Source organism: Mirounga angustirostris, unplaced genomic scaffold, assembly GCF_029215605.1.
Source record: "Mirounga angustirostris isolate CCGP_5_RB_7025 unplaced genomic scaffold, mMirAng1.0.hap1 SCAF_8, whole genome shotgun sequence".
Taxonomy (NCBI): domain Eukaryota; kingdom Metazoa; phylum Chordata; class Mammalia; order Carnivora; family Phocidae; genus Mirounga; species Mirounga angustirostris.
In genome coordinates, this window is record NW_026991716.1 from 85,268,263 (window position 1) to 85,412,441 (window position 144,179).

Sequence of the window (144,179 nt, forward strand, 5' to 3'; positions counted from 1 at the left end):
ACAGTTTTCTGGTTAAGGAATGTCCACATCAGAGCATCTGCAGCCTCATTCCAGAAATGACTTTTTTAACTATTTAGAGGTACAACCAATGGGAGGAAGTCCCAGAATGGCATGAGAGAAACCACAGGGAAGGGAAGCATTTTCCCCAAGATGTCAGTGTCCCCAAGCCAGGCGACAGCAGTTCCTCCCACCCAGAGAAGGAACCAGTGGCAAGCAGCTAGAAGAAAACACACACCCTTACCTCCTCATTTGGATTTCTGCTCTCCTGTAACTCTCGGTGCCATCTATTACGAAGGTGGCCAATAAATACTCATGAACTAATGATTGTCATCTTCGAGCCAACCCCTCATTACAGCAACCCTTAATACATCTCAGCTCAGGGATGTGAATTTAGCCAGCAAAGTTGACTTAATGGCTATCCCTCCCCACCGAATCCTAGGGAAGACGGCATACATTTTCTTTCTCCTGCCTGCAGGCCTCCTTGCCCAGCCATGTGTGTTCGAGCCCTGTCCCATGTCCTCCTCTTCCTTCCTGCTCTGTCGCGCCTCCAGGCACACCACGGAGTCATGTGCTCGAGGGTATAAATAACAGACCGACATTCATCTCGGTGGTGGCAAAGAAGCTGCTGCCACGTTTTCTTTTTCTTTTTCTTTTTTTTTTTTCTTTCTGGAAACCTGCCTTTGGTGTGACTATCTACTGCAGCAGTTTGAGACATTTTCACAAAACAGTTCTGAGTGAAGCCGGGAGAGGAGATGGAGAAGTTAAGATACTGCCGTGGCCTTCACACATCAGTTTATAACTTGCCTAAATATTTGTCTTCATGTCAACAGCACTTCAGTATGAGCCAATAATTCATTTCAATCCAGATTTGTATGCTCTGAAATGTTCTTGGGGGAAAAAAGTTGCTCAGTGCTTCCAAACTTTTATTCCTTTATCACTGGGAAAATACCTTTTTTTTTTTTTTTTTTACTTATTTAGGATCTTCTTTAAGAATTTATAGCAAAGATGTAAATTCTAACAGAGCAGGCAGTGTGTCTGTTTTTGCTCACAATGTCTGACGATAATAGGTGCTTTAAAATGTTTTTTTAATCTGGGAAGACACACTTCAGTAAAGAGCGTTGGAGGACGAAAGAAGACAGAGAGATTTTTAGAAGGCCATTTCAAGGAGAGAGAACCCCCCAAAAGATGGAAAACTCTTCTTCCAGTGCATACAGAGAGAGGAGAGAGAAGGAGGAGGAGGAGGAAGAGCATAATAAGATAAAGAGGACAATAAGGTATTTGTCAAGGAGAGAAATTATGGCCTCTCTCCCTTCGTTGCCCTTGAGAACAAGGGGAGTGTAGATAACATATATGTGGTTCAAACGGAAGTACCTGCAATGCCCCCCCATTCTCTAAGGATGAACTCTTAGCTTGACGTGGTTTATAAGGCCCCGCAGGACCTTACCCCTGCCCAGCTATGCAGCTTCGGGCCCATCTCCACCATCCCCTCCCAAGTGTGCCACATCCCAGCCATCCTGAACGTCCTTCACATTCCTTGCATCTGGGCATTGGCATATGCTGCGCTGTCTGCCAGGAACACCTTCCACCCCTTCGCTGGCCAGTTTCCTTTTGTGTTTAGGTATCTGCTGAAATGTCATCTCCTCCCAGAAGTGTCTCTAGGCCTTTGGGTTGGGCTCCCCTTCTAGGTTTCCCTGTTTCAGCCTCTCCTGGATTGGGCTGTAACTGCTTACATAGCTGCCTCTGCCAAATACTCCCCAGGGGTAATGACCAAGCCTACGGGGTCCATCATTGTTTCTTCAGCACTGAGCACAGCCTGACACACAGTGCATCAATTTTTACTGAATAGATGAAGAAATGAAGGGAAAGGAAGGAATCTGGAGCCTGAGCAAACAGCAAGGGACCATGTCAGCAAAGAGATGGTGGCTACACTGAGTGTGTGTTGGTTTTCCTGGCGTCTCTAAGATCCACTTGGTAGAGTCCCAGAAGATTTGGGAAGGTGAACCTAATGCAACTGAGGCCAGAATTGTGTGTAGGAAAGAAAAGAAAGAGTAAATGATCGCCGATAAGACTAATACGTTTTGGGGGTGCCTGGGTGGCTCAGTCGGTTTTGCTTTGGTTAAGCAGCTGCCTTTGGCTCAGGTCATGATCCCAGGGTCCTGGGATCCAGCTCCACATCGGGCTCCCTGCTCAGTGGGAAGCCTGATTCTCCCTCTCCCTCCCCCTTCCTGCCTGTGCTCTCTCTCTCTCAAAGAAATAAAATCTTCAAAAAAAAAAAAAAAAAGACTAATAGGTTTTGAAAAGACCTATTTGCAGTTAACACACTCATTTCTAGCTACATATGTTATGAAGAAGGTCTTATTGAATAAAATTGTCACTTAACATCAGACAGAAGTTCTTATATCATTTTTTAAATTTTATCTTCCACTTAGGAGGAAAGAAGAATAGGCCAACCCACATAATTCCATACAACTCTTTTGTAGAAAATTCCCATAAAACAGATAAGTTGATTTCAGTATATAGAAACAATCAAAAAGAAAGTTCTTAATTAACTTTAAGACTTGCTTTGAACATGGAGGTTGTTCCAGCCAGGAGCTATTACCTTGGTTTCTGCATAATCCTGTCTCGAATGCTTATATGCTTAGGGTAATGTCCTGACAAAAACCGTTGATTATCCTGGTTAAAAAAAGAGGGGGACAAATCCTGTCACAGTTAAGATGGTGACCCAAATCACCACGTATTTCCTGACTGCCTTGATTTTCTCACTCCCGTGCAAAGTAATGTTGGGTTGTGTCTTTCCTGCAAAGAGGCTTTTGGTTTCACTGTGGGAATGTAGTGTGGATGCAGCATGCATTGGCCATTGAGGAGACCACGGTCCTGGATGCCCCAAGCACTTGGGCATCCTGTCTCACTTGGATACTTGTCTGTTACCTGACTAGAGTTACTTATTTGAATTTTGTTCCCTCATTTTTCCATCTATGATGGGAAATTTTCTTAGAATCTTTTACAGTCTACCCATATTATTTAAAACTCGTATGTAATCTATTTGATGTTATAAGCATTTTGTGTTTCTCTCTCTTTTAATTGGTCAAGGGCTTTGCAAATAAAAATCGATTATCCAGAGATTCAAGAAAAGAGAAACCTGGCAAAAAGCATTAATTTAATAAGGATATCTGTTACCTACAATTTTCTATTTTATATCATCAACTGCTTCATTAGAGGGGAAAAAATAATTCTTTAAATACTACCAAAGCACTTAGCATATAAATATCCAACTAATGCTCATTGATACATTATTCTAAGCATACTAAGCATTAATCAAATACCCTTTATCAGCCTATGATAATTTTCATCTATGGGATAAGAAATTAGCTGATAAGGTTTAATTGATATAGGAATCACAAAGTTAAACCTTAAAAAAATATGGGGCTTCGGGGCGCCTGGGTGGCTCAGTCGTTAAGCGTCTGCCTTCGGCTCAGGTCATGGTCCCAGGGTCCTGGGATTGAGCCCCGCATCGGGCTCCCCGCTCAGCGGAAGCCTGCCTCTCCCCCCTCCACTCCCCCTGCCTGTGCTCCTTTCTCAATGTGTCTCTCTCTGTCAAATAAATAAATAAAATCTTTAAAAAAAAAAATGGGGTTTCAAGAAATTGAAGAATGGAATAAAAACATGCATTAAAAAGACGCTAGTAACGCATTAAATGTCATACCTTTGAAATTACCTTGTTTCTTAATTAGAATTCTTCAAGCATATCAATTGAACTTGTCCTCTCTGAGAACCACACCCTAGGCAAATTCAAAGCATGGAAGGGAATTATTTTCTAGTTAATGGAGCATGTAAGTTTATTTTAATATTCAAGGTTATGATGGGTGAAATGTAAACTGAGAAGTTTTCCTCTTTATCACGGGTCATGGTATAATAGCAGCATTTACTTTATGAAATAAATGTCCAATTACCGTAAAACAAATGGAAGGTCATTACATTTTACTTGGCTTTTGTATGCAGTCTATGAAATGTGTTTCCTTACAAATTGGCATGCTGTAATACTTTGTGTTTGTAGTCAATCCAGGGAGCCCAGCCTTATCTCTTCCTCATTACAAACCACATGGACTCCATTCTAGCGATGATAACTTAGTCTTTCTCATCACTGAACCTTTGCATTAACCATGCTCTCTGCTTAAAATGACTTCTTCATTTCCTCCACCAATCCACAAACCTTTTCTTCTTCAAGACATTTCAGAAACTCATCTCCCCCACATATGCCTTCCCTAGGACTTCTCTAATCTTTTGTAATTATACATATGTGAAGCTTGGGTCAGTTATCCTAATTGTCTCGATAACCCAAGTAACAAATAAGTCCCTTGCTTTGGCCTGAGAAAAGATTGCCAGTTTTGGCTCTCTACATGTTTGCCTATTGGGTGAGGGCTCTAGGGATGGAGGGGAGGACTGGCTAAGAGTATGTGTGGCTCAGTGCTAGTTACCATCCTTGGAACAGAGTTTGCAATATATCCCAATACTACCCTTCACTGTAGCGGTTCTTTGTAACTGTACGCTTATTTCATTTGCATTTGCCTGTCTCCACCATTAAATTCTATTTATTTCTTCCATTCATGGTGAGTCTTTTGAAACCAACAATGATAGACTTACTATGTGTTTCTCTGAGGAGGAGTGAGCATACTTTGGTTGATGATGCCAAGGTCATAAATCCAATTGTCTTCCTAGCCCAGGCAAGTTACGTAAATGTGCAAAGAGACACAGTGTTAGACAAGGAGCAGAGGCTTTGGAAGCTGGAGGCTACCTGCCCAGCCTAGAGGCATTCAAATTCACAACACCCCTGCCAATCCAATTTGGCCTTCCAGTCACTAGTTTGCAACCCCGGATGCCCTTATTTCTTGCTCTGAGCCTGTGAGGTGTGTTGGTAGTGACAGGGTGATTAGTTACATTTTATTGTGCAGGAATTGAGATGCAGAATAGTAACTCTATAGAAGTCACACAGGAAAATCAGCTTCATGCAGATGTCTTGTTCAAAGAGAATAGATTGCAAAAAAAGATAAAATAAAAAAGCATGATCTAAAACCTGGGAGTGAATGAGTAAGACGAATTCCCTTAAAGGAAAATATTCTTATATTTGGAAGCAGTTTTTCAGCACATTCAGTAAGTTTTAAAAACATAATGAAATCAGCCAGTCCCTTTACTGCAATTTGGATATATATATACACACATACATATGCATACACACGCACACACACACATGCATACATAGACACACACACACGCATACACATACACATACACACACACACACTTATTTTTATGATTAAATCCTAATTACCCTGGGAACTTTGGCGTCATGTCCTTCCTAAGAGATTTTGGCTAATATGGGAACTACCTTGATTTATAGAAAACCTCATTTTAAGGGCAGGATGGTTCCTTTCCTAGGTCTCCTACAGGTTTTCTCCAAGATTATGCTTTATGTACTGTTACTACTCTTAGTTTTGATGGGAAAGGAAAGTTGGGGAAGAGATCCTTGAATCCACTATTTAATGTGAATGCTTTGAAATTGTTATTCACTTCTGCTACCAGCTGAGAAGTAGGCAAAGCATATTCTGCAAATCAAGCCCGTTAAAATTCCGTTGCAAAGTGTGGACTTGACTGACTGCAAGTGGAGCTGTCAGCTCGTACAGGCATCACCGTCAAAGGGCCGTGTCATCTGTCAGGGTCGGTTCCAGCTCACTGTTCCACACAGAGGGAATGCACTGTTGCCTCCCAATTGATAACACGCTGCCGGAAGCATGTTCCTTTCTCATCCGTCTTCTTGTAGCTGTCAAAAATGGAATCCATTAATTAGTTTGTTCTTGTGAATTTTAGTTGTTCTCAGGACATGTAAATTTTAAAGTAAGACAAATAAAAATCCCAACCCAAACCACGAGGCCTATAAGTGCTCAAAATCCCAAAGTGGTAGCTCTTGCTGACAGCGGTGAGAACTGACCAGCTAAACTCTGCCTTAAGTGAATGTAATGATGTGGCTAGTTTCCCATCCCTTTTAATGAGAGCATGTTTCCCAAGGCAGCAGAGGGATGGAGAGTTAGAGCAAAAGGCGGGAGATGCCCTTGAACATGGCTCTAACTAGTCAGGCAGTTTGACACAACTTAGGGAGTCTGGTTGCGGCTGCTCCTGCATGATTACCTTTTTGTACGTTATTCCTCTCCCGTGGCTTTCAGAAGAAGTTTGATGGGCTTTATTTCTCATTTTGGAGGTCCCAGAAAGCCTAGGCAATTCTATAAACTCCGTATACTTTAGACAGGGTACCCTCATGTGTAATTCACTTCAGCATTCCAATATACAGTGTATCTGTGAATTGAAGGAATATTCTATAAGAAAGTTGAAACAAATATATTGAACGATCTTTATGTCTGGTGTAGTATATTTGCAAAAATGAGTATAGCTCAGCTTAACCCAATTTTCTCTCTCTCCATCTTTTCAAGTCAGTGATAAAGGACCGCACTGACAGTAAATTATTTTATTCTATTCTATTCAATTCAATAAGCATTTATTAAGTGACTACTCTGTGTAACTCACTGTGCTAGGTACTCTGGGAAATACAAAAATGATTAAAATACAGCAGCCTTGGTCCTCTAGAAGCTCATGCTTTAGAAAAAGAGGCAGATGCACACACAAAGAGCCCTACTTCAGGATAGACTGCAGGAACTTGCTAAAGAACGGGCCTTGGAAGAGGAAAGAGAGCTCCGTGCCAGGGACTCTGAGAGGGAATCCTGGGGTGGGCAATGTTTAAGCAAGGATTTGAGGGGAGGGACCAGTCTCCGCCTGGCTGTAACGTCCTCAGTTTTAAAGGCTATCCCACATAAGGAGGGAACATATACACCAAAGCAGTGAGTCTGCAAATGACCAGGAAGACTGAACTTGCACAGGTGGGGATGTGCAGGGAAGAATTTTCCCTACTGAGGTACCAGCACGAGGGCTGCCCCCGTGCAATACAGGGAGGACCCCAGGATAGAGCCATCCTGAGCACTGGGCATTCTACTAAAGGTGCTCCCTTTGTGGAAAATGTATGGGGAAGTAGTTGATTAGGATTACATCTAACGATCTGGAGCATAAATAAATGGTAACTCTAACAGGAAGTATCTGAGGTTTTCCCCTTCTTTTTAGGTTTGCTCATCTCCAGCCAGGATATAATATGGAAAAACACGGCCACTAGAATGAATGGAAAAGAAGATAAAAAAATAATTTAGCAGAGTCTTTTTTAAGAGCATCAAAACATTTCGGGAATTTCTGATTCTTTTCCAGCAAGCAGCACGGACGTTTAGGATTATTTTAAGGCCCCGCAGGGAAGGGACTTGGTTTTGCTCCTTGCCGAGTCCCTACAACTCAGAGGAGGACATGGCTCACGAGCAGAATTCCAGCAGCATTTGCTGACTGTGCTTTTCACAAAACCTATCAACTGCAGCTCAGCCGGGTCTCAGAAGTGGAGCAAACACCACTCTGCTCAGCCGCAGGCGACCCCTCCACGGAGGGGTGACTTTACTTTGAGGTGAAACGTTACTAGAAAGAGAAGAACTTTTTAGCAGGTGTAAAATAGGGACATTAGCCAATCTGGTCACAGCTACTCTTATGATTTGAGTCAAACTGATTTAAAAGGAAAAAAAGCTTAAACTGATAGCTTAGAAAAATGAACTATGACAAAAGACTTCTGCTGAAGCTGAGAAGGATTGAAATGCTCATGTTTCTTGCTATAAAATGCTAACCCTAAGGTTATACCTGGAATGAAGTGAGGTCGTCAACTATTTGGTTAATTCAGTCCCCCTAACTGGTCCATTTTCATCCAGTCAGCAAAGTTTATTTTATGTGAAGAAAACTAGTTTGACCACCTTCACGTGAAAATAAGGCCGGCCACAGTAACCTCTAAGCTTCACTTTGGGATATATAGGTCCAGCCTCGGTGTTTATAGGTGAAGGATGTTGACCAACAGCTTCACTGGTTCAGCTGCAGATAATTTACTTAGGTGCTTCTGAGTCAAGAGGAGTCCGTGTGGGGACCTCTCTAAGCTGAAACAATGGGGGGATACACATAAGAAGCATTAATACCCACTAACGATAGAGCACAGATATAGGCAGGAGCAATATCTGAACTATTCTACCCGACCCTTAAGAGTGGGCGTTGGTTGCAGGGGTGGGTGGTTCAGAGTCCTGGAGGTCCCCTTCTGGGCCAGGCCTTTGGTTGCTGGATAGCGAAGGAGAGGTGAGGGCAGCGAAGGAGAGGTGAGGGCGGCAAAGGAGAGATGAGGGCGGCGAAGGAGAGGTGAGGGCGGCAAAGGAGAGGTGAGGGCGGCGAAGGTGGGGAGCGTTATGAGGTGGGAGGTACTGATGGCAACAGCCGTTTTCCGCAGGTACCAAACCACTTTGATCTCTTAATAGTCAGCAGAGACAAACCAGAGCACACCAACTGAAAATTATCCCTGAATATAGGCATAAAATCTGGTTTCTCTCCCTGAGGAACTTTTAATGAGTGCTCAACCCTATTCAGAAGGATATTCCAGCTGGACTGAGCATTAGACCAACTAACCAGGGGAGAGAGTCCAGAAAATTGTCTGGGTCTGGTATGTCTGTGAATAGATCCATTGTAAGAGTTCAGATCCTGCCGAAAATGCCAGTCCCTGCCTGGCTTGGGTAGGGTTGGTTCCTTTTAAGGGCTGCTGATACATATCACAGAGAGGGAGCAAAAGGCTCCCTTGAACCAGTTGGGGGGTTATACTTCTCTAAGGTCCTTCACACACTCTGACATGATGTTAGTCTTCACATCAAAATCCAGTCCGCTTAACTTCTACACATATGACAGCACCCAACTGACTTGGGACCTTCTAATCCCTTCCAGTCAACAGCAACATCTTGCTTCCCTCAGATCAACTTTCCTCCCCCGCTTTCTTTCCCTTCAACTCCCCTTCACCCAACCTTCTCTCCATAAGTGATTATTAAGCCTATTGCGTCCTAGGCACAGGAAATAACTTGAAACTGGAAATCATTTTGACATGGAACTGCGCACCAGTAACTCATGTGTAAGGGGTTGACAGGCCCACCAGGAGATGGATGCTGTTGGAGTTGGTTACTGTAGGAAGAGGTGCATCTTAGAGGAACAAGACACGTCATCCTTCATACAAGGGGTGAAAAGCTTTGCAAGTGGCACTGGAGCCTTTCCTCTGCACACGCCTCACTTGCTCTGATAAAGATGGGCCGCTGGGGTGGTCTTACCCACACAAGTGCCATCTGATGAGTTGGGACCCCACAAGGCAGATGGTCCAATCATTAATTGCCCTTCGATCCCATCAGAGTTAGTATCAGTCAAAAGTAGGTTGGATTTACCTACCAAGAATCCTTTCTAAAAATGAACACACTTGTGGAGGTTGGAAGCCCATCCATGTCCTTTCCGATAGAGGAATCCCTTAGAAATACTTGATTTCTCATTTAACTTTCTTTTTTTATAATGAACATATTTATCCTTGACTATGAACTCTTGCTGTAAAAGAAGACAGCAGTTTGGTTACTCGTCTATAAATAATACAGCAAGATCTATTAACCTAATTTCTATATGTAAGTTTTCCCCTTCTAATTGAATGCTTTTTCTCTTTCTTTTCATTAAAGTCAGCTTCCCGTGACCTTTAAATTCAGTTAGAAAAGTTAATCCTCTGGTTAATCTGGACCAATTGGTTTCTGAAACACCACTCAGTGACAAACCATTATTTCTAGCTCAGCTTTTAATTGGTTAGAATTTTATTGCTGCAAGATCCAGTAGCTGTCAGCTTTGCCTGCTAGCCACTCTGAGCCTTCTGGATGTATTCCAAGTCATTAAAGCAACAGCTCCTGTTCAAGCCGGGGATATTTATCCTGAACCCAAGCCCAGTGCTCTCTCCTGCTCTTATTTAATTAAAGCTTAGGGAATGTTGGAGGGAGTCCTGCTACAGACTAGGGACAAGTACACTTTTGGGGGAAAAAAAATCTTGAGGTTCAACTTCTTTACGTTAAATGCTATTTTTAAATTATTAGGTGAAAACTGCCATACAGTCACAATGTCGCATTGACGCTAAATACATGTTTTCTCAGATATTGTATAACTTGCCTCAGCTTTGAATCTCCTCCTGTACTAAAGAGCCCAAAAGAACCCAATTATGTCACAGTTAGAGGAATACTCATCTGATGTCCAACATACAGATAATTTATTACAATTATTTCGCTCTTATGAAGAATAGAAGCTCTTGTGTTTTCTTTCTAATTGTCCTATTAGTACCGTGCGAAATAAGAGCGAAATAATTGTAATGGCTCGCACCTGCAGAGAAGGAACATGAGTTTTATCTTTCTCCCCTTTCATTTTTTGATCTAGAACTCATGTGAAGAGAAGGGCTGTTATTTATCATTTGTTGGACACCCCACATAAGCCTTCCAAATTTACAAACCTACACTTCTGTCCTGTGCTTCCCACTGAGCTCCAGATCCATAGACCAATTGCCTTTTAAAGAACCCTATATGTATGCTCTGCTGGTACATAAGACCCATACACAAAAACCCTGAACTAAATTATTAAATTAAACAAAACTCTTTGACTCTCCCCTATCCCATTAGATTGCAATCACGTGTTTGCGTGTCTCAGTAGGAGAATGGAGGCAGGGATCTGGCGTAATCTAACCCTTGTGTCATACAGGAGCACGATGAGGGTTCAGGAAGGTTTACTGAGTGAATAAACCCGTGAGGGAGCAGTAGTGAAACTGCTGGGACTGGAGTGCACTGGGCCAACCCCCTTCTGGGCCCTGGCTCCCTCCTTCTCCCCCGGCTCCAGATTAATCCAGAGATCCTGTGTCAGGGCAACCGGCAGAACTACACAAAGATTTCTGAGTGCACAGTAGGTGACATGTCAACTCCACAGGCCCTGGGCTCTGAACTATTGGCCCAGCACTGCTATTCTGCTAATGCGGATGAGTCTGTCACTGTGCACTCTATAGGGGGGCACACCATCCTCAGCCTCTCTACCTCCCTGTAACCCCCAGTTGGGCTCCCTCCCTCATCTCTTCCTAAACCCTTCCACTACATTCTCCGGAACACACCCAAATCCCCTTCATCCTTCACCTCTCCTCCTATTGGTCCTTCTCCTTTCTTCTTCTAACTGAAACCTAGCCCATACCCTGACGGCACCGCCTCCCCAGCAGCCTTAACAAGTTGCATGAATTTTTCTTACACTCTGCCTCCAAATGGACCTAAAACTGCCATAAGTAGCCTCCTCACTCCTCATTTCCTTCCAGAAGGCCTGACCCTCTCACCTGCCTTTAAGCCCTCAGCTCCTTTGGGGCTCTTGCCATCAGACACACCAACCAGAATCCTTACTTGTTGCAGTCACCTGCCAACCCCTAGTCATCCCATTCTTTGCTCAGAGATGTTCACGCCGGGCTGGTTGTCAACCCTCACACTGCATCAGTCCTAACTCTCAGTGATTTTTATATTCAGAGGGACAATACTTGTGATATGCTGGGCTTCTCTCTCCAATTACCTTGGCCTCTATCCTATCTCAGTCACTCACTCCCACCGTCACAGTCTAGACTTTGTCATTACCGGCATCTGCAACCTCTCCATATTCTCCATTTCAAGCCTCCTATTCCTCTATTTCCTGCCTGTTCCTTCCAGTACCCTGATTTCAAGAGTATCTCAAGTGGGGCTCCCACTCATTGACTCCACCACCCTCCCCATCCTCCTGCCCCTGGTGTCTTCATTTCTTTCCGAATCTGATGGCATTTTGACAAATATATAAGGGAAATGTGAAAGGAAACACTGTAGAAGAAAAAACAGAAATAAGAGGGAATCTATTTTTATATCCAAAATGATAATCCTAACATGCACATTGAAAAATCTAAAACATTTCCTCAGAATTGGGGGATTTATTTCACTCCTACTGTTGGACCAGGAAATCAACCTTCTGGACTATATGTAGTCAGAGTCCCAGGGCGGCTCTTGTATTACACTTCATCTCAAGTAGATCATGTAGGAGTCCTTTGCATAGCAACACAAACTGGCGAGGCTTCAAAGTACAAACTGTTTTGATGGTATAGACTAATTTGACAAAAATCTCTTACTCGGTGGTCCCTGTAATATAATGATTCTATGAAGAGTTATAGTCCAATTTATTTCTGGAATCCATTCTACTACTGAGCAGACAAACTCAACTTTAATTTTATCTTTCTCCTGCAGCATTTGATGAAGTGACTGATAACTTCATTAGAATAGTAGATGGGGCTGTTATTATATATTAACAATCACTCCTAAAAAGAGAAAGATGTACCCAACAGTGCCCAGATGGAAGAGGCACTAACATGATTGCTGTGTGTGAAAACAAGTCATTTGACAGTAATACACCTTGAAATAGTTTGGAACTTCATTTAAAATAACCCATTCACATCAACTAAGGATGGAAAATAACATGGAAAATAAGGTGAATAAAAGCTCCCCTTAAAAATTCACCTTAAAAACTATTTCCTATACTGGCTACTTCTACTGTGGGGGAAAGAAAAAGATATCACTGAATACAGAGGGAAAAAAAATAGACTGGATATAACAATTAGGTAGCAAGTCTATATAAAAATAGATTAAAATGGGAAAAATTAAAAAATAAAATAAAATGGGAAAAATTTAGGGGTCTTTGGGGATTAAGATATCTGTTTATCTATCTATCTGTTTATCCATCTATCTACCTATCATCTATCTATCTATCTCCTGCTGTGAATTTGGTAAGAAATAACATTGTGTTATTTTTTATATCTTTTCATTTTTACCACATATGGAATGAATTGTATCAGAATTGAGACAGAAAGGATGGATCCTTATTAACTTTTTGACTAGAGAGGAAGAATTTCTGAGCATGAACTCTGCCACTTTAAATCAATTAAGTACCAAGAGAGCCATAAACTGGCCCAGGGTTGGAATCTATTGTGAAACTTCCTGGAAAATTGGAACAAAGAAAAGATGCTAATTTCTCATAGAAGGGGGGAAACATCCTTTTAATTGGATCAGATTATTTTTTATCTTCTGGATTTTAAAGACTGACCAGGACAATAAGTACCTCCCAATAAATTTTAACCCAATCAATAGGACTTAAAGATTAGAGAACTCTGCCATTCTTTTACCTGACAGGTAGCAAGGATCAGTGATTTAACAGAGGACTTAGTAGTCAGCATACTTAGTAATGTTTATGGGGTAGTACCTACTGGGAAACTTCACAAAGATTACAAAACTTCTCTGGGCCTCCATTTTCTCCATTTAAAAGCAACTTTACACATGCCTTTTAAAAGTTCAACTTATCAGCTTTTCCCCATTAAAAACATTTGCAAGCATGAACAGATTATGAATAGGCTTGGAGAGGGAGGGTGGGTAAAATAATTATATTTTCTTTTTTTGTAAGCTTGTCCTAAGGAGACTGCACTGGTGGTAGTGGGGTTGGAGACATGGAAACAAATAAGGAGACTGTTACGATAATCTAAGATGGAGATGATGAATGGTGGCATTGGGGGAGGAGAAGGAGACAGAGTTGAGATATATTAAGGGGATAGAATTTATCGCTTCCATTTTTCTGCTCCACTTAAAGCCAGTTGGTGGCATGACTGCACCCCTTTCTCATGACATACAGTTCTTTTCTCTTTCTCCCTTCTTCTTTTCCTTCTACTTCTCACATACCTGATTCCCTATTCTTTTCCCCAGTGTTTCTTCTTCTGTTATTCATGCCCTAACTCTACCAGTCAAGTCTATGGCTCAGCTGGTCTTCCAGAATTCAGGACCCGGAAGGCCCTGTGGGTATAATGCATGTGACAGATGAGGGGTCTCATGGAGATGTCACACCCCCTGATTTAATTGTAAATAGTAAACCACTAAACAATCTCAGGCACTAACACCAAAAACCCTAACAGGAGACACACCCCTATTTACTCCTCTACAATTGACGAATATCATTCAAAATAACCAAGTAATAGATAAAATGGAGGGGGAGCGAGAATAGACAGTGATGGATGGCAGTAATTGCAATGCTTACCATTCGACGCGAATTGCTGTCTTTTACTAAACAAAGTGAGTTCTTTGGTAAAAGATGATACAGCAAAAAAAGCTTTTGGTCATCTAAATAAGATAAGTAGGTGGTGTGACGAGCACATGAGGCCAGGAATAGCAGCTCTGAAACCCTCAGACCCCTGCGTCTAGCATCTGTAGATGTTCACTGACCATGTGCCAGAGGAATGGGTACTGTCCACTACCATGGAAAAGTGTGTTTTAGAGGAAGGCCGTAGAAAGCAGTGACCAGAACAGATTGTGGTCAACCCAGTGCCATCCCCAATTCCTTCTACACTCTTCCCACCACCCCAGGGGAGAAACCTGGGAATTACAGTTTCCAGGATTCTTTGTTTTGCAGGGTCTCAGATTAGATTCTGTGGGTGAGATGCACTCCCGTGAGATTTAGAGGGTGAAAGAAAGGGAAAGAACATTCTCTGGCAATGGCCAGGGCCCTGGCATTAGCAGGCAGAACACATGGCGTTTGGCTGGCAGCACCAAGCGTCCTCCCAAGAATCCACCGTTTTGTGCTACAGGAAGCTAAAATCACAAGTAGTGACTTTCCTGCAGTTCCAGCGCATCGAGATTTTCTGAAAAGCAGGAGTAGCCTTCTTGACCTCTGCTCCCCAAGTCCTTCCCATAATTGTATAAGCCCCTTATTCCCTGTGGTAAATCTCCTGCTCACATGACCTAGAGTAGCTTCTGCTGCACCGAATGAACGGAGACTGATAGTGATTATAAGCTTGGGTACAGGAAGTGTGGGTTACATTAGGAGCCGCCACATATCACCTGAGGGACCTTGTACAAGTTTCTTAAATACTTTAAAAATAATTTTCTCCGTTTATAAAAGTAGGAATAATAAAATTACACCTGCCCTTCTTATAAGGTTTCATCGAAACCCTCGTCAAGGATTAAACGAGTTCAAGCATGTAATAAAAGCACTTAGGACAGTGCTTAGAGCAAATAGGCTTCAAAAACAATGTTAGCCATTCATTTTATATATATTAATACTAGCAATAATGAACTCAACCAATAGCTGTTTCTCCCCATCCTTGTGGCTGGTGTGGGCGCTCCTCAGAATATGCACAGCAGAAACTGCAACTCAGAACACACCACTGTGCAGGGATAATAAAGGTGTGATTTCTGCAACTCCAATTTTAAGAGAATGACCAAAAATTCTGGATGAGGGGTGCCTGCGTGGCGCAGTCAGTTAAGTGTCTGACTCTTGGTTTCAGCTCAGGTCATGATCTCCCGGTCCTGGGATCAAGCGCCACATGGGGCTCCAGATTCTCTCTCCCTCCTCCTCTGCCCCTCCCCTCTCATGCTCACACAAGTGAGCACATGCCTTCTCACTCTCTCTCTTTCTCTCAAATAAAAGAAAAAACAAAACAAAACAAAACTCTGGACAAGGCCATGGATCCACGGCATGACCAAAGCTAGAACTGATTACAGCTCTAGCTGTTACAACAAAAATCTTGTTGGGTGATGACATGGAAGTTGGAGTAGCTGTTAGGTAGAGTAGAAGTTGGGACATCCCATTCCTCTAAATATTGCTCTGTGCTCCTGGAACTTCTTCCATCTCTAGTTTTCTGTGGGTTGGGCAATACATATTCCCAAGAAAGATGGAAGTTGGGAGACCAACAGTGTTAGAAGATGAAAGGTTCAAAGAGAAGCAACACCAGATTAAACCAACGTGGCCTTCGAAGAAAAAGAGACCTTAATCACGAATTCATTAGATGCTTCTCTGTGACATTAGTTTAAGGAGTTTCAAAACCAAAGAGGGGATGACTGTTTTGGCCTTAGAAGATACTTAGATACTTAAGGTTTCACCTCACAGGTGAGGCGGTGAAAATTGCCATGGTTGTGGTCTCTCCCGGAAAAGGCTGCTGGTGTCATTTAAGTCCCATTTTGCTTCTGCTTACCCAGAATTTGAGCAGAGTCATGTTTTGTAATTCTTGACGGCAAGCAGCATCTCCGAGTCACTAGCTCCATAAGGAAGGGCAACGATGTGAATTACTCCCCAGAGCAGAGCTTACTATGGTTCAGGAAAAGGGGAGAGGGTGGCCCCCAGGGAATGCGCTGGGCTGATGCGAGGTCCTTTGATTCTCATGGGGGTTTCCTTGAAGGGTACAAATGCTTTCCCTTGTACCCCTATCATCCAAGATTCCTGAAGGCCCACTGCTTCTTTCTTTCTTTTCATGGAAACTTCAACTTATTTTCATTTTCCTATTCCATCTTTTTCTGTGAAGTGAAAAAATAATCTTAATTAGCCAACTTAGAGACAGCAGCTATCTTTTATTGCTTCTTTTATTCACATTAGTTGATTGAAGAATGTAGGTAAGATGCTCCCACTCTTCAAAAATGAGGCTCTGAAGATAACATTTAGCTAGCTACGGTAATCCCAAATCCAGTTTTCTAGCCACCAAGATACTGATGAGGATGAAGGTATTTTGGCTGATTATCTTCACATAGAAAGTCCTGGCATGGGAGGGGCATCCTGTGGTATATGGAGAAGGTGTGCAGATTATATACACAGCTGGTTCACAGGCTGAGAGCCCTGCGAGGGTGGAAGGGAGAGATTCTGCTTCTTCACCTCCAGAAATCCTAGCCCTGGGTAGAAGGAGAGACTGAAATCCCAGGACACAGCGCCCCTAGCGCTGGGGTTGACCCTTGTTATAAACCCCTCTAATTGAGGCTGCTGTTGGTTTTCTTGAATGATACACAGTATCCTTCTCCTGGAAAGGCTCTTGTGCTGGATTCCTCTCTGATGGGTCTTTTGGGGCCCTCAGGAGAGTTAGTGGGAGAGATGGGGTGGCCCAGCAAAAATTCTCAGAAACGAAAGTCTATGTTCTCCAAACTGGGCCTTCCCAACTAAGAATAACAGAAGGTAAAATAGAAGCAAAAGATAGTGTTCATTACTCGATCAAGTGTTGATTTAGAAAAAAGCCATGCTAGGGGAAGAATGAAGGGGGGGAAATCGGAGGGGGAGACGAACTGTGAGAGGCTATGGACTCTGAAAAACAAACTGAGGGTTCTAGAGGGGAAGGGGGTGGGGGGATGGGTTGGCCTGGTGATGGGTATTAAGGAGGGCCCGTTCTGCATGGAGCACTGGGTGTTATAAGCAAACAATGAATCATGGAACACTACATCAAAAGCTAATGATGTAATGTATGGTGATTAACATAACATAATAATAAAAAAAAAGAAAAGAAAAAAGCCATGCTGAGCTAACTTCATCTGTTTTTTTAAAGAGTATTCTTCTTATTTATTATTTTTTTTCTTCTTCTGTCAAAGAAGAGATTGAAAAATTTAGCCTTAGGGTTAATCTTTAACACTAAATATTCAAATACAAAAAGGAATAATGCTTATGGCTTTAAAATATATGGTACTCATCTCTTGTTGTTTAGGTAGAGAAAGAAACCTACTTAAATGGATTTGAAAGGGACATTGACAGTTTACTTGCTACGTGCCAGATACTGGCCTAAGCCCCTTTAAGGAATTATTTCAGTTAATCCTCAAAGTATACCTTAGGATTATTATTATCCCCATTTTATAGATGAGGAAACTAAATCTGAAAGTATTTAGTAACTTGCACAAAGTCATACCACTAACACTGAATAGGATCAGGATTAGAATCTAAGCAATCTGATTCCAGAGCCTACACTCTTAATCATTAAGCATACTACCTGCAAGAATAAAGAAAGTTTTCTGAGGCACCAACTTCTAGGCTTCTATAAAAATGGTGGCCAAGGGGTGCCTGGGCAGTTCTGTCAGTTAGGCACCCAATTCTTGGTTTCAGCTCAGGTCATGATCTCGTGGATAGTGGGACCCAGCCCCACGTTGGGCTCTGCACTCAGCAGGGAGTCTGTTTCTCTCCTTCTCCCTCTTCCTGTGCCCATCCACATTTGTTCTCTCTCTCAAATAAATAAATAAATCTTTTAAAAATGGTGACCATGTCTTTTAGTTGTGAGACAGCAGGCTCTCTGACCCAACCAAATGAGCCTTTGCTGTTGGCCAGACCTCCCTCCAATCTCCCAACATCCAGCATGTGTTTGTCTCATGGACACAAGTCCTGCTCCTTCTTCACCACCCAGCCTTATCTGAGTCTACATCCAGGTTTTACTAATGGTTCTTAAAGTTAGACAGATGGGGCTACATCATAACACCTCTCAGGGAGGGAGTTGCAAGCCTTACAGAGAAGCTCATCACCCCCAAAGTCTTTTCATCACAAGGATTACTTTGTAAATTGTGTGATCAGATGCAGAGGTTGCAATAATAAACTGTTTACAATAATGTATTTGTCTCCAGCCTAAGTCAATGAGAACCCTATCACATTTCTACCTCCACCAGAGCAATGAGCTATCAGTCTACACTTGGAAATAATAGTATCTTTCATATGTGAAGAGCTTTCAGTGTTACAAAGTGCTTTCATATCTGCTTAATTTTCACAAAAACTCTGAGCTTATTCCCACTGTCCCTATTTACAGATGAGTACATTGCAGTTCAAAGTCATACAGAAATAGCAGATATGACACCTAAAACCCAAGTTTTCCATCTCACAATCTAGTGTGCATTGCTATTATGATGTTACTTAAGGTAGAATTTCACCTTTATTTATTTTCATTCCTGAGGGTAGATGTTCATAACGGTGTATGTACCGCAAACTTTCTCATGTCCTCTAACTTTTAAGTAGATAATAACCACCTAATCAACCTGGATGACTTGAGTCTTAGATAATCCCTTCTGACTATAGGAGTCATCTGTCATCATCTAAATAACTCTAACATGATTCCTGACATTTATAACCAGGGTTCAGAAAAATCTATAGTAATAGACAACTCTTAAGAAATGGAATAACAGCTAGTTTAGTGTTACTGTAGACACAATACTGGATTAAGAGGGTGGAAAATGAGTCCCCAGGAGTGTACATTTGGGCAAGTCACTGCCCTTCCCATTTGAAATCTAAGGGTGTTGGATTAGCATTAGATCATCTCTTAAACTCTCACATTTTATGAGTCTGTTCATTTTGGCTGAGATCTAAAGGAAACCAGTGAATGTGGAGGCAACAGGAGGCCAGCAAGAATAAAGCTGGCTTCTAGAATTCCCCTGAACCACCACCCTCAAAGTCCCAGGTCACAAGAAGATAAATCCTGGGAAGAACTTGGGGAGCTTGTGGAGCTGGATCGGAGGTGTCCCTGCAGAGTCTCACCTAAGCCATGCAGGCAGAGCCCCTCCCCATAGGCTTCCAGGGCAAGGGTGTCAACATCCTTCTCCGAAACAGCTCTCTACTAGCAGTGAGTTCTTCCTTGTCTACCTCCTCAACCACACACCTCGTCTGTGCCCTTTTCCTTCTCTTCCAGTTTCTGTGGTTGAAAAATCTTGGATGACTGCCAGTGGTATAATAGCAAAACACAGAGAAGCTGTTTGGCCAAGAATAGGACTCAAATTTGAGAGACTACACAGGAAATCTTTCCTTTAAACAGTGGAAGAAATTCTGGTTGAGTTCCAGCATCCATTCTGCCTTTCCCAGGTGAATAACAATGTGGTTTGGTGGCTCAGCTCAGCTCCAAGGGCAGGTTCTGAGACACACAAGCCAAGGATCGGATTGTGGTGTTTTTCTGATCGCTCTTGCCAGTAACTGGCTTAAAAATCCAGGTTTGGGCCAATCCACACAAGGCCTTAGTCTGATAGCAGGAAATGATTTGTTCAGGGATTGACCCTTCCAAGTAATCTCTGGGACCTCTTTCCTACTATATCATCCTTGCTCATTCAAGTCCAGCCATACTGACCTCCTTGTTTCTTGAACATGCCTGAGGGTCTTTGTGTGAGCTGTTCCCTGTACTTGGAGTGACTCTCTCCACACACTCTAAAGCTAACTCCCTCATCTCCTTCAATATTTGGCTCAAATGTCACCCTCTCAATGAGACCTACTCTCTCCATCTTATTTGAAATTGAAATCCACTCCTTCATCACCCCAGATTTCTTTGTTTTCCTGTTTCCACCCTCCATAATATCTTTTAAACATTCTATATAGTGTAATTATTTATTACATTTATTGTTGCATATTTTCACTTACTCATATGTAAAACACGTGGTAGGGATCTTTGTTTTGTTCACTGCTTCACCACAAGTGCTTACCCCAGTGCCTGCCTGGCCCATGGTCAGCATTCAATACCTTCTCTTTATGGCACGTTCTTGGCATTGCGATCTCACCATCTTCCTTTCTCCTGCCCCCTTTCCAGGGTACCCATGATGAAGAGATGCCGCTTTGGTAGTCAGGGTTAGGGCACGCAATGCCTGGGCAAGAGCAATGATGAAGCTTTTCCCTAAAGGGGAGAAATGAATCCCCGGTCTCCCATAGCATTTGGATTCTCAAGCTTTCAAAAATGCTACACCAGCATTGGCCAGAAACAGCATGAAATATCTCTATTTGGTCTAAAAATAAAATAAATTTTAAGAAGTCCACTGTGATAAAATTAAAATATGGAACCCAAGGGTGTTCCAAAGTGCTGCCTGGAGGTTTGCTGTGGAAATTCTATGAGCTATTGTTCTGTGAGCATTAGTATTGCCATAAAAACAGTGGGTCTTTGCAAGTGGCCACTTTTCTCTCTCTGAAAAAGCTATAGGTGGAATTTAGGTGTACAGTTTAGAAAAAAAGAGCTTTAGAGAAGTAGATGGATTTGGGGGTCTATACAATTTCCACAAAGATCTCTATATATGGAACATCTGCATGTGTCTGAACTTGGGTGCCAACTAGGAAGACCAGAACCTCAGTCTTGCAAAAATGGCTCATGGGACCCAATAGTAAGTGGTTGACACCATTCCTGAGGGTACAGACCTCTTGTGTGGTGATCTGAGGCCTCCTCCAGGCTGACTGAGTGAGGGAGACAGCAAGGCATGCATCAGGACCTCAGGACCTGATATTGTAGCCCAGTCAGACTGTATTTTCACCTTTCCTGGCAAAATCCCATGAGCCCATCCCCTTAGGCAAGCTTAGATCAATTTTAGGCAGAAAAAAAATGTATTCATATTGATAACATATTCCTACTCCACAACTCAGAGTATCTGAAGTGATAATATTTAAAACAGTACACTAAGAGAAATGATTAGGAAATATTTCACAAAGAAGAAGCAGCAATAATTTTTAAATTTGAAAATATAAATTATGAGGTAATATCTCCAGTTTCACAAGGAAAAGGAATCCCTCTTACTCAGCAGACTCCAGATTTATTTTCTACATTTCTCACAGAGCTGTCCTTTGAACAACTTCCCTTCTTTCTCAAGAAGGGAAGACCTATCTTAAAAAAGTCAACCCAGCAATTATTAGAATTGCTCTCTTTCCTGCTAGAACATATATTTGAAAGAATACATAAAAATACTCTGTTGTTGTTTTTACCGTCTCTTCCATTCTGTAAGCTCAAACAGCTAATCACCCTGAGAGCTCATTTCCCAAGATTCTCTATGAAGAATTTCAATCTCTTTCACAAAGTTCTTGTGATATTTTTTTCTTGTGATATTAGTTAATCCAATAAGACATCTTAGCAAAGCAACTAATGCTTTCATGGAGTCCTCTACCTTAAAGTATAATTAGCTCCTCAACTGAGACACGAACATTGCACCCAATCTTGAATTAGAGCATCAATCATCCACCCTTTAAAGAAGACAAAATCTCTCTTTTTATTGCTAGTCTGCATTCATGGGCCAATTATTTTACCTTGTTCACCTTACTCCTTTCCAGGCTCTGATCAGTCACATAATTGTCTATTATTCTCTGTCTCCCCTTTGGTCTTCTGTCAGTCCTGTAGTCAAAAATCATGGCTCTGATGTGCCACTTTTAACCAAGATGCCTACTCTACTTTGAAGGCTATGGTGGTTCCCAGAAACCGACAGACTCAAAGTCATGAATTGCAGGGACTATTTCCTTCTTGATACCTGAGGTTAGAAAATAACTGTATCAAAGCCTCTTAACCCAAAGTCCCATAGGTGGGCTTTAGGAGAACATGGGAGTCCCATAATTATACAAAAATTGTGTTTATGGTTCTATGTTCACATTTTTTTCCTGGGGAAAGAGCACTTAAACTTCATCAAATTTTCAAAGTAGTCAATGACACTCCCAAGATTAAGAATCCCTGGAATAAAGAGCTTCTTTCACTGACTCCTCTGATACTTAAGGAAAAAGAATGTGGATCAAAATCACCAGAGAACCTGGTCCTCCCAAATGAGGCCAAGTTTGCTGAAGGAAGAACAAATTAGGCAGTTTCTAAAAATAAGAAAATAGAAAAAATTGCCTATTGAAAAATAAAATGTTGTTAAAGATGGTATAGTTTAAATAAACCCCAGGTCCCCAGTGACTTCCGTGTGCAGAGCCTGAGATGGGCTTTGAGACTGAAAACCCTATAACCCTCATTCCTGTTTGCAGTTGCAGATCCTGGAACAGTCTCTTCCATCCTTTTTCCTTTACAAGAAGAACCTTTTGCTCTGATGGTGCAGAACAAATAAATCCAAGTCTAGATATGCAAAGAACCTCCTCCCTGGCTACCTCTTCTCTCCCAAACTACTGACCATTTCCCTCCATAGGTTGAGGTATCATAGTCTTTTGTCCGCAAGTCAGAAACAACCAAGTCTAACAGTTTCACTCGCCATGTTGTGACAATCCCATCAGCAACACCCATATCATAAACCAATGGCAGTATTATTGAACGCAGGTTTCTGTGCTAAGTGCTTTATATGCAGTACATCCTTTAATCATGAAACAGTCCTAGAAGTAGCAATTACTATTAGCTCCATTTCACAGACGGGAAAACTGATGTTAAGAAACGTTCATTTGTGTATCCAGGTTCACACACCTGGTGTGACAAAGCTGGGATTTAACCCCAGTTCTGCTTGACCCCAAAGCCTGTGTTCTAAACCACTTCTCTATAAGGCCACCTTCACACAAATGAACTGGAATGGAGTCCCCTCACGTTGCAAAGCAATTTTTCCAAAGTATAAATTTCACAGGTGTGCTGCATAAAGGTGTTACCATGATCAATACTTGAAAATGCAAATGCAATCATTATATTATGTTCACCTCAGAACACAAAAGCTTGATTGCATAAAAATGCTGCTTTTATTAGTAAACAGGAGAAGGTTGAAACAGTCTTACAATTTCTGTATTGCTCTATCACTACTAGTTCAGAGTATGAAAATTTGATCAAAGCACCTTCTTAAGAATTCAGTTTCATTTGTATTTTCAGTCCCCAAATATAAATACAGCTATGGTACATATCAGGGATATTAAGGACACTTGTATAAAAATGGAATTGAATGGTGCATTGTAATCCTCTTTTTCACCCAGCAGAATTTGGGGGAAAAAAATGTACTTAAGTGACTCTGGAAGCCACAGCTCAGCAAAATGTCAATAAACAAAATATCTCAATCTGATATTTGATATCAAGCATTCAGGAATTATATTTTCAATAAAAGCATCTCTTGGGTTGATAGCACCAAAACAAGAAGAGGTACAAGATTATAATTTTATGACGTGTGCCACTTAGAGGAAAAAAAAAGAGAATTTTTTTTCATTTACTCTGATGTTGTCAAAGCAAATCATCTCCCTACTTGCTGCAATTCTCTCCCTCATGAGGTAAGAGGCTGGATAGGGGAAGATGCGTCTAGCCCCAGTGAGGATCCTCCATGTTTGACTGGCAATGAGAGAAAAGATAGGAGTTGTAACAAATCTCCTCACCATTCTCTAGGTAGAAAGTTCCCCAGACTTCTCTCTCAAAGAATCTAGGGATTTATTCCAGAAAGAATTCAAAAATCAGACTCCTGGGCTCTATGGGGCATGACAGCAGCCTGGCCTCCTTGACGGTCATTCTCAGCTCTGGCCACCAACACCAGGAACCAAGCAGAGAATCTGCAACTTAGCATGAGAAGAATTTGGAAGGAATTTTGAGAGCTGCTATAATCAAGGACCATGAAAATCAGGTGCAGACACATCCGTCAGGAAAAGAGCTTTGAAAACTCTTGTGCATTTGGTGGTTTCTAATTTAGAAGCAGACTTTGCCCGCCGACTGTTCTGTGCTCGCCCGATCTGTGGCACTACTCACTCTAACCTGGCCCATTGGGAAATCACTATCGCCTTGGCTCGAGACCAGTCAAAACCATGGAAATCGCCATATGGTGTGAATCGGGGTTTGTCAGGAGGTGTGGAGCGAGCACACTTCCTAGGCTGTATCCACTGACAGAGCAGGTTCTTACTGAGTCACAGCTGGTGAGGGAAGCATGCCGCTACCCGGTAGGATATGGATGGCATTTCTGAAAAGGTCTCCCCTGTCTTAATTTTTATGAAACCTAAATTTCTTCAAAAACCTAAGAACAAAGTTATATTTGGATGTACTTTCCTTTGTGCTCCCTAGGGGGGAAGAAAAAATTTACCTTATATTTTAAGATTAAAATTTGCCTAAAAATCACAGGTGAAGGAAGGATTCAGTGGACTCATAGTGTCAACCAAGGAATGTCACCTTTCATGAATTATAGATTTTCTACAGTACTGTTTCATCTCAGCTGCCCACCTGAAGTGGCAGGGAGTTAAAAAGAAGTCTCTCTTTAGTGTAGGCTTTTTTTTTTTTTTTTTTTATGATGGAACGCTTTTACCATACATATCTTTTTCTTAGACTTGACTTTTCTAAAAACAATTTAATGGGCGCCTGGGTGGCTCAGTCAGTTAAGCATCTGCCTTCAGCTGGGGTCCTGATCTCAGGGTCTGGGATCGAGCCCCACATCAGGCTCCCTGCTCAGCGGGGAGTCTGCTTCTCCCTCTCCCTCTGCCTCTTCCCCTCTGCTCCTCACCACCTCTACCCCTCCCGCTCTGCTTGTGCTCTGTCTCTCACTCTCTCTTTCAAATAAATAAATCTTAAAAAGATAAAAACAATTTAACATCTCTGAAATTTGTATGTTTCTTAAAATTTACAAGATATCTTAATGTAATTAACATTTCATTTTTCTTAGTTTCAGTGAAATATGGTATTTCCATGGCAATTTACCTAAATCTAAATGCCCATGTAACCCTAAACTTCCTTTTATATAAATAAGCCCAGAGCTATTTTGAGATATACCGAAGACATGAAGCAGAAACCTCCCTTACAGCTGTGTCTGCAGCTAACCGACCTCTGCTTTCCCCAGGAAACTCTGCTCCTCGCCTGGGGTCCTGGGCAGTGACAGACCCCTGCAGTACTCCAGACTTCTCACTCCAGGCTAAAGATGAGCAGTCCTTGCCATGTCATCTACCATCAATAACCAACCACCCCAGGCTACTTTCTTCTCAGTATTTTGTATTTGTCTTTCCAGAGACATTTGCTAACAGGAAACAAAGCAAATAATGTAAAAACTAAAAAGAGTGGACGGGCAAGCTATGTATGGGAAGACCTGGTGAAGGAGACTTCAAATTCAGACTATACCTTAAAATACCCAGGCCCTGGGATCTTGCATATCAGTCGTAACTTCTGAGATCTTCCCTGGCATCGGGGAACCTGTAAAGGATGATGTCATGGCCCCACATTAGTGTAGGTTGACCTCGTACCTGCACAATAAAATAAAATAGTAAAGTAAAACAAAACTAAACCAAACTAAATTAAGTTAAAGCAAAAATTCCTCCCTAATTGTTCCAATCAAAGGATGCAAACTGACAGCCCCCAGGTTTTTTACAGCTACTTCTATGTGTATTTGGCTCTGTTCTCTGCTCACCTGATATTTTAAAAGACAAATGAGGCATTTTTTTATTCTGTACCACAAGCTGCTTAAGCAGTACCACTCACAGTAACATTGCAGTCAGGTGTACAGAAGGTGACTGGGGAGAAGGATGCTGATAAAAATGCTGTTGTGTTGGGGCGTGTGGGTGGTTCAGTTGGTTAAACATCTGCCTTCGGCTCAGGTCATGATCCCAGGTCCTGGGATGGAGCCTGCATCGGCTTCTCTCTCTCCCTCTGCCACTCCCCTCTGCTTGTGCTCTCTCTCTCTCTCTATCAAATAAATTGATAAAACCTTTTTTAAAAATGCTATTGTGTTGATTAACTAGTAGGACATCCCATGTGTTGGGCAGGAAGTGAAACTGAGGTGTGAAACCAAAGCAGAGCAGGGTAGACGGTCTAGATGAAGTGTCTGGCAGGTGTTGGCCCTGGGGACGGCAGCAGGGCTCTGGGAGGCTGGAGACCCAGACCAGAGAGCTGTCCACTAGTGTGCTGTGCTAGCCGGGCGAGGGACAACGAGACTGGAGAAGCAGAACATGTGGAGAGATGGCGAGAGGATCAAGCATAGGTCCTCCGGGGGGACAGCCACATTTCGGGGATCTGAAGTGGATCAGAAATTAGCGAGAGACTGAGGTGCAATGAGGGATGGAAATAGGAGGGCATCACCTGGTGAAACCCAAGGCAGGTGATCAAACGCTGTGAGAGGTCAGGAACAAAAGCCAGAGAGAGATGTGGAGTCTGACGGTGACAACGTAACATTTGAGGCCTGGGAGGGGAACGGTGGGGCAGAAGCCGGATGCGAGAGTCAGCAAGTGGGTGGCTCCTGAAGACAGAACATGAAGACTTCGTTTCAGAAAGCCAGATGGCCCAGTAAAACCACAGAAAGCACAAACCACCTTTCTAACATCCTCGCTAGCCAAGAATCCCGACTGTTGTATATTTAGTAAAATAAAAGGTACATTTATTTTGTTTCGAGACATCTTAGGAACTTCCCAGCTATTTCAAAATCACCCTTTCTCCCACCAAATTAATCAATTCCCTGCTTGGGTGGCAATTATTTGTTGTGGTCAGGATCAGGGATTGAAAATTGACCTTTGTCTAAGGTCAACAGTAGCACTGTGCTTCTGGCTTCTTCCTTGCCACTCAGCAGCTGCCCTTCTAGAATTTACTGAAAACAATTCGTCTGCCAGGAAAATTTGCCAGTGCTATATTTATTGATTTCAGAAAGCTGTGACAAACAACCATGATGCTGTGTGTAGTAAATTGTCAGAATATAGTGTATCACCCAAAGCTCTCAATGGACTTAGGTCAACGCTGTGAAATCATCAGAATCACGGTGGTTTTAGGGCACACCAAATCTGCCTTGGAGTTGATTTTTTGCAGACTCATCAAGCTTCGAGCTTAATCTCACATTAATTGTATTCTATATAAATAACCAATCTTGTGCATGTGGTCTGTGTAATGTCATGTTACGATAAGCTTGAGGAGCATTCAGCTGATATTATGCCCCCTCTGAAGCGAGAAATCTACTCCACTAAAAGCTATTACATATCAGACGAGTCCTCTGCTATCTATGTTATATTTCATCTGCTCTGTGTTTTACCCTTTCAGAAGTAGCAATCTACAGTTAAATCACAGAAAAGAGGATATAAAGTTGTCAGCAGGGGAGGCAAGATAACCATGCTGGCCCAGTCATTTCCCTCAACGTGTCTCCTCATTCTGAGTCCTGTGCCTCGGGACTTTAGTTTGGTCTGTGCACCCAGCATTCAAGTTTCAGGAGGTTGAGCTCATGCTGGTTGAGCTGGAGAAGATGATCAAGGAAATGCCAGTTTATTAAGTGGCCATGAGAAGCTCAGGATTCACAGCAGATCAGGAATTCGGCAGGGCTCGTCAGCACCTTCTCCTGTAGGAAAATCCATGTGCGGGAGGAGAGCAGGAACTGGGGCCCCAGGGAGACCTGGCCTTCACATCTTCTCTGCCGCTCACTGGCTGCGTGAACCTGCTCAATGAACCTCTCCGTGCTGCAAGGTCCAAAGAGGGGCAATCAGCACATGACAGTGTTCTTTTGTGAGGCTGTCGTGAGAATTAAGTGAACAGATTCACGTAAAATGTTTATCACAATGATAAGTAAATGCAGAATGAGAATTTACTACTATTGCTGTGTGGAAGGATGAATCACAATCAGATTATTTGGTGGCCAGAGAATCAGAGAAACACTGCTTTGATGAAGAATCTTACTCCATTAGTATTTGCTTCTGAGCTATTTGTCATGCATAGTGAGAACCTCCTCTACCCAGAGCTGTAAAATTATTCTCCTATATTTTAATCTAGTATTTTATGGTTTTATTTTCCACATGTAAATCTTTGCTCCCTTTCAAATATATTTTGTTTAAGGAGTCAGCTTTATTTTTTTTCCTTAAATGGTTATTCAGCCATCCCATTTCATTATTTTTTTTTCTATTTTCTCTCTTGAAGGATGAATTTCTGGGACTGGGGGCTTACTTTCACACCATATTTGCTCATCGCTGGTATGAATTCTTTTTGAGGAATTTTATCTTTGCAACTTTTAAGTGATACACATATGGCTATAGTTTTGGATCACTTTGCAGATCAATATAGGGAAATTTCCTCAGAAAGGCAGAGAGCATTACATTGGGATCTCTTTCTAATTGGAGACTATTAGTTCAGCACAGACCCTTCCATGTTGCCCTCTTCACCAGATTGCGGGGGCGCGGGGGGCGGGGGGCCTGGCTCATTGCAATAGGTGGCTGGTTGATCCCAGGAAAGGAGGAAAGGGCCAGGAGCCAAACACCTGAAAAATCTGGAAAAATGATTTAATCTTTGAGCCTTAGAGTTTTCATTTACAGAATGAGTGAAATAACACCTGTCATTTTCCTCTCAAGATTGTATAAGGATAAAATCATATCACAGAAATGCCTGTGCTTTGAGAAAGCAGTAGGGCTCTCCATCGTGTGGGCTGCTGTGGACGGTGGGAGGCCGAAGGGATCTTTGACCCAACAAAGGGAGGTACCTCTTGATCACCTCAAAGGGAACCTTAGGAGTTGTGGGGAAAGGAATCTACCTGGGAAATTACGGATTGCATTTGGAAAATTGGAAACAGTTCTGGTGTAATTAGGGACCATCCACGATGTATGGATGACTGTACCAGTATCTCCTGATTGGAAATGCCTACAGTTATGGAGCCTTCCGCAGTCTTGGTGCTGGAAAATGCTACTATCTAATAACAGCGGATAACAGAAAATGCTTGCAGACTCACGGAGCCAGGGTAACTCCAGACTGTGCGTTCACATCTCTTTCCTACAATCAATTCTCCCCTCTCTGACTCACACACACGACTAACACATTCACTCGGTGCTCCGCTCCTAATTTGTAGGTATGTCTTCTCGAACATTTTAGGAGGGAGGCCACTGTCTGTGTGAACGGTGCACTCTGAAGCTTACAGGATACACAGCCTTCCGCAGCAGCGCTGTTTGGGGGAGGGAGGGTATATTTAAGGAAATAGCTTTAATAAGGTATGAGCAATTCCCTACGTGAGTCTGCAAACTTTTAATTCACAGAACAGCATGCTCTTTGAGAGTCTGGAGCACTCCAACTGGGACTGCACCTACAGTAGCAAAGCAAGCTAGATGATGTTCCAAATCATCAGTCTAATTAGCTGCAATTGTTTTTAAAGCCATTCCAGTGCTGGCAAATGGCGTTCTAGGGCACAGATCTGCAAGCTCTTTCTTTCTCCCGAAAGGGCAGATTGTAAATATTTTTTTGCTTTGCAGACCACATAAAGTCTCTGTCACGACTACTCAGCTCTTTCACTGTAGCATGAATACACTCAGATATCATATGTAACATGAATGGACAACATGGCTGTGTTCCAGTAGAACTATTTGTTGCCACTAAAATTTAAATTTTATATAATATTACCCATCGCACACACAAAGGCTTTGATTCTTTTTTCAACCATTTAACAATGTAATACCCTTATTAGCTTGATGATGGGCAAATACATAAACAGGTGGTGGGTCAGATTTGGCCCACAGGGTACATTTCGTAGATGCCTGCTTTAGGTCCCTCACCGGAGGGTCACTCCAGAGGGACCAGTGAGGGCCACTGCTGGTGCTGGATTGCAACACTCTGGCCCAACTGGGCCCCTGTGGGGACACTGAATCAACCTTGATCTGAAAGTGACCAGCCTGAGGGAAAGGGGAGAAGCTCATTACAAAGCTCTCTTCATAGCTCTTTGAGGGTCAAGATAACCACTGAATTCTCTGCCTTACCCTTGTCAATGTTGGTGACATCAAAAAGCTAGAAAATGTTGCCTGCTGGTTTCTGGCAATGCTCTGAAAGTTTTTAAGGCCATCTCATTTGGATTATTATAGTCAGGATGAAAGTCCTGAGATGGCTCCTTCTTTCTGGGGAGACCCCTGTAGACATAGCATGTTGCAGATTAGAAAACATTCTCCCATCGCATACAACAAGCCTTGAGATTCTTTGTTTTTATTTGTTTATTTTTTGGGTTTGGGTTTGTTGTTGTATATTTTTAGGAGATACTAAAAAAAAAAAAGATAAAAGAAAAAAATCTTAACTTTCTACCACCTGCTACTGAATTAAGCACTGGTATGAAAATGTAATATTCTGTATGGTTTGTTTGATCACACTGTTCTCTGATGCCATATCTAATTTTTCCAGCCTGACCTTTCCTAAAATTCTGCTGGCTCTTTCATTGGGATTTAAATGAAAGGGCAAAGCATCTTGCATAAATATAGAAACAGAGTAAGAATTGTATAAAATCTACTGAAGCAAGAGAAACTCAGGGCAATTAATGGCATTCATTGAATCTACTTGCTCTCAGGGAACTTACTATCCTGCACCACACAGAAAACCTCTGGGTAATGCGCTATTTATCATTTATGGAAGAAAAGAGGGCTGTAAAAAAAAAATCAAAAGGAAATAAGCATGTCCATATATTGAAATCAAACATTGACCAGACTACCCTTTTTGAGCTATTTCAAGCGTAAAGATCTGGACTGTTAGTAAGGACCTGTGAGCATGTGACCCAGCACCTCCTCCAAGAAATCCTTCCCTATCAAAAACAACCCCTCGCTCTAAGGTGAATGCTGTGAATTGTGTAAGACTGATGAATCACAGACCTGTACCCCCTGAAACAAATAAATACATTATGTATGTTAATTAAAAAAATATTCCCATATAAAAACAAGAGTCCTATGTTTTTAACCTCTAAAATAATAAGAAACATGCCTAGGAATTTTCATAGTTATTTAAATCTAGATTAGAGTCAGCTCCAAAGAACAGTAGGACCAACCCTCAAACCCAGACTTGTGCTCCTGGTCCTATCTTTTCATTTGAAGTTCCCAGTGACCTTGTTTTCTTTCCTTTCCTCTATTTTTTGTTTCCTTTTATTTTTTTTAAAGTTAGTTGATTTTGAAAAAAATTTAAATTATGGAAAATTCAAAAAAATATAACATCACATCCCACCATCCAAAAATAACATCTATCACACTTCCTTCTGTCACAAAAAATTAAATATTGCAACTATAACTAAAGTCCCCTTTCCACTTCCCCAGAAGCAACCTTTATTGTGAGTCTGTCGTATATCTTTCCATACCATTTTTGTTCCTTCCATACATTGTGAATCCACAAATATTCTACAGTGCTATTTTATAGATTTATATTTTAATAAATGGATTCATTCTGTGCATATGATTCTGCATCTTGCATTTTTCAATCAATACTATGTTTTTTAATCTTTTCATATATATTCTTACTTCTTCAGAGCTGCTCATCACCCACACCACCCTTTGGAATTATTGTGTCTAGTTTCCCAATGGCTTGCAATAACAATACACAAGCTCTCTTACTTTTAAATATTCTACTACCAATCTCCATGGGAAAAGAGGAAATGCGAAACAAGAAACATGGAAAGTTACAGAATTTCAGAGATCTTAGTAAGTCCAGAAAATACAATACCATGCTATAATTCTTAATATCAGTCCAGACTGAGATGGTGGCTGGAAACCCCACCAGTATTCTGTTCTTTTGTTTTTGAAAGTGGAACTCAATTAACCTCATCCCTCCTCTTGACCTAAAAAGAAAGATTCTGCTGACCCCACTTTCTGTAACAAGGCTCAGCCTAGACTCTTGTATTGGCATGAAGGAACCCAAAAGAAATGATCCGTTAGTTCAAATGGGTGAGTTACTCTCTGAGGGCATCTAGACCAGACAGAACCCATTTCATAGAAAGATTTCGCTGTTAAGGAGACAGAGTGGTGAAGAGCCTGGCTTCTGGGATCCGACTACCTGAATTTCAATGCCAGGTCTGCCCCTGACAAGCTCTTTGGTCTTGGACAAGTTTCTTTATATCCATGTGTAATATTGTCTCATCTCTAAAATGAGAATAATAATGGTTGTTTGAGGATTAAGAGCTAATCTATAATGAGTCCTTGATAAGTGTTAGTAGCCATTACTATCGTTATTGTTATTCGGGGTCCTGTAGATTCATGGTGCCCACATCGATTCACAGTCAATGAAGAGAAATGAGCTTTATACCTCTTCCTGAAAACTTGTCATTTAGATGCAGTCAGTATGCTGGGTTATCTAGTGATATTCAGTTTTAAGGGCAAGCTGAGCTAAAAATCCATACATGAATATAGGTTCAAAAGTTGATACCTCACTTACGTGAAGCCCCATGAATTTTCAGGATTAAAAAACCAGCATCATTACCTTCAAGAAGTTTTGTGAATTCACATCAGAATTCCAACTAGAGAATCAATATTTTAGCAATAGTGCAGCCTGAAAAATTGGCCCCTAAGGAGTGCCCTGAGGGTGAGGGGAGGCCGTTATCCGTACCAGGTTGTTCCTTCCATACATTGTGAATCCAATTGGCTATGAAGAGGAAGACAATGGTCAACAAAGATGTTTATTAGAAGCTGTGATTATTTTTACCAAACCAAGCCCACTCGTGTGGAATCATGGAGATACCCACAGAAATAAGATGATTAAAATAATTATTGGACACTTGTACACACTATGGAAAAGCATTTGCTATGTTTTTCTGATTTTTCTTTATAGGAATAAAGCTCCTGTGATAAAATGATGACAAATAGCTTTTATGAACTTTTAGGAGTTGGACTACTTGTGGGGATTTGGGGCAAAGAAGCCACCTTTGCCAATAATGACAATTTTGTCAATCATCATTTCGTGAAATTCTGAAGTTCCAATAAATCCCCCAAAACAAAATCAAAGCCAGTGTGTAGGAGAAAATAAAAGGCAAGAGTGCTAAATCAAGGAATTTAAAAAGCCAGTTGCAACTTGAAAGATTTTAAGCAAATGGAAACCACCAGGAGAAAAAGAAGAAATCCCTGCTGTAGCATCACATGGGTTAGAACTCAGGAGGCCACTGGAGGAAAATTCTGTACCTGTTCTGAGCACAAAACATACTTGGAGTGTCAAAGGTTTGCCTCAGTTGTGTTCAATACACATTCTAGAACTTGAACTTGATTGCTACTGAAAACGCAGAGATGGTGAAGTATTATGCCTGTGTCTTCAGGGGCCCTACCTGTGTTCTTTCCCCTTATGTTCACACTTCTCTGGAGACCACTTAATTGACTTGTTTTTTTTTTTAAACTATCAAGATCAAAGCCATAGCCAGTATTTTAAGAGCTTCTTGCCACAGAACACTGATCCAGAAACCATGTCTTCTGTAGCATTCCAAATTTCATTTGGACCATATGTAATTTTATTTAAATATACAAATAATGATTTTTAATTCCCTAATAAGAAAAGACAGGATATTCTCTGATTATGATTAGATAAGCTCAGGCTTAACTCCTACTCTGGCCAGCTGTTTGGGTGGGGCTCTAATTCTACCTGAGGAGGTTGTTAAACACATTTGTGCTCCCACCTGCTGCTTAAGATGCTTACAGGAGGTAATGCTGGCATCAAACACCTGGATTGTAAACAGGCTCCATCCAGGTTATTCATGACCCATTTGCAATGAGGACACATTCCTCTGATTAAGGAAGATTTTGATCTCGAAGTCGCTTCCTGGATTCATGGCTGCATAGTTTTTGTCAGATTAGTGGTCTCTCTGTTAACAGACAGAATTTATTTACTGCCGATGGTGGTCCCTTACCACTACTAAGCTTATCCTTCATAGCACAAATGTCAATGTCCAGTTGGATTGAAAGTATTCTTTTAAAACTGTGATTTGATGAGACACACAGTCTAGCTATTACAGAAAATTTTACTACTGCTCAAATTAGTTTCTTTTAAGCCCTTTAAAAGCTGTTATCAGGATTTAGGATTATTATTTCAGTATTGGCCAGTCTCATGCATTTTAGGACCTCAAACCCAAAAACAGGAGATTGATTTTCTTCTAGCCAAAAATTTATCCTTTCCCCTTAGCTACTAAAACATTCCATTTTGATGTGACTTAACTTTGAAAGAAAACTTACAGCCCATGGTAACATTTACCATATTGTGGTAAAATATTATGCTCATTATAAAACTCATTAATAAAAATAAATTTTGCATCTGAAGGACTTGGGTGAATTTGAGCCATAAGACAAAAAAAGGCTCATCACACATTTGCTAAATATTAATTCTCTACTGAGCCATGAAATGGAGCAAAGTTCTAAAGATAAATATTAATGGGGAGTTTCTGCCAATACTATCCAAGAGAATACATTATAATAGTAAATATATCAAGTGAGAATTTCATTGCCCTAGAATTAAAATAAGCTAAAACTTCCTCTTATGAAGAAATCCTTTACTAGTTTAAATTAATATAACCTCTGTACAATTGTTTTCCTTTAAACATTGATTATTTGGGACCTAGAAAGTTTTCCCAACCTTTTGGTCTTTCGAGAAAGCTCTATGCACTATCCCTGTCAAATGTCTGCATGTTGACTTAGTTTTGATGAACATCTTGATGGCTTTAATAGAAAATCTTGTATCCCAGATTTTTCTCTGCCACTCCATGACATCATTTTAGATAAATTCTTAAAAAGAACAATGAAAAGGATATTTAAGATTCTACCATTTTTACAGACTTGTCATTCTCCTTCTTGATTTATTCACACACAAAAAAATTAACTCACACTTCTAGAAGTAATTACTAAATTTATATATTCATAGAAAACCAGCATACAAGTAGATGATATCACAATTTGATATTTATGAAATGCCAGTTTTCCATAAATATAGAAAATCAGCAATTATAACTGGAGCTGTTTATTAACATTTGGGAGAAAATAAATAACAAATGGACCTACTATTCATTAAAATTCCTCAATAATATAACAACTATCCCCATCTCAAAATAATCCTATGTGATAACCATGTTTTGACTTCAGAACCACTTATGCTAGTAAGCTTACATTTAAAATAACCCTTGCTAAAATATTCTCATTAGCCTTTTCCTGTATTTTCTTGGATGTTTACCAATCTTAACATTGTGTGTGTGTGTGTGTGTGTTGGTTCAAAGCACAATCTTATTTGCTCTCAAGAATAGGATTAGCCAGGATTGTGGCGAGATACTGAAATTAAGTTATCATGAGTCTCTCTCTTCCACAACTATGGATACATGTATGTATGTATAAGTCCAGCTAGTCATTTTGCTCATGTGTCAAGAGCAGAACTAGGTGAATGGATCTTTGAGAACAAATCAGCATCCCTGGCCAAGGAACCTCAGGATGCATTAGAATGGGCACTTCCACCTGTTCATGATGGTAAAGAGGAAATAAGTAGTACATTCTTTATCATCACAAAGTGCTAAATTTTCTAAATAGAGTTTTAAATTTTCTACCCTTTTGGTCCATCCTCCAGAAGTTTTTCAGGTTTTTGGTTTGTTATTGTTGTCTTGCCCCTCTTAAAGTAACAGGGTTTTAGATAGCCATCTCTCTTGCCAAGGCTCCCTTTAGCTGTGGCCAAGGGAGCTATTTTAAGATGTCAGTTTCTAGCCAGTATGTTTTTAGGTTCAGGGTTGTATCTTTGAAGGAAGAAAAGAAACAATGCACAAATAAAACGTGTAACTAGGTTGTTTTCTTAGAAAACAACAGTTATCAGTTGTTGAAGAATTCATGGCATTGAAGAATTTGAGGTGAAAATAAAGAAAGGAGGTAAAAAGATGTACAACCAAGCTCCTGAGCCATGATGAGCTCAGAGATCAGGTACTGAGCCCTTCTAAGCTCCACCAGCAACACCCACCAGATCTCTCCTTGATTATCTGTGGGTATGTGGATTATGCATTCTGGTGATCATTTAAAGACACATGTAAAATCATACTATAGGGCTGGTTTTGTAACTCTTTCATTTAATCCACTATATATCATGAATCTCTTTCTCTGTCAATAAATATTTATGTAGTCACTTTAAAACATGTATAGTGTGTGAATCTACTCTTTTTCAACCAATCCTTTATTATTAGGTAAATATATTATTTCATATTACTGATATTTTAAACATTGGAATTATGATCATATATCTTGCAAACTTTTTCAGGTATTTCTTTGAACAAGTTTCTAGAAGCTAAGGTTCTTTTTAAACTTTTCTAGTGATGAGAAATTTTGCACATCTCAAGACAAACTTTGATTATTGGATAAGTCCAATTCAAATAAAAGCTGCTCCTAATTCTCATAGAATAAATCAAATTCCCCAATTAGGCTAGAGCTTTTCATGTATTTACCAACTAAAAATTACTATTACTCAAAAAATATGTTTTCTATATTCCTCACTTTCTGTTAACCTTTCTTTGGGCATTTCCTGGTAGTTTCTTCTGTCTTTAGACTTTTTTTTTTTTTTTGAGAGAGAGAGAGAGAGAGTGAGAGAGCACCAATGGTCGGGGAGGGGCAAAGAGAGAGGGAGAGAGAGAATCTTAGGCAGGCTCCACACTCGGCACAGAACCTGATGTGAGGCTCGATCTCATGACCCTGAGACCATGACCTGAGCTGAAATCAAGAGTCAGATGCTTAACCGACTGAACCACTCAGATAACCCTCTCTTTAGACATTTTAAAGTGGAAGGTAGAGTGACATAGATGTAACATATTTTCATATGTTTCAAATTTTGCATAATTTCAACTGATATTCAAAATGACTCAAAGAACCATCTTCTATTTCCAAGGCTTGAGTGGATGTGGCAGAGACTGTGATTTTTCCCCACTATCTATTTTCTCCTCCCTTAGTGACAGAAGATAGCCTTATAACCAGATAGAAATTTATTCTCCAACCTTCTGTGTACCTCGTTGTGGGAATATACCTACATTCTGGCCAATGGGATGTAATTGTAAATGCTTTGTGGAACTTCCAGCTTAATGGAAGTTGACTCAGCTGGCATGAACATCCCTTTTATTCTTTCTTTTTCTTTTTCCTAATACATGATGTCTGGGACCTCTCTAGCCCTATTGGACTATGAGGTAATATTGTGGTTGGAAGTAATGCCCCAGGATAGTAGAAGAGAAAGGTCAGAGAAGCCTGGTGTCCAACAACCATAGACCTTCCATAGCACGGCTCATTGCCTAAATTCCAGATTTCATTTAGGTGTGAGAAAAACAAATTCCTATTATTTAAACCATCATTTTTCTAGTTGCTTTTAATAGATTTACTCTTTTACCAGATACTAATTGCTTAATGCAATTTCTAACAGGTACAGGAGTCATAAACCACAAGTGCTAGTGGAGAACAATTATTAATTATCTGTGCCCTACCAGGATCTTGCCTCGGTATAGAACACTCACAGTAGACAAAAAGAAGGACATTATCAATGAAGAAAGCCATATAAAGTACATATCAAGTGTATATATTCAATGGTTTGGAGAGAATCTTGATTTATGAGACAATCTTTATAACCCTGTATTCAACTAATATCCTAGCCTGGTAGATACTAAACACTCAAAGTTTCCCATACATTTGTTAATCTATGTAGAAACTGGGGGCTGTGGCTACATTTTTAGTAACTCAAATTCTTTAATGCTCTTGGGGATTGTCAGAAGCAGGATGGTTTCATGGTAACAATGACAGAGGTTGAAGTGAATGTCAAAGAGATAAACTGAGAGAAGAAATGAGCTAATGTTCAATGACCTCATTGATCTCGCACAAACGTATGACTATTTCTTAGAAGGCAATAGGTATGAAAAATACATGGGAAAGGAAAGATTTGGATGGAAAAAGTGTGGAGGAGAAAACCAAAGAGATAGAATTTGTCAATTATCCCCTGGCTCTGAGTACTAGGCAGCCACAAAACCTTTATTCCCCTAGGTCTTGGTCCTGCTCCTTTTTGCCTCTTCCTTAGCCCCCAGTGAGACATAGACAGTAGAAAAATATATAAGGTAATGAATGCAAACATTGTCCGACAATCAGAAGAGAACTCAAGCTAGAAGGGAAGGGAAGAGGAGCCCTAATCTCCTTCTCACAGTCATAGAGAACACATGGAGTTTGCTATTGGCAGCAACTATCACTACTATATATCCCTGGGCTTGATTTCCATTTTAAATCCCTTTTCCTATTATGCAGAAATTGGGTGATATTAACATAAATAGCCAATTTAAATGTAAGATAACAATGATGAATACAATTCAAACAGCAATGTCATAAAGCCATTTTAAATAATTTTTTAAAAATCGATTTAAATTTCATTCAATGTGTATTTTAATAGAGTTAAAATTCCTTCAGAAAACAACCACAGCAGTTTTGAATTTGAGGCTACCTGAATTATTGCTGAAGATCTGCCAAAGAGAGCACTTACAAATGAGCTTTAATGACATCAATGGTACTAATTTCCAGCTGGGAAACTTATGGGAAGAGAGAGCTGTACCTTTTTTTTCCAAAAGTCAAGAAGAAATTGAAGGCTTCTGATAGTCAAAGGAAGTGGAGTTAGGGTGAGATTGTCTTAGGTTTAATAATTTCTCTTTTTACTTCAGTTATATAGAAAAAGCAAAGGAAGAAAAATAAAGGGGGGAAATCCTCGAGAGAATTGTTTCCTTGGAAAGCTGTCAAGAAGGCATTACCAGAAATTATCCCAGCTGGAGTACACATCCAGCACACACAAAATCAACAAGGGCCCCAGACACCCAATGTAGCCAGAGCAGACTTCATTTGCCTCCAGAAGGATCTCAACTGTTACCTGGAAAGCAAGGAAAGTTGGGTGCGGCCATCAGTGTATCCCAGTGCAAGTCATAGGAGTTTATTCAAAAAGCTTGCAAGTAAGAATTATTTACTTAACAATTAAATGTGCTCTATGTTTATGTATTTCAAACAAAAAGTGGGGGAAGTATTTGCTTGTTTTGTGATTAAGATGGTTAGGATGAAGCAAAGGACCTTTGTTCCCACTACGTGGAAAATTTTAAAATTACACGTGTCGATGGGGCTGCAAAGAACAGAGGATGCAAGGAAGCCTTGAGTAACTGAATGCCAGCAGAAATGAATACTGCACAGGTGAGAAAAGAACAGGAGGGGCTCGCATTTATAGCATCAGATGCCTGATCAAAGAAGGATGGACGGAGAAGTTGTCACGGACTCACAGTAGACGAAGAGACTGCAGGGACTTTCTAACAGAGTGGGCTACCGGAATGGCTTAGAATCTGGAAGACATCCAGATGCAAACTGCCTAACAATTCTTTTCTTCCCATCCCTACCCAGCCCTGTCCCAAATTATGCAAAGAAATTCAATGAGGATGGGCCTGGAAATCAGAAAGAAGTCAAATAGTTTTGCACTTGGATTCTTGGGCCCTGCCAGAGATGCAGCCAAAGGTCAGGCAAAAATATCTGAAACTTCGGCTCAACTCCCTCCCGGCTTAAGTACTGACAAGATCTACCCGAAAAGGTGGCATAGGAATTTGGGGTCGGGCTGATCACAGGTGATCTCCATCTACTGAAAGCTGCAGCCAGGCTCCAGCTCAGCTCCACTCTAGGAGAAATCAAAACCAACTGGCCTCAGCCTAACGACCAGATGGAAGAAAGTGTTTAGATGTTCTGGGAAATAAGTAAAACAAAACAGAAAACCTTCCCTCGATCTCCACTATTATTTATACACCATGTTCAGAGTCCAGTACAAACTTACAAGGCTTGAGAATGAATAGGTAAACATGAACTATATTAAAAGGAAACACATCCAATACAGACAGATATTGGTATTAGCAGAATGAAGAAGACTCCAAACAATTATTATCAACACACTAGGGAATGTACAGGAGAAGATGGAAATGATGGAGAAAGAAGAGAGTTATTGCAGGAAAACAAGACAACTATTTTTAAAACACCTATGGAAAACTCTGGAACTGAAAAATGCATATCTGAAATTTAAAAACAATCACCAGATAGGCTTAACAGCAGATTGGACACTGCAGAAGAAAAAATCCATGACCTTGAAAAATCCATGACCTTGAGTAGAGATTATTCAAATGGTCTCAGAGAAAAAGACACAAAGAAAAATAAACAGCACCAGTCGTTTGTCATTTCTAGGTTATCAAATGGAATAACACACATAAACTTGGAGTCCCAGATATATCCACATACATAACACTTAAAAGTGAAGATGGATTTGGGGGGACTACCTTGCATATTTTTTGGAACTTCCTGTGAATCTCCAGATATTTCAAAAGAAAAAGAACAAACAAGGGTCAAAATGAAGGTGAAACAAAGACATTTTCAGATAAATGAAAGCCGAAGGAATTCAGCAAATCCACATGACAAGAAATGCAAAAGAAAGTTCTTCAGGGTAAAAGAAAACTATACTTGGGGCGCCTGGGTGGCTCAGTCATTAAGTAACTGCCTTCTCAGGTCATGATCCTGGAGTCCTGGGATCCAGCCACAAGGGGGGCTGCTGGCGGGAGGCCTGCTTCTCCAGTCCCCCTGCTTGTATTCTTGTTCTCGCTGTCTCTCTCTCTGTCAAATAAATAAATAAAATCTTAAAAAAAAAAAAGAAAGAAAGAAAGAAAACAATACTCCATGGAAATAGGAATCTACACAAAGGAAAAAAGAGGGCCAGAAATAATAAATACATAAACACGTATAAAAGGTTATTTTTCTCTTTTCTTAATTTCTTTAAAAGACAATTTTTCTGTTACAGGCAAAAACATTAGTAATGTTTATGGGGCTTATACCACAGTAGAAATCAAATGCACGGTCAAATGCAGGACCCCAAGAGCAAAAAAAGGAAGTAGCAAATAAGCTCAGTAAAACTGGAGGTTCCGAGGGCAGTATCTGAGTCAGATCAAAAACCTGGCACAGACCACTGATAGAATAGGGAGTAACAAAAACCCCAACTATCTGGACCTCATGTTAGGTTAGAACCAGAGCATCTGATAAACCTTGACACATTTGCTAACTCTTTCACCTCTCAGACGGTAGAATAAGCAATGAAGGAAATTACAACTCTGAACTTAATTATGAACCAATAAGGCAACCCTGATTCCTGAATGGAAGGTGACAGAAACCTTGGAAGACAGTGACATTTGTGATGATCACAGAAGTGGAGCACGCTGGATGGTCAGAATCATGGCAGCCTTCCTCCTTTTAAGTGTGGGTTTCAGACCAGTAGCAACAACTTCACTGTGGAACTGTTAGAAATTCAGAATCTAGAGTAGAGCCCCAGCACAGGCCTATGGAATCAAAATCTGCATTTTCACAAAATCCCAGATAATTCCTATTCAAGTTAAAGTTTCAGCAGCCCTGCTTAGGATGCTTTTTAAAATGCAGATTCATGAGTTCCCTGAAAGAAGTGTTGGCTCACTCAACTGTGAAGATGAGGCCTACAAATCTAAATATTGTTAAACTCCCAAGATTATTCTCTATGCACTAGTATTTGGTACTCTCTATGCACTAGTAATCATTGTGGTAAGACTAGAATTTTTCGAAGTACATTTCTTGAATAAAAGAGGACCCTGAAATAAAATAGGTACCAGAAGCCTTACTAATTCCCCTCTTATAAATTCGTGGTCTGAGAAGTCATTCAGAAAAAAGTGTCTGAAATTATTTGAGGCAGTGTTACTTAGAGGTACTCAATCCTGGAATACTATTTCCGCTCACCTCCGCCCACAGCAGAAGCTCATGGAATTATCCCATGGAACTTCGATTTTTGTGTGGACCTCGCTTTGGGTAATGGGGCCTTAAGTGTCATATGCGTGGCTTCTGGAAGTTCAGAGAAAAATCAGGAAGGATCCCCATGCCTTGAGACTTCAAAAGGAAATGGGGTTCAGAATGGAGAATCCCAAAATATACGTAATTCAACAGATGGCACTGTAACTTCACCAGCTCAAAGACAAGGACAAGGAGGCTGGTGTGGCTTCTCTTAGAAATGCAAATTTGAAAGTTGGATCAAAGGCATAGGACCAAGGGTAAGGATTTTAAAGATAATGTTGTCACAGCGGAGACTTAGACTGGAAGAGGCTGCGATCTGCAATAATGATTAAGAACACTATTGTTCAGGGATGAATGTGGACTAATAGAAAGAGCACTCCCATGCCAGGGAGAGATGCGTTCTCATGTTCACGCTGCCTCTAGCATCCCTGGGATCCTCGAGCAGTCCCCTCTCCCAGGAGGGTCTCACCTCTAAATAAGAACCTTGAGGTAGGTCATTCATCTCTCAGAGCTTCCTGTTTTTGATTCTCAGTATTACTTCAAACCATGCTCAACCCCATCACATTTTTGTTTTCCTTATTGGACTTTTGTGGGAACCAACACCAAAGGGGCCGGATGCTTATGTCTGGAAGCTCTCTTTTGTAGCCTCATAGACAATCCTACATCAAAACAAAGAATTATGTAGATTGATGGCGTGTCTCCTTATTTTACAATTATTTCTCCAGGAAATAATTTCTTTTGTTAGCTGATTCTTTTCTTTCTCCCCTAAGAAAGGACAACGGGTTAAAGTTACATTACAGAAAAGGATAGTTTCCAATAGTGCGTAAGGTTGAAAATCTAAAAAACTAGAACTTTTAGGAAATGTGGAAAAGCCTGCATGGCTATTCCTGTAATTAGAAAATTGTTGGAGTAGCTTCACTTCTGGCTTTTGAGATGTTATAATGCAGGCGAAGACCCGACTGCTTATTTCATTAATTTTGTGGAAATGCTATTATCATATTCATGAAGAAACAATAAAATAAAAATGTAAAGAACGAGACCTAGTGGTTCTGCTGTTCAATCATAATCTGTGACATAGTCAATATGTAAGTTCAGCTTATGTTTTTTCAAACATTCTGAACAGGCCCTGACTTCACATTTTTACCCAAGCGAAAAACCCGCATAGAATAGCACATAAAGACGTGCACTCCGTTGGGGCCAAACGATCTCCATGATGATGTGAAGCACTTCTAGGACACACCGCAATATCATTTTTTTGCCATCTTAACTAATGAATCAAATTATTAAAATAATTATGTGCTTCGATATTTTGGTGGGGGGTTCAGAACAGAAACCCAGACTGTCAGAACGGCAAGAAAACGGTTACAAATTAACTGCGTAGGGTTTGTGAAGTGGTAACTACAGTCTCATACTAGCCACAGACACCTTTATTTGCTTTTGTTTGTTTGAGATGAGCATGTTCTTAAAAAAGCAAAGCAGCTACTCAGTGTTACAGATGCGGTGTTAGAACAGCTGAGTGCCTACTGTCCTATTCTTTATTCAATGGTAACTACTGGACCAAACCCTTCAAGCATTTCAGTTTGCAGCTCTCCTCCCTGTGGAAATTGTCCAACTTAGAAGGGACACCGGAAATAATCTAATCCAATGAATTCACAGATGTTGGCGGACCCACAAGGGGTTGTGGAGTTTTTACATTGATAAGCCAAGACAACATTTTTCTTCCAAAGGAAACTATTATCTAAAATAATAAGTAATAATAAGTTATTTTGATAACCAAAAACAGAACAGCCATTTCCAAGAAAAGCCACTTAGCAATGTTCCAGTTACAAATATATAATGATGTAGATACAACATTATCTTTTTTTTTTTTTTAATTCGCCACTGACCAATGGAAACTTCTTCTCAGACCATCACGGACTCTCAGACTGGTGTCTGGGAGCCTCTGAACTGGTTCAACATTTTATTTTAGAAGTGGAAATATGGTTCCATGTTGTTCCCAAAGTTGCATAGCTGGTAAGGGCCAGAGACAGACCCATCCCCCAGCTTTCCAGTGCCAAGACCAGGGTTTCCTGACTTCACCAAATGCTGGAGGACACTGTGTCATCAGGCTCCTCTGGAGGCCAGAGAAAGCCCCATGAAATCCTGGCTTAGATGTATAACCTTGGGCAAGTTAATAAACATCCCCAACTCCTCGTCCCGCACCTTCCATGTTGGAGGACTTCATTTATTTGAGTTCATCGTCTGTCTTCCCATTCTTCCAGCATGCTAGGTGCTGCACTTGAGACACAACGTCCCATTTCAGTCTATGGGAAGTGTAATATGGAAGAAGGTTGGGGGCTGGCCGATGACACTTGCATTTCCCTTTGTAGCCCTCACAAAGCCAGACCCCTTGTTGTCTCCCCAGGGCAGTCACAGAAAGGGGCTGTGGGTTTGCAGTAAAGAAAACAAACTGGCGGCCAAAAAATTAATTGAAAAACAAATTAAGTCTTTACTGTCATCTCTGGAAATTCCAGAAAGGACTCATAAACCACAGCACATCTTTTGAAATCCTCTTTCCCTAGCCACACGCCTTCACCCCCCCACACACACCCCCTACAGCCCTGCCCCGTCTTCCCACACAACCCCTTGGTGCCAGGGCTGATCCTAATGCTCTTTCCTTTCTCCCAGCAATCACAAACCCTCCCTCCAGTTCAGACAGAACACTCTTTCTAGTTCATATTTTTCTTTCACTCTCTTTTTCTGCCCTTCCCCCCCCTTCAATGAGTAATACTCTCCATCTGCAATACAAATCTCATTAACCCCCTTTCCTCTTTAATTTCCTCCTTGCCTCTTTCCTCTGATTTACGTGATCAGGCCAAGATGGGCTTCTCAGAAGCTGGTGGGGAAGGAGTGTAGATAGTCATGCTTTAATGGTTGGTATCCCTGCCACGTATTTATTTACCATATATTTATGCTACAAAAATACTTGATATTCCCAGACATCTTTAAACTCTTCATATTTACAAATATATAGGAAACATTATTTGCATTTTACAGAGTAAGGAACTAAATAAAGAAGGGATATAATTGATTTTCTGAGGTCATTTAAGTCATTTGAACAAGAAATATATAAAGCAAATCGTTCCTTTATTCTTGTCCTAGGCTTTGAAAACGTTTTCCACAGTAAATATTTGTCAACAGTAAGTATTTACCAGATACTTATTACAGTCCAGGCACAATTCTAGATGCTAGGAAAATAGGGATAAATGAAACAGACAAGATCCCTGCACTCGCAGAGACTTTGATCATAGGTGGGAAGGAGTATATACCTGGCAGAGGGGTAGGGAGAAAACAGATAAAGGGATACATTTTCATACAATAAGAAGGGCTATAAAGAAAATGGAACAGAGTACTATTGTGGCCAGTTAGAAAGTGGGCAGGCTAGTGGGTCATTAAATCTCTATGAAGAGATGAAGATTTGGGGTCAGATCATGCCAGGTGAGGCAGAGCAAGTATAAAGGTTCATAAGACCTGGGAGGAGGGGAAATGTTGAGGGGAAAGGGAGCTTAGTGTGCTTGTCAAGCAGAAAAAAAGTCAGTACTGGTGGAGACTGGAGTGAAGTTGGTCATGAACGTGATAGGAAAGGTGGTCAGGGTGCAGGTCATGTTGAGACTTATAGGCCAGGGCTGGGGGATGGTGTTTATTCTAAGTGTAATGGGAAGCCATTGGGAGACTTTCAGCAGGTGAGCAATATGATCTGATTATTTTTATAAAATCATTCAGCTTTGTTGAAAAAAGAATTTAGGGAGGCTGCTGAGAAGGGTATTACTCTGACTCAAGCAAGATATGCAGATTGCTTGGACAAGAACAGTGGCAGTGGAGATAGGGAAAGGTAGATTCAGGATATATTTTTAGGTGGAGCAGATAACACTTGCTGAGGAGCTGGATGTGGGGTTAAGAAAATGATGATTCCTAGGTGTTTGCCTTGAGCGACTGGTGAATGGACAGTTGGGCCCTTTCCTGAGATAGGGAAGAATAATTCAAAATATAGAGAAGTGGGCAGAATCAAGTTTCGGTTTTGCCTGTGTGAAACTTGTAATGTTTGGTAGACAGGCAGGTAGAGAAGTAAATGGCATCTGTGCGTCTGTCGTGGTTGAGGTCAGCGTGCTGCTTTTTCTGCCCCGAACACCTTCCTTTCCTTTGTCAGCAATTTCCTGCTCACCCTTCAGGTGTCAATTCAAATGCACCCCTCTGGGAAGTTAGCAGCTCTCTCCTCTAGGGTTTCTTCCAGCACTGACCATGGGCCAAAGTGGATGGTTTCGAGAGCAATTTAAGGAAGTAAAGATTTGCAGGCTGGAGTGATGGTTTGATATGAAGGTTAGCAGGTGTCAACAGAGACTCCCTGGATTCTGGCTTATCCAACAGTTTGAATGATCATGCCATTCACTGAGCTGTAGAAAACTAGAAGGCAATGAGGTTTAGGGGGGTGGAGGGAGTACCATAGGTATCATTTTTTATAATGTTGAATTTGAGGCAGATATGAGACATACACGTGGAGATGAGGAGGAGAGGAGGCAATTGGATATTGGAGGTCTGCCCAGGAGAAGGGGCACTGCTGAAGGTATGTATTCAGAGTCATTAATTGGTGTAAGGAGAGGAGAGCCTAGGACCAACCATGTTAAGTTTGGTTAAAAAAAGGTAGTTCTGGGGGCGCCTGGGTGGCTAGGTCAGTTAAGCATCTGACTCGTGATTTCGGCTCAGGTCATGATCTCAGGGTTGTGATTTCATGGGTCACGAGACTGAGCCCCTCAGCGCTCAGCGGGGCAGTCTGCTTGAGATTCTCTCTCTCCTTCTGCCTCTGCCTCTCCCCCTGCTTGCTCTCTCTCTCTCTCTCTCAAATAAATAAATCTTAAAAAAAAGAAAAAAAGAAAAAGAAGATAGGTCTGAAGAGGGGATGGGAGAAAGGACATTCAGAGAAACAAGAAGAGAATTCAGAAAAGGTTCGTTGTATCCCAGAAACCGAGCAGACACAGCTTTGGGGAAAGAGGTATTAGTCAGCAGTGTGAAGTGCTGCAGAGAAGTAGCTACTAGTCACCCAACCCCATGATTCCGCCCGTTTGTATTGTGTGCTGCAGATGTGTCAGAACTCACCAGAGCCAGTGGTGTGCATCTCTTCCCATCTCCACACTCAGTGAGGTCATGTTTGAAGCTTGAATTGGCCATGGTGGAGGTATTAACACCATGGAAATCAGCAAACACTACAAATCAGGTCTTCTTCCTCCCTCCACTCCAGAGAGCTAATTGTTAAACATTTACCAACATACCGCCAATTAAGTCTATCTATTAGAAATATCTGGGAGCTTTGGGGCCCCTGGGTGGCTCAGTTGGTTAAGCGACTGCCTTCGGCTCAGGTCATGATCCTGGAGTCCCGGGATTGAGTCCCACATCGGGCTCCCTGCTCGGCAGGGAGTCTGCTTCTCCCTCTGACCCTCCTCCCTCTCATGCTCTCTGTCTCTCATTCTCTCTCTCTCTCTCTCATTCTCTCTCTCTCAAATAAATAAATAAAATCTTTAAAAAAAAAAAGAAATATCTGGGAGCTTTTTAAATATACCAGTGCCTGTGTCTCATTCCTAGATTTTTTTTAAAGATTTTATTTAAATCAAAGCTTGATCCCAAGACCCCAGGATCATAACCTGAGCTGAAGGCAGACGCCTAACCAACTGAACCACCCAGGTGCCCCTTATTCCTAGATTTTTAATTTACTTGCTCTGGGTGTGCCCTGGACAATTGCATTCCTTAAATGGTCCCTGGGTGTTCGATTATGCAGCCAGGATCAAGAACCATGGATCCCTAAAAAGTAAAACAACCACATGTTTAATGCCCATGGAACATTACACTGATGTCTAAGAAGCAATAAAATAAGTTAGTCAAGAAGAAATAGTCTAGGATTCCGGATAAGTGGGATTGGATGGTACAAGTCTGAACATGCATAGTGTTAAGTCACATTGCTAGGGGTCAAGGTAGGTCAAGGAGCAACAGGGAACAACCAGTATAGGCCCAAGTAGGATTGTTCAGAATCTTTTCCCAATCTTCTTGCTACAGAATGGAGCCTGGAAAAGAAGCCAACTCACAGAGGAGAGTAAGACAGCCCAACTGAAAGACAAAGGGAAACTTCCCCCTAGAAATATTGTACCTGAAAGCCAGCTCCACCCCTGGGCTTTATAGGAGTCAATAAATCCTCCCCACATTTTGGGATTTTCTGTAACTTACATCTGAAAGAGACCCTTTCAGTCAGATAGGTATGAATCATGATCTCCATCTTCATCATGTCTTATTATTGAGAAAGGAATCTTATTATGAACAAAAACGATGCCTACCTATAGCATAGATGATCAATAATAATTGCAATCCTTGATCTGTAAGGTCAGTAAAAGCCCCTAAATATTCAATATTCTTACCCCTTCTGTTAATTGAATCATGCCCTTTTTTTTTGGTCTGAGGCGGGCAACATTTCCTATTGATTTGTAAATAAATATCCGTGACATTTATGTTACCTAATGAGTACAGATGAGTACACACAGGACTCAGACTTTACCCTATGATGAAGTGAAAGGTTTAAAGAAAAGTTAGTCTGAGTTTTTTATTTTGAATAAGTGGGGGAAGCCATTGAATCAAGAAATTGACCCTCTACTAGTGTTCCTACTGTCTTTTACAAATTCACAATATCCCATATTCCAGGTTTACTTTAGGTGAATATTTATAGTTTATTTCAAGAGGAGTGAAGAAGGCAACTTGAAAGATCACATACTGCTTTCAGAACGCAAGGTAATTGTTTTAAAGTGTGTGGAAGGGAAAAGAGCCTCTTAACCAATTAGCCAAGAGGACACACTATACTTCAGGATTAAAATTACCAAGATATGTGTGAGGATCCAAGTAGAGTCTCTTCTATATCATCAAAGAGATTCTTCAGCTATTGAAATGAAGAAGAGGACAGCAGTTTTAATGGTACAACAATCAAATGACTAAGATTATGAAGAAGGAGGTAGGACCCATATACCTTCAAGTGGTAAAGATTTTTAATGTGGCGGAAGAATGGCTTTCAATATCTGGTTTATTTTCCAATTTAAATGATTCTTCTGGGTAGTATTATAATGTACAGAAGAGAGTTTTCCAATTGTATGAACTGGTTTTGTCTTCTTCCATGGATAGCATATGTTGGCTTGGTTTTACAAAAAGCTGTATTAGCATGAAGTAACATAACTCATTAACAGAATCTTCAAACTCCTGCAGATAATTTTTCAGGGTTTAGAGGAGAGTGACATGGAAAATGATGGTAGTAGAGGGAAATATAAGACCCTTTTCTAAAGCTTTATCAGTATTGGGAGTAAGAATAGCCTTTTGCTAACCAAAACAAATAATAAAAAAAACCTATATAAAATAGGTGATTGACTCATTATTTTTTTTTAAAGATTTTATTTATTTATTTGAGACAGAATGAGAGAGACAGAGAGCACATGAGAGGGGGGAGGGTCAGAGGGAGAAGCAGACTCCCTGCCAAGCAGGGAGCCCGATGCGGGACTCGATCCAGGGACTCCAGGATCATGACCTGAGCCGAAGGCAGTCGCTTAACCAACTGAGCCACCCAGGCGCCCTGACTCATTATTTTTATAGCCAAATTTTATCTCTTGTCATATCAGCTTGCTGATCTTCTGATATTTTAGGTGCAAAATAGAGAAGTGAAGATCAATGTTTAAGTAGCATCTATGCAAGATGACTTATTGACTATTGGACACAAGACAATTCTAAGTTCTCTTTCTCCAACAGGATGGTAAGAATGTGGATTATTTTCTGCTGCTCAAAGAATGGACTAAGAATGGGTTGAGTCCATAGAATTTAATATTCACTTTTGTGGATATTGTAAGAGAATCTTAGGAACTTTGAAGGAAAGAATTGCTTTGCTTTGTATTTTGGTTTTGGGGTTTGGTTTGGTTTTGTTTTGTTTTTTGGAAATATTTGGAGGAAAGTGTATATGCCTCAGCTCGTGTTGGATGTTTCTCAACGTTTTTTTCCTCTACCATTCCCCTAAAGAGAGAATTTTATTTTAATCAATGAATTTAAATTAAATCATTCTAATTAATTAGTTAATTAATTAAAACTTACATTAGATTAAATTTGTCCCTAATGAGAGGAATGGAATTAAAAACTAAGGAACAAGATTTTGTTGAGGAGAGTTGAGTTTAGGAGGGCCACAAACCATTATAATATGTAAGATTCTTTTCACTCCCCTCCCAAGAACCAACTTTCACCCCCTTTGGGGAAATGAAGGCTCAGATATCCATTCAACTAAAGGAAAAGGAGGACAGTGGGCTTGTTGTAAATTGAATTATAGTGGATCTCCCACAGCCCAAGTACAGCAAATACAGCTGGGCTTCATAAGAAGTGCACACTAGCTCAGAAAACAGCTGACTTCATCATCTCATACCTGAGCTTTCTCAAGGCATCTTTTCCTTTCTACTTCCCTTACCCTAAATGAGCAGCCACCCAAAAGCCAGATGTTCACAAATGATCTGGAATCAGTAATATACATCTCATTGTTCTATCTCTTATCAATCTGCTGGCAAGGAGAACTCTATCAACTTTCACTATCCCCAAACTGGCTCACCAAGGACCTCACATAGGGAACTTGCAAAAATACTGATTTCTGCAGATTTTTACTGAGGACAACACTTAACACTGCAAGCTGCTCATTATATGTCTCAATTTTCTTAATTTCTCAGTCACTGAATTCTTTTTAAAACTGCTTTCTTGCAGAGAGGATATAAATAATTAAGTAAAGGGGTCTTGTCCTATTGTTCTGGACTGCCAACAGAACCTTCCTCCATCTGATTTTTAAACAGAAAGAGCATAGATTACTGTGGAGACAGTTCATTGCTGAAAAAAAAGAAAAAAACTGAGGAGAACTTAGAATTCTTTAAGTTCATGGAATCACACTCTTGAAGTACCATTCACGGGGGCATAGGCTGCCATGGTGGTGTGAGAGAGCTGGGGGTGGGGGGCAGAAGAATACGGGGTGGGAGCTAATTAGAGAAGAAAGGTAAGAACAACTTGCATTGTCCCTTCTTTGAGGGAGCTCTGTAGTGGGGGGCTGAGGGGAGCAGTTAAAGTGGGAGGTAGCCAGGAGATGTTATCCTGAAATTCTGAAATTTGGGGGTGATTCTAAATAAAGAAAGTGGATTCTGCTTCTCATCTGGTGTTTGCTCTCAGGCAAAGCCTGCGACATATCTCTTGTTGTCAGAGTGAGAGAAGCCAATATAAACATGGAATGGCCTCCCGTGAAGGACCTGAGCAGACTGCTCCTGGATAGGTAACCTGGTGTTGGAGCGGGGCACAGAAATTAGCCGACAGCACAGTCGGCCAGGCTCCATCCCAAAACCATTCCACTGGGGATGTGGAGACCCAACAGAAGTGGACCCTGCTGGGGGAGGCAGGAAAAAGTGATTGTGCCTCCCTGGGATTACTCACACTAGGAAGCCGGGCAGGGTGTCTAAAGGACATCTGGTATGCTACCCAGCGATCCAACATCAGCCTCGGTCCTGGCCACGACTGCCCATGGCAGACAGCGGCACCCTGCACAGAACCCTATGAGACCGGGTAAGTAGGCTGCCTCATCTCACCCACCCACTTTTCCACCCACCTTGTACTTTTGGATGGTGCCCCAAGCCCATTGGATCTCTAAGGGAGAGGAAACTCAGAAGTTCAGCTCTGAAACTGATAGGAACTGAAACTGTAATAATACTTGTACTGAAATGGAAAGATTTTCTGGACCAGACTGACTATCCAAAAGATATTAAATTTTAATACAGAAATGTCCAGCTGTAACGGGGTTAAATTTTCTGAAACCAGGAAGGAAGGGAAGCAGATAGAAGTTTAGGCTCTGTAAGCAAAACAAATAGAATTTTATTCTTTTTTTTAAATTTGTATTGTTATGTTAATCACCATACATTACATCATTAGTTTTTGATGTAGTGTTCCATGATTCATTGTTTTCATATAACACCCAGTGCTCCATGCAGAACATGTCCTCTTTAATACCCATCACCAGGCTAACCCATCCTCCCACCCCCGTCCCCTCTAGAACCCTCAGTTTGTTTTTCAGAGTACATCGTCTCTCATGGTTCATCTACCCCTCCGATTTCCCCCCCTTCATTCTTCTCCTCCTGCTATCTTCTTTTTTTTTTTTTAACATATATTGCATTATTTGTTTCAGAGGTACAGATCTGTGATTCAACAGTCTTGCACAATTCACAGCACTCACCATAGCACATACCCTCCCTAATGTCTATCACCCAGCCACCCCATCCCTCCCACCCCACCCCCACTCCAGCAACCCTCAGTTTCCTGAGATTAAGAATTCCTCATATCAGTGAGGTCATATGATACATGTCTTAAGAGAATTTTATTCTTATACAACCTTATTTACTACTGCCCAAATCATACCTCTTACATTTTCTCGTCACTCCCAACAGTGACCTTCACTGAAGATACTAAGGCACTGGATTGGCTTACAACATAAACCCTTAAAATGTAGGGGGTTTGTACAGAAAATTTCAATGAATCTCAATTGTATTAGCTTTAGTTTCTCTGAGAAACAAAGGTTATGGGGGAGAAATGTTTCTTTCTGCATAGTTTTGTGTTAGAAGAAGAATGAATCAAAAAAAAAAAAAATTGCACCCGGAAAAGAATGTTGGTACAAATGTTACAGGGCCGTGTGTGTGCCCGGACTGTAGAGAAAGAAGCAGGTATGGAGTGAAGCCCGATGCTGGCTTGGTGGGGTGCTGGGGCTCAGCTGGAGGCAAACACAGAAGACAGAAGACAAGCTCTAAACCCCACCACCCTGATGCTTCTCTATTTCCCTTCCAAACATCACACTGTTTGTCTTTTGAGGATTCCAAAGAACTGCATTTCCATGTCATTTTTTTTTTTTACAGCCACAACCTATTTCTCAGTGGTAATATATCATCATTTCTTTTACACATGTCTCCACTTTTAACGTTTGGATTGCTGCTCTTCTCCTGATAAATAATGTGCAATGAACATCCTCTGCTTGAAGTTTCATGCACACCCACAAGTATTTCTCTGCAATAGATACTTAGAAGGATACTTTGTCTCTACAAATCTCTGAGTTTTAAGTTTCAATAAATACCTTCCCCCTTTCTAAAAGCCTTTCCATTTGATACTCACAGCAACAATGTTTGAGATGATCCCTTTCCCCATTCTCAAATTTGAAATGTTTGATGGAAGAATACACACTCATACTGAATTGTTTTTAATTTGCTTTTTCCTAATGACAGGAAGTTTGGACACTTAAGTTTATGTACAGATATTTATATCTAGTAATTACTTTTCATGTCTTAGCCACCCAATATAATGTGAATAGTAATGGTGAGTGTGTATAGAACATGTTATTCTGACTATTCACACAGCTTTTAGCTTTTAAACTAGCAAAGTAGTAAATTTCATTAACAAATGTCTTAATGTTGACATATCCTTGCTTAGATATTTTATTAAGATATGATTAACGGGCCTTTTTCTGTTCAATTTCCTCACCATTCAGTAAACTTTCTCAATGTGAAGTTTGTGCCTTACATTGCGGGAATTTTTTTCTATGAATTTATTATGTCTTCACTTCTCCCTGACTCTCTCCTACAAAAAAACAAAACAACAACAACAAAAACCCAAAAAACAATTAGATGGATGTTGGACGTTAGGTTTTGATCTGCCACGTACCTCCACATAAACTCACTTCTTAAAATATTTTTGTCTCTGATGTGCCTTATGTTCTAAAAGATTTCCTCAACTTTATTTTCCAAATTAGTAATATATCTTTATGTATGTCCTTTCTACTATTTAGCCCTTCTGTTAATTTTTAAATTCCAGTGATCAAAATTCTAATTTCCAAGAATTCTTCATTTTCTGATTTCTCCTTTTTCATAACAGTGTGTTCTACTTTTACCGATCAATAGTCTTTTGAATTTCATTGAGGATACTAATTAGAACTGATTTAATGTTTTCTTTAGTTCTTCGAATTATCTGTTTTCAACCATTATGCTAGTTCACTTGGTTCTTCTCTTTTATACTGTTAGTTTTTATCCAGTGTCTGGTGATCCTTGGTTGCCCATTGATTCTATGAATAATGAGCAAGGTTGATTGATGTATAGAAGTGGAATGGGTTTCCTCTGTTTCTCCTTCATGCCTTTCTCCTGCCTGGAAGGAGGAAAGGAGTCTCCATCAGCCTGCATAATTTAAGCCCACATACGCTAAACCCCTCCTCTCCACCAGTAAAATAAGAAGTATATTACTCATTCGAGGACGTTAATGTCTTTGCCTCCTACCCTACATCTGTCATGGAGATTAGCATTCCCTCAAGTCCTATACCCAATTTTGAGGGCTCTTTGGGTGGCATCCTTACTTTCCTTAGAATGCGTTTATTAACTGGGAGCTTGCTGACAAGCACCTCCACCACCTGTTGTCCAGTGTGAGACAGTGAGAAGGGGGAGCTCAATGTTCTAATGCAAAAAAATCCAGATAATTTCCCAGGACCTCTTTCTCCTCTTCCTATTAGTTTACAGGCTGATATTAGCAGATTCAGAGAAATAGAATTTCAGGGTGGTGTTCTTCCTGGTTTATGTTCGACTGTGGTGCACTCCGTTCTGGCCAGTCCTATCCCTTCTGTTTTCTATAGTCCAGAAATTTCTTAACTTCTGGCAGAAAATGATACCCTTTCCTGTTACCAGTCCTGTGACATGTTTGCCTATTTTCTGTTATTTTAAGGGATTTTGAGTAAAAAGAGTGGAAAAGCCCATGTCCTCAGTTGTTCATGCTGCTTCAGTCCCCTAGGACCCTAAGCCCCTCTCCCCAGCTTTCCTTGCCTGAAATGTTAACTCAAAAAAGAATCCCTTAAACCCACCAGTCCCTGCGTACACTGTCCTGCAAGTTCTTTTCTTAAATATGGCACTTACACAGTGAGATATTCCCTTACCATTTCTCCCCAAACTTTCTCACCTGTATGAACTCACCTATGAAGGCAAGGACCCTGTGGTGAGGCTCACGAGTCCAAATGGCAGAGTCTTTGCAGCCAACGATGAGACGTGCACATCTGGGAGGGTGCCTTGTCGGATTGCCCAATTGTTTCCTCCATCCCCCGCGCTGCAGAAAATAGGTTAATTAACAGGCCGACTTCAGCCTTACTAAATTTGTTATGAATTATATGTTCAGGGGTGTTGGTAAAAGGCCAACACTGGCATCTCTTTAACTAGTAATTATTGTGTTTTATTGTTGTGGACCTATAACGCATTAACAAGCCAGGACTCGGCTTTATTAGAATGCACGTGGCTTCTCCGTTCCATGCATATTTATTATGCGAGAGAATGGGATTCTTCTTCTCTAGCCTTCACTAATTTAAAAGAAGATATCCTCAATGAAATGTATTCAAATATTTTGACATTTTGCTTCACCTCACTTACAGAGCAGAAATTGTTTCTGACAGTTATTATACAGTGCTGGAATCCTGCTGCTTCCGCTGTTGAAGAACAGGTTGAAAAGACACAGCGCTTGCATTTTGTTCAAAGAGTGATTCTGTGGCTTAGAAATAGCAGCACTGTCAGCTGTGATTCACGGAGAGTTTAGATAATATCCAGTCTGTAGTCACTGCGAACATGGGCTTCTGGGCGGGGAGCAGAAGGAAATGAGTGGAAGCCGGTTCCCTGAGGTTACCCAGGAGGATGGGTGTGAGATACGGAGCTGGCATGTGGCCACCTAAAATTTTGGTAGAAGGCTTTCTCCCCCTTTTCCATGTTGTCAGCCCTCCCCCCCCCCCCCATTAGAACAGGCTCAAATTTCGAATGCATCTATTTCCACAAAGGCACACAACAGTAAATGTTAAATTGAAACACTGGGGCATTGCAGAAGCCTGAACTGTCTAAAGTGATTAGAGGCAACATTTGATGGGCGTTTCTTTGATCGAACTGCACTGAAAGCCGAAAATCACTCTTGGATCATCTGTGAGGGGGCGTGGGATGACACGCCACCCAACAACTATCAAGCCTAACGAGCAACCTGATGTGATTTCTTTCGGGTGCCTCTGGTCGATTCGGTGGACTTCTGCTCTGAATGCAAAAGTATTCTTCTAAAGGCAGGATAAAATAATTCCTTGCAAAGGGCCTGACGGAAGCAGGGGCAGAGTTGGGCACCAACCGATTGTCACAGAGCCACTGAGACAGACAACCAGAAGCGAGGAGAAAACCATTCGGCAGCCTCCCTGCCATTATTTATGAAGTTGTCTCCCATTTCACATCAAACCCACGGCAAGGTCTAGAAGCAGAAGAGCAGCTCAGGGTCAAAACTGATCAGCTACGCTTTCAGAGGAGCCCGGAGGACTCAGCTGATCACACTGTATATGGAGACATAGTTGACTCTGTTGGGCACAGGTTAGTGAGTGGAGAGCCCATGTGGGGACTGAACCTATTCTTACAGGTTAACAAACAAATGCATCACAGATTGAGGACACGCAGATGTTAAAAGAGAAGACTCATGGGGTAGTGGCTCTGCCTAGAAATCTGGCTGGTGCAGATGTGCTTCTGGGGGACTGAGGGTACTTTTGGTTTGCCATCCAGATTGGTTGAGGCTGAGGAAGCCCAGCTAAAGTGTCGGGAGGGAGCCCCAGCAAAGGCTGTAGTGAGAGAAAAGGATCTTGCAGCCAGTCAGGGGATTTATTTGCCTGCAACGTCCCCAGGGACCTGTGAGTAAATCTAGAGGGCACTGAGGGGTGACGAGGCCCATTATTCATCAGAATGAGACATGGCCAATTCAGGCCTCATTAGGGGTCTCTGCCGGGCAGTGAGAGGTCAGACCCCAGCAGCAACCTGGGAATAGATGAGAAAAAGCTTTTGCCACTCTGTGAAGATGAAAAGAAATACACCTAGATTTTTTTTTTTTAAAGGTAAAGTCAGCCCTAAAGGAAGTACAGAAAAAAAAAATGTCTACATTAGACCAGGTAAATTGTTCCAGGCGACTCTCTCAGTGAATAAAGCTGGTTAAGCAGGAAGAGAGGAAGTAGGATCCCAAAGCATTAATCACACTGAATTGCAAATTATCTGTTCCCTGTCTTACTCATTTTTATATCTCTAGTTAGTACCATACAAAATGCTTGACACACAGTAAGTGCTAAATAAATATTGATGAATGAATGTCAGACTTTTTCATCTCTGATGTAATCACAATTGGGAACAAGGCAGGAAGCCATATATTATAGTATTTTTGAGGCCAGCATGAACTGTGGCTGCCCAGATAGCTTCTTAGGAAGCATGATTTGTGGGATCTAAAAAGGTTCCCTTACTCCAAAATCTCTCCAAATTCCCAAATATCTGAATCTCCGCAATTCACACATGTTCCACGGGTCATGATAATGCAGTTAAATGCTCTATATGGATTATCTCACTTTGGGGGTAGGATTACTATCTCACTTTATGGTTGAGGAACCTGAGGCTAAGGGACTTAAGTTTACAGCTGTGGTAAAGATCTGAATTGACTCTAGAGGTTGGACTTTTCAGCATCATTCTATCCTGCCTCCTAGACTGTCCCTAAAAGCCTGCAACAATACAAATATTTAAGAGAGAAAAAAAATAGTCCATCATTAACATATTTGTTTGAATTGATTCCTCAGATAAACTAATTGGGCATTGAGCTGGACCCTGAGGAGAGAGAATTTAAGTTTGATGAGCAGGATGTTTCTGAAAATTCCAATCCCAGGGCTCTGACTCACTTATTTAGCATTTACTGTATGCTAGGCATTTTGTAAAGTACTAACTAATTAGAGATCCATGGCTATATGGATCTGTCTGTATCAGGCCCGTTTCATTTTCTGTCAGGGAAAATCCTTTTTTCCACAAGTGTATACAGCAAAAGATGCAGTACTTATTTTAGTTTGTTAATAAAATCTTAATTACCCATAGAATTGGGTACACTTTTTTCTTCTTTACACTCCGGCACCACCAAGAGTTGGAGATGAAATTGAATGAGGAGATTCTCCAAGGGAGCATCCAAAGAATGACTTCATAAAATGTGCTATTGTCCTCTAACTGGGGAGTGAGGCCGTATGACAGTTATTAACTTCATTGCAGGAAATTCTCTATGGCAAAAGCACTGTTCAAATGGTCATCTATTAAGGAATAATGGATGCTTTTAGAAAGTGCCTTTAGTAAACATTTGATAGAAAATTGAAGCAATTACCTATGTCATTTTTGTATGTGTATCTGAGACCACCTCTTTTTTTCCCTGGAACTATCCAGAGATTTTTGTGAGGGTAAACATAGCCTGTGGTTCACCCTGTGATATGAGCAGTTTACTTAGTTGTCTTTTTCTCACATAGCGAAGCTCTAACCAATATTAATAGTTACAGTGAAAGGTAACATTTGCACACTGAGAATCTTAAGTTCCCTGGGAAAATTGAGTTTTTCCTTAGTAGAGATTTCCAGAGATTTATAGTAAATAGTCTCAGAAACTATTGGAATAAATCATTCCTCAAATTGGGCATGCAAAGCTTAGAAATTAGGAGGCTATCAGCATATTTTTGCCGTGAATTAAAGAATTCTGGATATCTAATCTGATATATATTAAGTATAATATATATCTAACATAGTATTAGATATTATATAATATGATATGATATATTACTGTTTTGATATATTTACATCTATATGAGTCCATGTGTGTATGTACAGATGTATATTTAATGGTCTGCCAAGTGCCAGGTATTTATAATAACAATGAACTAGGGGCGCCTGGGTGGCTCAGATGGTTAAGCGTCTGCCTTCGGCTCAGGTCATGATCCCGGGGTCCTGGGATCGAGTCCTGCATCGGGCTCCCTTCTAGGCGGGGAGCCTGCTTCTCCCTCTGCCTCTGCCTCTCTCTCTCTCTCTCTCTGACTCTCATGAATAAATAAATAAAACATTAAAAAAATAATAATAATAAAAAAAAAATGAACTAATAATTACTGAATACTTAACTAAATGTCAGCCACTGTGATTTATTTTTTTTTTTTAAAGATTTTTTATTTATTTATTTGACAGAGAGAGACATAGCGAGAGTAGGAACACAAGCAGGGGGAGTGGGAGAGGGAGAAGCAGGCTTCCCGCAGAGCAGGGAGCCCAATGTGGGACTCGATCCCAGGACCCTGGGATCATGACCTGAGCTGAAGGCAGACGCTTAACGACTGAGCCACCCAGGAGCCCAGCCACTGTGATTTAAAAATCCTAAGGTAGGACTTGATCAGGGAAGGTTTTATTGGTTACTATTTTCATCCCGGTTTGACAGTAAGGAAACCAAGGCGGAGATTAAGTAACTTGCCCAAAGCCCCCAGCAAGTAGCAAAACAGGGATTCGAAGCCAGGCAGGCTGACTCCAGAGCCCATCCTCTTAGCCCCTTTACACATGGTGGGCATCTAATTAAGAAATGCTAACACACTGGTGACAAAGCTCCATTTCCGACTTAATTTGTGTTTATCTTTGTAAATGAAGACCTAACATAAACATTTGTGCCTCTGGCCCATTTTACTCAAATGAAGACTAGTTTATGACAGAAAATAGCCCTCATGGGGCGCCTGGGTGGCTCAGTCATTGAGCGTCTGCCTTCAGCTCAGGTCATGGTCCCAGGGTCCTGGGATCGAGCCCTGCATCGGGCTCCCTGCTCCGCAGGAAGCCTGCTTCTCCCTCTCCCACTCCCCCTGCTTGTGTTCCCTTTCTTGCTGTGTCTCTCTCTGTCAAATAAATAAAATCTTAAAAAAAAAAAAAGAAAAAGAAAAAAGAAAAAAAGAAAATAGCCTTCATACAAGGTCAAGCAATGTGTAAGATGCGCCAGCCAACATCCTTGTGTCTGGCCAAACACTTTAAAGTTGAGGGTCATCTCAAGGTCGTACTGACCTGAACTCCTTTGTCATATTCATTAACCTTCTGTCACTTTTGAAACTAACTCTGGAATACTAGCACCAACTGCTTAATCACCACATAACATAAGTTATACCTTGTTAGTCCGATGATGGTTCGTTAAAACGCAGGGTGATTTGAAGCATTGCTATTTCTTACCCAATTAAGTGGACTGTTGTTTCTCACTAAAATATTAGATAGTCTAAAGTCTAGTTCATTCAGAACTTTCCAAAGCTTTTTGCTGCTTTTCAAATTAATGAGAGGTTTCACTGTATATAGCATTGTCATTAAAATTTAAAAAGTGCTGTGGGAAACAAGGTAGCATGCTTCGTAATTTTACCTTTATTTGCACACTTGGATATTAAACCATTAAACTTCCACAAACCTTCCAGATTTAAAAGCATTCCATTCAAAGCTGCACATAATTAACATTATCAATATTTACTTAAAGTGCACTTCGAGTAGTTACTGTGCCTCAGATTACGACCTTTTACTTAGACAATCCATCAGAATAATTTTCAAGACATTTTTGAAACATACATCTACTTATTTTGGCAGCTCAGTGTTAAAAAAAAAAAACCCTCACTTTTCTCTGAGTGTGGAGTTCAGCACGAGACAGGCCAAAATTCATCTTTAATATTAGCAAAGCTATCCCAGCTTCCTTTCTTTGGTTTAACTTTCCAAGACATATCCTTTCATTCCTTTTTCTATTTTCTTTTTTTTTTTTTTTAGTTATTTTTATTTGTTCCAGTTTTATTGAGATATAATTGACATATGACATTGTGTAAATTTAAGGTGTACCACATGATGATTTACTACACTTGTGTATTGTGAAATGATCACCACAATAAAGTTGGTTAACCTCACATGATTACAATGTTTGTGTGTTGTGAGAACATTTAGGATTTACTTTCTTAGCAACTTTCAAGTACATAATATGGTATTGTTAACTGTAGTCATCGTGCTGCATATTAGATCCCCAGAATTTATTCATCTTATAGACAAAAGTTTGTATCCTTTGATCAACATCTTTCCATTTACCACCCCTACCCCCAGCCCTGACAGCCACCGTTCTAATCTGTTTCTATGAGTTAGGCTTTTTTTAGATTCCACATATAAGTGAGATTATATAGTATTTGTATTTCTCTGCCTGACCTAATTTACTTAATGCCCTCAAGGTCCATCCATATTGTCACAAATGATAGGATTTTTCTTTTTTTTTTTTTTAATGGCTTATCCATCAACGGACACTTAGGGTATTTCAAAGTCTTGGCTATTATGAAAAAATAATGCTGCAATGAGCATGGTGGGTGCAGATATTTCTTGGAGATAGTAATTTCATTTCCTTTAGATATATACCCAGAAGTGGGATTGCTGGGTCATATGATATTCCTATTTTTAGTTATTTGAAGAACCTCCATACTGTTTTCCATAGTGGTTATACCAATTTACATTCCCAACAAAGGTGCACAAGTGTTCCCTTTTCTCTACATCCTCGCCAATGTTTGTTATCTGTTGTCTTTCTGATAATAGCCATTCTGACAGGTATGAGGTAATATCTCATTTTGGTTTTGATTTGCATTTCCCTGATGGTTAGTGATGTTTAGCATCTTTTCACGTACCTGTTTGTCTTTTGTATGTCTTCCTTGGAAAAATGTCTCTGTAGTTCCTCTGCCCATTTATTAATCAGATTTTTTTTTTTTTTGCTATTGAATTGTATGAGCTCCTTCTATATTTTAGATATTAACCCTTTTACTGATATTTGGTTTGCAAATATTTCTTCCTATTCTGTAAGCTGCCTCTTCATTTTGCTGATTTTGGGTTTTTTTTCTCCCCTTGGGTTTTTGGTTTTTTGTTTTTTGTTTTTCTGTACAGAAGCTTTTTAGTTTGAGGCAATCCCACTTGTTAATTTTGCTTTTGTTGCTTGTATTTTTGGTATCATACTCTAAAAATCATTGCCAAGATCCCTGTCAAGGAGATCTTTCCCTATGTTTTCTTCTAGGAATTATATGGCTTCAGGCCTTACATTTGAGTCTTTCATATTTTGAGTTAATTTTGGGGGGAATGGTGTAAGATAGAGGTCCAATTTCATTCTTTTGCATGAGAGTATTTCCCCAAACCCATTTATTGAAGAGACCATCTTTTCCCATTGAGTATTCTTGGATCCTCTGTCAACTATTAGTTGACTATATATGCATGGGTTTATTTTCAGGTTCTCAATTGCGTTATATTGGTCTATATGTCTGTTTTTATGTTTTACTATACTATGGGATAGTAATATACTATTTTGATTACTACAGCTTTGCAGTGTAGTTTGAAATCAGGAGGTATGATGCTTCCAACTTTGTTCTTTGTCAAGATTGCTCTGGCTATTTGGCAAGGTCTTTTGTGGTTCTATACAAATTTTAGTTTTGTTTTTTTCCATTTTTATGAAAAATGTCATTGGAATTTTGATAGGGATTTCATTGAATCTATCAATGGGTTTGGGTAGTGTGGATATTTTCACAATATTAATTCTTCTGATTAATGAACACAGGATATCTTTCCATTTATTTTTGTCTTCTTCAATTTCTTTCATCAATATCTTATATGTATCAGTGCATGGATCTTTCCTCTCCTTGGTTAAATTTATTCCTAAGTATTTTATTGTTTTTGATGCTATTGCAAATAGGATTTTAAAAAATTCTTTCAGACATTTCATTGTTAGTATATAGAAATGCAACTGATTCACATATGTTGATGTTCTTATCTTCCAACTTTACTCAATTTGTTTATTAGGTCTAATTGGTGGTCTTTAGGGTTTTCTATAATATAAGATCAAGTCATCTGCAAACAGAGACAATTTTACTTCTTCCTTTCTGATCTGAATGTCTTTTACTTTTTTTTCTTGCCTAATTGCTCTGGTTAGGACATCCAGTACTATATTGAATAAGGGTGGTGAAAGTGGGCATCCTTGTCTTGTTCTGATGTTAGAGGAAAAGCTTTCAGTTTTTCACCACTGAGTATGATGTTAGCTGTGGATTTATTATAAAGGGCCTTTATTGTGTTGAGATACATTTCTTGTATACCCAATTAGTTGAGAGTTTTTATCATGAAAGAGTATTGAATTTTGCCAATTTTTTTTACATATCTTGAGATGATGATATGATTTTTATCCTTTATTTTATTAATGTGGTATATCATATTTATTGATTTGTATATGTTGAAACATTCTTGCATCCCAGAGAAAAATTATATATGATCATGAGGTATGATCCTTTTAATGTGATGTTGAATCTGGTTTACTAGTATTTTGTTGAGACTTTTTAGATCTATGTTCATCAGGGATATTGGCCTGTATTTTTCTTTTCTTGTAGTGTTTTTATCTGGCTTTGGTATCAGAGTAATGCTGGCCTCATAAAATGAGTTTGAGAGTGTTCCTCCCTCTTCAATTTTTTGGAAGAATTTGAGGACTGGCATTAATTCTTCTTTAAATATTTGAAAGAATTCACCCATGAAACATCTAGTCCTGGGCTTTTCTTTGTTGAGAGGTTTTTGATGATTGCTTCACTCTCCTTAGTCATTATTAGTTCTGTTCAGATTTTCTATTTCTTCACAATTCAGCTTGGTGGGTTCTATGTTTCTAGGAATGTATCCATTTATTCAGGGTTACCCAATTAGTTGATGTATAATTGTTCATAATAAACTCTCTCGATCCTTTGTATCCTGTAGTGTCAGTTGTAATGTCTCCTCTTCCATTTGTAACTTTGTTATTTGAGTCCTTGTTCTTTTTTCTGTGGTTAGTCTCGCTAAAGGTTTATCAATTTTATCTTTTCAAAAAACCAACTCAGTTTCATTGATTTTTTTCCTATTGTCTTTCTAGTCTCTATTTCATTCATTTCTGCTCTGATTTTTATTATTTCCCTTTTTTCCTACTAACTTTAGGCTTAGTTTGTTCTTTTCCTAATTCCTTATAATAAAAAAGTGAAGTTGCTTGAGATTTTTCTCTTTTCTTAACATAGGCATTTATCACTATAAACTCACCTTTTAGAACTGTTTTGGCTGCATCCCATAAGTTTTGGCATATTGTATTTTCATCTTCATTTGTCTCAAGATACTTTTTGATTTATACTTTGACCAACAGGTGACCAGACAGGAGCCTTCTCAGGGACCTACTAAAAGGTCCATTGTGTAAGACTTCCCAGTGTGTAAGTTTTCCAGTTGTGGAACCTTAAGTGAAAACTTCTCCTAACACCTCCATACTGAACAAGGTACTAGAGGCAATCTTATCCACGAGGGGCCAGACAGAATCCACACCCACCCAAGCCCCTGGTAATAAGCCCACCAACCACAGACCCACAGCAGACCCAGGGGCAGCCTCATTACTGGCTTCAATCCAGCATGACTGTGATTCCAGAGGTAATTCTATCAGCCTGGAAAGCCAATAGGAGAAGATCTTTACTGGTCCCTGAGGAGGCTCCTGTTTGGGACTGGATGGGTCCCTGGGTGGGCAGGAGTAGCCCTGACCATAGCTGAGAGGGGTGGGAACCAAGCCCCAGGGCTGTTTCAGTTTATATCCAAGATTGAGGTCTACAGACCTGGCTCTGGAGGCAAAAATGCGCATATCTCCTACCAGGTCCCTGGGTGGGCTGCACTGTTCCTTGACTGTGGCTGGAGGTTCAGGAGCCAAGTATAGGACTCTTTCAGAATCTTTGAGGTTGTAGGCATGAGTATCTCCCACTGGGTCTCTGGGCTCGCAGGACTGCTGGCATACTGTGACCAAGAGGGAGCTGGAGCTGAGTATAGGGTCCTTTCAGGATCTCCAGGGATGCAGATGGAAGTGACTCCTGCAGGGTCCCTGTGCCAGCAGGTCTGCTCATGGACTGTGGCTGAGATGGGCTCAAGCCCAGTTAGAGGACCTTTTCAGAGTCTACAATCTTAATAAGTTTGGCAGGCCTACCTTTAGGTGCTCCCCACACTGCAGCAAAGAGGGACTGGAGCTATTCCTGGGCCACTTTAGGGCAGCCAGGTCCAAAGTCTGTGTGTCTATTACCTGATGCGTGGGTAGGTGTGACCCCTCTCCAGTTTCTTGGTGCCTAGTCCTGGTGACAGGACCAAAGCCAAATGGGGCTGCAGGCAAGTCCTTAGGGTATAGATCTGTTTCTGAGTCTGTAGCCAGGACCACAGTCAGTGAGTTGGTTGCTTGGGTGCAAGCCTGCTTTCTGAAAACAGCTCTCCTCAGTCTCAAACTGCACCAGGGTTTCACAGTGTTCTCTCTGAATCCTGAAGCCCCACAAAGGCACTTTTGTCCATGGATGGATGCCAAATTATTATTGTTGAGGTGGAGGATATGCGTGAAGGGCATCTTATTTGGCCATTTTGCTGTCAGCACTCCCTATTCTTTTTTTTTTTTTAACACTCTTTTAAGTCCATAGCCTTAAATGTATCTCTGTTAAGTAGTAAATTATTGTTTTGTCCTGGGAATTTTGAAAATTATTAGACATATTTGATCTTGCAACCCAGAGAGCCAATGTGTCATCATGACCCCCTTGGTAGTTCAGGGGAAAGTAAGGACCAGATAGTAAAGGGAGTCCCGACTAAACTCAGTTCCCACTGGGCCCACTGAGTCTGGAGACCCACTTCCCAGTCCCAAATGTATTCCTGGAATTAATATACTTAGAAGTTGAAGTAACTCCACACATTGGGTCCTTGGCTTGCATGGTAAGCGCGCTCATAGTGAGGTAAGCTGTATAGAAATATCTGAGACTTCCAACCATGCCAGCCAAGATAGAAAGTGGAAAACAATACCTCTTCTTAGGAGTGTTGGCAAGAAATTGATGTCACCGTTAAAGATCTAAAAGATTCAGAGCTGGTGGTCCCATCATATGTCCATTTAATTCACCAGTCTGGCCAATACAGAAACTGAATGCATCCTGGAGGAGGACTGTAGACTACTGCTAGCTCAGCCAAGTGGTTTTCCTGGCTTCATCTGCTGTGCCATTGGTGCTGCTGCTTGGGCAGCTTAACAAGGCCTCACATATATGGAATGCTGTCACTGATCTGACAAATGTGTTCTTTTTGCATTCGAATTAGAAAAGAAGAGCAGAAAGAGTTCACCTCAACTTGGGATGGACAATATTTGTTTACTATTTTGCCTCAGGGCTATGTTAATTCTCCTGCCCCCTATCATTATATTGTCTGAAGAGATCTGAAGTGTCTGGATATCTCAAAGAATACCACACTGATCCATTACATCAATGACATCATGCTTATTGGACAGGATGAGAAAGAGATGGCTAGTATGCTTGAAGCCTTGGTAAGTTACCTGTACTCCACAGAGGAAGAAAGTAAACTCTATGAAAATTCAGGGAACTTCTGCTTCAATGAAGTGTATAGGGATCAATCCCAGGACCCTGGGATCATGACCTGAGCCAAAGGCAGACACTTAACTGATTGAGCCACCCAGGCACCCTCTAGGTGATTTTTTTCCAAAAGGTTTTAATTTTCTCCTGGCGGGTACAATATGGACAGACCACCTTGATCCAGACAAAGTGGAGTTTCAAGCTTTGTTAGAGCTGATATGTTTCTGATTTAGTCTTGCTCTTAGGGTATACTTACTCTTAAGGTGTAGCCTTGTTAGGGTCTCAACTAAAAAGTTGGGTTGTTTACCAATGTCCCTGGGGGACTCTGAACCCCACCTTCTGCTTCCCCAGACCCAGGGGACTACTTATGTCTCTGCTGAGCTCTTTACTTCCTAAATGCTGCCTTTTGTCTGGTGTCTCGGCATCTCTCCTCACATCTTCACCACTTACAATTCAGCGAGTGCCTCAAAAAGAAACTGCATAGAAAATTTCCAGTTCATTTCTCTGTGGTTGCCTCCTCTCTTGGCTCCTTAGGTCTTGGCAACCTTGGCAACTCTAAACTCCAAATTTATCTTTCAGCCCAACGCAAGTGCAGAAAGCTCCAGGCCACGACTTTCTGCCTACCTTCTTTTCTCCATTTCTTGGATGGGCAAATGCCTGAAGGTATAAATAGATGCAAGAGTGAGGTTCACCTGAGTATGCTTTCCTTCTCTCTTGGACATTGGTCCTGCAAATCCTGGCTTCTTTGATGGCTCTCTGATGCATTCAGACACCTTTTCTTTTATCCAGTTCCTCAGGCTCCAAATATGCTACACTTCCTCTTATCCCTGGGCCTTTGCACATGCTCTTCTCCTCCTCTTATAACATATTCTCACTTCATTCACCTATTTAGTAATCACTCTTCTTTCAGATATTACCTCAACCATTGTTTCTACAGGGAAGCCTTCTCCAACATCCTTGGCTAGATCAAACCCTCTCTTATAGGCTTTCAGGATACCACACCTACCTTTACTTTCTAGCTCTCATCTTAGGACAATTTTATACTAATAAGTGTAATTATTGGATTAAATTCTTTCCCCTATTATACTATGAGTTTAGTGTGGGTATTTATCATGTCTGCTCAACATTATACCCCCCAGTGATTAAGGAGTGCCTAACACATAAGGAATGCTCAGTAAATATCTATTGAATGAATATGGTGCTATAATCACCTTTCGAAGTAGCTCATCTACTATATTAGAATATGAATATATGAATTAAGACTCTGTCAATGACTTAATGAAGTCAATAGCTAAGAGCTGAATAGTGTCCTTCTCACTAATAATTACACTGTGTGTGTGTGTGTGCATAATTGAAATTAACTTATATATGGCAAAAATGTAAACTTCTCAGTAATAGGAAAGAGACCTCTTGGACAAGTACTCGAATATTCATTGAAACCAAAAAACTACAAAGATCTCCAGGGATATAATTTCAGACTCTGATAAGAGCATTTATGCAGTATTTCATTGAGCAACTCTACCAAAATGAAATGCTGACAAAAAGAAAGATCAAAGAATGGTTTCAAGGACATAGCAGGAATTGGGCCCTGCAAAAGGGAGGCATGACGTGTTTGGCAGAAAGACTTAGTGAAAGGGAGAAACAGCAGAGAGGATGAACTGCTGGGGAAAGCAGAAAGTTTGAAGTGTTGTATTACCTGTCTTCAATGTAGCTCAGAAAATACCCCAACATTCCCACCTCACCGACTTTATAAAACAAACAGAGGTGCAAGGTGCAAGATGAATTCCAAGTGGCCTAATCATTGTGTTGAAATATCCTAGGAGGCCCAAAGAATTCTTCATGTGTCAAGGAATTCCACTACTTTGCTGAAAAACTAGAAAGTCAGAAGATTAAATATTGGACAGTATATTAGTTGGTACATGGAACTAGTTAAGGTTTACTATTGTTATCTGAAGCCAAAATGAACATTAGTCAACTCACCCAAATAACCAATCAAATCATCCAAATTAGCAGTTTCAGTGAACTTGTCAATTTAGTCACATGTGGGCAGAGCAACTCCACAGAGAGACTCTTAAATACAAGGTCTGTTGGTCTTGTTTGGAGCCAGACTCCACCATACAATCTGCACATTTTGCCTTTTAGTAACATTCCCAACAAAGACATAGCAGAAGGATTTCTAATCCAGTTTCTCTGGGTAATATTCACACAACCAATTGCATTAAATCTGTCAATAAATATGTATTGGGTAACACCATGTGCCATGCACTATGTCAGGGGCTGGGAATGCCATGGTAGCTTGAACCACAGACTCTATTCCTAGTTTCAAGAAGCTTACAGTCTATGGGGGTAAAAGAAGCATTAATGAAATAAACACACAAACAAATATAAAATTGCAACTGTGGTGAGTGCTACCAAGGAGAGGTACATGGTGCCGCAGGATGCTGAAATCAGGAGCATTGGCCTGGATGAGGGAAGCAGAGGGAACAAAAGTATGTGCATATCCACTTGGAGTATCTAGTTAAATTTTTAAATATTTTCTTCTTATAATACCTCAAATTTCCCTTTCCTCCCCAAATATGTATTTTACTTGATCTGGGTCTTAGGCAGATAGCCATACCCATGGTTTGGAAATTATGGCACTTCTCTCACCATACAAGTTTCCTCAGTTCCACTCACCCAACAGCCCTGAGGGGAAAATAAGGCAGCAGAAGAGTGGGGGAGAGCTCAGAGTATGTCAGGGACTATGGAGAGAGTGCATCCTCTCGCAGCTCCCATTCTCTGGAAATACCAACTTCAAGACCACTTGTTAGCATCCTTGTGGGTTTGGGGACATCCACCCAAATTCTGGCTTCTATTCTGGCTGCAATGCGGGGGGAAGTGGGGAAGAGATCAGCTGGAATGCAGCTCTCACATGCTCTAGATAAATGGGAAGCTTGTGATGACTGCTTGCTCCTATGTCTCAGATCTTTCAGGAAAAGTATGAAAGACAGGGAAGACAAAGTCAGAATGGAAGAGTTTGGAGACTAAGAAAATAAACCACAGGGATAAATCATCTCAGAAATATTGCTATAAGTAGAACAAAAATAAGAAGTGAAATCACTGTAAATGACTTTAATGAGTCCAAAGCATAGCATTTCTCTCTCCTTGGTGCCATTTGGCTGTCAATGTCTGGCCCACAAGGCAAAAGCAAATCAAACGGGCAGCTTTGGATGGGTTCTTGTTTACTGTGTCTATAACTACATAGCACCCAATTATCAGTTAAAACACCAAAAATAAAAACACCCAATAGCCCACATGCCGGATATTTTCCACCAGTATGATGGTCTTCAGTGGTTGCTTAGGACTGTGCTGGTGCGAACGTACTTTATAAGTCTTGTGAAGAAACTACAGTTCTCCACACACAGTTATTTATGTTCCCATATAAGGTTGCATGCTATTGTTGATGATAATTAACAGATGATACAGATACTATGGAGGTTGCTGGATGTGGCTAAAGAGGACACCACCATCGAAATGTGAGGAATCCTAAAATGAAACAAGAGGGTTTATATGCAGAACATGGGATCAATGCAATGAGTCAGAACTGTTCAGACAGAGGAAATGGAAAGTAAGGACTTGGGAGTAGTGAAAGGGATTTGTCTGGGTAGCGAGATCCGGGCATAGGTGTCACTACTGAGTAGTGTAAAAAAGTTCAAGTTGACAAAATACAGAAAGCAAAGTGCACCTCATAGGAAGCATTAAGGAGGACTGCAGAGCCTGTATTGGGTCAAGGAAAGGGTCAAAAGTGGGGAGAGCAAAGCTTCCCTAGATACTAGAGACAGCGAGATCCCAGGCTGTGGATAGGGCATTGCTCCTGTTGAGCCATAAGGCACTGACAAGCCTTCTTTCCCAGATGCCAGGAACCAGGCTAGACCTCCAAGGGGCTGCGGAGTGACCTGAAGCCAAAGGGATGAGCCCAATATGATAGTGGCTACAGGACTGGGAAGCCAATGGGGACAGAAAGGACCTCAAGACTTACCTATTTAAGATGAACCAAGTGGGTTAAACAAAGATGAACTGGGTGATAGGCTAAATCATGTAAACTGAATGTGACAGGGAGCCCCCATGAGGTCCAAGTTACAGAAGGAGGGGACCTTCAGATTTCAGCAGTCATGTTGCTTTCAGGCTCCCTTCCAAAGGCAGGGGGCTCTCAAATCGAGCATTCTTCACACCTCAGTTCATAATGAAGAGGCCCTTTTGTGGGTATACATCAGCTCAAGAGGAAAAATAGTAGAGTCTTCCATTCGGTCCTAGGAATAAGATTGCAGACTTGTGGCTGCTTTGAAGGGGGACAGATGATGCATGGAAGTGAGTTCTTCTCAAACCATTCTAGCCATACCACTTGACCATGCCCAGAGTTGTTGGTCCTGAGAGCTATGTGGAAAAGCAGAGTTGGTCTCATTGGTGTCTCTTAAACCAACAAGTTGGTACATTAGCCCCACTCACTGGCTTGGTCCAGGCGTTTCATGCATTTAGTCTTCCACTTCTTCACATAAGAAATGGAGCCAACAATCCTAGATTAAACAAGTAACCCATCATCTCTCATCAGAAGTCTCTCATTCTTCACGTTTGCCCTGTTCTGAACTGAAAAATGCCGCAGAACATGTTCATCCAAATGGTCTTTAGCTGAAATAATCCTCACTCTCTGCGAATGGAAAGGGAGTAAATTTGCGTTGCAAGCGTACAGCCTTTGTGCAAAGGACTACGGGGGGGGGGGGGGGCAGGACCAAGTGCATGGGACAGGGTGAAGAGGAGCAGATTTGCAGACAGAAGACATTGGTACGCAGGATTTGGTCTTGAAAGCAGACAACACCTCTTTTGATCTCAAGATGATGGTGGTGGGATAAAGGAGCCAAGTAATTCAGGATGAAAGACAAGAAGGCTGGGAAGCAGAGATCTAGCTCCTTCCCCCTCCCAACCTTGTTTTCATTGCAACAACCACACAAATGCTTCTTACATTAAACTACAGCTGAGAACAGGAGATTGACAGAATTTTCACTTTTCATCTTGATGATTCAACATCATGTAGAAACAGCTACTGTGGACCTCCTAAGGAGGGAAGGGGTGGGAAGCAACCTATCTCAAAAGACTGATTTAAAAAAAAAAAGTTTAGAAGCCACTAGGTGTTTGGTACTTATTTTCAAGGCTATAAATCCCACAGCAGGTGCACCTAGGCAATCAGGATAGGCAAGAACTCTGATAAATTCAACGGTGATACTTAGGGCCACAGAAACCCTGGGGGGCTATAAATAGTCATTAGGAGTGAGATGTTGCTGAACACCAAGGAGAAAATCCACCAATGGAGCAGAAATGTAAATCAGGAACTACTATGATGAAATTGTGTTTTCATATAAAGTATAAAGGAAGAAAAAAAAGAGAGAAAGCAAGAATTAGATTTCTTTCCAATGCTTAGAATATGAGCCAATTTAGAAAATGTAAAAGAGGGAGGGAGGGAGGGATGAAGAAAGCAAGCAAGCAGACCTCCCCCTCCCATTTCATTCCGGGGTCCACCTGAACTTGGCAGTTCAGTCCCAATATGCCTGCTGTGTCCACAGTCAATGAGCTTACAGAGATTGTCAGAGCAAAAGGTGTTCTATCGCCTTTAGGTTGCCAAGGTTTGGGTCTCCTTTTGCAAGAGAACAAAACTTATTGATAAACACTGTTTACTTCTCACATACTCTCTGAGGACGTTGGGAGAATCAATGCACGTTTGGTTAGTCGTTCTTGAAGTGTATGAAGGCCCTTGTGGCAAAGGCACCATGCAGGTGCAAAGTAGTTATAATCATTTTCAAGATTCACTTCTGACCTGTTTCCACCCCTCCCCACCCCCAAAAAACATACATTTAATTATCAAGGTGCTTTAGTTTATCGGATTACCTCTCACAGGGAACAATAAAAATGTGTTTCATTATATTATATTTAACAACGTAGTTCTCAGATTATTTCTGGTTATAGTTGTACTTTTGATCATCTTTCCCACGAATGATATTTCTATTGTTGAAGTAGGTCACCTTGAAATGTAAGTTTGCATGACATTTAAAGTTAGAACTCTAAGAAAGTCACATTTTTTTGAGGTTCTCAGTCTCTCTCTCTTTTTTAAAGCAAATTTCACATATGGATTTATAGAGCAATTATTGTTGCAAATATCTAGTGATATAGAAGCAGAGTGGTAAAGAGTTGGTAATGATATTGTTATACCACTTAATATGTTCTTGGCTGACCCACACAGACCCTATTTCAGAAAATGCTTCCATAGACCCAGAATATAATTGATTTATTTCCTCGGTCAGGGAAGGATGGTCATTTATTAGCAATTGAAAAATGAGGTTCGGCATCAAATAATGTTTTATTAAGCCTTCCAAGTGCGATCAGACTAAAAGAAAGATGGCTAGGAGTTCTAAAAATTAATAGAGGGGACAAAGAGGAGAGGTGAAGAGCATCAGCTTTGAAGGTGACTTGCCTGGGTTCAAATTCTGGCTCTACCACTTATTAACTGTATGTATGACTTTGCCATTAACTTTTGTGCCTCAATGAGTTCTTCTGTAAAATGGTAATATTGAGAGTATCTGCCTTCAAGGCTACTGTGAGAATGAATGGAAGTATCTATATAAAGCTCTTAGCACATGGTACATGCAATGAAATGCTTAATTGTAGGAATTGTCATATATATTGACGAGGTTATTGCCACCACTGCCTATCCCATATGTTAATGTAAGTGATGACCTGGTCCTCTCAATCTTCCTTCTCACTATCTCTCATCTCAGTGACTTCTTTTCCAGCTGGTTGCCAGCTCTTACTGCAGATTCCCTTTACCATTCCCTTGATACCTGGGCTTCTGCCATGGGCTCCTGAGCCCATCTGCCTCACCCTATATACAGACTCCAGTTCTGCTTTCTTATAATCATGCCTTCCTATGCCTAAAAACTGTTGATGCCTCCAAACCACCCACAAGATAGAGTTGAAATGGTTTAGCTTGGCCTTCAAGGTCCTTCACATCCTGGCCACAGCCTACCCTGACAGCACCACTTCCCACTATTCACCGGCATTGATACATCATCAAGTCCAGCTAATCTATCCAGAGCAGAGGCATGCTGCCATGTTCCTAAGTCTGAAGCCAGTACATGGATGCTTAGAAACTTTTCTAAAAGTTTTTGCCATCACAATCAAGGGAAAATCAGACAAAGAATAAAGAGGATCCTCCCTAAACCAACATCTCTTCTCTTTCCATACTAATACTGAACCATCCATCCTGGACAGTTGAATGAGCAAGGACATTTTCACTGTGTTAGTCATGGAGCATTCAGGGCTTATTTGTTACAGCAGCTAGCATTACTTGTCCTATCTAATACACCACCCATCCTGGATAACAAAGTGAGCAAGAAGGAAACTTGCACTGTGTTCAGGCCCTGAGTGTTCAGGATTGATTATCTGTTACAGCAGCTAGCATTGCTCATCCTATTGAACACACGCTTTCTGTAAGGGTGTGTGTAGCCAACATGTTTTAAGGAGAGTTGAAATTCTCTCCAAGTCTGCTACTAAATTGCACATTACTACTGTGAACAACTTTGAGAACACAAAGGACTGGTTAGATTCATCCACATTTGATATACCATCCAGACTATTCTGAATCAGAATCTTGGAATTGATCAGGTGTGGGGAGGTCAGGATGGGTCAGTGTCTGGATGGGGCCCTGAGTAAGAGGCTGTGGGATAAGGGAGGCTGCCAGCCCCTGAGCTGCAGGACCAGCACTAGTGAGGGAAGGAGCAAGAAGAGTTGTGAAGGTGATTCACGATTCTTGTTATTGTTGCTGTATAACAAGTTACTCCAAACCTTGGTGGCTAAAAATAACCATTTTATTTTGCTCATGATATTGTAGGTCCAAAAACTAAGAAGGCCTCAGTTGGCCAGGTCTTCCTACAGCTAGGAGTATAGATATGGGAGTCAGACATAAAGCTTGTGGTTGAGCTTGGGATTTTTCAGAGAGAATGTGCAGAGAAAAGGAGAGGGCCAAGGGCAGCATTCTGGAAACAACAGCCTTTTCAAAGGTAGCCAAGGAGGATCTGTCTTAATTGCTTTTAAGCTTATCTTTTCATATAAAAGACTCCTTTGAAAAGAAAGTCCGTGGTTACTGAGAAAATTGGTGACCAAAAATTCTACTTTCCTTCTCCATTCTCCCTTGGAGTCCCTCTTGTGGTTGCAGTTAGATATTACCCAGGGCTGCAATCATCAGAAGGCTCAACTGCACTGGATATCAGTATGCATTTTTGAAGTGAATTGGATTTAAAAAAAAAAAAAAGACATCAACATTTTGTATCCACACTATCAGTCAAAATAAAATAGGTTTTGCTGCGATAACAAATAGCCTCACAATCTCAATGGCCTAAACACCAAAAGTTTATTTCTTGCTCTTATAATATGTCTATTGCAGATCAACTGTGGGCTCAATTCCACATTATCATGATCATTTTCAGTCCACGATCCAGGCTGATGGAGCAGTCCCCACCTGGAATATCACTAGTCGCCATGGCAGGGGAAAAAGACAACAAGGCAAAGCACTGGGTGACTTTTAAAGCTTCCACACGGAGGTGACATATTACTTCCATCCACATTTTGTTGGCTAAAAATGTGCCTCGACCATGCTTGAGCTCAAGGCCAGTGACAAACAATCTTACAACGTGCCCCAAATGAGAGAGAGAACCAAATAAAAGAAATAGCACTAATGACTAACACGATGGGCACTCACCACAAAAAAAGTTTGATTTTAGTTCGAAGATCAGGGGAGAGTTCCTGGGGAGTAACCAGGAAAGGTAGCATTTGTGTTATCCATAAAATGTGGGAAGGATTTAAATGAATGGAGATGGAACGAAGAGGAAAGAGGGAAAACAGCACAGAGGTAGGCAAGCACTAAGCAATAGTATAGGGGAGAGTCTCACTTAACCAGAATACAAGGTGGTAGTTCATTCTAAAAAAAACTTGACCCTGGAGAAAAAGATGAATTTGCGTACACCAAACATGTCAGATCGATAAGCTTGAGAGTAAAATGATATGCTAAGTTATAGAATGGATAATAGGGTTGCATGATAGACCATGAAACTAGGTTCACTGAGTAAATGGACGAATAAGCCTGAGGATGAGATTGAAGAAATAATTTTTTGTTTAAATCACAGAGACAGGAAGTATCCTGTAGTAATTAAAGGATAATAAAGGGCGCCTGGCAAGAGGGGACATGCATATTCACAAGCACATTTTCAGCCTTCTTTCATGAAGAAAAGAACAGACTGTCTCGGTTTTGCTTTTAGATGCCATTGTGCTGTTAACATCTTCTTGGTTCTTTGGGCCAGAGAAATTCTTAACATTAGAAATATCTTCCTTTGTCACGATCGCCGCATAGTAGGAAACTGGTAGTTTCATTGCTCTGCCGAAAACCAATTTGGATTTAAAGCTATAGATGTTTAACTATCAAATACCAGTTAGTATTCCCATTTCTGTAAGCCCCTGGAAGGCAGGGCCTGCGTCTTGTTTAAATTGATGTCTTCACTGGAAGCATAGTGAAGATGTTCAATAAAATGTGTTGAATTAAATTGTCTATAGTAAAGAATAGAATATTACAGAGAATTACTTCATTTGGGTTGTTCGTACCCTCTTTCAAGGCAAATATTTTGCTTAGGTAAGATTTTTGCCCCCATCCAAGCTTTCATGAGCAGAGAGTATGTGGTTTGAATCTGATGCAGAGAATTACAATTTTCTTTAAAATGTCATTTGGTGTTAGGTTCCCTTGTCTCCCTGTGTTTTTGCAGTACCTGTCAGCTTCCCAGCCTGGTGAGCTGAAAGGAACCACTTAGTAAAGAACAGCAACTGCCTTCTAAAAGCCTGCAGCCAGGAGCACTCCTGAAACAGTCAACTTCCGGGTCCTTCTCTCAGCCTCGGCATGCTCCCTGAGCCCTACCTTCTGATATACTCCTGCAAAACTAACAGGGAACAAAGGAGGAAAGTACAAAAGAAGAAAGTTCTTTAGGTATTGGCTATTACTGTAGCCCCTCTAAGGGTTTCCTAGATTATAATCCTTCTGTATCACATACTTTTCGGTCCTTCCAGAAGTTCCAGGTTGCCAAACATCAGTATGCCTCAAACCACCAGAAAGGCGAAACCATCAGCAAACCATCAGCTCCTGCCTACTGGGTGGCCAGGGTGGAATCGAGTTTACTTTTCTAAACATGTGTATGGCAGCTTCTGGTGATCTAGCAATTGTATCTACGTCCCTGATGTTGGACAACATCCCATCCTGAGGAAGTTAAATTACTTGTAAAGGCTGTCAGGCCAGTAGGTTATGAAATTATTTCTTTGTGAGTTATAGATTTAATATAGTGTATAAAGGGAAAACATTTATTGCCCTTTCAAAGGAATAGACACTTGGAAAGCACCTCCATCTTTTGAGGGACTGGGCATAATTGTCTAAAATCAACTAAGAAACGAATGGCAGGTGGTGAATACCCATGTTCTGGCTAGGCCCTGGTGAGTAGGGAGCATGCATCTCTGCACCTGATAGACCAAGTAGCTGGATGTTGGGTGGAAGGACATTAGTGCAGATCGATACACTCCACACATTGTAGCTGAGTGTGAGCCGTACCATAGCTGGGACAGAGCAGGGTTCAGTGAAGGGTTTTTATCAAATAGATCATATTAAGGAGACCAAGAACATTGAATCACTAGATATTTTATTAAGTTATTTTTGTTTACTAGAAAAAAATCTCTTGATTATTCTATTTCATTGATGTATCACGATGTTAAAATGGGGTCCTCGAGGCTTCAATTTTGGCTGTGGCACTAATGCATCAGGTCCTAACTTGAGTATCAGAGCATTGCCATACACAGGGACTTGAAAGAACCAGGGCTGGAAAGAAGGGGGAAGAGGACTTTGTGAAGAGGTTTATTTGGAGCAAACTGTTACCTGTGACCTGCTAGTAGTATGAGGATCCTCAGTGGGGGGACGACTCCTTCATCTCATGCCGGGTGAGGGCATTCTCTACAATGAGCCACGGAGAGCCGTGCTCCACACACCTGCGAACTCTGGTGGCAGAATGAGCAGCTCCTGGGTCAGGCTACACCAGCAGAACCAGGAAACCACCCAAAAGGAAGAACCCTCACTTCTCCACCTTCCCCCAGCTTTGACCCTGGAAGAGAGGAAAAGCAGCTAGCAAGTGGGAAATGAAAGAAGCCAATTAAAAGTCTGAGCATGGGGATGGGGGTTCAGGGCAGAAGTCTACCCTTAAAAGAGGATGAAAGCAATAGTTTAACATTTGGGCCAGAAAATCTAATTTCTGAATTGAGACTGTTTTTAGCTTAAAGAGATCATATACCAATCTTTCACCCAAGAATAAGCATAAAAGTCACAGGATCTTCCATCCAGGGGCAGAGAAGGATTCTCCCCACTGCCTAAATTTTAAACAGGGAGGGGGGCGGGAGGATGGGTTAGCCTGGTGATGGGTATTAAAGAGGGCACGTACTGCATGGAGCACTGGTGTTATGCAAACAATGAATCATGGAACACTACATCAAAAACTAATGATGTAATGTATGGTGATTAACATAACATAATAAAAAAAGAAAAAAGAAAATGAAAAAAAAAGCAGGAGAAGCGAACCCAGAATAGTGTTTTTTGGGGTTTTTTTTAAAGATTTTATTTATTTATCTGAGAGAGAGAATGGGAGACAGAGCATGAGAGGGGGAGGATTAGAGGGAGAAACAGACTCCCTGGTGAGCAGGGAGCCTGATGTAGGACTCCATCCTGGGACTCCAGGATCATGACCTGAGCCGAAGGCAGTTGCTTAACCAACTGAGCCACCCAGGCGCCCCCCAGAATAGTGTTTTATCATCTCCTAGAAGCCATGTACTCAATACCATAACACTTATATTTATGATCACGTTCTGAGGCCTGACTGTGACATCATTATGTCTAGTTACAAATGTATAAAAACTGCCACCATCCTTCATGTGATGTGGAAATGTCCAATTTTCTAAGAGACAAGATTCAATCTACCCATCTCAATCCCTGGAAATGTTTATAAGAAATAAGGGAAGGCATCCTTTCAAGAGATCTTGTTTTCTCATCAGTGACTCTGAGTGCTGTGGCCAACTCTTTCTCACATGTTACTGGTCATTGAGGCTTAGGATTTTAAACTAAGCTGTCTTAGAATAAAAAATACAGTATTCTGATCTGTCCATTAAATTTGTTAGCTCCTCTTTCTCACTGTAGCTATTAGCCACCATTTCTTTAGATGTCAGGCTACTAAAATTTCTTAGACAACCAAGTTTCCTAGTTTTTCATTCCTCTGTGAGCAGGGACCTTTAGAAAGTAAGTGGCAGGGGTGTGAAAGTGGGCTATTATCCCAGTAGAGGTGAAGATGAGAGGGGGACGAGGGCCTTGATTGCAACGTGGGTACCTGAAGTGGGCTGCGCCATGCTAAAGGGCAATGGGATCTTTGACTGTCAAAGTGAGCATTCAAAATGACTTTTTTATTAACAACAAAAAAAAATGATTAAATATAATTCTTTATCTTCAAAGTGGTCCTTTTGAAAAATTGTGATATTTCTACAAAAGATGACAATCTGCCAACACAGAATAACTTGTGAATGCAAATATTGCTCACTTCATTGTTCCTGGTTTTCTTCAGAAGCTATATAATCTTACTTTCTAAAAGACGTAGGCTGCAAAGTTAATAGAATTCAAAAGGACTACCTTTCAATCTGAAAAGTTATAAAGATGTGAGTTCTCCAAGTCTTTAAGGAAATCCAATTATAGGTCTTTTTTATTATTATTATTATTCAAGCAAAGACCAAAAGAGGAGCTTTTCTTTCCTGGTGTCATTTGCTCAGCAGGAACTCACCTTGACATTGGAGCTGATTTCCCTGCATTTCTCATTAAGAAGTTACTACCAGATACCCAAACTCAGACAGAAACAATGTTTAAGATGTCCCAAGTGGCTCTGCACACGTCCTAGGTACACTTTTCACACATGTTTATCTGTGGCTTTCAAGGATGGGACTCAGGCGAGTGAAAAGCTTAGGGCACAAAATTTAAGGAGGAACTCACTCTCAGGGTCATGTAAGTGCAGGGTGAGAATGGGTGCGTCCTTAAATTTCACACCCTACACACCTCACTCCTTCACCCTCTACCTCGCCCTGCTGAACTTTTCATTTCATGAAAAAAGAAAATGAAAATAAAATTTTAAGAGTCTGCTAAAACATGTACTGAGTTGCTTTGGAGACTTTCAAAGAACACTGATTTAATATTTAATCTTCACACAAACAGGGAGTTGAGTGAAGTAGGCATTGACTGATAAAGCCTTCCTGCAAATTACACACACACAAAAAGCCATCCCAGAGAGTGAGCAGGATTCTTTGAGGTATTCAAAACACAAAGGTATCTGGAAGCATTCATCTCTGTGCCAGGAGAGAGGTTCTTATTGGTTTTGTCCAAACTATCTAGTGTATTTAATATATAGACATGACCATAACAATCCTGACCGTAACTGACCTTTCTTCTTCATCTTGTCCTCCTACTAATTAAATTGTTTTACCACACAACATTGTCTTATAGTGATCCATTTTCCCTTGCCCAGGTTTTGGCTATGATCAGCTTCTATCAAGTTTTACAATGGTGCTATTTCTATGAATTTATGAGAATATAGAGTTCTGCCTTTAAGACTATGTGAGACTGTTTCTCTCACTCTTGGGTTTACTTCAGCTCAGTGCTTGAAGAGTGTATGGACCACAAGCAGCTGCAAAGACCAGAGAGCACCAATCAAAAGGGGGAAGACCAGGGCGCCTGGGTGGCTCAGTTGGTTAAGCGACTGCCTTCGGCTCAGGTCATGGTCCTGGAGTCCCGGGATCGAGTCCCACATCGGGCTCCCTGCTCAGCTGGGGGTCTGCTTCTCCCTCTGACCCTCTCCCCTCTCGTGCTGTTTCTCTCTCTCTCTCTCTCTCTCTCTCTCAAATAAATAAATAAATAAATAAAATCTTTAAAAAAAAGGGGGGGGGGAAGACCAGGTCTTAGGACATCTTCCTTGACCAGTAGAAATATCTATTGCACATGTTATTTGACCCATTGTGTTTTTTTAATGTTAGCAATAACAGGCAACTGTAATGTGACTATTGACAGCTGAAGACTACAGGGCTTGTTGAGTAAGTATAATAATGATTGGCATGTTCTGCTATTTCCCGAGTCTTAACCATCTTTTTTTCTCCCCCCTCCCCCGCCGCCCAGTTCATACCAATCATACTTGTCCCCTTTCATCAAGGATAGCTGAAGAAAAGTCAGAAATTCATGTCTCTCTGAAATCAAATTAGTGATTATCAAGAAGCCACTCTTTGATACCCCTGAATGGCTAAAGCACATAATTCCATTTTGACTTTGACAAGAAGAAAGCCAGAGCCCTCCAGTTGTTTTACGACAATTTAACATCACACACACAAAAAAGATTGTTGATTTCTCTTTTCTCATGGCTTTAGATCACAGGACATATCCAGATTTCCAATAAGCCCCATCGACCCTAAATCAGAATGTGTATTTTTCTATCCCATGAATGAGTTTAACATCCTATACAAGATCAAGAAATGTGGTGCCTATATCAGTCAGGTAGTTGCTAAAACAAATAAACCCCAAAACTCAATAGCAGTTTATTTCTTGTTCATTTAACAGCACCATGCCGGTAGATGGGCAGGTTTTTTCATGCTGTGCATCCAGGATCTGGGTTTCGTCCGTCCTAGGGTTATGCCATCCTCTAGGACTGTGGGGTCTTCTGCATCCAATCATAAGGACAGACAGAGACTATGGGAAGGCACACTCTTTGCTTAACATCCTGGGCCAAGAAATGATGTACATCACTTCCACTAGTATTCGACTGACACAAAGAGTCAGATGATCCCACCAAGAGACTAGGGACACGGCAAAGATGTCCACGATTGGGCAACCGCTTTCCAGTAACAACTCTGTGATTGGGGACCATACGTTTGGATGAACATCTCTCTTTTCCAAAGTGTTCAACCGAACATAGAAACTTTCAGAAACCGTAACATGCACTGCTCTTATTTTTTATTTTGAAACAGATCCTCTCAATACCAAAGCTACACCTTGACTATGAGTTTCTGAAGCTTCCTAAAATTCCCCACTCTTTTGAGGCTTTGAGGATACTCATTAATACAACAAGGAAATTGTGTAACAAATATTATTCAATATCCCAAAGAATTAACAAGCTTTTCAAATATCTCACTTGCAGAGAAAATAACATGTGCATTGAAGTATCCGTTTGATAACGTGACACTTTTTTCATTTGTGTTCTATAACTTTTGTCTGTATTTTGTTATATTCTCATTTTTATCTTTAAAAATGCCCTGGTTTTGAACATTGTGTATAGAAGTTTCCATTCTTGAGAAGAAAAACATTACAGGTTTTAATTAATAAGCCAGTCAGTTCCTTCTACTGCCTGTCTGCTCCTTACTGGATCCATAGGTCCATGATGTGTCAAGGATGGCAAGAACCTTGGACTCAATCCAGCCCCAAATTCCTCATGTTACAGATGAACAAACATGCTAGCTAACATTATTGATTCTCCCTCTTCAAATGAGTTTTCTCTTTGCTTTCCAACCCTCCATCATTCCTTTTTACCATTGTGGATGCCAAGCCATTACCTGAAGTAGATTCCCGGTGACTCATATACCCTTGTCTATGTTTACTCAGGAAGTAAAAGGGCTTTTGTTATCTAAGCAACTTCCTAAGTAATACGGCAGGCACCATGTGTCCCATCTCAATGTTATTAATAAAAGTGATCTGCTGGTACTTCTACTTAACTCTTGCCATTGTTCTTCTTTGACAGATACTAATCAGTCAATATAAAATAAGGCTTACTCATTCTCTCTCTTCAGGGACAAAAACCTTGAGAGAAATACTCTATACAACACCCTTGCCTTCTTCGGTTCATTCTTGCCACCAGCAGGAACTGTACTTTAGTTAGTCATAGAAGAATCATGTTTCTTCATCAATCTGTTCCCCAAATTCTCACTGAACTTTCAGTAGGATAATCACAGAACCAAGTTGCTCTTCAAAGTTAAAGATGTCAAGTATCTCAATAAAGCTGGAAAATAAATAAACAAATGAGCAAATGAGTGGATAAATGTTAAAGAGAGTCACATTAGGGAAGTTCATCAGGATATTTTTTGGTTTTATATTTTGCAAGGCTGGACTTAGAGAGTCACACTTCCAATTCCTAGGGTTTTTATCCCCTTCTAGCAGAGTATATTCCACTAAATGTCTTTTTGGTCTACAAAGTTTTTTTTTCTCATTGTGGAATCCACTTACTCACAGAAATATAACACATCATTATCATAAAATGAGATGCCACCATCTCTAGAAACCCTTTCTGGCTCCTTCCATTTCCATGTGCACACACACTCACCAGGTAGGTAAAGCTCTCTTCCTTTGCATTTCCATAGCAGCTCCTATTTATATCTGTTTAATACCTATCACAGTGTATTGTTCCAGTCTATTTTGTCCCCTTTTAGATTTTGAAAGTAGAAACTAAACCACAGCACTTAGTGAAATATGGAAATTCTCAATAAATCTTGGTTAAATGGATACATAGGAAACACCTAATATGGTGTCAGTTAACCTGGTCATGCAAATTAATATAGGCTCCTAACCTCAGACCTGAAAAGAATAAAATAGACAACTGAAAGATTTCTTTTTAATTGAAAAGAACAAAAAAATTGTAATCAGATCAGTGGAGCCAACAGTGAAATTGTTTAGGCTCTTGATGATCACTGAGCTCAAAGGCATAAATATAAGATGGTATTCATTTATTCACCAAATATTGGTTGTATACCTATTGCTTCCTAGGGACTATAAATAGGAGGAAGGGTGGGGACAAGTTGGCTAGTAGATAAAAACCAGAGGTGACTTTTAAGTTCTTTATTAACTGGCCATGTAAAGACCCTTTTTCCATGGTTTTCTCATTGTGTTCCCGAAGGAACACAACTCCTGAGGAACTCCTTACTCTCAGTACATCTTTATACCCGCATGTTATTAACATTAATCTGAGCCCATGTAGAGGTACAGTGGCGTGATTATCTGCCTGGAGCTCAGTTCTGCATTGGTATGGCCATGAGGAAGGAAAATGACTTCACCTTCCATGGAAGGTTCACCTTCCCCGTGGCCATACCAATGCAGAACCAAGCTCCAGGCAGGTAATCATGCCACTGTACCTCTACACGTGGTTTCCAAGTTGCCCTCCTTTCCCTTCCTTTTATAAAAGACATTCACTCTCCACATCACGTCTTTGACAAAGCCTGGCTCAGGGTCAAGGTTTAGACCTCATGGCTTCCCACTGGCACCTCCCTTACTGCTCTGCTCAGATACTCTGTCTCCCACAGCCCCACGTTCAAATGTCCCAAGATACTTTGCACTGTGCCAGTCTCTTGCTCTGTGTCTGAAAAGGGACACGAACAACAATTTAAGAAGAACAAGACAGTTCTGTGGAGCACGCCACTGTGAGGGTGACAGGCTGGGCACACTGGGCCCACAGAAAGTCCATGAGATTGCAGTGCCCTTCAAGGCCTTTGGGACATGGAAATAAGCCCCCTCATGCTGAAGGAATTAATCCCCCCCAGTGATGAGATGGATGCTTCACTTGACCCCACAGTCTTCCCTTTGACTGCAGACCATTGACTCTGACAGTCTTCAGAAGAAACTTTCTCCAGCCTGCCTCATCAAAGGGAAGCCTGCTACTGTGTAGAGAGGCTTTGAGGTTTGAAGAGGAGAAAGAATATAAAGTGAGGAACTGAGGGGTCTCAAAGGACACCTCTCCCAACAAAAAGCAAAAGAACGCGAGTATAAAAGCCTCATGATTTCTCTAACAGTACGTAAAAAATACAGGTTGCTAGTTTGTCATATCATAAATGTTTTCCCCACTGACTCTGAAGCCATCGTGAGCTGAACCAAATCTGAATTAAAAGAGGCTTCACAGGAAGCTTAACAGTTGGTCACAAGGGGTAAATTTCCCTACACTGCAAAAGAGAAGGCTCCCGGGAGGGTGCTAAGTGGTAGGGTCCCTTCAGTAGCTTAATACAGTAGAAAATCATAACTCTTCGCAGACCAGAGCTGGATGCCACGGCCACCTTCACCAACTTGCTCAAAGTCGCAGTAAAACAAGAATGCAAACCCACAGCTGTCATCTCTGATGACGGATTTACTGATTTCGGATGGCCGCTTCTCTTTTTAATACTTTCCTCCCCCAGTGAGGATGCACATGACAGAGACACACACTGCCCAGGTTCAGAAAACTTCCCATGACTGCTGGGCTTCTGAATAAGGAGTCACCTTCCCAGAGAACAAGACACCTTCGAACAAGTGCGCGTTTGCAAACGAACAAGAGGAGAATGTTCAGGCTCCCCCTGGGACTTGGCTTATCCCCCAGCCGCCTGTCTGCTCTGGAGACCTGGCAGGGGGATGACTTACAGGCCCGGGAGGGTCAAGGAATGCCGCCCCCCCGGTTCCCACTCACTCGGACTTCTGACTCCCCATCAAGGAAACAGTATGTATGTATTGAGTAGACATTTCAATAGTGCTGTGTGCCAGGCACTATTCTAAATGCCTTACAACTATTAATTCACATACTCATGACAACAGTTCCGTTATCCCAACAAGGAAATGAGGACATATGTACACTAACTTGCCGCAAATCACATGAGTGGTAAGCACCTTGTACCCACCCCAGGCTCTGGCTCCAGAGCCCAAGCCCTTCCCTACCTTGCCCTGCTACCTCACGGTGGTTAGCTCTCTTTTTCCTACACAGAATTCACGTCCCTGCTACATCAGCTCTTCCTCTGGGTTTGTTATCGCCGGCGGGGTTCATAAGGTACCAGCGCTTCAATGCGCAGCTTTACAATTCAGCCCAAGATGAGTGGGGAAACGGAGGAAGGGCAGGAGGCAGAGGACCATTGCGATGATGCTCCCAGGGGTGGTTAACTGGGCAGCTTTGTTTCCCTTTGCTATTTTTCTACTTGCTATCAGAAAGCCAGGGGGCTCCCGATCCCTCTGCGGCTTGGGGTGGTATCTGTTACACTCGCCATTTGCAGGTTCCCCAGGCTCTTTTATGTCCCCACGGGTTGTTCCTTGGTTTCTCTGCTTCTGGAATGTCTCTGGCCGCTGTTTCATTATGTCGAGTCAGGCAAGAGACAGACGGGGGTGGGGGAAGACGCGTCGAAGCCGCACCGGGTCTGCGTGCCTGTGGTAGTTTATTCCTGCTGCCAGAGGAAGAGAAATCTGATCCTGGCAGATGCAGCCTGCTGTGAATCAATATTTTACAGGTAGTATACTTTGAAGAGATGACATCAAGACAGAATCAAAAGAGAGGAGGGGGAGAGAGAGAGAAAAGGCGCAAGGAGGAGCAGAGAATTTATCCTGACATCCTTTGACAGTCCTTCCCACAAGGAGTGAGGGGAACGAGCACTAGCAAGGGGAGCCGACAGTGACGCGGGGTGGGGGGAGGACGGACTCCTTGACAAAAGCCATTACTCCCCACTTACCTTCCCCACACACACTATCACAAAAGGGGAAATGCCGCTGTGATACCCTTTGGACCAAAGGAAGCCTGTTCTTAAGCGCAGGCTGAGAAACACCCGAAGGCACAACAGGAAACAGACCTCTTCCCTGGTTCAGTGACGGAGAAACTCAGAAAGCACTAAGTAGAGAGAGGAACATGTCCATCACGTGCCTGGCCTGGTCTGTGTGTTCCAGACGGCCTGGGGGATCTCCGGAAAGCATTCTAGAGTCTTGATCTGGGGGATAAAAATACGGGGTGGGTGGCAGGAGACTGCCAGGGTTTTAAGGATCCCAGGGGTCGAAGTCAGAGAGAGGTTTCCCCTCCAGCAACACCTGCAGGCGTGGGCGCTGACAGGCACCCAGACGATGCTGGGAGGGTTGCAGTTCCTGCTGAAGACAGAGGTGCTCTACGTACACGTGGCCTAGAACAGGGGGAGGGCGGCTTCTCAAGAGGTGAGAATTCATTAAAAAGCAATTGAGCTCCAGGGCGCCTGGGTGGCTCAGTCGTTGAGCGTCTGCCTTCGGCTCAGGTCATGATTCCAGGGTCCTGGGATCGAGCCCCGCATCGGGCTCCCTGCTCGGCGGGAAGCCTGCTTCTCCCTCTCCCACTCCCCCTGCTTGTGTTCTCTCTCTAGCTGTCTCTCTCTCTCTCTGTCAAATAAATAAATAAAAAATCTTAAAAAAAAAAAAAAGCAATTGAGCTCCTCCTCTAGATAAAGTAGCAGGAGTATGAGAGAGCCCTAGAAACTAATAACCCCCAACCCCAGCCCTTAAAGGGGGAATGAAGACATACACATATTCTGCTCTCCTACAAGGTCAGCTGGTGAGTCCCCAAGAAACAGGTCAATGAGGCACTATAAAATTTCGGAAAAGACAGAAATCTCTGATATTCCAGCACGATAGTCTTTTAAGATCTGAAAAGAGCCTTGGTTTCAGGGATGAAGAAAGCTGACTTTAGACCTGACTGTGGGACCTGGGAGAGGCTTCAGACAATTATGGCAGAACTGGAAGAATGATTGGATCCGGGTCTGGTGAGATGGCTGGATTTCAACAGGGCAAGGGTGCATCCCAGGCAGAGGAAATTATTTAGGCCAGCATTTCTCAAATTGTGTTCCAAAGAACACAGGGCACACAAGAGAGATATTAAATGAAACAGCTTCTTTGAGAAATAAGCTTTGGAATTCCCAACGTACATGGAGATAAAATTTAACACAGGATTTAAAATGTTAGAGAAAGTTTTAGGGGGGAAAAAGAGGTACTCAATAGTTAAAATCTACAGCAGTTAGAGTAAACTTTTTAAAAGGCAAATTTGATCCTTTCACATCCCTGCTTGAAATCTTCCCATGGTTTCCCATTGCCCTTGGGATTAAGTCCCACATTCTTTTTTTTTTTTTTTCCTGACAGTGAGAGAGGGAACACAAGCAGGGGGGAGTGGGAGAAGGAGAAGCAGGCTTCCTGTGGAGCAGGGAGCCCGATGCGGGGCTCGATCCCAGGATCCTGAGATCATGACCTGAGCCGAAGGCAGACGCTTAACCACTGAGCCACCCAGGCGCCCCAGTCCCACATTCTTAAGATGGTTGCTATATGCCCCTCTGTGACATCATGCTGAGCCTGTCCTTGCCCTCTGTGGATTCAGCCAGGGGCTTTTATTCCAGGCCCTTAAAGGAATCACACTTTTTTCTAGTGTCTAGGCCTTAGTATGTATGGTTTCCTCTTCTTAGCCAATTCCTAAAAATTCCTTAGGGTTCAGCTTAATAAGAACCCTACATCAGGTTAAAGCCCCTTACCATGTGTCCCCAGTGAAACTTGCCCCCTCCATGCCCTCTTATGCCATTAGGGCTATACCTTTGGGGCCTTCCACAGTGCCTGACATGCAGAGAACTCAGTAACCTGGGGTAGAGGATGAACCCTAAAACAGCTGCTGGAGCCAGGTCATGGAGGCCCTTGGATCTCCAAGGAAGGAGACAAGACATCATCAATAGGCAATGAAAGGACATGGAACTTTGGGGAGGGAAGACAGGCTTGAAGCTGTTTCTCAAGATTACTTGGCAGGGACATGAAGGTGGTTTGGAGCATGAAGAGGCTGGTAATATGAAGACACATTAGGAGAACATTGCAAGAGCTTAGCCAGAGGTGAAGAGTCTGTTCTAGCTGGTTGCTAAGGAATATGAATAGAAATGAGAGGCTGAAAGAGAGTCTGTGGAAAGAGACTCTCTAGGACTTCACAAGAGATGGGACGTACAAGGGGAAGGGAAGCAAAGGTGATCCCAGATTCTGAGCCCTCATGAGTGGAAGAACAGTGATACTGCTCACAGAATGGGATCAAGAGAAGGAACTGGGGGTGAGAGAAAGAGATAGGGAGAGGTGGAGGAAAGGGGTTCCCTTTCAGATACTTTGACTTTAACTTTCAGGTGCTGGGATGGATCCATCCAGGTGGATCTGGTCTTTCCTGGCATCCCTCTAGCTAAGCCTGGGAGTCAGTGTCACCTGCTCCCAGTCTCACAGACTTCACATCCTGCCATCATCCCCCTCCTAACTGTCAGGCAGGTCCTCTCCTCTCTCTCCACCACCGGACTGCTGACTTTATAATTTCTCTCTCAGATAGGTAGATAGATGATAGATAGATAGATGGATACATACATACATACATACACAGATGATAGATAGACAGAGATACATCTATACATAGAAATATATCCTACTGGTTCTTTTTCTCTGGAAAATCCTAACATATGCACTCTTTCTCTCCCTGACAACCCATCTCCTAGCTTTCTACTCATAACTATACTATGCTCAATGGACAAATTATGTTTCCCAAATTAGCTCACTTCCCACCCTGTTATTTCCTGGTGAACTCGGATTTAGAAGGATGCTGAAGAAGATGCTGAAGAAATCAATTAAGAGAACCAATAATCTTAGGGAGTGAAAGTGTTAAGAAAAAAGAAGTGGTTAAGAGTTAAATATTATGAGGGGCGCCTGGGTGGCTCATTATGTATCCCAGGGTCCTGGAATCGAGCCCCGTATCGGGCTCCCTGCTCGGCGGGAAGCCTGCTCCTCCCTCTCCCACTCCCCCTGCTTCTGTTCCCTCTCTCCCTGTCTCTCTCTGTCAAATAAGTAAATAAAATCTTAAAAAAAAAAAAGAGTTAAATATCATGAAACACTGAGGAGAATGAGAACCAGAAGAAAGCCAGAGTTCCACAATGAGCCATACTAGTGACTTTTGAGGGATCTATTTCTATAGGTTGCTGGGCAAATCTGGCCAAGAAACGTAGGGTGAGGAGGGTGGCAGGCCTAGAGCAGAGCTTCTAAAGCTATCCGTGAGGAAGATTCAGGTTGCTCCCCTACTCTGACCCCCAATCAATTGCAGGCTAATATTCCAAAAACTACAATAAAAATAATTACTTTAAAAATGATTACATGCGGGCGCCTGGGTGGCTCAGATGGTTAAGCGTCTGCCTTCGGCTCAGGTCATGATCCCAGGGTCCTGGGATCGAGTCCTGCATCGGGCTCCCTGCTCGGCGGGGAGCCTGCTTCTCCCTCTGCCTCTCTCTCTCTCTCTCATGAATAAATAAATAAAATCTTTAAAAAAAATGATTACATGCTTGGCTATCATGGCAATGTCAAATTGCCACCAAAGTTTTTAAATACTTCTTTTCACCTTCTACATTTATCTCATTTTGGACCTGTACCAACAGCTCACAGAGTGACATCTGTCCACAGACCACATTTTGGAGTAGCAAAGGTCTACATCTGTCCTATCCGGTCTAATGCAGTAGCTACTAGCCATGTGGCTACTGAGCATGTGAAATGTGGCTAGTCTGGATTGAAACTTGCCCCAGATTTCAAAGGCTTAGCATGAAAATAATGTAAAATAGTTCATTAATAGTTTTGATATTGATTACATGTTGAGATAATATTTGGCATATATTGGGTTAAATAAAACGAATTATTAAAATTAGTTTCACTTATTTTTTTGTGTGGCCACCAGATAATTTTACATTACATATATGGCTTATATTGCATTTTTTTGGACACTGGTCTAGACGGCAAAACACTTCTGTGATTGAGTATCCTTAAACATGCCTCCATGGGATTCACACTGGGTAATTTATTTTTCCACAGAATTGAACCACAACGCATCCCTGTTTTATCTATTAGTTATATAGTTATATCCCAGTTGTTTCGTAAAAATATTTGCTTCCAGGCTGAGCTGCACTGAACTGAGCACATGGACAGGAGTTTGAGAGGACAGCTGTCCCAATACAGGAGTGAGCTCATTTTTTGCTGGCATAAAAAATAATAGGAAAGGGTAGGAAACAACAGTGGGCAGAGAGGGAGAGGACGAGATGGGTCATTGGAGGATTAGGTGAGCTTCCCTGTAAATGTCAACATCTCAGCATGTTGACATGACTTACCAAAACCCTAGTGGGGAATTGTGGTATGAGATACTTTGTTAGTCTAAATCACGAAGCTAAATATTCTCAGCACAGCAGCTCTCCGTCAACTCTCCTATGAAAGAAGAAAAGGTGCCCTCAGAAAAAGTGAACCATCAGATCCTGTTGGGGAATAATTTGCATCTCCAAGAGTATCATCCCAATTGAGGGACTCTCTTCTTGACAGATTCACTGGGACTGGGTATCTGAAGAACATTTTAACTTGACTGATAGACTTTGGCTTAACTATGGCTTAGGGAGGGAGGACAGGATACAATGTTAAATTTATCCAACAGTTTTGTGCTCTTTAAGCAAATAAGCAAACAAACATTCCGCTCTTTTTAAAGATTTTCTAATAAATTAAAGAATAAAAAATTATTCTTGCCAATTAAGGATAGTCAGGGTAATATATTTTTCTTTCCTGTAAGACCAAGAGTAATAAATTGGGTTTGCCCTGTTCATTCCTTTCCCTCAAGACAGTCCATTTCTTTTTTTTTAAAGACAGTCCATTTCTTTCTTTTTTTTTTTAAAGACAGTCCAATTCTTATTAACACTACAGTAGGTTCTCACTATGGCATATTATTTGCTGTCTTGAGAATAACTCCTTTTCTACCTTCCCCATCACGAGCAGGTGGTCTGACCAGAGATCATCAGGCAAATTATCTCCATGCTACCTACCTCTCCCCTTTCAGAGGTACTTTCGTTAGGCAGGAAGGTGAACATGGAGTGAGGGAAGCAGTTTTCAGAACTCTCTGCCATTTTCCTAACCATCTAGAGCCTAAGGACAGTACTGAAGTCACAAGGTTTGGCTTACCTACTTAATTCTGAAATTCGGCATACACCACCAGTAAGAAGTCCATTGGGAAGGTCACTTTATGATGTTCTCTTTAGACCCATACATTGGATGGACTTAACGTACTTGAATGTAACATAAGGGGCAAGAGAGATTGAATGCCTCTCATGTTATATGGAAAAAAAATCCAGAAATATAATTAAGTGTGTGATATCCAAAGACTGAAGACGTGGGGTGACCACTCACCTCAGTTTATGTCTGTTTTCACAGCATAATTGTTCATAGAGCCCCCCTTTCACTCTTAAAAGTGCCCCTATTTGGAAAATAAAGTACATGGCCACCCTCCATAACCTGCAGAAAAGATGAGCAAAGCAACCAGGCATGCGACCCACTCAGTCCCATTGCCTCACTTCCATCCATCATACTCATAAAAGCTGTGTATGCGAACTGAATGCTGCAGAACCATAATTATGATTTCCATCAGGAAGTGACCATTGATTAGGAAATGGAGTTCTTTTTATTGGAGTAGTGTAGGGCTAGCCAGAGGTTAATGGGGACAAAACAGGCTGGCCTAGAATCCTTGATAGATTAATACTAATTTGCATGGTGAAGGTTAAGTGCTGTGTGGGCTGCCAAAGGAAATGCAAGTGTCTCAGAATAATTGTGGATAAACAGGAAGGTCAGAACAGGAACAGGGGCAACCTGTGTTCTCCTCCAGCTCATGTCCTCAGGGGTGAAATGGTTGCCTCTCTGGGGGCAGAGCTCCTCAGTTCCTGACAGCTCACCTAATGTTGATAGCCTGGGAGGATTAACAGGAAAGTGCGAAACACATGTTTTTAAGGTGCAATCATCCTTGCCATGGCCTATGACCAGAGTGGGAGTTTAAATACCTAACCACAAGGCATAGACAAGTCAAATGGATGCTCGCTGGCAACGGCCAGTATGACTGCACCACTGTGGTCCCTCTGAGAATCACTGCCGCCAGCAAAGCCCAACGAGGTCTGACCCTACTCCTTGCTTACCACACTCCCTCTCTCACTCTGCTCCAGCTACGTTGGCCCCTTCCCAACTTCTCAATTAAGTCAAACTCTTGCCCACCTCTGAGCATTTGCCTATTTTCCCTGCCTGGTATGTTCTTTCTCCAGGTTCTGGAATGGCTGATTTTTTTTCCTTCTATCATGTGTCAGTGCAGAAGGCAATTCCTTAGAGTGGTCTTCCAGACAATTCTATTTAGAGAGCCATACCCCTGGGATATTCTCTGCCAAGTCTCTCATTTACTTCCCTCATTACATGTCATAAGGTGAAGTTACCTTGTTCATCTGTTTCCTTGGTTATTGCTTGTCTCCACCATGAGAACAGCAGCTCTCATTCCTGTCGGCCACTGTATTATTGCGGCAGGGTTTGGCACATGATACTTGTTGAATGAGGAAATGAATGAGTGAATGAATGAGTGATGTCTACAGAAGAATAAGCATGGGGGAGAGTTACCCCCATGTATTTTGTATTTTAACAATCTCATCTTCATGGAGCCAAGAAGCCCTGAGCAAGGAAGAATTAGCGCAGCCAGAGGATCTCCTTGCCAGATATGCAGCGTAATCCAGGGCTGACACATGAAATAGGGACCAAATTCTTCCCAAGATGCTCTGACCATGGATTATAAACAACACAAAGTCCAGCAAAATGGGTCTACTGTCCTCAGGTATCCAAGGCTCCGTTCACACAAGCAAAGTAAAGTGTTGGGAAGGGGAGGGTTGAGTCAATTACCAGGGACTTCATGGGAAAAAACTTATGGAGGAAAGGAGGGGAAGGCAGGGGTTTTAAGGAGGCTGAGAGGGATCAAGAGGGCAATGCTCTGAATAAATCAGATTTGCAGTCCATTCTGAACACGTTTGCTGCCCCAGCCATCCTCCACTCTACACTGCATGGATAAGCATTGTCTAAACCTGAAGAAGTCACTTGATCCCTTCAAGCCTTAGTTTTTTCTCATCTGGAAAGTGATGATGGGGGTCACTTCTCCAGGTCCTAAGAAGAGTAAGCACTCTGTAGTTGAGGAGGACTTGGAACCTTAGCCAACAAGTAGGCCAGTTAGGCGGCCTCAAGTAGCACAAAGGATAACACGGGAAACTTCCAAAAGACAAATGCAGGTATCCATCACATTACACCAACTCCCTCCCAGCATGAAGGGAAGTGCCACAGTAATGAGAAGGGGCTCTCCGGCCTGTCCCTGGAGATGAAAAAGCATTTAGATTTTAAATGTGAGGTTTTCCTGAGAAGGAGAAACAGTTTAATCATACATCAATATGAAAGTATTCTATCTTTTGTCAGGATTTTACAGAAGCAAGTGTTACATTTCCAGCAAGGCTGAGTTACAGAACTGGATTTCGTGTCAACTGAACAGGGTTAATGGGGCTTTGCCCTGCCTACATTTTCAGGATGAATCATTACAGATGAGGTTGTAGGTAAAGAGAGGCAAGTGTTTTCAACTATCAATTTCATTTAAAAACTGAGTTCCACATACTTGCTTTTGAAGGATATGATCTGTAATACTCCCTCAAACTCTCTTGGATCATCATCATCATCACCATCATTTCCATGACACAGTGACAAATGCTCCAAGGTCCAGAATGGCATGGCAATCATCGTTATTACAGATAGCGCGTGACTTCTACAATGAAGTTGTGCTCCAGGACAAAAGGTACGATTTGCTTTGATTGTAGAATTATGAACTAAATTATTTCTAATTTAGGAGATATTAGTGAACCAATGGCTTTTCCAAGAACACATTTAAAATTTAGCTTTTAAATCTGCATAATGAAAAATGAAACGGTATCTTTTCCCCCAAATGTTTACATAGCCTTCATTTACTTCTGTGCTCCTAGAAGAACTCCCAGTGCGCCTTCAGATGTGCTTGTTCGTGAATTACCATGTCATAGAGCAAATACAATTTCAAAAGTCTCAACCTGGAACCTTAATTGCTTGGGAACTGAGGCCCTATTCACATGCTAAGTCACCATACAGTGTCCTAAACTTGTGAGTGACAAATAGTTGGGAAGATACTCCAAGGTAAACATAAATCATTGACAATCAGGCCGTGGTCCGAGGGCTCGGATGTGGGGGTTTATCCGTGAATTCCCATGGCACACACAAGCATGGTCCCTCTTAGTGGGAGCCCGTAAGCTCATCTCTACAGGCTCCCACGGCTCACACTAGACCTTGATCAGAATCACCAGCACCTTCCCTCTTAGGATTTTCCTCACTGAGTGACATTTCTGCTCATAACAGCAAGCAAGGCTTTGCATTTAAGTATTTTGTTGTAGGGTTTTCTGTAACCCGTGGCTAACCCACCCCTTATCTATTGCACTGGGTTGTTTGCACTCCCAAGCCCTGTAGCTGATGGCTGGACCTATAAATGCCAGAACCCACAACCCTTGCCTGAGTGGGTTGCGAATGCTCTCCCAAGGTTGCGTGACAATGAATTTTTCCCCTTCTGCTTGGAGAAAACTTTGCATTTGCCTTCCTTCTGTAGGACACTGAGGATCTGTTAATAAAGACAATCCTCAGAAACTGTTCATCTGTGCTCATTGGGACACAGGCTGACATGGGGACCCCTCTAGAGTTAACCTGGGGCCAAATCAAAGCTTGTAATAGCACATATCCATTCTAACCATCTTAATGTTTCAACATCGTTATATAGCTTTTTCAAATTAAACTGAGGTTATTTTTGTTTCCTGGCTACTGGTATTTTATTTTAAAATTTAAAACGGGCTAACATGCTTGCTTAAAAGTTTTCATTTTATAACAAATAGTAACTAATCCATTTGACATCTTATTCCAGTTATTTAATTTTTTAACTATTAGTGCTTATTTTTTGACTTGTAAAACGAAAAATATATACCCATGTAGAAAGTTTAGAGAACACAGAAAAGCTAAAAACCAAACTAAAAACAAATCACTCTGAATCCCACCACCTCAAATTGCATTTCGATGTATTTTCTTCCCTTTTTTTCTCTCTCCATTCATTTTAAAGTAAATAAACAAACTGGCTCAGAATCCCATGAAAAGCCCCGCTGCATTGTAATCCTTTTATTGAAAAAAGAGCCCCAAGAGAGCTCAACTCCAGTCACAAGGCCCTGCTGCTAGACCACGAAAGGGATACCACCTCCTTTAATAAACATATCCTGAGCCCCTTCCGTGTTCTCAGCAGGCTGCTGTGTGCAGGGAACAGAGAGAAAGGGCCCGTGCCTGCATGGTCCCCTGCGGGAGGCGGAGGAGGAAATGGACACAACATGGTATGAAGAGCCCACAGCAGAGGTAAGCCCAGAGGCAGGGAGAAGAAAAACTTTCTGGAGGGGATGGCCCTGGGCTTGAGTCTCAAAGGACTAGGAGAAGCTAGTCAGGCGATGAAGAATGCCACAGAGAGGGAGCGAGCAGCACGTGCAAAAGCTTAGCACTAGACAGATGGGCAGCTGCAGGAAACTGCAGGTCCTTCTAAGCAGCTGGGGCAACTAACGGGATGATCAGCTGGAGATACAGTCAACTTAGTAACTTCCTTCCAAGGTGTGGAGAAGCCACATTTCTTTTACCTGCATTGCTCTGTGTCAAAATGCAAGGAATTGGCATCAAGACAGTATTGATTTTCTGGATCGGAAGCCATGACCTATGGACTTTCTCCAAGTCCCCCATGGACCTGAATCGATCATTTTTAAGGTGGCAAATGTCCAGTTTGATTGAAGACATTTATTGAATGCCATCTTAAAGGGGCACCTGGGTGGCTCAGTCTGTGGAGTGGCCAGCTCTTGATTTTGGCTCAGGTCATGATCTCAGGGTTGCAGGATGGAGCCCTGCATTGGGCTCCTTGCTCAGTGGAGAGTCTGCTTAGGATTCTTTCTCTCCCTCTCTGTCTGCCCTGCCCTCCCCCCATCTCTCTCCTCTAAAATAAATAAATAAATAAATAAATAAATAAATAAATAAATAAATAAATAAATAAATAAATAAATAAATGCCAGCTTAGAAAGAAAGCAATCTTGATCAGATTCGTTTCTTTTTTCTGTCGAAACTATTGATCTAATCATCTACAGAGCTAACACCTACTTAGTGCAAAAGCACAGATTTCTAAATTATCCACTTTAATAAAAAGTCATGTAGAGGCAAGAGAATGAATAGTGTACATATCCTCTTGCATATGTGTGGATATATATATATAAATAATCCCTTATTTGTGTCTGTTCAGTTCTCATCTCTACCAGCCTTCTGGTCAGAGCCCATGCTAAATGCTAAAGCTGCTAGCAAATCAGTAACGGATGACTAAGAGGACATGTGATACCAGGGATGCCAAACAGGCTTCACTGCACCTGCGAGATCCTGCTGATTGGTAGTGACTGTCTCCCAATCAAGGGTCAGCAAACTTCTTCTATAAAGGGCAAGATAGTAGTTGTTTTACATACCATGTGGTCTTTCTGGCAACTGTTCAACTCTGTAGTTATAGTATAAAAGCAACCACAGATAATACATAAACAAATGTGCCTGGCTGTGTCCCAATAAAACTTTATTTACAAAAACAGGTAAGGGGCCAGATTTGGTCTGATGACTCCTGGTCCAGAGCACTGAATGGAGAAGGATCTAAGGCTGCATCTCGGCTAAGTGGTAAGGGTGGGAACACAAACTTGCATTCTCCATGTTATACTAACTCCTTCGAGGATCTGAAACTTGGAAATGAGACAGCTTACTCCTAACTCTCGCTCTTTCTCTAATTTACTAGGTGATTTCCAGGCAGTTGCTTAACCTCTTATATTGGTTAGTGTTCTTGATTGCAAACAACAGAACCCATTCTGACTAGTTTGAGGCTCAAGTCATAAACCACACAGCACGTGCAACACAATAAGGATCTAGGGGCTCCAGCACAGGCCCCTAGAGAACTGATGCCTTCACCCCAGTGCTGGCCAATGAATCCCCTCTCCTGGGCACCACCTCAGGTTGCTCACTTCTGTCCAAGCCTCAGTTTCCTGTGCATTTGAATAACAAGTCTAAGCCACATATCTGTTGCTCAGCTAAAGAGAACAGCTGGAAATACAGGTTTGGGATCCCATTGAGAAAAACGATGCTCACAGTATGGGAAACCATCAAAACTTAGAAATGGTGCACAAAAGGCGGGCAACCATGGCGGACAGAAGTCCACTCTATCTCCCAATCCGGATCTCTTCCCTGTTATAACAAACTGCTCAGTATGGTAATTTATAGGTGACGGAACAGTTTAAGTCCTGAAATAAGAGAAAATACTTTACTTTGACATAACTGGTTATTCTTAAATTTCCCAGAATTCCAACCTAAAGTAAGAGCAGCTGTTAAAATACATAATAAACATATGGCTTAAAATCTAAATTTATCCCTAATTTTGACTTGTCATTCATTACTTTCTTTTTAGCCCACCTCTAAAAGTAGCTTCCCACATACTAAAGGATACAGGAAATTGAGGAAAATACAAACTACTCTTCATAACAGCAACATAAATAACAAGGACCTTCCCAGTCATACTTTCACTACATCAGAAAAACAACTGATGGCATTTCACTCTCCTTGTCATTTTTTAAATCTGTCTTTTCCTTTCTTTTCTTTCCTTTCCTTTTTTCTTTTTTTTTTTAAGATTTTATTTATTTATTTGAGAGAGAGAGAATGAGAGAGAGCACATGAGAAGGGGGAGGGTCAGAGGAAGAAGCAGACTCCCTGCCGAGCAGGGAGCCCAATGCGGGACTCGATCCAGGGACTCCGGGATCATGACCTGAGCCGAAGGCAGTCGCTTAACCAACTGAGCCACCCAGGCGCCCTCCTTTCCTTTTTTCTAACGTCAAGCAGGCCAGAGGCCCTGGCACCATGTGTGTCCCCTTGGCGGTCCTGGCAAGTGTCCTTTACACCTTGACAGCTTTATCACCTGCCGTCAGCCTTTTCCGTAAGCCAGGCAGGCGTATTATTGGAAGCCGGTGTGTCAGCTCCTTGCGTGCCTTTATTGCTGTACTCATCTTTGTCTACAAAGAAGGAGGCTCTTTTATGGTCATGGGGATAATTGATTCACTAGACTTTCCTCGGGTCTTTCAAAAAGCTTTCTCACCTTATAACTTACTACAATTGTAGGCTTCTCTTGCAATTCAAGCAGTCAGGTAATTGTCCAGACTTGGTGAAATCACTTTTCTCTCATTTTTTAATGTGGGCTTCTCTTAACTATTCCCTGCACTTGAGGAATTGCTGCTCCTACCATCAGTCATGACAACTCCTGGGGTTAAAATCCATGACATTGGGGCACCTGGGTGTCTCAGTCTTTAAGTGTCTGCCTTCAGCTCAGGTCATGGTCTCAGGGTCCTGGGATTGAGCCTCACATGGGGCCCCCTGCTCGGCGGGAAGCCTGCTTTTCTCTCTCCCACTCCCCCTGCTTGTGTTCCCTCTCTCACTATGTCTCTATCTGTCAAATAAATAAATAAAATCTTTAAAAAAAAATAAGAATAAATAAATAAATAAATAAAATCCATGACATTGGCCTCCTTCTTCCAGTCTCACCATTCTTCTAGAGCATGTTTCATCTCATTCAGAAATCAGCGGCTGACACTCTTTAAGTAAAGAAATATGCAAAATACATACCTGCCCCATACAATCAACTTTGCTTACCAAATTATAGAATTGTGGAGAAATCACTCCACTTATCTAAAGACATACAAAGTTTATTCCAAATCATATCTATCTTTTTCATTATTGTGTCTCCAGCAACAAGCCAGGCCTGGCACATAGGGCTCAATAAATACTTGTTAAAACGATAAATATTGGAAATATTAGACTCTAAATGTCTGTACACATTGTCCCAATTGTTCTTCTGATCTTTTATATTCTCTGGCACAAATGTCCATGGTGTCCAGTTTTAGATACAAATATCAGTCACAGCTATGGCCATCAATATTTTTCTTAAATCAAGAGAATCAGAAAATTGTTTACAAAAGTCTAATGACTTGGTTAGAATATTATATTTGTAGATTCACTAAAAGTACCATATCCACTTGATTTGCTATCAATGATTGATACAAAGAGTATCAGGAATCATTTGGCCTGTCCTTACCACCCTCAAGCCAAGGCAGCCAAAACTCTTAGATAATAAATCACTCCTTTGTCATGGTTTTTAAGCCATTGGATATAAGATATGGATTGTTCTTTCCATTTTACATTTTGCAGTGCAATGTCTAGAATACCTGAGTTATTAGTGAAAGTTCCTAGATGGATTTCAGAGGTTCACAAATAGGTTAATACCCAATATGTTGTTTATACCTGCAAAATATGCCAACAGGGAAGGATTCCATTGGTTGAATCATATTCTTAAGTAAGACAGTGACCAAAAAAGCTCTGACCTAAATGTAATGAAAGCTAGCTCTGCCAGGTTTTCTGTCTGTTTGAAGTGACCTCAGCCTAAGATTGTTTGAAAGGAACTGGTAGTGGATAGCTTTTCTAGCTTTTCTGGGAATTCTATAATTCCCAGTAGTTTAGAAGCATGATAGGCTCAAGATGTTAACTAATTTAAACTAGTCACCAAAACCCGTGCTCTGGAAGGTAAGGTGCAAGAAATTATGAATCCAAATCAACCAGACAAAAATGACCTTTCTAAGGTGAGATTTAATCTATACCTAAAAATTCTACCCAAAGTGCCAAACTTTCCAGGTGGTCCCCTGCACTAGGCAAGATTGTAAAAGTAGGAAACATCAAGAAAGTCAACAGCTGAAGGCATAGTTTGGCGCATATGAAGCCTGCATTTCAGTCCATGCTGATGGTGCCCAGTGGGGTTTTTACAGGAGCTGCTGGGAATCATATGACTCTCCAAGGACAGAGAAAAAAGGACATGTTAATGTAAAAATCCAAGTAATACAGGAGAGCTGATTGTCCAGAAGGGGGGGGGGGAAGCCAATAATAGATCCATACTTAGTAATGGCAGTCCTTTTTGAGTAAATATAGATAAAAGCTCTTCTCATCTTAGAGGCACACTGAACTCTTTCCTGTTTCCAAATGGTGTAAGTTTGTCTCTGCAACCCACGTGTGTTGCAGAAATGAACCTCATCTCAGTCTCCCTAGCTTGGATCACTGTACTCATCCAAGGTAGAGGAAGTGTGTACAATGCTTCTTCCCCCATCCCTCACCAACATATGGCTTCCAACGAAGGCAATTGCTTTGGCTGGAATTGAAACATATCTTTTTCATGTCCACATTCCCAGCCAAGATGTGCTCCTTATGAAATATATTATCTATAAAGATCGAGGGAGCTCAGAATCAGCTTTCTAAACTTTTGTTTTAATCTAAAATAACACGGAGGAAATAGCCCGTGCTTTTTACTACCTATCAGGATAGATGTACAACATGGTTTCCTCAAATAGAGTACATTTTTTAAAATAAAAGCTCGGAGGGAAAGCCTTGTCTCCTCCTAAACAAACACAGGCAGCTAAGTACAAAATCCAGTATCTCTTTTAGCAAAAAAACCTAGGGGTCACACTGAAAGGTGGAGAGCGAGTTCTGAAGAGGAGATACAGAACAGGTAATTTTTAATTTGTAAAATGGAAGACAGGTAGAAAAAAAATTTGGGAATGAAGAGCTCAAAGGGTCTTAGCTGGAAAAATGAAAACTGAAGTAACTAGTATTTGGATAATTAGCCCAAAGTATTTCCTGAGTAAAATGAGGTTTTACATTTTCGATTACCCAGAAAATTGCCTTAAATTTCCATTTCATGTGACAAGTATAGATATGGGCAAAGCTATTTGCTGATGGGGGGGTATGGGGACAAATGAATCAAGAGTGAATCGAGAGTGGGAAAGTTTCTAACAGCTTTAAACAATCATTCTGCATAACTTAACACCAAGAGTATAATTTTATAAGTGGAATATTTCTATAGCATCCATAAAATCCAGGGAAAAAAATAATAACAGTGAGTATTAAAAAATAAAGCTAACCAGGTATCATTTCATTTTACATAAAATAGAGATTGCATTCCCAGCTGGCCTGAAGTTAAGACAGCTATTTCCATTTACTATGCCCCTTAAAGCCGTTTTAAAAGTACCAGCCTCTCTGCTCAATTGTAAAATGCCTGCTAGTTTTTTGAAGGAGTGCTTTGGAGGGTGAGAAAGATTCAACTCTAAAACGGCTAAAAGACAGTTTTATGAATCTCACTGTGTCTACAAGATGAAGTATTCAGGTATTCAGGCCATTATCCTGTGCTTATATTTCCAGGATGCGAACAGACAGCTCCTGACTCCGTATTGATGACTGCTTACTACGCTGGCACCTTTTGTGCCTCACAATAGGTAACACAGTTGCAAAACCACTCTCAGAAGCGGGAAAGGCAGCTGGTAAAATTACACTCTTCCTACATTAAAACGACCCCCCAGTCATGAGCCTTGTGAGTACCGCTAAGAAGTCATCTTACCTGATCCCCGTTGATGAGCTTTCTATATCTGTGTATCTTCTGAAAATATCATCGAGGCGTGTTGCCAGTCTTCTGTTATTAGCAAGAATTCCACCTCTTGTGAAGCAACAGAAGCTAAACCATTACGGCTTGTAGATCCCCTAATTCCTACCTATTAGGCGACCAGGCTCCCATTGGGTTGGAAAAGGCTGAAATTTGCATGCATATAGAGTTTAACCAGAAACACTCACTTCAGTAGAAGAGGACATCTCAAGGTGGTAAAAATCAAAAGTTTCCCATTCCTATTCAACTTGCCTCTTCTGGTACAAAGGCCTTCCATCTCCCTGGCTTAGGCCCCAGCGGCTCACTGGAATGCTGACTGTGCTTAATATTACCCTGGAGGAGCTGAGCACCACGCATTTCCCCAGGGGGAAAACCTTCAGAGCAGGAGGTTCTCTGTAATGACAGCAAGGCCCTTGGTTAAAAGCAAGGGTCCAACAGAAACATGCATGGAAATCTCTGCCTGTTTCCTAGGAGGTGGGTGCCCAGACAGCAGCATTCACGAAACGGTAGTCCAGGAATTCCCTCACATGTTTCATTGGAAACCTGTATTTGTTTCCTGTGGTTGCTGTGACAGATTGTCACAAATCGGGGGGCTTAAAACCACAGAAACTTACTCTCTCACAGTTCCAGAGGCCAGAAGCCAGAAATCAAAGTTCTAGAGGAGAATCCATTCTGTGCCAATTCCAGCTTCTGGTGGCCATCAGCATTCCTTGACTTGTGGCCCTGTCTTCCTGATCTCTGCCTCCACAATCACAGTGCTGCTTCTGTTCATTTTATCTCCCAGTGCCTCTCTCTTACAAGGACATTTGTGGTGGCATTGTAGGATTCACTCAAATGATCCAAGATAATCTCCTCATCTCAAGACTCTTAAAAATGACATCTGCAGGGGCGCCTGGGTGGCTCAGTTGGTTAAGCGACTGCCTTCGGCTCAGGTCATGATCCTGGAGTCCCGGGATCGAGTCCTGCATCAGGCTCCCTGCTCAGCAGGGGGTCTGCTTCTCCCTCTGCCCTCTTCCCTCTCGTGCTGTCTCTCATTCTCTCTCTCTCAAATAAATAAATAAAATCTTTAAAAAAAAATGACATCTGCAAAGACCATTTTTCTGAATAAGGTAACATTCACAAATTCTAGGGATTCAGATTTGGTAACAATATCCAAGACCTTAATTCTTTCTTTTTTTCATTTAGTTATTTCTTGGGGGTTTTGAGGGGATTTTTTTCTTTTTCTTTTTCTTTCTTTTTTTTTTTTTTTTTTTTTTTTTGGTTACAGGGAGTAGAATTTAGTAATTCATCACTTACATATAATACCTAGTGCTCACCATAATTAAGTGCCCTCCTTAATACACATGACCCATCTAGCCCATCCCCCACCTTCCTTCCTCCATCTACCCTCAGTTTGTTCTCTATTGTTTACAGTCTTTTATGGCTTGCTTCCCTCTCTCTCTTTTTTTCCCCTTCCCATATGTTCCTCTGTCTTGTTTCCTAGATTCCACATATGAGTGAAATCACATGGTATTTGTCTTTCTCTGACTGACTTATTTCACTTAGCATAATACCCTCCAGTTCCATCCACATCATTGCAAATGGCAAGATTTCATTCCTTTTAATGGCTGCATAATATTCCATTGTATATATACACCGTATCTTCTTTATCCATTCATCTGTTGAGGTACATCCAGGCCCTTTCCATAGTTTGGCTATCGTTGATAATGCTGCTATAAACCTCAGGGTGCATGTACCCCTTTCAATCTATATTTTTGTACCCTTTGGATAAATACCTATTAGTGCAATTCCTGGATCACAGGGTAGTTCTATTTTTAAGTTTTTGAGGAACCTCCATACTGTTTTCCAGAGTGGCTGCACCAGTTTGCAATCCTCCCATCAGTGTAAGAAGATTCCCCTTTCTCCGTATCCTTGCCAACATCTGTTGTTTCCTGTGTTGTTAATTTTAGCCATTCTGACAGGTGTGAGGTGGTATCTCATCATGATTTTTATTTGTATTTCCCTAATGATGAGTGATGTTGAGCATCTTTTCATCTTTTCACCTTGATTCTTGAGTAGCCAGAGGTTTTGAGAATTGGTGCAATTGCTGATATGAGGTTACTGGTTTATTTAACATTTCCCTCTAATCTATGTGAAAAACTTTGGGCTTTCTTAGTGCATTGGTGCCAGAGGACTTGAATGAGTCTGGCTCTGCCTTGTCTTGCCTCTAATCCTGCCCCTCACCTTCACTCTCTCTCCTATCGCCTTCTCTTGGCCCAACACACCAGCACTGTTGCTGTTACAAAGAAGAGGAGGACCCTATAAAATACTTCATCTCTTTATTTCACTTTTCTCCTCTTTAAGTGAGTAGACAAGAAAATGAAGCATAGTTCACAGAATCCGTATGCTACAGTGACTTAGTTTTTACTCTCAGTCTGGCTATCTTGAGGACCAAAACTTCTACTGCATGTCATAGTCTGTTTCATGTTTGTTTATCTTCTTTCTTCTTTATTCTCAGATGAACCAGGCTAGGAGAATGTGGCCACCCTGTTATTTGAACCCATTGCTCTGCCAAATCCTAGAGGATTGGTAGATATTGGGGTTGGGGAAAAAATGTAAGGCCACCTCTTCCCCCAAAAAATCCCTGGCAAGGAGTAAGCACAAAGGGATATTGTCCAAATTTGGTAGTCTCTCTAAAACTGTGTCCACCTGAACTATGAATTCAGGATCAAGCCTTGCTTTTCAACACTCATACTATAATAAAGAAGAAAGGAAGTACAGTTCAACAGCGCTTCATTATATGCACACATGACTTAGATGAATTCAACTTAATGCACCAGGCTGCACGTAGAGAGAAGGAGAGAACATTTACATCATGGTGATGTTTCCACCTACATTCCACTCAGTTAGCGTATACCCCAATCAGCATGAGATAGGAGACACTAATTTCTATTTCCTCGGTTAGTTTCATCTCAGTATCCTAGTACCTCCCAAAACATGAGTATCTTGCTACAGTGCACATAATTCTAGAATTGAAAGATATGTATTGTCATGCAACATGACCCTTAAAGAGGGTCCAACTACTTCATTATAAATGCACATGTAACTTATAGGATTATATATATGATATTGTATTTGCTATTTAGAGATATTTTTCATTATTTGCAAGGTTCATTTTGACAACTCATGATTTTCCATTGACTTTCTCACTTTTGATCATTTCAACTCCACTCAACTATGACAAAAGAAGTAAAGGCATTAAATAGCTAGAAGCAGAAGATACCATAGACAGTATCACACAATTTAAGTGCTTTTTATGAAAATATTTCTAACACCTCAGCTATAGAAGTCATTTTAGAGGTTGTTTCATCCAGAATATGGTCTGTATCAATCAGGATAGGCTGTTCTGCTACAGCAATATACAACCTCATGGCCCTTGGATCATCCAGGGTTGGTCTCTGCTCATGTTACACATCTATTGTAGATGAGCTACGGTTCTCTGTGCCATGTTCATTAGGGGCCTAGGCTGACCACGCATTGACAGTAGTTGCGGCAAACAGCAAAGAGACAGCAAACCATGCCCCTTCTCTGAAAATTTCTGCCAGAAAGTGGCAGGTGTCACTTCTCCCCACATCTCATTGGCCAGAGCAAATCATGTGATCACTCTTGAGTTCAATAGCTCAGAGATGTGTAACTCTCTTGCAGAGAGAGGAGACTGGAATACTTAGCAAATTTCCAAAGATTCCCTTCAATATTTCCCCCCAATGGCCACCCAACCAACAGTTAAGACCTCAACACCCCTCCAAGAAGCCCATTCTACTTTCAATCAGTTCTTAGTATTAGAAAGTTCTTCCTTAGGGGCGCCTGGGTGGCTCAGTTGGTTAAGCGACTGCCTTCGGCTCAGGTCATGATCCAGGGTCCTGGGATCAAGTCCTGCATCGGGCTCCCTGCTCTGCGGGGAGCCTGCTTCTCCCTCTCCCACTCCCCCTGCTTGTGTTCCCTCTCTCGCTGTCTCTCTCTCTCTGTCAAATAAATAAATAAAATCTTTAAGAAAAAAAAAGAAAAAAAAAAGAAAGTTCTTCCTTAGATTGGTTACAAATCTCCTCGGAGTTTCCACCCCTTGGTCCTCTTTTTGTGCTTCGTCAATGGGGACAAATTTAGTTATTTTCTATGGGACAGCTCCTCAAAGATCAGAAACAGCCAAGCCCTTCGACTATTTTTCATGTAATAGGACATTCCATCTTTTCTCAATAATTTTATTTTTCCAACTCTCTATTCTGATAATAAATTTCCTTAGGATTCCTCCTGTCTTGTAGAACTCCTTACACATTTTGGCTAGAAGTGATGTGTTTTTACCATCAAATTCACTTCAGTCAGTTCAAATGCCTGTCACAAAGGCCTGCGGCCTCCCTCCCAATGTCCAACGAGCAAGATTCAGCAGGAAGATACACGGTTATGGCACCCAAGTATCCGTGTTCTGTGGTACTGTTTGTACCTCATTAGTAAACATTTTCTTGAAATTATCTTGGATACTCATTAAATATTATCAGCTACTTAGAACAAAGGATAATTATGAGTTTAATGAAGCGTGCACCAGCTTGCTCAAGTCTAACGTTTGTTTCTCTGCTGGGACCCCATTTTACTTTGCACTTATCCTTCAGCAAAGCTACTCTACAAAGTCACTTTGGCAATAAGAAGTATTTAATTAGATTAATGAATTTTTATCGCCTCTCCTAGGGATTAGGCTTGTTAAATCCTGGCGACCAAAGAACAACAGATTTTTTATTACTGAATGTTTAGGGATGCACTCTGGGTGTGCCTCTGTGGTGATCCTCATAAGTCAGCCTGCTCTGGGCAGTTCTACCTGGCATCCCTTGGTAGGCCAGGGATATTTGGCAGGGACAACCTATGCCTTCAGTTAAATCACAGAAATCAAAATGCAAATGAAATCATGTGCACCCCAAACAGTGCTTTCAGCAGCTGTCTTTCTGTCAGAGGCTGCTGACTTATTGTGTCCGGACAAAATGTGCCGTCTTCCTCTATTTGCAGGTGTTTGGGAGGAAAGGGAAGACCCTATAACCAGGATGTCGTCTTCATGAGGGCAGGGGTATCCACTGGGCTTTTCCCAAGTCATTGGTGTCATGTTTAATAATAAGGCAGGAGGGGTGAATCTTTTTCAGGAGAGTTAGTTGTGTTCTAACGCTGTTAAGCCATATACATATGTAAAACCATGTGACGTCTTTCATAACTAATCCTTTGAATGATGGTAGTATCATTCATCTAGAAACTTCAAAGCACTTAAAACAGAGTCAGCCATGTTTCTTCCCATCACATTCCTATGAGGCAGTTTTCAAGCATCAACACCCCCATTTGATGAATGGAAAAACTGAGGCACAAAAGCACAGAACTGGCCAAAGATGTAAAACGTATCGGTATCACAGCAAAAGAACAGTCTTGTGACGACAAGACTGATGTTCTTTCACAGAAGTGTGTAAATCCAAATGTAATCACAGAATCCTCTCTCACGGTCTTACAGGGATGCCTTGGGAAAAGAGAAAGGAATTGAAACGGGGCCTAAAAGGGGATCAGAGATTTCCCGGGGTGACGATTCTTAATCAGCGCAGAGAGGGGAGACTAGAGACGTGAAGATGTAGAAAGTAGGCTTCACAGCCGTTCGGAGGGAAATTTCAACCAAAATATAAACAAGGAGGGTGTCCCTAAGTTTTGGCAACTTGTAAACATTTAGGATTTGTGTGACCCTATATCTTAGCCCACAAATTGGGACATTTTTGAGAGTGAAGAAGGTGCCATTAATAATACACTAATTGTGCCTTTCTCATTTCTTTGCAAAACTTTAATTTAGAAATTAAAGTTTTACAGTCTTTTAAATAACAATTCTCATTTAAACACTGTCCGAGTGTTCCAGAAACCTCACATCTTGATGAAGGAACTGGCAGAGAAGTAAAAAGATGAGCAGAGAGAAGGGTTTTCAGTAACTACAAAAATGTGAACCAGGTTTAGAGCCTGTTCTCTCCTATGATCAGCCTTCTTTTCTAACACATCAGGTGGAGGAAACACCTGCCTATGAATAGATTGTACAAGGCTCGTTTATAATCTAGTTTCTCTCTCTTTCCAATTATTTTTTTAAAAGCCAGCGTTCTCTGCTGCCCACGTTCAGGTGACCTGGCTAACGCAGTCATGGAGAAGGCAACATTTAGGGACTGGACTTACCTGCAGACACAGATATTTTTTTAAAGATTTTATTTATTTATTTGACACAGAGAGAGAGAACAGAGAAGGAGAAGCAGGCTCCCCATCGAGCAAGGAGCCTGACTCGGGGCTCGATCCCAGGACCCCGGAATCATGACCTGAGCCAAAGGCAGATGTTTAACCAACTGAGCCACCCAGGCGCCCCTGCAGACATAGACATTTATCACCACACCGTCAGGAGTTTACTTCCTTGCGGAGAGAGTTGGACTGGATGCCCGTATGAAGGAGGAGCCCCCTTCCACCACTCACCCCGGTAAGGTGACTAATGGAAATAGCAGCATGGAGGGGGAATCTTTTAGAAAGTTTCCCTTAAGGACCCAGAATAAGGACCCACACCTGCCTCTAGACAGGTTCTGTTAGGTAGAGTTCCCTGAGATGATGGAAAGGTTCTAAATCTGCACGGTTCGATACGGCAGCTACTCACCACATGTGGCTGTTGAGCGTCCAAATGCATCTGGTGTGACTGAGGAGCTGAGTGTTTACTTTTGTGTAATTTTAATGAATTTAAAAGTCACATGTGGCTGGTGGCTACCGTGTCCAACAATACAAATCTAGACACTCAAGTTTGTAGATAGACCACTTTGTTTTGTAGGAATCGGTAGATATTGCCCTTGTTCAAGTTTCTAATACCTAAGGGCAGTTTTGCACATTGGAAACCATCTTGTCTCTAACTAGAATAAGGATCAAATCTGGAGTTCAGCCTGCTAACAAGGGAGCAGGAGTGGGGAACCTTTCCGTTACTATGATGATGACAGCTAATCAGAACAATGATCTGGATTCAACATCACAACCTTAAAGAACAGACTCCAACGGGGAGGGATATAATGCGGTGCATACACACCTGCAAAGTAGAAACATGTGGATCTGCCAAAGCATGGAATGCTCATGCACGAGAATAAATGCTATCTCTCCTTTCTTTTATCTGCAGTTAAGACACAGTTTAAAATAGCTGAGTGGTTGCCTTTGTGATAATATCATTTAATGTTATGTTTGAGTGACAGGTCTGATTCATCAAGGAAGCAAGATCTGTCCTGGTTTGGATGGCTCTTCTTCCAGTGAAGACAGCTAAGTGACTACAGATTGAGAGCGCTTTTCTGCTCCTTTTATAAACAACTCTGGTGTCAGACTACCCCCTGCTGGACAGAGAAGGAAGGAAAATTAGGTGCCATAAAAAAAGGACCACCACCCTCCTATTTCCTCCTGGAATGTTCTATTTCACTCCCAGTTCAGGAAACCATCACTAGGAGCAGTTTGGATAAAATTACAAGACATTTGCCTTGGTCACATCCTTTCCTTTCTTCTAGATCTTGAGGGGGCACAGCGCTGCCGAGGTGACCCCACCAAAGGTAAATGTGGACCTGTTTCTGCACCTTTTTATAGAAGGCTTACCACTCATTACAGGGTCTACTGCTTGAGAAAGGAATAGCACATGTTTTATGAAAAATCAGAGCTGGATAAGTTGTAGAGGAGTTTGAATTAATGCAGCTCACATACCCATACACATACAAAAATCAGTGCCACACATGGACATCAGTTGATTAACCACCTGACATAACATCCTCCAGTCAACAAACCATGCTATGAATGCAGTTATTGGGACTTTTTGGCACTAACCCATATTTGCAACATCAATACAAATACTTCGTTATTAACGCAGATTAAAAGGACAACATTCTTTCGCTGGGAGGGTGCTTCCTAAAGTTCAAAGTGAAGCCACCTGGATTTCAGCATACCTCTGACCTACAGGTTATGATAGGCACTAAATCCATTACACATTCAGAAACAAGGGTCGAATTCGACTTTTGAAACTACTTAAATCTCATTCAACTATTCTGTCTTTTAGAATTATGGTATTTTCTTATCTATTTTTCCCATTTCCAACATGGAATAAGATATGGAATTAAATATAAACTCAGTTAAGTTAGAAATAATTCATCTTATTCCATCTTTACCACGGAGAAGCCACATCTAGGATTTCATCAGAATAACCACACAGCGTGTAAGCAGCACAGATGAACCAGATGCTATTCAGCTTCATTTAAAGGCCTCCTGCCCCTGGCCCTTAGTTATATAAGCCAGACGGCCCTGACCTGAGGGGTAAGGACAGGTTACACTGAGAGAGAGCAGGGTCTGGATACCCCTAGAGTGAGCTTACCGCTAATTAATAAAAACTGGACGAATTTCCCATTTTGTTATTTTCCTTGACTTGGTGACAATTAAATTTGGACAAGATCCCGGACCACAACTGCTAAAACCCTAGCCTCATTTAAAACAAATCTAGTTTCTGAAAACACGACACATGGCTAAAGCCATCACAGCCCAGTCGTTAAACCCGCTGCAGGATGTGAAGGGGACAAAGCAGAAATGAAATAACATGGCTACTTGTGTAACCGTCCCTGTGCTAACGGGCCCCCAGCCGCACCGACTACACCTGGGCCGCACCGGGCAGCGGAGCCCCAGGCTGTGCCGAGACAGAGGTGATCTCTCTCATCTCAGGGCCCTGTCCTCAGAGAAGCCGGGAACAGGACCCAGGCCAGGAAAAGCCCAGAAGATAACAGGAAGGCAAACGAGGACACCAACGCTAACTTCAGAGCTACCGCTCCTTTGAAGAATAAAAGAGAAGTCACCGCAGATGAATAATCATGCTAGAACACTAACAAAATTCAGCGAGTCCCGAACGTCACAAAGGGGAGCTGTCTCCAAGTTGTTCTGGCCCCCCTCTTAGCTCTTGTCTTGTTTGGACCTTCGTGGATGGATCCTGCTCTCTGACCTGAACACACCTGTGTGTCGAAGGCTTCAGCGATCCTGGTCATCTGACAGAGTCGCATGGGAGGTTTTGAAACTACAAGCGAGAAGGTTCCTGAAGCATGTCAAAGCATTTTTTGGACATGGTCTTTTTGTCCCTCAGTTATAAACTCACTAACAGGTAATAAACTAAGAAAGCCTACAGCAACTGGGTGGGGAAAATGTAGAAAGCAGCCTCTCCCCCATTCAGAAACCAGCTCCCCTGCGAATGCTAGCACAAGGAGTTTGGGTGCGGATGAGGTGAGTCTTTTCCTTTTTCCCACCTTGATTTCCTTCTGCATGAAGCCGGAACAGGAATATCTACTTTCCTGACAAACGTATTTTGCTAATGCTTGAAAAATGCCTTGATGGTGCGAAGTGTGCCAAGTGACAGTGTCCTACAGCAACAGACAAGCCTGGACATGGCTGGCTACCTTCTCCCCCAAAAGCTGATGGTGCCCTCATGTGTCCTATTGGGACCCGAGCACTAGGCCTACTCACGTGCCCTTCTCCCTTCTACACAGACGTTCTACCACTAAAAAAAAGAAAGAGGTGGGCGCCTGGGTGGCTCAGTCAGTTAAGCGACTGCCTTCGGCTCAGGTCATGATCCTGGAGTCCCGGGATCGAGTCCCGCATCGGGCTCCCTGCTCGGCAGGGAGTCTGCTTCTCCCTCTGACCCTCCTCCCTCTCGTGCTCTCTGTCTCTCATTCTCTCTCTTGCAAATAAATAAATAAATAAATAAATAAATAAATAAATAAATAAATAGGTATACACGATTGTATGTGCCAGGAACAAATGCCAATAGCCAGTAGGAATAAGACCACCATAGTACACAGCCTTACCCCCGGGCCTCTAAAGGTCTGGTAAGATAGGAAGGCATAAACAGTCATGAGCTGCAACTTATTTTCCCACCAAGAGCTTTTTACTAATGAAGGCTACTTACATCTCTCCAAACACATAAATCAAGACTATCATTTGTTAAATATAAGCCACCCGAAGGGGGAAGCATCCAGAAGAGAAAATATTGTATTCATTTCTTTAAGATCTAGAGTGACAGTAAAAAGACATAAATTTTTAAGGTGTTTCAATAGAAATTCTTAAGATAGATTTAAATTCATGAAATGATAGATCACAAGCTAACCAATCTTGATGATTGATGTAGATCAGTCTGGTTTTAGCTAGAGCACTTAATTGTTTTTTAGGTTTTTTGGGGGTTTTTTTTCCCCAAGATTGGTTTCCAGAGACCCTATGAGCCCCAGTTCAATTCATCCACTCTCCACTAAATGGCCTCTCTGGTAATGACAACTAGCATTTCCTGCATATTTAGTATGTGCCTGGCACCATGCTAGCACTTTACACACATTAATGCATTCAGTCCTCAGGACAGCCTTGCAAGGTAGGGTTCATAATTATCCTGTTTACAGATGAGGAAAAGAGGAAGCTGGCCAAGGTTACCTAGCAAGTAAGGGCAGAGTCAGGCCTGAAACTCAGTGGATTCACACTGGGAATCCAGTTATCAATAATATACAGAAGTGTGTATCTTCAGACATCCAGAGCTGTAGTACTTAAGAAATGTGGGTGACCATTTCCAAACCCTCAAAAGGAACAGACAGTCGATCTAGACACCGATATATACATGCTATATACATATACCATCCCAACTGTCCACATAAATCTGATCCGTTTGCTTTTACTTACCTATCTCTGGAATAACAACAATTTAACAAGCTGAATATCCTTGCTACAAGCTGTAGGTGTATTTGTCTGCATACTATATGACACAATGTACATTAACAAAGGTGTCTTAATGCCTCACACCAGTCTTTGACAAACTCTGTCCTTGAGGTTTGATTTAGTATTGCTGGTTTCTGATTTAATACCAAAAATAATTTCAACCCAATAAATCTGTTTAGAGAGGAAGACAGAGAAAAAGAGACAGGTTATGAGTGTGTCTTCATGTTCTGATATTACAGATATAAGTTTGATCAGACAAAGTTTTCACTCAATTCGTTGCAATGGACTCACTGTCAATGTTCTTCTCTTTCGCTGTGACAGGGATGATGTTAATTTCTCCTGAGTCACGTGTGAAGTGACCAGGGGAAGAAATACAATCAATCCACCCAGAAATTGGATCAGCAACGGGACCTGGTCATGGAATGGAAATACCACAGAATCTGCTTAGAGCTAAGGTTTGGACAACATCTATTCTGCTTGGCACTGAGAAGAATTTTTTTTTAAAGAGAGGAAAGGGGAGAAGGATAAAGTGGAATCTAATTTTGAGAAATAAGGATTAAAGATTCCATTATTCATGCTGTTTTCACTGTATATATTGAGTTAACAACGTGTGATTTTACTGGATGAGAATGTGGGCCACATGCAAGGAGAGTGTGGTACAGATCAATCCCCACAGTGACAGTAATGAGTGAGGGTTAGTGTCTTGTCGGCGTGAGGCTATAAACAGTCCTGGGTTTTGAGCTGGTATAATAAGTGGAGATTGTTCCTGGACTTACTGGGGAGCACAGATAGTTTCTGCCACAGGAAAAGCAACCCCACCCCCACCCCAAGGCAGAGAGGCTCAGCGCCCACTACCTTCCTGCTTATCTTGTGGTAATGTGCGGATTGCAGGCCCCAAGTGCAAGCTCCTGGCAGGGGGCGGGGCTGCAAGCTGCTCGGGGTGGGCCGCCTGCCTTCCTTCAGTTATTTATTTATTCTTTCTCCACACTGTTTTGTCAATACTCCAGAGGTAGATGTTTCATCTACCCCAACCCCCCTCTACAACCCCCTTCCTTTCCCAAGGGCTAGGGGTCAAAGGAAACAAAAACAGTTAACAAGTAAAGGAAACCTGAGAAGCTCAAATGTGGATCAATCCATGGTGATGGGACCAGGAGTAGAGAAAAACAGGTAATAAATTCACTTCTGAGCTCTATGAGTCCCAATCTAAGCCACCCTCCCCAAGCCCAAGGCGAGCATGCTAAAGACAGGCTGAGGACAAGGGAAGAGAGGTAGCATATTCCTCTAAAGCTCATAATGTGCTAGCTGGTCAGGAGAAATGGGGACTTCACCTCAACACGATTTGGTGTCCTGGATTAAAAAAAAGAGAGAGAAAGGGACTTTTCATTTTCTTTTTTTTTTTTTTTAAGATTTTATTTACTTATTTGAGAGAGAGAAAATGAGAGACAGAGAGCACAAGAGGGAAGAGGGCAGAGGGAGAAGCAGACCCCCTGCTGAGCAGGGAGCCCGATGCGGGACTCGATCCCGGGACTCCAGGATCATGACCTGAGCCGAAGGCAGTCGCTTAACCAACTGAGCCACCCAGGCGCCCCGGGACTTTTTGTTTTCAAAGCTACCATTGGCTATTAACTAAACTACACACATTCTAAAACTTAATGACCTTTTAACCGCCTAATATTTACCATGAAAAAGCCTGCACATCACCGTTAGGGTGGAGATCAGATCAGGCAAGAATCATCCACAGATGCTAAATCTAGAGGAAACTTCCTGGTGGGGCAAGATGTCTGTGTGGTTTTAAAGGGCTTACCCACAGACTGCTTATTAGTTGCAAGGGGAAATTCAGTAGTTATCTAAATGGAGAAACCAGAAAATATCTTGACTCAGTAATTGCAATGAACATCACCAGTGAGGGGAGATGTCATTGTTTGCCTCTGGATGTGCCACCAACGTCGTCTATAGGGCATTCCAGCCAGGAATGCATAGCCCAAATCAACACACCATGAGGTAACATCTGACCAAATGAGAAATGTTCTATCGGGAAAAGATATGGGGGCGCCTGCCTTCTTTAAAAATGCCAATGTCAGAAAAGCAAAAAAAAAAAAAAAAAAAGACTGTGGAAATGTTCTAGATTAAAGGAGGCTAAAGAGATACGACAACTAATTGTATTACCTCACGCTAGATTGGATCCTGTACTGAGGGAGAAAATGCTATCAAGGCCACTATTGGGTCAATTAACAAAATTAAAATATAGGCACTAGCTTAGACAAAAAATATTGTATCAGTGTTAAATTTCCTGAAGCTGATAGTTGTACTATGATTATGTAAGAAAATATCCTTGTGCTGAGAATACACGCAGAAGTATTTAGGGATAAAGGGCCATAATATATGTAAATTACCCTTAAATGGTTCAGAAAAAAATAGTCTGAGTATATACACATTTACATATATCATATTACAGAGCAAAAATACGTGCACAAGTAAAGAGAGAGCACAAACAATACAGTGAATGGGGTAAAATGTTAACAATGGGTAAATACCGGTGAAGACTTCTTTGGTGTTTTTTTTTGTATTATTCTAGTTCTTGCGAGTGTTCCGTAAGTTTGAAATTATTTCCAAATAAAAAGATTTTTTTATGTTGAATCTCAGATCTGTACCTCTGAAACAAATAATGCAATATATGTTAAGAAAAAAAAGAAGAAGAAGAAGAAGGTAGCGGGAGGGGAAGAATGAAGCGGGGGAAATCGGAGGGGTAGACGAACCATGAGAGACGATGGACTCTGAAAAACAAACAGGGTTCTAGAGGGGAGGGGGGTGGGAGGATGGGTTAGCCTGGTGGTGGGTATTGAGGAGGGCACATTCTGCATGGAGCACTGGGTGTTATGCACAAACAATGAATCATGGAACACTTCATCTAAAACTAATGATGTAATGTATGGGGATTAACATAAGAATAAAAAAAAAAAGATTTTTTTAGAAATGTTTAAGCCTTCAAATGCCCACTGCAACTTCCTCACTTACTCCATTTGAAGAGATGCTCCAACCGGAAGATATTCCACAGAAATGCACGAGCCCACTTTACCCAGTTGCCTCTGTCTCTGCTCTACCTGAATCAACACATCCTGTACTCAAAATCATCCCCAATCTCCAACCAATGAAGGGGTTATTGATGGCAGTCATGCACTATACGGATAAATTTTCATGCATAAAAGAAAATCAACAAAACAAAACTGCATGCTATCTTAAGCTGTATACTCTTCAACATTGGGATTCTCAAGCAATTTTACATTTGGAAATTTCCAATTATGGTCATATATGTCCTAACACTGGTATCCCAACACAGACACAAATTAACCAATAGACGGCATTCTGAAAGCATTCAGTCTGAGACATTCAGCACAGTTTGAAGAGACATATTCTTGTACGGCATCTTACTATCGCCCCTTTATTTAACTAAAAATGTTCTTAGTGTCTCTTTACCAACAGAAATATCCAGGTGGTTGGCAACTCAATCTAGACTTTCACTCAGTTATAGAAGCTGAATTAAAATCTGGCATTTCTTTCCGTTTGACTAAGATGAATAGATATCCATCACCACTTCGAATGGTGAAAGGAAGAACACCAGGCAGAAGGAAGATTAGCTTTAGTGGACCCCGCTGAAGCCCTGGGGTGTTTGCCAGAGCTCGTCGTCCTGGTGGGTCCTGAACCCCAACTGTCCACACGTGCACGAGCCTGCCTGCCGTGTGTTTGGCCCCACTCTCAGCCAGCATTTTCTGCTCAGCCTCCTAGCCTCCTGGTCACCTCTTTGTAGCAAGCAAATACCCAACATTCAATGTCAGGTCCACTTTTCTGGATTTCCCCTCCCCTCAGGATCTTGGTCCCTCAAGACTTTGCTGCATCCGTGGTCCTCCAGTGCCTTCCAACAAATGAGTATTCACATTTGTGCACCTGTCCTAGGTCTTCTCACCAGAAGAGTTAGGCTAAAATAAGACTCCTGCCATTACTGGATGCCATAGCTTGGCCAGAGAGAAATCTTGTTAGGGCATGTGTGAAAAAAAAAAAAAAAAAAATCAAAGATGGGAAGGCTGTGACTTTTATAGACATGGAAACAAACTTAGACTTAACAGCAACAACAACAAACTTGATAGAATGTAGTCCGCTATTCAACGTGTGACCCCGGAGCTTTCTTCCTCACACCCAAACACTTAACTACTTAACTTTGCACCCCCAGGGAGAGAAAGAGCCTCTCAGCGAGTTAAGGCAGTTTTTCCAACTACACAATGTGAATAATGAAAACAGACATTTTCTAGTATGGGAAGGTCCTGCATGCCAGGCCCTGCAAAAGCACTTCACTTTCAATCCTTACAGAAGGTACCATTATTATGTCCTCTTCTGCAGAGGAAGAAATGGAGACAGTACCTTTCCCAAAAAGCATACAGCTCACAAGGGGCCAAGCTAGGCTATGAACCTGAGCAGTCAACTATGGATTTGATCAAGCAAAGCGCCTTTCAGGGTGGGACTGCCTGGTAAGGTAGCTGAGAGCCAAAAAGGCTGAGAGGAGCCCAATTCACATCTTGTAAAGGTGAAATCCTTAGCCTTCGGTCTCCGTCAGCTGGTCCCCTTCGCTATGGCCCTACCTGTGTGCTGGTGTTTGGCCCCAGCGTCCACTCTCATCCATTCACTGCAGGCTGCCAGCCCATGGCCACTGCCCCTCTCTTCCGCGACCCCTCCCCCCCAAAAAGGGAAGGAAATGACATTTGACTCCTTGCACGCACCAGATGCTGGGATTGGCCCTTCACACCCTTTATCACATTTAATCGGTGCAACTTCCCCGCCCCCCCACCATGAGGTTGGTTTTATTATCACCATTTAATGGTTGAGGAAACAAGAGGCCAAATAGTTCAATAGCTTGCTTCTGTCTCCCTCCAGAGCCTATAACCTTTTCACTGACTTGTGCTGCTTCCACTCCGGACCTGAAAGGCAGGCTCTGAGGTTTCGCTAAGGAGTATTTCTGAGGTGCCCTAAAATCAGTATCTCAAAAAATAAGAGGCCAGGCCCTTGACTGGCAACAGATTCTCACTGGAAAAGCCTTTTTCAAAGGGAGCTTTTCTTTTGTAAATCAGAATCTTCTGAAAAATAATGAATCCTGCCAAACCTGCAACAGAGTAGTTTGACCTAAAATTCACTTAAGAAAAGGTTTCATTTCTATTTCAGAAACGATGGAAAAACCAAAGATTGGTATAAGACACGCTACACTGTGTTGGCTACCAGAAGACGGAATTTAAGGAGTGTGGAGTCCGAATTCCAGCCGGAGACTGGGCGCGAACTCTTCCTTTCCCCCAAGCCTCCAGCGCGGCCCCAGGACAGGGCTGGCTGCTCACAAGTGTCAGGGGCGGCTCGGGTTTGCGCCGCAGCTAGCAGATGTCAGGACTTCCCTCTCAGCAGGGTGAGAGGAGCCTGAACAAATGGAAAGAAACGGGAATTAAACTCTTTTCATGCCTGGTTATAATGAGTGATGTCTGGGGACTCTTTGACAAGGAAATTAAAAATCTTCTGCAGTTCATGGTTTAGTGAAAAGAACACTAACTTTCAAGTCAAGGGTTGGCTCAACCTCTTACCAGCTGTGTGACCTTGAACAACTGGCTGAACCCTCTGTGTTTCCGTACCTTGCCTGGTATTACTCTCACTATGAGGATACCAGGAGGATGCAGAGGGCCAGGGAACGTCACGCCTGGCACATAAAAGTCACTAAATAAGTGTTGGACTGCACCCTCCCTTCCTTGGGCTAACCTAGCAGAACAGAGGCCCTGGAGTCCTTAGAGCAGGGGTTCACTGTGCAAAGGCTCACCCAGACACTCTTTGCAACAAACATCTCCTTGCTCTGATGCAGTAGGTCAGAGGGGACACCTGCAGGCCCACAACAGGCCGGATTCCTAAGGCCCCACTTGGAGGAACAGTGCCCAAGACCTTTCTAACCGTGCACCTGTCGGGGACAAAACCACACTTGAACTGTGCCTCTCTAAGTTAGACACATGAAGAGATATTTTCTCCTCTCCTCATCTGTCTGCATCGGGGAGGGTGCCCAGCAGTCCCCCCCCCCCCCCCGCTTCATTCCGGAGTGTTTTGGGTGACATTGGGGCACAATGGCCGGCAGAGTGTCCTGCCAGCTCCCTAGCACTGTCCCTGTCTGGCCAGATTCATGCCATCAGCTGCTTCCAAAAACCTAAATCACGCCTTAGACATGCTGTGTAAAGGGGACCTTGAAGCAGAAAAAGTTAAGTGGGAAATGGAATCACTCTGCGGCAATTAAAGCCCTCTGAAATGACTTCCACTTCTCAGTATTCTAAAGGAATATTCTTACCCACCTCAATGCCTGGGACATTTTTCTGACGTTGCTCTTCAGGAAACACACATCTAGGTATTAGTGAATGCCTGGAGTTATCCGGTCACCAAGTTCTGTAAAAAAAAAAAAAAAGTCTATATTTCATTTTGGCCAAAGATTTTTGTTTATTTATTTAACAAAACAGCTAGTAAATTAACATAGTTGGCCTCCCTTACTTATTCTGTCTTCCATTCCCTCCTGACGGCTAGGAAGGAAAATAAACATGCACAGGAAGATGAGGAGGAGGAAGAAGGGGGCCAGGGAGAGAATGTCAGAGCATAGATTCCTCCTTATTACAGAGGCAACATGCAGGGTGTTGCCATGTGTGTGCAGCTGCAGACCACTTACAGATCCTGCTTATAGTTCCAGATCTTTGTCTTGACTGGGAATTAAATCAATACACTGAAGCCAGAAGCACAAACTGAAAGGGACCACGTAAAATCTTTTCGGGGGATGCGATCACTCCAACCACGCAACTGTCGGGCAATCGAGCAATGCACTAACATCGCCGAGTGTTCTTAAGTTATCCACCTGAGCTATTGGTTGGCTGGTCAGCTGCTACATGCTGGCTAACCCAGGACTCTAATCAGTGTCCATGACAAGGAAATGCAGAGGTCCTAAGGAAGCAAAACAAAACCAAACTGGCCTTGTGAGACTCACTGAAGTCACAGAGATAGAGTCCATCTCCTAAGAACCTAGAATTTTTCTTCCTCTCCCTTTCTCCTCCCCCTGCCCTCTCTCCCCTCTTTTTCTGGCTCTCATATTCACACATGCTAATTTTCCAACAGAAATTCCTCTTGTCCCAAAATGCCAAATTCGATGCCAACTACTTCTCTTTTGTTCAGCCCCAGTGCCTTCTCATATCCATCCCTGAAATCACACCCTGAAGCCATCACTTGTTGCTACAGGACAAAGGCAGGCATGGAAAAGAATATAAAATAAGGTCTGTGAGTTCTCTGAATATTTCAGATGAAATCTCTGTATGGTAGTCAAGCAGAGAGCTCCCCCTAATGACCAGCTCACGAAGGGAAAGAGCGAGCCAGAGGTTTCCTAGGGGCTGCGTTTCTGCAGACGGAAAACAAAACAGGCCACTTACCAAAAGGCTGATCGTGTTCAAAAAAGTCTTGCCCTCCTTGTACTCCCTCCGCTGGCACCCACAAATTTCCCTCCCATCGCCAGCAGCCTCAGTGTTAGAGTCCCACTTGTCAAGGCCACCTGCTGGGATGCCCTGTCCCCCCACCCCCCACCCCCGAGGAAAGCACGTGCCCGGGGCACGGTAAGGATCTTTCACACGCAACCTGGCTTTGATGGCGTCCCCTTGTCACGAGTGCCAGCCTGTCATGGTGGCCTCTTGGGAGCTGTTTGAAAAATTATAGTTGTGGTCCTGAATTAAAGGATTACATTTCTCCTGAAGGCCAGCTATCGGCTGACTCCAGTGCCAGGAAGGCACTCTTCGAAGTGTCCTCCCGTGTTTCTTTAAATCGTTACTAATCCTCTGGCTGAGAAGCAGCCAGCAAGTCTCACTGGGGATTTGTTTGCTCACGGATAGGGCAGGCCCCCGATATCTGCTCTGCTCAGGAGCACCTTGAGAACCAGAGAACAGCAAGCAAGAAGAGCAGCTTGCACATCAAAGGAAAACGAGTGTCATTGAGAGAAGCTCCCAGAAGCCTCCGAGTCATTCAGGGTCTCATCCCAGCCAGAATAGATGAGGATGTGGCCCCCCTCCAACCTTCTGCCCCTCATCCTCTTTCGGACCCGACCCCAATCAGGTCGGTAGGACCCAAGCCCCGCCAGGGGGCGCCATCTCCCACGCCCCAGATGTGGGGTATTAGCCCCAGGCCTCTTCTCCACTCCAGCTCCCACCCCCCCACCCCGCCCCACCCCGTCAGGACATTCACAACAGTCACCTGCTCCCAGAATTGCCCTTAGGACCCAGCGTGACGAAGGCATGAATCCGGAGGTGGCAAACCGGAGGCCAAATCGGGGCGGTCAGAGAGATTTTTTTTTAAGAGAGTGCGGTGTTTTCAAAAAGTCTGAATTATCAACATTTCAATATCAGGAGACTCCTTATATTAATCCTATCAAAAGAAGGCAAACCAGCTGCCTGGAGCCCGATGACACACACTCACACGGCCTGAGCCGCAGCTGGCCCGAAGAGGAGCCTGGACCTCACCACTCATGTCCAACTCCCCACTCACCTTACCCCCTACCCCCCACCCCCAGTCGGCCGCCCTCCCTCGAGCTACTGGCCTGGCCCCTGAGGCACTGTGTTTGCAACCATGAATTAATCAGATATATAACACATTAACACAGATTAGTTTATTTGGCACCTCTCCCAGGTAACATCTTAACCCAGTTAAAATGCCTGTCTACGGGAGATTCCTAAGAAGTGATTCTAATGAAATCTGATAATGGGAAGGTCAATGGGGGAAAATATTCTAGCTTCAGAAAGCTTTTCAGCACCTTCTAATTTCTCAGTGACAGTTGGGTACTTGCCACATTTTCAACACAGGACCCACTTTGTACTATCTGGTTGATTTGTTCAAATTCGTTCCACGTGAGAAATAAAAATAGAGAACATAGAGTAACCTTATTAAATCCTTTTTGGAACGAAGCAGTCTGCATCAATAAATACACAATGTTGAGATGGGCCTCAAATTGGGGACTGAAAGAAATCAGAACAATTTGTTTGTATTTTCCTTCTGATTGGTTTTTAAAGGACTCCATATCCGTAAGTCAAAGATGTTGTCTTCAGGCAAATGTTGAGTTGTTTTCAGCTAAGAAAAAAAAATCCAGGCAGACCAGGAGTTATCACAATGACAATCACAGGGTTCAAATGCAGACAGCCAATGCAAAATTTTCAAAGTAGAACTTTGAAAATTATTTTGAAAAAGAAATTGCAAGCCTACTGTTTTATGCTTTGCTCCTTAAAATAAGTGCTTGGGGCACCTGGGTGGTTCAGTCAGTTAAGTGTCCAGCTCTTGATTTCAGCTCAGGTCATGATCTCAGGGTTGTGAGATCAAGCTCCAAGTTGGGCTCCATGCTGGGCGTAGAGCCTGCTTATTCTCTTTCTCCTTCTCCCTGTGCCCCTCCCCCATCCACCTTCCCCCTCTGAATGCACTCTCTCTCTAAAAAATAAAAATAAAAAATAAAATAAAAAGAGTTTGGTTGGATGGGTTTATTTACTCAGTTGATAGAGATAGAAGTAAGTAAATAAAACTATAGACATTATAATAGTATATAGAAAAAACAAGTCCTATGTTCCAAGGATAGAATCTACCAAATTTTCATTGTCTCCCTCTGAGTCTCCAGCCCAGAACTCAACACCCCAGGAGCGTGCTTAAATACCTGATGCCTGACTGTGTCCATGAAGCCATGCTTCTCAGCCTATTATACTACAACTTGTCCTATTTTACCTGAAGGACTTTTCCAATTAGAATGTTGTAATCAGAAGTTAATCAGGCAGAACATTCATAATACTGTCTATAATTTTACCAGAAAAAATATATTTGTTCCAGATAGTAGATTTTTTTTTAATCTCTCTACCTTTTACAGCTTTATAGAACTAAGTTTTTTAAATTTAAGACAAAATTTGGGGCGCCTGGGTGGCTCAGTTGGTTAAGCAACTGCCTTCGGCTCAAGTCATGATCCTGGAGTCCCTGGATCGAGTCCCGCATCGGGCTCCCTGCTCGACAGGGAGTCTGCTTCTCCCTCTGACCCTCCTCCCTCTCATGCTCTCTGTCTCTCAGTCTCTCTGTCTCAAATAAATAAATAAAATCTAAAAAAAATAAAAAATAAAAATAAATTTAAGACAAAATTTTAAAGCACAAACGATAAAAATGCTGTAAAATAATTTTCATAAAAATTACTAGAAAGGTATCCTTGATTTTTAAAAACTACCTTTTTGAATCCTCTACTTGGGTAAAACCTTCATTGACCCAAGCACTCAACTTAGCAGATAATATTTTTGTAATTTTATCAAAAATAAGCAACAACAATAAAAATTGTTCATTGGAAATATAATTGTTGAACAGGATGAATAATTCAACTTCTACATCTTTCCAGACAGCTAGAAGACTACCTAATAAGCAGTCATGATAAAACAGAAACCTTACAACACTGAAAGATAATAAAATCTCAGACAATACCAGAAACTTTCAGTTTATCTATTCTAACACCCTTCATTTCATAGGTGAGGAAACAGAGGTAGCGAGTGTTCAAGTGAATTGTCTAAGAAGTTACACTGTTTCTTAGAAGCAAAAGCAGGTATGACTTCTGGTTTGGTGCGCTCACCATCATTCCAGGCCTTAGTGAGGGAAGATCAAAAGCGTGGAATATTCTGCATTAAATTAAGGCAACCGGGAGAGTTTATAAACACCCCTTCCCAATAATGGATTCTAGAATTTTTAAGCCTTTAAATTTTTTTTAGTGTTTTTCTAAACATTTCTTTTGAGAGAGAGAGAGAGCATGAGTGGTGGGAGAGGGGCAGCAGGAGAGGGAGAGAGAGAATCTTAAGCAGGTTCCATGCCCAGCGCAGAGCCCAACACAAGGCTCGATCTCACAACCCTGAGATCATGACCTGAGCCAAAATCGAGAGTCAGATGCCCAACAGACTGAGCCACCCAGGCACTCCAAGCCTTTCTTATAAGAATTCACTGACTACACCAAATGGCCTTTTAGAAACATGAGCACTTGTTGATTCAACAGGCATTTATTGTCACACTTGCCAGCGTGCACAGGCCCCCAGACTAGGCTCAGAAAGAATGACAAAGAAGCATTTGCCTGCCCTCCAGAAGCTTCCAATCTCTTAGAGGAGACAAGAAATAAATGTGTGAAATAGTTAACAGAAAATGTAAAGAATCACACCGAATCAATGGTAGGGCAAAGTGTTACAGGATTAGCCAAAGAGCAAGACCAAATATGGCCAGGTGGCATCAGGAGACACCCTTCATGGAAGCTGATGCTTGAACGAAGCTCGGTTAAACCATTAAGGGGGCGGGGGAGGGGCAGAATGTGGAGGAGGGAAGGGGGGAAGGGAAGAAAAAGCAGGCCTTCAAAAGACAGCCCAACTGCAGTAAAATATCTCTGACTAATCTGCTTTTCCCCTTCAAGTCATTGCTATAAACAACTACAGGATCTTAAAAGAACCCAAATCACCTCCTGACCTTGACTCCTAGCGTTTTCTGATTTCTGGCACTCGTGACTCTCCTTCTCCCTGTGCAGGCCCCAAAAAGCAGTATCTTCTGAGCTCCCTTTTGCGCCATGCCTCCGTAGTACCCCTTAGTGGGGCACAGAACTATGGAAGGTCAGTAGTGTGTTTCTGGTAAGATGGAGTCCCGGATCCAAATTCGTAGTCCTGCTTACAGAGGACTGCCCAGTTACTCCTGGGGAGAGGAGAGGGTTGATTTGCAGAGAACCCCCTCCATGGAAAGGAGAGTTGATCCCTCTGCATGGGCACAAGATCTGGAGCTTCCTCTCTGGCGTCAGGACAACCATGACCCAGCTCCACCTCGCCAAGGGGTAAAAAACGCCACCAGTGATACCTAGTCATGTCACCAGCACTGTTCACACACAGCTCCCTTAATCCTCAAAGCAAAACTGCAAACCGGATACACCCTCATCCTGGTTTAGCACCTACAGAAACCAAAGAGGCAGCAATAACACGCCCAGGGTGATACCAGTTAGTGTCAAGGCTGGAGTGTGAAGTCAGGGGCGCCCCGGCACTTTGCTCAGCATTACCACCTCCCTGAGGTTACTCAAGGTGTAAGGGAAGCAAGACCAGGACATATTCCTTTTTGTCAGAGCTCTGATTCTCCGTTAAACCTAGAGGGGCTTGGCATCAATGAGTGGCTGAGTGATTCAGGAAGATTCCTGCTGATTACCGGGTGGAAGCTGGACCCAGGGGAAGCCTGACAAACTGTGGACTCTTGAAGGTGAGGGCCAAGCCATTGTTCCATCCCCTGTGGCACTTGGGATGGCACTTCTCCTGTCTGTCCGCAGCCAATCTCAGTAGTTGCTTAAGATAATGAATCTGCTCCAAAACTTTGCTTCAGAGTATACTTATTTTATCTACACTAACCTTTCCGCTTGCCTTTTTCTCTCTGTCTTTTTTTTACTGGAATGAAACAAGATGGTGGTGACTTGCGAAAATTCGACTTCAAGACCACTGCCAGAAAGGTTCGTACTGGTGTTGTGTGGGCTACATACAAGGGGCGCCCAGCAATTGCTGGTGTGGCAAAGGTCTGTGGTAGAATGAGGAGCGCATTGATCATTTGTAGAGTCTGCCCTGAACAAAATTCTTTCCTTGGAATTGATCATTGAATTCAACCTGGATTCCGGTTCAAGTGTCCTTGCCAGACCCAATAATCATCAGGCTGGTCAAGAGGCACCAGGGTGTGTCCTGAGATTAGATCAATATCCTAGAGAAGCCAGGACTGCCATCAGGACAACGGAATTTTGCTTGTTCTGCATATGTTTAGATGATCTCTTCCCTCTTCCCCAAATTTATCCCAAAGGAAATGAAAATCCAAGTATCATGAAAGAGATAACAATATTCCACCAGGTCAAAAAATGACTTTTAAAAAAATGCTGACAAGCTATTTACAGCTCAACTTTCCACACAGATAGATGGTACATGTAACAACTTACTAAGGCCATAATGCTGAAGTTTGGCCCTGAATTGTGCTCCCATTAACGTATCTTATATTTTGCTCATAAAATCTCTGAAGACTGAGACCCCATGTAGGTACATTACTGCTATTTCAGATAAACCCGTAATAAAGTTAATCAGGCACACATTTAACAACATACATGTGGTCATTGTTATGGCCTTGCATAGTAATTGGACATTAAGACTAAATGGTTCACATAAATCATAGAAAAATGGAAAAGTCACATTACCCCTTCCTCTATACCACTGTCTCCCAAATGCCTGTGCAGACCACCTATATCCAAATCATCTGGAGAGCTCTTTGAAATTATAAATTCCTGACCTCCTTCCCCCAGGAGAGTCGGATTCAATACATTTGTTATATAGGGAAGCTTTGCATCACACCAAGGGTCTCAAGTTCAAGCGCCTTCACAAGCAAGACAAGTAAATTTGTGTACAGGACAATGTCTTTCGACAAAAGTAAGCGTGTGTATAAGGAAACAAATGTTCCAAAGGCATTTACTCTGAGAATGTTTTTTAAGCTACTTTATTTTTATTTATTTTGAGAGAGAGAGTGTGCACATGCACAAGGTGTGGGGGATGGGGGTGAAGTGGGCGGAGCAGAGGGAAAGGGAGAGAGAGAATCCTAAGCAGGCTACACACCCAGCCCAGAGCCCATTGCGGGGCTCGGTCCCATGACACGGAGATCACGACCCTAGCCAAAATCAAGACGTTGGACACTCAGCTGACTGAGCCAGCCAGGCGCCCCTGAGAATATATTTTAATACTCTTCGCCGTTTCTGCCACCCCTTCCCTACCTTGCACCCCTGCAAGACACATCTCTGGACTAAATTGAGGCTAACAGTTTGCAAACTCTGTGGATTATACCATACTTCCCATATATTCAGGGTTTACATTCGCTGCTACAATGAAGTCGAAATGGTATACAGAAGCCCTTCATACATTGCAGCTAATCCTAAGTCACTGTTTACTATTCACATTCGTTCATTTCATTCATTAAATTTTCATTGGACATCTAATACGTTTCAAGTGCTTGCCTCAGCACCGGAAATACAACATTAAATAAGAGAGTAGTTCACAGTATGGAGCCCTATGTTTCAAAACAATTCTGATGGTCAGAAATGCCTAAAAATATTCCTTTAAAACCAAGCGCAAAACTGATTTCTCACTGTCCAAGTGCTGATGGAACAGATCTCTAGGAGAATCTATTTTGAAGTGTTCCTCCCCCATCTCCCACATCCCAATACCAACACAGAGGACAGGCCAACATCTGAAACTCTGCAACTCTCTGAAGCAGACGTTACCTCATGCTACATGGCTTCCTTGTTCAGAGCAGCTCCAAGAGAAATGGGGCTTCCAGGACATTCCATCCCGCAGGCCATTGGGTGATGTATTTGAAATGGCCCATTTCTGGAGCTCTCTAATGAGTGACATTTATAGGGTGTCCTTCTCCTCCTTGAATCAAAAGATACTGAGGTTTCTTTTTATCTTAGGCTCCCCCAGCCCGTGCTTAGTGTTTATATGGCCAAAATGTTGAGCAAGTCACTCAATTCCATTTCTGCACTCACTCTTCCGCTACTGAAATGCAAACTCCCCTGGGTAATTCCAGGCAGTTTCTTTACCCAGAGATCATCTCTGGCCACAGAGCAGCTCAGCTGCAACCCGCGTTGTGTGTGCTGCATAATACTGTAACATTTTCAGAGTCAGGGAAGATTTATTCAGTGATCAACAGCTTCAGCATCCTGAATCACTCCAGAGACAGTCTGTTAAAGAGGGGACCTTGAGGGAGCTGAAAATGTAAGCAAGAAGTGAAATAATCCTCTCTTTCCCTTTTAACCCCTTAAGCCCTGATAAGGAAATCACATTCATTTTTTTTTATATATATATATGCACAGGGTAAAATGTCTAGCAGTAAATCCCTCAAAATATTAAGAGTACTTATCTGTAGAAGGTGAAATTAAAGGTGATTTTTATCATTTTCTTTTTGCTAATCTATATTTTCTACAATAAACTTTAACTCTGTAGTAAGAAAAATATTTTAAGACACATATTTATATACTGTTCTTCCAAAAGATCTTTTAAAGGGAAAAAAATTCCATCATTAGCTATCTCAGGAACTAGGTCAGAATTGGGAAGACTAGCACACTATTCACCAAAAAAGATAGAGTGGTTAAATATAACCAGAAAGTAAAGGCTTACAGAGCTTTTAATATTCAAAGTCAATACAAGTCAGGAATTGCTAATAATTTTTATTTAACACTACCCACTGGACCAAAGCTGTTCACCTTACCCCAGTTTGCTTAGAAATTCGGAAATAAAGATGTCCTGAGAGCGTGAAAAAACTAGAGTGTTGTCTACACAACCCTCTAAGACCCTTCAGAGTGAATATTCAGTCTTCCCTGTGAACATGACAGGAGAAATGGGCAAAATGGCCTTGTTGGTAATTGAATAAAAACCAAAGAGGCAGATGACAGAATTCTCTACCTACCCTAGTCTGTCCACTTTTGGAACACCAATGGTTTCGTGGCTGAAGGATAAAGCAAGCCACAACTTGAGTGATCTTTGAACTCAAGATCAAGGTGAGATATATCTCTTAGAAGTACAGACACGTCTTCCCTCCCATTCCTGCGGTCAGGCTGTATCCGTGTGCTCAACTACTTCGCTAGAGTTCAATTGATTAAAACAACAAACTTAGTAAGCCAGCTTGGGGCATTTGCTTACCCAATGGCAGGATTTTTAACTTTTTTGTCATTTGACCTCACATACACACAGCCAAAGCCAAAATGCCTGGGGAAATGTAGCTTAGAACGAACAGGGAAAACAGCCACAAATAGACCAGGTAGGCAGACAGCAAGCAGAGGACATTGTGAACAAAGACCACCCATTTGATTAAAGGGACGGGGCCAGATTTCAGATGGTGAGAAACCCTATAAGTGCGCAGGTATCGCCAAACCTCATATGTAAAACTACTAGATAATTACATCCACGTCAGGGTATGAAGGAGGATATTTGTTACTTTCAGTTTAAAAGAATGTCTCACTATGTCAATTATACTTCAGTTAAAAGGAAAAAAATCTCACAATAAGAAAACACTGAGCCTAGATCCCTCTATTAAACACAGTAAAAATTAAATATAAACCTATTTATGAAAATTCTAATTAATTGTTTACACTGAACTAATAACTAACTTTGACTACATAGAATAAAAAGCACTCTTGAATTAACTCGCTATTCAGTTTTTACCAGGCAGACATTAGCCCGTGCTCCATCCTTAACTATGACATATACAATCAACTCACCCAGACAGTTTAAAATACGGATGTCAAAGCTTCATTTTTTTTTTCTATCAGTAATTGTAAGAAAGAAAAATAAAAGTAAGAGTTGAAATGTTTAAAAAACAGACAAGGCAAGACAAAGGAGAGATCCCCATTTCCATAGAATTATTGTGCTTTGATGAAATATACACTTTTCTCAAGGCAATTTGCTCTTTGACCATCCCATGAACCTTCCCTCCTAATGCGCGAATTGTGCAGTATCTCTTGATCTCAACAGCTGCACCAAGGGCAATGCTCAGAATCAGTGTGCCTTCTGAAATAGGACGAAATGAAGATTTTAAAGCTAGGTACTTATACTAGGTGGTTTTAGATTTGTAAAATACCTTTAAAGGTATGTTTCACCAATATTATCAGATTCGATGTTACTTTCTGTTTTTCTAATCACATCTCACAATGAATTTGAATACCAATTTAAGATTTTTTTTTTAATAAAGAAAGAAAAGAAAAATGGAAAGAGGGAAGGGAGGTGTCACTTAAGAAAAATGCACACAGAGACCAGACCTTCTCCTGGACGGTAGGAGACCATCACCGATGAGAATGAGGCCTTCTCTTTCTCTGTCTCTCTCTGCCTCTGTCTCTCTCTGTCTCTGTCTCTTTCTCTGTCTCTCTCTCTCATACACACACACACGGACAAAATAATTGAGAGATGTCATCATGAACAATTCCAAAGATATGCATTGATTCATTTCTGAATGCTGTATGATTTCATTTTAAGGACAGTTAAATATGTATTTGCATTAATTGATATCTGCTCTTGTGTGATGTGTTCAAGCTGGAGAAATTCGGCAGATGTACTTCTGATTCTATGAAATCACATCAAATATATCCCTTGACAGGCACTCTTGATCTTGTAGATCTCCCATATAAATTTCCTACTTAATCGGGATGTTAATGAGATATTTTTTTTGCTTGTTTCTTAATTCCTGTCCCAAACAAGCTATTTTGGACACACGCATTTCATTCATATACTAAGCTGTGACTCTAACTTGAGCATAAGCATGTTAATACATAATACCTCATCTTGTCAGCTTTAGCAAATATGTGTTAGGTTACAATATTTCTTCTTCTTTCCATCGGTCCACTTGGCAACCCTCTCATCCAGCAGCAACACACAGCCGAGTGAAACCACTCCAAGCATTGTCCTTAACCAAGACGCACAGCAGCATTTCACGGTTAGGATGGCAGCATTGGGTGACCTGTGGCATAGCCCTCAGTGAAGTGAAAACCATTTCACTAGCTGTCTTTTCAACTGTGACAGGCCTTAGTCAAAAAACCAGCGAGTGTGACCTGCCAATCACAAGAGTGAGAGGCCCCAGGGCCATATGTCACACGATTCTACAGCCCCTTCTGACTTCCAGCGTAAGTAATTCCCAATCAGCAGGCTCCTCTTGCCCATGAGCTGCAAACACAAGAGTTTTTCCATCTACTCTTGCACCTTGTTTGGCCATGGACTTGGGGGACTTCAATGTGAAACTTATTTCCCTGGCGGTATCTGTCATCGGTGGAGAGATGTGATTATTGGTCTGCTAGACCCGCAATTCCCCAGAAAAGATCGTTGATCCAAATCTGAGAGAGCAGCAGAATCTGTGTGCGGCCCTGGTGGAGTTTTGCCCTCACTGCACTCCAGGAAATGTGGTCTTGGAGCAGGGAACACATTCCTCCTCGAATGGAAACTAGGCTGTTGAGTTGCTAAGCCCCCACGCAGAGCACCCGTCTCTCATCCTCACCATGCGAGCTGTCAGCTCCAAGCTTCAAATGAGAACATGAGGTAAAAAACACTGATATATATAAATACCACTGTACACATGTCGTTCCTGCTTTTACTACTAATAATAACATCAGACGCGAAACTTTTGCAGTTGAGTCTGCTTTTCCCAAACTGGTCTACAGCATGAAAGTGCTTGGGTTTAGAGAAAACTATGGTCTTGATAGCCAAAAGAATTGGGAGATAGCTGCTCCCCACACTTATCATCCTGTTCCTCATATTCACCCCTCAATCTGACTCTCTAACACAGTCTGTTAGAACTGCCTAGAAGGCTTGTCAAAACACAAATTGCTGGACTCCACCTAAGGAGTTACTGACTCAGCAGACCCAGAGTCAGGCCTGAGACTTGCGTTTCTAGTAAGTTCCTAAATGATGCTGGCCTTGCTTGTCAGAGACCATTCTTTGAGAATCGTGGCTATAAAGAGCACTTCACTTAGAATATTAATAGAGGTGTGGGAGAAGTAAAAATAAATGAGTTATATGGAGAAAATGTGGGTGGTGAGAGAAGAGGGGATCCCAACTGGTTGTATTAAAGAATTACCAGCCTGTCAGATACACAGATCATCTGGTTTTAATCTCATTTGCAGATGAGTTAACTGGAGGCTCTAGGTGATTAGGTCATTTACCCAGTGTTGTGGGGCTGGCCCATCCATAACGCAACTAGAACTGAAATCCGGGTCTCTTCTAGTCCAGCTCTATGCTTTCTGGTGCAACATTGCCAGCAGTGAGGGTTCTCGCTATGTTTGACTAGGAAAGAAATTTCACACTTGATCTCTTTTTAAAAAAGTGCTCAGGTAACCTACTCTAGTCACTCGAACTGAAATGGGAGGACAGAAGAGGAAGCATCGTGAAATAAAATACGGTCCAGCCATGCACAAATAGGTTTTCAAGGAACGGCAAATTTACTAACCAGGTCAGGTGACTTAGTACTTGACCCGGCATTGATTTTGAAACTTGCTGCTCGGTGTCTCGAGGTTCTGGAGGAGCCCCATTGCCTGCTTGATTTTTTACCGTATCGGCTTTCGGCAAGCACTCCGGTTTTCACTTGAGTCTGGCAGAGACGACGGCTGCACTTGCACTCGAAGCATGGACCAGCTCCCAGGACAGAATGGAAATTTTCCACTCTCTTTTTAGGAACATCTCCACAATAAAACTGTCTGGTAACTGACCAACTGCCACCCAGGGCTGTTTAATCCTCTCCCTTTTGGCCCCAGAGCATAGAATCTTCCCTCGATAGTATGTTGCAAAGATTCTGAAGAAGAGAAAGGACAGAAAACCATTTAACCGAAAGTCTGTGAGTGGACGGCCAGCGTGTTCAGCCGTCATTGTGCGAGAAATAAATGTACATGAATTTGTTTTGAATTTGAAAAAAAAAAAAGGAAGACATGGGGCTATTCCTCATATTGTTAATTTAGTTGGGCTCCTATAGGCCCTTGATAAGTGTATGTTGACTTGGTTGAATTTTAATGGCACATCCTGTTTGGGAGAGCCAACATCACCTAGGGCCATCTGAAAGAGGAGAGAGCAAGAACCCACAGACATCACATGGAGATGTGGTGAATTCAGAGTACTGAGTGTGTTTCTTTCTGGTAGCATACATAGTCACATTTCAAGTATTGTGAAATAGTGTCCATATTAGTAGTGAGGCAATTCTAGAAAGATCTAGAAATAAGTATTCCTACCCTTCTCCAACTTAGTCCCAGTAATGAAAACAATAATGCCGTTGGACTACCGTTTGGTTAACATAGATTTGTTAGAGTGTTGTTTTTCTTTTTTCTTTTTTTTTTTTTTTTTTAAGGATTTTATTTATTTGACAGAGAGAGAGAGAGCACAAGTAGGCAGAACAGCAGGGAGAGGGAGAGGAAGAAGCAGGCTCTCCACGGAGCAGGGAGCCCGACCCTGGGATCACGAACTGAGCCGAAGGCAGCCGCTTAACCGACTGAGCCACCCAGGTGCCCCTAGAGTGTTGTTTTTCTGTCTCACTGGGCTTTCCCCAGCAGAAATACTGAACTCTAGCCCTTGTTTCAACTCACCTACTGGTCTTAGGAAAGACAGGAAGATGAGAATGGGAGCAGGGATGTGCTGGTTGAACAGCCAGCCCTCCCAGGGAAGGGGTGCTCTGACTCGCTATGTTTGCCAATTTCCCTGGTGTAAATACTCCATCAAGGTCAATTTAAACCTGTCAGCAATTTAACAACTGACTTGCAAAATATCTGACAAAAACGAGCTCTCGTGAGCTGCTGCAGGCCAGGGCCGGTACACCACCGGATAAGCAAGAAACTACATGTCACAAAACTATCCCATACTAAAGTAAACTGGCAGGATTTCCTCCACCCTGTAGGGAAAAGAAAGAAAGAAAGAGAAAGAACATTAGGGTGGTGGAAGCAGACGCAACTGTTCTGGGAGTCAGGTGACATGAATTGTGGTTATTTGCCGACAGCCAGATAGGTAAATGGGTCAAGAACAGGCAGAATCAACGAAAATGACACAAACTCAGAGTGACTGGAGACATACTGAGGCTCTGGCAATTAGTTTAGAGAAGCTAAAGAGAAGCCTCGGTTGTCTGTTGTAGTATGATAATATTGGAATGTGTTACCTAAAGGTCGGGGTTTCAGACTTCCGATCCCATGATCCCACAGATTCCGCTAGTACACCGCCCTAAGTTACCAAGGACAGTATGATTCAGTATGACCTGTGTTCCCAAGACCTGAAGGAACAGTGGGGTGTGACAAAAAGCACTCGCTTAGGAGTGCAAGGCCCCCCAATACAGTCCTTGTCCTCTATTGAGTGACTCTGGGAAAATCATGTAACTTTTCTATGTTTCAGGTTGCCTCATTTATAAAGTAAATAATCCCCTGAAGTTCCTTATGGCTCTAAAATGCCAGGCTTCTAAGTAAAACCTTTTAAAATCACTTCAGTTGTTTTGAGTTTAAAACTATGTTCACTGCAAAAGACTGGTAGGAAGAAAAGCCGGCTTGGATACAATACAATTGTCATTAGGGCTTTAGCACCAGAGCTGAGCTCACCACTCTGGCAGAATTGTCAGCGAGAACCACTGTCAGGGACGGGGCAGGGCATGCAGCAACTTGCCTTTTACTAATTTCAGTAATGGAGGACTGGAACTGGCCTCTGATCTTCTCCGCACCCGCCCACCGCTGTTCCTGTTAACGGCCTGCACTGCAGACCACACAAAGGCCCCTCCTCCCCAGAGCCCACACAGCATGTCGAGGCTGGCCTTGCTATTTGAGGTCCACACGGGCTCCTTACCAATGCAGGTGAAGTGTCCTCCTTGGCACGAGGTGCTAATTTTACAAGATGATCTGGAACAACCCTTTTATCACTCCAACTAGAAATTAAAATCATCAAAGATTCAGTTCTGTGCCTATTGAAAATAACATTCTACTCATTCCTGAACCTAGCGTGAAGTCTTCCAGAGACTTCTGACTAATGAATTCTCTGTGTGTGTGTGTGTGTGTGTGTGTGAGCGCGCGTGTGAAAGAGAGAGCACTAGAGCATGTGAGAGGGATTGGGGGCGGAGGGACGAGAGTGGAAATAGGGTCTGGAGAGCTGGGTATGTAAGCCTGCAGGCTTGTGTGTATATAGATATCATTCCCAGAAAAGGGGTCAACAAATGACTTTAAAAGAGGATTTGGTTTGTTGCTGGAGTGGGGGGTGGGGTGGGAGGGATGGGGTGACTGGGTGATAGACACTGGGGAGGGTATGTGCTCTGGTAAGCGCTGTGAATTGTGCAAGACTGTTGAATCTCAGATCTGTACCTCTGAAACAAATAATGCAATATATGTTAAGAAAAAAGAAGAAGAAGAAGAAGATAGCAGGAGGGGAAGAATGAAGGGGGGGAAATCGGAGGGGTAGACGAACCATGAGAGACGATGGACTCTGAAAGACAAACTGAGGGTTCTAGAGGGGAGGGGGGTGGGAGGATGGGTTAGCCTGGTGATGGGTATTGAGGAGGGCACATTCTGCATGGAGCACTGGGTGTTATGCACAAACAATGAATCATGGAACACTACATCTAAAACTAATGATGTAATGTATGGGGATTAACATAAGAATAAAAAAAATTTTTTTTAATTATCAAAAAAAAAAAAAAAAGAGGATTTGGTTTGTCAGAATTCTAGATAGCTCCAAACATTCACAAGAGCAGCTTTAATCTAGAGTTCCTCGGGTATTACTAATTTGTGAATTAAAACCATAATTATTGAAGATTGATGTAGTATCTCCACCTCCCTGATTCAACATCAAACAATCAAATCTCAAATTTATACTTTGAAAACAATGTGAATAACCACCATATCAAGCATAATTACCAAGATTATGCTCTCCCAGGCTCTGTAAAGCCCCACAGTGAGACAGTATACAAGAACACACGACTGAGGGCACAGGGAGGGAGGAGACATAGCCTCTGAACAGAAGTAAAGACTGCAAACTAAAAAGTTCGTTTTTGGAACTATCTGCTGTGTTTGATTTTTCCTGGAACCAAGAAAAAAAAACCTAGCTTGGAGTCTTTGTGATGATTAATTTTTCTAAGAAAAAAGAACTTTATTTAAATCAGGCCCTTAGGTTGGCTGAGCGCGCAGAAGCCTTGCTCAGCCCGCAGATGTCTGTCTGGGCTGCCACATGGCAAGAACTGGCTCTGGGGGGTCTCAGGAGCCCAGCACAGGACCCAAAACTTCTGATTTTGGTGCAGGTTCCAAAACTCCCCGTCCCTTTCCAGTTCATTACAAACGCCTATTGTTTGCCATATTTATCTGCCATCACTGCTGTTTGTTAGCAAATGGAAAGAGAACTGCCAGGACTAAATTTCAGCCTGCCCTCCGAATAGCGCAAAGGCGCTACCGGAATTGCACGACAGATGGTCTTTGAATGATATACAGAACCTCTGCCCTTGGGCCCGCTTTGGAGGAGCTGTTTTGGATTGTTGCTCGTAAGAGTGGGAGGTTGTTGTGTGATATGTGATTATTCCATAATAATTTTAATTATTTTGCCTGTTTCCAAACAATAGTCTCAGCCTTTTTTAATTTTTACACTCACTGAGTTGTGACACGAGCATTCTTTTCTCTATGTTAGCAGGGATTAAAATCAAGCCCTGTATCCCTTCCCATTTTTCAAATAATCCATGTTTAAATAAATTACCTCGGTCTGGAAAACCAAGTTATGTGGTGTCCTCTTGGCGCGCGCGCACGCGCGCGCACACACACACAAACACACACACACGAGCAAGGAAAAAAATTCCTTATTGTAGTGTCTGGTTTGAGATTGTAGCGGTAACAAGTTTCAAGAAAAGCCTGCTCTTTGCCTCTTTGGAGCGGGGCTCGGGCGAAGGGAGCTTCATTTACATGCATGTGGGGATCCCATCGGATCTGCTCAAAGGTACAGTCCGGCAGTCAGACGGCATCCGATGCGCATGCAAATGAAGGTCCCCAAGTGGGGTGTAGACTTCTGGAGATGCGAAAAATATGCCATCTCTGCCTCATCCAAATCCAATAGAAACTTCCGAATGTTTTTCTAAAGCAGCGGGAGCCAACGAGAAGCAGATGCTAAACTTTCAAGGCATCCGAATGCATTTCTCTTTCCCAGATAGATGTATTGGCTGAGCCGTGGCCGACGAGGTTTGAGGTTAGAACCCGGGCTTTTAGGTTCTCAGCCCAGCGGGCCGGCAGATGCCAACTTCCGTGTCCCAGGGGTTCCGGCAGCAGCCTCCGGCTTTCACTTAAGGGGAGAACACCTTTCTGGTAAATGCCAAGGCTGCCAGGAACTGTAAAAAAAGATAGAATCTACAGTGAGTCTAAACCACGGGAGAATCCGGGAGTGAGTTAATATTCATAAGATGGCCTTTTTACCGCACATAAGAATGTGTACCTCTACCTGGAGTTTGTTGCTTATGAAATTCTCCCCTACAGCTGAATTCTGCGTCCCCAAAGTAGCTGTGGTTCCAGTCCTGCAGCCGAGAGCCAAAGCAAGCTTTGGATAATTTCGAAGCTGACTCGACAGGCACCTTGGTAATAAGAAAGAAATCCTCCCTCTCCTTGGTCTCCAGCTAAGTGATATAGTTACCTTGAAAACAGGCATCTCTGGTGAGTGGGGTTACTAGAAAAGAGAAGAAACAAAACTCTGACCCTGCTATTTGATAGAGAAATCCCCCATGGAGTCTTAAGTGCTTCCCAACAACTGTGGTTTTAATCCAATAACAGCCACTCCTCTAACAGAGAGAAACCCAACTCACACAGCAGTTAATACCCAAATGAAATTCAGATAACTCCCACTGTGTTGACAAAAAGGATTGGAGAAACGTCCTCTGCTCCTTCCCAAGGAAGACGTGCCTTTGGTGAGATTCAGCCAGCCCACCCTCCCAGAGAACAGCCACACCACTCTCTCCCCCCGGCGAGACTGGTGCTCAGAGATTTCTGGTTATTCGGAGGACAAATTCTCAGAGAAAACATAAATTAATGTTTGGCACCTCAAGGAGCCACAGCTACTCGTCTTTCAAGGCACAAAGGATCGTGTAAGGGGGACTTGCCCAGCTTGCCGAGGTGTGGGTGCTTTTATAAGAATGCTATTGCCGAAAATTTTCATGAAGGCGTGTGATGGAAACTAACATGGCTCTGACAATATCAGCCATCCTACACGATGTAGATCTACGCTCTCAATCTATTTGACGTGAGGAAACCTCACTTTTAACATATTTATATCTTATCATCAGTCATTGAGTTTCTATAGAGGTCAGGCGCTGTACAAGGTAACTTAACACATGATCTCTAACCCTTACAACAACCAGGTAGGTATTCATTGCCCTCATTAAATAATGCAAATGAGGAAAAAGTGTCTCATGTTGATTAAATGACTTCACAAAGGCAACATAATAAATAGCGAAGTCAGGATTTGAATCCCTACCTGTTTAATTCCAAGGACCATATTCTTTTCATTGATGTATGTATGTATGGAGAGAGGGTTACATTCACATATGGCATATAGCCTTGTGAAAATGAATGCAAATTTCAGCATATTTTGGATTACTGAAGGAGGAGCGTATGTATATCCTCAGTATCTGGTGTGAATTCTCAAAAAATACTTGTTAACTGGAGTATTCCTTTATAGACATACAATTGGCAAGTAAGCTTTAGTCTTAATCATATAAGCTTTACCTGCTACTTCCTTTTAGCCATTTCACATGATGTTTACCCTGACTGGACCTAAATTCTGGAAAGTTTCCCTGGTTGGGTCAAAAGGATTCAGCCAACCCAGGTTCCAGGTGAGAGCAACTATCAGTACCCATTCCTGAGATGAATTCAGCAACTATCTAATAAACACCCACAACCAGCTCAATTCTTCTGACAAAGAAATATGGTAAAAATTAATTAATTAATTAATTAAAATAAGAATAACCTCTTTTTTTTTAAGAATAACCTCTTTTAAGCGTGGAAAGTTCTGATAACCTCATTGACAAAAAAAAATACTTTATTTATTGAGTATACAATAGGAAAAGGGACAGATGATTCTACATTCAAATACCCAACACCATTTTGTGTTTTGTAAATAAATTTTCCTCTGTCTTGGTATCTAATTCACACGATTTAGAAAATAATGCCATTTTAATACAAACATGCATAAGAAATAACAGTTATTCGTTTCAAGACAACCACCGGAAGTTTCCATTCAAGATAAAAAAATAAATGGCCTAGATCAATAGCAAGATAACTATCACTGAAATAAATATATATTTAAAAGAAAAGCTATATTCAAATGTAAGCCATTTTGCCACATTTCCTGAGAGCTCCTTTTTTAAACATTAGCAGTCAAAAGAGTACTATCCTATCGGGACCCCAAAACCTCGATGGATGGCAAACTTAACAGTGAAAAGATAGCACAAAGTGCTTTTATTCTGATCCACTTGTGAATTAGGCTCAAGCATAAAGGAAAAATAAATGGGAATTAGAGGGCAACTCACAGAGGCATTCCAGTTGGGGAGAAAATACCACCATTAAGTCCCAAATGCAATTTACAAATACAGCATTTGAATTTTCTAATTGTTTCTACAAAAATGAGGCTAATGGAAATGGAACCAGCCATTTAATCATATACAATTTTGCTGACCAATGTCTCTGTACATCCAGTCCTGAACTCCTGCTCACATCTGTAACCTTGCCAAACCTTGAGTCCAAAATGAGAAATCTTTTTCTGTTTTGTTTTTTGTTTTGTTCTGTTTTCCACCGTGGGTAAGAATGGAAGAGGCTGGTGATTCCAAGTCCTCCATGTTTCGTGGTCAAGTAGGATCAATTTGATACAGCTGCCAGGGACATCTGAAGCAGAAAGGGGGCCCTAGAGATTATCTGTGCCAGTAGTTCTCCAATCAACCAGAACCACGCAGAATCCACTCCCCCACATTGTCTGCTGCTCTCACCTCCATGGCCTAACATGCCCTCTGCAGGGAATAGGAGAAAAGGAAGTCTCCGATGGATAAGCTGCCAAGCAAGTGATGTTAAGTGTCTCTGAAACAGGTATAAATTATTATTTTCTACCAGAGATCCATGAATACACACTTTTGGATGACAATTTTTATTTTTTTTTTAAAGATTTTATTTATTTGAGAGAGAGAGTGAGAGACAGCACAAGAGGGAAGAGGGTCAGAGGGAGAAGCAGACCCCCCACTGAGCAGGGAGCCCGATGCGGGACTCGATCCCAGGACTCCAGGATCATGAACTGAGCCGAAGGCAGTCGCTTAACCAACTGAGCCACCCAGGCGCCCTGGATGACAATTTTTAAATGTTGCCATAGACAAGGCAATAGACCTCCTGAAAGCTTTTACCTAAGACTAAATACATATGTCCCATCTGTTTGCAAAGTCCTACACGTACCACCCTCTCAAGAGCAAAAAGAACTCAGTTCAGTCTGACGAAATGAGTCATTCATTCATTCATTCATTCATTCCAGTATTTGTTAGATGTCAGGGATGCCAAGTGGTGGTTATTCAGAGTCTATTCTCAAAAAAGCATACTGTCTCGTGGAGAGAAAAACATGGTAACAATTACAGTTCAAACTGAGAATTGGTATGCAACAGAAGTTCCCCCAGTTTGATTGTTCGAGTGCTTCCTCACAGAAGCTCCCCCCACTAAGACTTCCTTCAGCTTTCTCAGGGAGGCCCCAGGCAATTCTTCTCTCGTCAGGCACAGCTTCTGCCATCACTCTTCTTCTGGGGCCCCAAGTCCCCCTTTGGCTCCTGCTTCTGGGCCATGGCAGGGCAGGCCGCTCCTTCATCCTCTAGTTGCCCTCACCCCTTATTCCTCCTCCAAAATCTTCTTGACAGCAAGGCCAGCCTGCAGCCTGTGACAGAGTAGGAGGATGCAACCCTCTCCTATCTGTGCTTTACCATGTGGCAGGTCCTACAGACATGCTACAGAATGTAGTGAAGGAGCACTTGCAGGCCTTCCTTACATACCCATGGGACTAAGGCCAGGGGACAAATCCAAGCCTCCCACGAGGCTCCTTGACCTCCTTGGAGAGGCCTCGAGCCAGGCATCCTGTGGGCCGTGCAGGCATTACCAGACCTGCTTGAAAATTAAGAGAAGACAGAACCTGGGATTTCTTTCCCCAGGTCTCTTAGCCTCAATGTCAACACATTTTTGTGGAGTCTCTCCCACCAGATCACAGACATGTCTTGACACAAGTGATGCCTTCTTCAGCTCCAGTGAGGGCAGCCCTACTCGAGATGTGTAGGAAGTGCTGTTGGAGCCCAGAAAAGGCAGCTGAGTCTGTGAAACATCACTGAAGAGATACGATTTGGAAGATGAGTTGCACTTTACTAAACCATCATTGTGCATGTAGGAGGAGGAAGTGGCAAGAATGCAGAGAAATGGGGCGCCTGGGTGGCTCAGATGGCTAAGCGTCTGCCTTCGGCTCAGGTCATGATCCCGGAGTCCTGGGATCGAGTCCCGCATCGGGCTCCCTGCTCTGCAGGAAGTCTGCTTCTCCCTCTGCCTCTCTCTCTCTCTCTCTCATGAATAAATAAATAAAATCTTAAAAAAAAAAAAAAGAATGCAGAGAAATGGCCAATTCAGAGGCTTTGAGGAATGAAGAAGGTACTGTGTGTTCTGGGAAATACATGTTTACTTGCTAAAACACAACATCTGGTGTTGGGAGGGGAGAAGCAAAGGATGACACCGGAAAGTGGTATGGGTTTGACTGTAAGGAGTCTTAGACACCAAATAAAAGAATTTGTTTCATCCTGGTTTGGTTTGGTTTGTTTCTTTGTTTGGGGGGAGGGGGAATGTTTTATTTTGTTTTATTTGCAAACCTCTGAGGAACTGAGCTGGATGATTATTCAATCATATTTGTCCATTGGAAAGATCACCATGCTAATAGTATAGAAGATGGATTTGAGGCTAGACAGAGCAGAATAAGAAGAGGCAGGAAGATCTCTACAGAAGAGGCTACAACATTCAGGAGGAGGTAATGAGATATTGTGGAGGCAGAATCCTGTGTAAACCCCTCCTCTTGAATGTGGGTAGGGCCTGTAGATGTAAAGGATTTCACTTTTATGGTAGGGCAAAGGTGAAGGAATTGTGTAGATGTGAATGAAGTCCCTAATTAGTTGTGAATTAATCAAAAGGGAGATCCTGGATGAACCCAACCCAATCAGGTGAGCCCTTAAAACAGTACTTAAAAGTCAGAGACTGAAACCGGGAAGAAGATTCTCTTGCTGGCCTTAAAGAAACAAGCTACTCTGTTATGAGTGTGGGGGAGGGGGCGTCTATAAGAGGATCACATTGTGAGGAACTGCAGGGGCATGCCTGGAGTCCTGACCTGCATAAACTGTGAGATAATAAATGTGAGTTTTCGGGGCATCTGGGTGGCTCAGGTGGTTAAGTGGCTGCCTTCAGCTCAGGTCATAATCCCAGAGTCCTGGGATGGAACCTCCTGTTGGGTTCCCTGCTCAGCGGGGAGTCTGCTTCCCCCTCTCCTTCTGTCCCTCCCCCACCCCCATTCATTCTCTCTCTATCTTTCAAATAAATAAATAAATTCTTTTAAAAAAATAAATGTGAGTTGTCTTAAGCTTCTAAATTTGGGGTGATTTGTTATGCAGCAATAAAAAAAACACAAATATAGCTAGCAGGGGACAAATAAGTAATATATTCAGGAGAGAGAACTGACAGGAAGTAAAGTTTGCATAGGTGGGGGTAAAAGTAGAACTCCGAAGTTACTAGCCTGGGATGGTGGATAAACAGATTCACTGTGGTTGTGTTGAGCTTGCTATATCTGCAGGGCATTCAGGTGGCCATGGGTAGAATGCAGTAGGATATAAGGGCTTAATGCCAAAGTTAAGCCAAGGTTCAGCCCTGACTAGACAAGCCAAACTTCAGTGCCCAAATCTGAGGAGCCAGACAGAAAGTGGCAGCCAAGGGCTGGAGCCAAAGTGGGCAGAGTAACCACGGCAGCCATGTTCTAACGAGCATGCAGGATGGAAACAAGCAGATGGAAAAGGGGTCTGGGGAAGTTGCCTGGAGGTCTCAAGGGACTCCACGTGCTTATATAACTGCTCCAGAGGGTTTTGTTCTGTGTTGTTGTTGTCATTGTATTTAAGAAGCAAATCAAATCAGGCAGGTCCATGGTTAGGATGTGATCACCAGGGAAAAGGCAAGGAGAAAGGAAAGAAGAAGACTAAGGATGAAACTCTAGGATGCATCCATGTCCAGATAACAGGAAGGGGCTGAGGAGCTTGCTCTAGGACTGAGAAGGAGAAGGCTGAGAGGTAGAAGAATGAGGAGAACCAAATTTCTCCTGTAAAACTCAGGAAAGAGGAAGTTTCCAGCAGACATGCTCACTAGTCTTGAATGCCAGCATACATGAGGAAGGCTGAGAACACCCACTAGATAAGACAATTATAAGATGAGTGGAATTTAATGTTGGCAAAAGTTTCAAGTTGAGTCCCTTTGCTACTTTATAGCAAATGCTTTAGTTTTCTCATCGGGAAAATGAGAGATCAATGAGAGTAAAATACCTGCCTTGCTTTTCTCACAGGGTAAGAAACTGTCCCCTTCCTTCAGCTCCACTTCCTAAAGGCTTGAATGTACAGGGGCCAATCTTTTCACCTTCTTAGGCATTGGGAGACTGGATCTCCACCTCAGTTAGGACCCCAAACCTGCCCTGAACTGCTTTGTCAGGTCCCTCATCACTGCAAGCTAATTCCTTTCTGAAAGGAGAAGCGTGGAGACAAAAGTGCTTGCCAATCATCTCTAATTGCCAGGAGGTACAGGAAATTAAAATGCAGAAGAAGGGAACCTCACTTCTCTTTAAAGACACGTTGTCACTTTGTTTACTTGGCATTTGCTTTATCAGAAAACAACTGAGAACCAAGAAAGAAACAAAAGAGACCTCTGAGCAGCCAACATCTACCCAACAGAGCCCGCCATCATTAATGAACTCTACTGAAAAGGATTTCCTAGGGTCCTTACTTGGGGTCTCATCTTCCTCTTCAGAAATTCTAACAGACTTGGCGATATGGTTTCCAAATGCACAGCCCAATAAGAGCAGCAAATTAAAAGAAGAGGAGGACCAGAAGAGACACATCAATAACAGTACTGAGTGACAGCTGATGGATTAACAGCAAAGATGGAAAGGGGGGGAAGACAACTATAGAAGGCAAACAAAAGAAGTAAAAATCACAGCAGTTTAGGATCATTTAGTGCATAATAAAAACATTCTACATACTATAACAGACCCCTGAGGGCACTAAAGTTCAGCATGATGGCCTAAGCCATCATTAGAAAAAGTTAAATTATATTTGGTATAGTCTAAAAAGGCAGAGACATTCATAATATACAATAAAAATAAGAGGAGACTTGTGGCTTGATCCATTTATTCTTTAAAAAACATTTCTTGAGAAGCAGCTATGTGCCAGGCAGTGTGCCAGGCACCAAGACATTAAGGAGCAAGAATGAGATGGTGTCAGTCTTGAGTAAACCTCAGTTATCTGGGAGGCTCAGCTACTCAGAGAGACCAGTTCCCTGCAACGTATCTTTGGGGGAGCCCTTAGAGAAAACATTTATTAAAATGTCGGGGTTTTTGGAAAACCTAAATGATTCACATTTCTCTCATTGACAAAAGCAGGTCTATTCTACCTAGATTGAATTGATTACTTTTGTTGACAAACAACAAGAAAATTTAACTATAATTCTCCCAGTAATGGCTACCAACTCATTGGTTATATCTAAAAAAAAAAAAAAAAAAAAGCCTTGAGGAGATGTGATGATTTTTAACAATAGCTTTTATGCACTTAGAGTATATAATATTTATTTTAAGCCATTAATGTAAGCTTAAGTGTTAAAAGATAAAATGAAGAGGTAGCTTAGATCCAGGGGGAAAGCGTGGCACTTTCTGATCAATATCTTATACCATTTTTGGGAATCCCACAAAATAAATTCTAAACCAGTGTTTCCAAACTGTAGGTAAACCAGTTGTATCAGAATCCCAGACTTCTGGGCCCTAGAACAGATCCACTGGGATAGAATCTCTGGGATGGTACCCATATTTTTAAAAACCTCTCTAGGTGATGCTAACAAACAATCAGAACCACTTAAAACTCTAAAATTTCATCGTTTTCAGTGTATCTTACGCCAAATCAGTAAGATAACATCCCCATAACACTATAGCCCAAATTTAGTGATAAGAAAACCCCAAATATTCCATTTTAAAAGTTAA

General features: G+C 41.9%; 1 long non-coding RNA gene across 1 annotated transcript; it reads right to left on the reverse strand.

Annotated features, from left to right (window-relative positions):
* Positions 1 to 16,235: 16,235 nt before the first annotated feature.
* LOC135365494 (uncharacterized) lies at positions 16,236 to 118,708 on the reverse strand. The gene is made up of 3 exons (XR_010413432.1): positions 118,680 to 118,708; positions 25,520 to 25,641; positions 16,236 to 16,319 (listed from the first exon to the last, which is right to left on the reverse strand). It is a non-coding gene; the product is annotated as an uncharacterized LOC135365494 (long non-coding RNA).
* Between the last annotated feature and the right edge of the window lie 25,471 nt (positions 118,709 to 144,179).